The sequence below is a fragment of the Manis javanica genome, chromosome 2 (genome assembly GCF_040802235.1).
Source record: "Manis javanica isolate MJ-LG chromosome 2, MJ_LKY, whole genome shotgun sequence".
Classification (NCBI taxonomy): Eukaryota; Metazoa; Chordata; class Mammalia; order Pholidota; family Manidae; genus Manis; species Manis javanica.
In genome coordinates, this window is record NC_133157.1 from 18,272,519 (window position 1) to 18,416,697 (window position 144,179).

Sequence of the window (144,179 nt, forward strand, 5' to 3'; positions counted from 1 at the left end):
AAAATTGGGTGTAGCCATAAATCAGCTAATCCTCCCTCCAGCCCAGGCTAGATGATCTCATCTAGAACATATCTGCCTGAATCTCAGGACTCATTCTGCTGGATTGTAACGGTCTTGTTCCTCATCTTTTTCATACTTGACTATAAGCTCCTCAAGAACAAGGACTGGATGTCTAGGTCCTTGCTGCCTAGTATGCTCAAATGAGTGTTTGTGGGATAAATGAATCAACAAATTAATTACAGTATGGCAGATTCACATGGAACAAAGAGGGCCCACTGATCCTTCTTCCCAAAGACTTCTATTTTCATCCTACAAATTGGTTGACCATGTCCAGCCCCCAGGGGAGTATTGCTCACCACCTTGTCCCTAGCCCATCACTGTCACCAGGAAGGAGGTCTATATGTAGAAAGAATGAGTCAATTGAATGGTAAGATGAGGGGCATGGCCAGATCTGTTACCTACCAAAGTTTCCCCCATATCCCTGATCAGTTCTTCCAAATCCAAGGACAAGTTCGGAGATTCCCACTGTGGCAGAGACTGTCTGGTTATTCGTAAAGGTCACTTCCTCACCTTCCTAAGACACTTAAACTTTATTTCTCAGTGTTCTTTGAAGTTAAGCGTGGCCATGCGAGTGGGTTGTAGCCAATGGGATGTCACTATGAGGTCTGTTCCACGCTCCCAGCCGTGCAGTTCTCCTTGTTCTTTCCTCTTCGGCTGGCTCACTGCTGGAAAGCACAGACCCCCTGGAAGCCAAAAAGGTAGAGCCGTAAGATGGAAAGGTTCTGTCCCCCAGTATACATACCCTCTATCTGCACATCCGTCTCCCTTGTGTCCATGACACTATTCATCAGGTAACTATAAGAGCAAGGGTTTTGAGAGGCTCGGTCACAATGAGGGCAGGCAACAGCAGAAGCTTGAGATGGAAAGTGACAGCAGCATGACCAGGTGAGAGCCGCGAAGTACTAGGTCCTAACGTCACCCCTTTTATCTGTTTGCTAAAAAGCAATGTGAGTCCTAGATCCTTCCAACACCCCTCCGTGGCTGGGAGGTCTTGGATGAGCCATGTTTCTGCACTAGTGAGAGGCATCTAGCTTCATGATTAAGACCCGGACCTCTGAGAAAATGAGACATGGGTTGAAATTCTGGCTTTGTCACTTAGTAGCCATTGCCTTCTAGTTTATCTATTTTATCAGCTCTCACGTGGAGATGCTAATCTACACGTTATCTGTTTTAGAATTACATGAAATAATACCTGTTAGACGCATCCCATAGTACTTAGAATATTATATTGTGACTGCTCAGTAATTGGTGCCCATTCTTACTCTTTCCTCTGAAATACAAACTCATCAAAGATTGTATCCATTCCTGCCCTCAAAAGAGGGCCCTCATTGTGACCCAGCCTCTCAAAACCCTTGCCCTTATAGTTATCTGATGAATAGTGTCATGGGCACAAGGGTGACAGATGTGCAGGTAGAGGGTACATATACTGGGGGACAGAATCTTTCCATCTTATGGCTCTACCGTTTTGGCTTCCACGCTATCCTTTTGGCTTTTTTCTCTCTCTCGGTTTTCTTCCTCTTGATAGAAGTGCAAATGATCCCCTCTCCTTGCCTGTCTTGGGATGAGCTTGGGTTCTGGAAGGCGAAAGGCAGCCTAGAGAGCACCACGCACTGTGGGCCTCTCGGAGCCGGAGCTGCTGCCTGCCTGTGTAATCGGATCTGGCCACAGAGAATGTGACTAAGTGAAACCCCAGCTGCGGTGAGGTTTCCCTGTGTTCCCAGGAGGAGCCCGAGCAGGATATGAGGCGGCGGCGGCGGCGAGGTGAGGGGTCTGCACGGAAATGGTGAGATCCCCATGTGTGATGTGCTTCACCACAGGCCTGTGTGGGTCTCCCCAGCATGACCTCATCCTGGAGCTCACCCGAGCTCCCATGCACACACGCCACTCCCCCCAAGCAGGCAAGGGACCTGGGTGTGCATGTGTGCGAGCATGTATGTGTGCATGTGTGTATGTGATGGAGGCTTTCTCCATCTCCACAGTGTTAATGTATCTGTGCTGGATAAATCTTTGTTGGGGACGGGGCTGTGGCCTCATCCCGGTAGTTTCTAGTAGCACTTCCCCCACCAAATCATGACAGCCAAGTGTCTCCAGTCATTTCCAAAAGCTCCTGGGGAGGCAAAGTCACCCCCCGGGTGAGAATGACCAGCATAAACTAAAAAGTGAAACAAGTCACACTTTAATGAAAACCAATCCTTTTATTAAAGGCAGGGGAAAGAATGCAGGGGAGCAATAAAATACAGTTAAGTCTCCAGCTCCTTGTCTACTTTTAGAAATGACGTAAAGCTGAGGAGCTGGCTTTGTTTGATAGTTCAAATGATATTTGCTCATTGTATTTCCTCATAAAGAGGAAAATCTAGAAATAATAATAATTACCAACTATTTAGCACTTACTGTGTCCCAAGCATGGTACTAAGTGCTTAATCTCACTGACTCCTGACTGAGCCCTGACTGAAGGTGTTTTCATCCCCATTTCATAGATGAAGACACCAAGTCTCTGGGTGGTAAGCAGTCTTGCCTAGGAATGTGCAGCACGTGTAATGAGACCTTCTACATCCAGCATCAGCCTAGACAGAAGGTGGGTGGATTGGAGGAGAAGAATCAGATTTTCCGTGCCCTTACTTAAATGAGACTAACTAACCCACATTTGTAAATCAACGTGAAATAGTACATAATTAACCCCTAGATTGTTAGCACATGTTAAAGGCATATAAAGTAAATAATATGCTGAAAATAAAGGGTATGTTTTAATGCCTGCATTTCTAATACTCTGTCACTGAATGGGGTGGCAGTATACCCTGAGGCGGCTCAGAGACAACTTGGAGTTGGAAGTTTGTAGTTGGCATTGCACCGTTCTGGGTTCTCATTCGAGCTCTGACACTTACCGTCTGTGTGGCTTTGGGCTAAACACAACTGGAGCCTCTCCAACTCCTCAGCAAGATGGAAATTAAAATACTCACTTCTCAGGCTGGTTAGATAAGCACATTCCAGCGCTCATTCGCCTTGGAAACTCTTCAACACGCAAGGGGCAGCACTACATAGTGGTCATAAGTAGGGACACTGGGGACCAGATAGGCTGGACTTGACTCCTGGCTCTGCCACTTACCAGTTGTACCACCTTAGACAAGTTATTTAATGTGAGTTCCTGAGCTGTTTCCTTAACTGTAAAGTGGAAATAATAGTAATAAAAATACCGCTCTCATCAGTTATGAGGATTGAGTGAGTTACCACCTATAAAGCTCTCAAAACAGTCCCTAGCCCAAAATAAACATTCTGTCAATATGTTTTAAATAAATGAAATAAAAATTCACATCCCCATTGTGCAAATTTCAGAGAAAGCCAATATCTTTAATAAAGAAAAGTGGCTTATGGGTTTTATTTTTCTATGAATAGCAAGGTATTTTTAAATGGCTGCATATTTTCTGCAAAAATAGGTTTTGTCTACAAAGAGCCATTAAAGTACAGATTATTTTTTTAAATACTACTAATTTGAAAAATAAAATACTCACCTGTCAGGACTGAACGAGATAGTGGGAACTAATGTAGAGTGTCTCAGAACTGCTGGACTTTTCTTTCATCACACTCATTATCATTTGTGATTATGTGCTTCTTTGTGTGTTTATGTTTTTAGTGGGTATCTCACCCATGAATCTGAACCTTCTGTAACAGTGGGGACCACACTTTTATTCACTGCCTCTCTAGCACCTCTCATAGTATTTGGCACATAGCACATGCTCATTTAAAAGATGCTGAGTGAGTGAAAAGCCAGGAAGAGAAAGACAAGTACCAAATGATTTCACTCATATGTGGAATATAAGAACAAAGAAAAAACTGAAAGAACAAAACAGCAGCAGACTCACAGAACCCAAGAATGGACTAACAGTTACCAAAGGGAAAGGGACTGGGGAGGGTGGGTGGGAAGGGAGGGAAAAGAGGATTAAGGGACATTATGATTAGCACACATAATATGGTCGGGGGGGCACAGAGAAGACAAGTAGTGACTCTACAGCATCTTACTATGCTCCTGGACAGTGACTATAATGGGGTATGTGGTGGGGGCTTGATCATAGGGGGAATATAGTAACCACAATGTTGCTCATGTGAAACCTGTGCATAAGATTGTAGATCAATGATACCTTAATGAAAAAAAAAGATGCTGAGCAAATAGGCAATGTTAGCGCACTCTTTCTCCCTGCATTTTCTTCTAAGATAATGAGTTTCCTGACACTGGAAGTATTCAAGCAGTGGAAGAAATAGATTCTTTATCCATCTGTGTCCTATCATAGCCTCTCACAGTGACTTTCACTACAGCACATGTCACATAGTTTGGCCATTATCTGTTTCTGCAACTGTCTTCCCCCATGGGGGCTATAAACTCTTTCAGAACTAGATGGATCACCTTTTAATCCCTGTGACATGACCCTATCACTTGCATCCAAGGTGTGATACATGTCCAAACCAGTAAATGAAATTCATAAAACAAAGATGTTAATGCCTTAGAGGGCATCTGTCAACCAAATTAGAACAGACAAAAATCACCTTGCTGATATCTCCCAACTCATCAATTCTAGGTTTCAGCAACTCTAACTGCTGCCAGCTCTGCTCACACAACATCCAGCCGTCAGGAACAAAAGAAGGGGGTTGTTCTTTTTATTGTTATAGATAAACAAAGACCATCAATAATTCTGTATTGAATTAGATTAGCCCATTCTACAAGAACGAATTATGAGCCAGATTCTTCATATACAGACTTGTGCTTCAAAGATTATTAGATTCCACCAGTCACACAACAAGCATCTATAGAGTACTCAGTATGTGCCAGCCACTGTCTAGGTGCTGGTTAAATCCTGCTGGGTCATCCTAGACCTAGAGAATGATCTTGACGTTGGGCATTCTTCTCAGTTAGCCAAAGGAAACCAGATGTTCCTACTGTATTGTTTGTGTTAAATAGCAAAAAAGAGCTCAGAAGTCTTGGAGACAGACTCTGCCTCCTCCAGGCTCAGCATCTTTGGAGAAGGGGACATCTGATACACAAAGGATATAGCTAATGAAGCCACAGCTACTTCCTAGCCAGCGGGTAGCCTCCAAAGCAGACTGTTTAGGCAGTGGGAAGTTTGGTGCACCTGTAGGTGTCATCTCTCCAACTCTCTTGCAACTTCTCTGAGAACAGGAAAAGCTATTACTACTTCACTTGTGACTGTTCTCCATAGGCAGGAAGAATGAAGTCAGCATTTTCCGTGGCCAGTAACAAGCTCGGAGCTTGATGTTTATAGTTCTGCAGTACGTACAATACTCTATAGTATTGGAGGGTAAGGAACATTTCATTTCTTTATTTCTCTTTGTTTCTCTCAATAATGCCATTCTGTTCTAAGTCCTCACCTAGATAACTGGTAACTGGTAATATTTTTTAAAATAAAAGTAACCAAGCAAGTTGTAAAATTCAATCTCAGCTGTGTTGGGGAGTTGTTTCTCCTGCCCACTGGGTTATTCAAGAGTCCAGGGGTCTTACATGGCCCATAACATCCGGGAACCAGTTACATGCCTCATTCTCCTCTGGCCACGCCAGATATCCTCATTGTTCAAGCCTGCACAGCCAGAAGTGAGTGGTTCTTGCTCTTTCCACACTCAACTATGGTGCTGGGATCTTAACAAGGCCTAAGTTCATTAGTTGAGCTAATATGTAAGTGCCATTTTTGTAGTTCACACATAGTTGAATACCAGCAATTTCATATAAATCACCTGTTAGAGTAACTGTGCCAACAAGATTGCAATTTGCTAAAGAGCCAAAGTACTTCTACTTCCTTTAAAAGTAACCATTTACTGCTGATTTCCACCCCATTAAACCAGGCTACCAGAAGATCTTTTGTTGGCAATACTCTACTAGCTTAGACAAGCTACTGGTAGAATACACTTCAAAGCAAGCACCACTCAGCTGGTCTTCCACAGTGCAGCTGTCTCACTGATTCATCCTGGCCCCCACCCCCTCCTGTCCATAGGGATCATCAAGGCTTCACCATAATTTCCTTATAAAGTATTTTCATGAGGGAAATCTTCCATCATCTGCCTCAAACGATGAGTCATGCATCTACCGTAACTAAGAGCACTCCCCATGTATCATTCATCTGCAAGTCGAGTCCGGTCCTGGCCTGGGCAGGTGTTCCAGGGAATTTGGAAAGACTTTGCACATCCCCTGTGGAGACCTTCCTCTCAGACAGTGTCTGAAGACTTGCTTAGTGTCTCACTCTGGGGCTCCTTTGCTCCCTGGATCTCACAGCCCCATCTGATGAGGACACACGGGAAATGGAAACCTGAGAGATGCTGAAGAGAGAGATAGAGAGAACTTGCAGATAACCCACAAAAGCAGGCAAGGATCATGGTGCCTGACGTGGGTCCACTTGTTCCCCTTACTCACTTTCTGATGTCTTTTCTAAGTAGAAGCAGCCCAGTCTGTGTGAAGGATTTTTTTGAGCAATAAAACTTTTCTGATATTTGTGGGTCTTACAGAAATCTAGACAAGTTGATCCCTCCACGTGAACCATCATTCCAAGAACAAGTGGATCTGAATTTTAGCCCCAGCTGACCACAGGTCACTGCGTAGGCAATCAGGCAACTGCGCTGGCCTCCTTTTATCTCCCACTTGAACACGACGAGCTTTTAGCTCCTTTCAACTTGACAAAGTGTGCTGGGGATGAGTCCTCCGAGTCACAGATGAGCAGCTACCCAGATAAGCCTGACACTTACGAGAGTCAGACCGACTCTGGAATGATAAGGATGTAATGTTTAAGTCCCGTTTTACTCCTCTCTCTGGGCTAAATCACTCAACACTTTAAAGCTCCCACATCAAAAAGCCACTTCAAAACTGTCAGGCTAGTGGTGGAGTTTGCAGCTCCCTCCAACTTCCTTTTCGTTCCCTGTCTTCCAGCTCATATCTAAAAAAGTCATATTACAGAAGCTGCAACCAGAAGATACTTGAAAATCTGGAGAGGCGGAATTACCATTTTTGAGGCTCTGTTGTGCCCAGGCAGAGGCAGCGTCCCATTTAGTCCTTGTGTCACTTTCCTGTGGCTGCTGGGACAAATTAGCACAAACTTAGTGGCTTAAAACAGCAGAAGTTTATTCTCTTACTGCTGGAGGGCAGAGTCCAAAATGAATATTATGGGGCTAAAATCAAGCTGTCCACAGGGCTGACTCCTTCTGGAGGCTCCAGGGCAGACTCTGTTCCTTGCCTCTTCAACCTTGGGTAGCTGCCAGCCCTTGGCTTGTGGCCACCTCACTTCAGTCTCTGCTCCCTGATCGCGTTGCCTTCTCTCCCAGAGTCAAATCTCCCCCTGGCTCCCTCTTACAAGGCCACTTGGAATTACATCCAGAATAATCTCCCTATGCCGCAGTCCTTAACTTGATCACATCTGCAAAATGCCTTTTGCCATGTAAAGCAACAGTCACAGGTTTTGGGGATAAGGAGGTGGTGATCTTGGAGGACTTTACTCAGCCTACCATAGCCCCCCTGTCGACTGGATCAAGGGAGTAGTCTCACTCCCATTTTACAGGCAAAGGCACAGATGGGGGACATGGGAGTGAAGGAATTTGAAACATTTCATGTGCTAATAAATGACAGAGCTGGGATTAAACCCAAGTCTGTCTAGTTTCGGGTCACTGGCTTCCTCTGTTTTACCACTGTATATCCTCATAAGTATGATAAAATTAAACACTCTTTGTAGATGGTTTCCACCGTGGAAACCAAAGAGCCCAGTGTTTGGCATATGGAGACCTTCTGTCATACCCCACACTGGCTGCATGACTTTAACAAGCTTCTTAACTTCTCCTTGCCTCAATTTCCCCAACTGTAATACTTGAGGAGCCTTTTGTGGGGACTGAAATCATGCTAATGCCTTGTAATGTTGTTAGCAAGTGTGAGTGGGTATATCTGCCACCACTCCTGCTTGGGGCAGGTGTGGGGTCAGGAAGGAATAGAGGCGAGGCTGCCCAGTCAGAACAAAGGCCAGCCCCAAGGAGAAAAGTGATTCCCACACCTCTGTGTCACCAGCCCCTCAACCTCTAGCCAAGCCAAGGGAAACTCCAGCTCAGGGGCAGGTCATACCATCCAGGTTACTCCAAACAGGGGAGAATTTTCCAGCATGACCTGAAAAAATAGAATGTGCAAAGATTTGGAAACAGTGGGAGGGCAGGGCCTTAAAGCCCACTATTAAATAGATAGCCAAATGTAGTTCACTTTACAAAGGACATTAGTAACTCTCCCAGATAAATAATCTCTCAGACCAACACTAAACATCCCTTCAGAAAAATCCTCATTTCAGTGAGCTCACGTATGTGTGTGATTTGCAGTGCATGGCAGGGTGGGGGAGAAATCTGTGAATGATCCCTGAGTAAATAGATGAACCAGGACACTCAGTTGGGTTAACCTGGGACTCTCAAGGCCTGTAACAAAAGGAGCTCTATATTTTTTATATGCTTATACAGTTTTTAAATTAACCCTTTTGATTTCAGTGAGTACATTTCTAGAACATAGCTCTGAGACTGTCTTTTCCATCATTTAAAGATGAGAAAATAAAGGGCCAGAGTAAGTGACTTGCCTATAGTAGCCAATGGCACCATTTTGAGATTACAGTGTGACAAGAAGGAACATTTCACCAAAGTGTATTTCCTTTAATCCTAAGACTACCTCTAAGAAGTATTGGCTATTATACCCATTTTATAAATGAGGGACCTATAACAAGGATGTAATTTTCCCAAGGTCCCATTCCTTTTCTAACTAGTTAGTAGTTTAATTAGGACGGGAGCCATCTCCATGCCAGGTACCTCCACTGTTCCAGCATTAGCACACACAGAGATAAGATAGCCTTTGCACTGCCCCTTGCTGCCGCATCCCCAGGGAAACAACCCAAACCCTGGTAGCCTCCGCAGACTTCATGCACAGACTCTGTAATTACTCACCGTGCTTCACGTGAGTCCAAGAATGCCACCTTTGCCTTTGTGCAATTGTTAAATTAAATACATATGGAAGCACCCCTCTCCCCAAATAATAGGAAGTTGGAGACAGAGTCTACAAGCTGGGTTTGAATTATCTTGCTGCCTTCTTAGTAATGTGACCTAGACAATTTACTTAACCTCTTTGTATCTCAAAATCCCCATTTTCAAAATGAGAATAGTGATAGTATCTACCTAATAGACTCATTGTAAAGAACTTTAATACACGCAAACATTTTTAAATTTGCCTAAATAAGCAGGGGCTACTCAATAAATGTGCATCACTGTTATCCATCATTGTCCACAAAAAAAATCTAAGTATAAACAAGGAGAGAAATAAGGAAAAGGGATAAATTAAACTCCCTCACAAGTCTCTAACTCACCTATGGCAAATCAAAGATACTCAATCTGTATTGACTTCAACATTGTGTATTCCCCTCTGTGAACTGCATAAGCCTGAGACGGTTTGACTCACCAACATTCATCACTGCAGCCTGGGCTCAGCCCAGTAAATATGGCCAAAGCCACTTCCCCAGCCCTCTGTAGGGAATGCACAGCTCCAGACCTTCCAGCTTAGCACTGGTCAATGCTGATCTTTTGAACTCTCCCTCTTCTCCTTTGGCCTCCAGCTAAGAAGTAGTCTTTAGAAAGTATTAGTAGACAAGACAGTGCCAGGTGGCTTCAACTCTCTTAGCCCTGCTAACTCCTGCAGAAATACTTTAGATAGAAGCTAGGGCTCATGCTCCTGTAAGCACAATATAACTGTGCCAAGTGTGAGCTTTTGACTGGGATTTGGGGGTAGGGGAATAATAAGTCATCATTTAAAAATTCTGCAGAGGTCCTCACTTTCTCTTCCACTCTCTTAATCTTCAAACTAACTCTGCGAGGTAGTAGACGGAGGGATTTTTATCTGTCTCACAAATGAGGAGTGTGAGCTTCAGGTTCATGATTTCCTCAAAGTAATTCACCTTGTAATTCATAATTTCCTCAAAGTAATTCGTCTTGTAAATGGTCAAGCTGACTAAACCCTAAAGGACTTGTGCCAATCTTACACCTTTTCCACCTTTTCCGTCTTTCAGCCAATCAGCTGTCAGTCAGTCATTTCATGGGTACACTGATTGACTTCCTGTTGCTCTGGGATGGAAACCAAGGGCCTTGTCCTCAAGTAGCTGTCACAGACCCACTGGGGAAATGGGTGAGTAAATCAGTGACAACAATGACAATAAAGTCTCTAAACATCTAATAAATCATTTCAAGAAGGTTTCTTGTTTACCCCCAAAATCTACTATAGATCTGTGTATTCCAAAAGCCATAATATGTAGGAATGGTATTCAAACTAATTAATATGTATGTAACAAGATGCTGGCTATAAACAGACCTGTTAATAAGCAGATGAAAAGGTACAGTGCCTACCCTCAAAGTGTTCACAGTCTACTGGGGTCACCCAGCAAGTATGCAATGTGCTAACAAAGTCCAGATGAGCATGGAGGAGGGGCCCTTCTCTCTAAATGTAAAATTATAGACACTTTCTTAGAAGTACTATAAAGTAGATCTCCAAAATAATACAGAAATGTGCCATGTGGGAGGAGGGTTATTCTAGGGATAGGAAATTGAATGTGCAAAGATTCAGAGTCCTCTAAATAATTTCTTTGAATAAGTTGCTAAGATCCTTAGGGGCTGCTCATTTGCCAACCAGGACACTGAGAGCCAGGAAAAGGAAGGGAATCATCCAAGGGCACCAGCCAGTTGGTGCAGCATCAGGACTTGAACGCACTCTGAACCACGCTCTTTCCACCCTGCTGCGCTGACCAGACAATCTACTTATTGGTTGGTTATGCAGCTGACTTGCCCTATTCCACCAGGCAGGGAAGCTCTCCTCTGTCTTGCCACTCATTAGTGATGCCTTTGAGCTTTTCTGTCCTTTGTCACCTAGAAAACTGAAAAGAGATGAAGAAGGAGAACACTGAATGAAGACTTGCAGACATCAAGCTGGAGAAGCTTGACCCTAAACAAACGCATCTAATTGAATCACTGGCCCAGTGTGTTGGATAAGAGCTCCTTCATTGCTTTGGGAGAGATTTCTGGCAATTACAGAGCCACATGGGACTTTTAGACTGGAGTTAGCACATTGGATGGATCCCAGGAAGAGGGGGTTGAGAATGGTGAAGGAGGAGGTAAGCAGGGGTGGGGAGCAAGGGGTCCCCTGGGGAGTGGGGGCCAACTTCTTAAAGAAATGGTGCTAGGCTTCCTCAGATAGGGCTAGTTCTGGTCACTACTCCACTCGTTGGCTGATCTATCTGGAAAATAAAAAGAACATCACATATAACAGACCTTCAAGGAAAGGAGAATGGTCTCACCTGCGGGAAAACCCCGTGCTCCCTTGGGCCCCCAAACCACAGCCTCCACTAGCAACCCAGGAGGAGGATTACAAACAAGCAGCAACAAGAGCCACAAAACCTTGTCTCTGGCTGAGAACTCCACGCAGAGGTGGCGTTTACAAGTATTCACTTTGCCCTTGTGTGCAAAAAGTGCTTACAGGAATGGGAAGGACACAGCCGTAAGAGATCAGATGCCAAGAGGTGCAGCTCCTGCCAAAGAGGAGAAGGAATGGTTACTAATTCCATAAACATCCTCTGCTGTGAGGTCTAGTGTGGGCTGGTTGTTACGTTCTGACTGGGATAACTCTCTGTGTGGAAAGCAGCCAGGGTGGCCTTGGGCAAGTCATTTCTTGGGCTGGGTTAGACACGATAATCTAGTCTCCTTCTCATGTTCTGCGGGTGAAAAAGCAACGATTTAATTATACAGCACAGCATGTCAACCATTCACTCATTCCTCCATTGCTGCATTCATTCACTAAACATTTAATGAATTTCTACAATACCCAAGGCTCTGTGCTAAGCACAGAAAAATCAGGTGTGATCCCTGCCTTCTGCAAGCCAAGACTGTAGGAGGAAAAATTAGAGATACATATGTATGATTATACCACAGAGAGATAAGAAATGTCCTAACAGAGATACCAGATGCTATGGTTTATGGAAGCATTTCTTGTGGGAGAAATCTGGGAAACTCCATCAAGAAGTTGGGTTATTCCTAGAAGAAACCATATTTATTACCCAGTTTTCCAAGCGTTGTTCTCTTACCTCAGTTAAATACACACATAATTGCCAATATATGTTCATTATATATTATATGTAAATGTCATCTTCATGCTATGTGACATGTATTATATACTATTCGAATATTTTATTCCACAAACCAGGAGAGAAGCTCGGTAGGCTTTGAAAAACCAAGAAGCATGGGAGTGTTCACTACTAGTTGAAAGACACAGCCTCATGCTACTGCAATATGCTTTGGCTAAAACACAGAATTAAAAACTTCCAAAACAATCAACATTTGGATCAGCCAAAATGGTTCAAAAGTTCAAATGAGCTGTTTTATGACATGACTATTTATGGACTTTCTTGCTGTCTGGGAGGGATCACATAAGCAGAGAATCCTAGAATGCCAGAGCCAGAGGGACCCGAGGAACGACCTAATCTTGTCCCACTTTTTCCAGGAGGAGAAACTGAGGCCCACAGCAATAATAATAAGTGTGGGGATGATACCATTCACTATTGAAAATAAGTGGGTAATTAACCCCCCCTTATTAGTAGTTAATTAAAAAGCTCTCCTAATTGCTTCTATGGAACAAAAACTTTATTTTCTGTGGCCAAATATGGCAGTGATTTTTATACAATTAGTGTTGTAATCAAAGAGGGCATAAACCATCACATAAATACCATCTTACAGTGTTCCTGGGCAGAGATGTGGAATAGAAAGAACTCTGGGGCCCAGTGTTGCACTCTGAACACTTCCCAGGTGTATTCTCTCAGTGGAATCATTTTATTTCTCTGGACCTCAGTTTCTTCCTCTGTAAAAGGGGACAACTCTTGGGCCTATCCCACATGATAGTTGCAAGGATGTAATGAAATAATGTCTGTCAAGTGTCTTACACAGCACCTAACATAGACTTAATTAAAAATGGAGGGTCCAGCCATAGCTGCAGATTACATGATGCCTCATTGCCCTCCACTATCACAAAACTGTCATGTGCTATGACACGTTTAAGCATGGGTGCCATGCCCTCGCCTCTTCCCACTCCTTCAAATGCCTGTGTGGTGTGCATGCCCTGCGGATACTCAATGCATGATGCTAACCACCAAAGGAATGGATGACTCAGAGCTTGGAGAGAATCCACAGCAGGCTGGAGAGCAAAAGCATAGCTTACATCTCCCAAAGATTAAGTTGTTTTAGCCCATTTTTCTTTCTTGTGGTGGATACCTTTCAGCATTGAAAAGAAACCCGAGACCTTTCCCGGGAGGGCAGTTTAGAAGAATGAACCACGCACAGGCACGAACAGTATCAAAAAGCTGCCCCCCTGTAGGGCACCAGGGCTGGGGCTGCTGGGACAGTGACGCCTCCAGGCAGCTGGGCACCGCTTGCTCCCGCAGAAAAGCAGCAGCAGGGCGCTCTGTGCTCCTAGCGCCATCCCCACCTGCTGGGAACTAATCCTGGGTTATCTCTCTGTTGGCCCAGAGAAACCCAACACGCCCCCAGCTTTTGAAGGTCTTTATCTCCTCTTTCCAGGAACCCGGTTCAGCCCCTTTACTTTCTGGGAAGCGCCACTGAGCAGCTGCTGCCCGGAGCCCTGGCGAGTCCTGGGTCGCATTTCCAGCCCGCCCCGAGTGGCAGATGCAGAGCTGCAGATCCTGCTCCCTCTCACTCCCTGCGCTTCTGTCTCAGTTAGAAATTACAGTTTGGGGATCAAATCAAAAATCACACTTCACTAACGGCTGCTCTGAGTCGGTGCAGGAGGCAAGGGAAGCAGGAATTCCTACTTTCGCCTAAATTGTATGCAAATGGGCTCCTTTCCTGGCAAAGAGCAGGGGAGTGAGTAGCCTTTCATGAGCTAACCCTGTTCCACTGGGAGGGCTGTGCCTTTAATTCACCAACTGAAAAAGTGGGAAAGGATGTCTGGAGGCGAGGCGTCCCATTACAGAGGAAAGAGCTCACTATATAAGCCAGGCAAAGCTGGCTGCTCTGGCCACAGGCTGCCTACTGTCCCACGCGCTCCCGCGCAGACCCGCACACACCAGCCCCTCCTGTGCACAAAGACGGTGAGGGCGCGGAGTGACGCTGGGGGGGCAGCGCATGTGGGGGCCCTGCCGCTCCTCACCTCCAGGTACCCAGTCCGTGGAGCTGCTGGTTCACTCAAGGATCTAGGTCTCTCCCAACTCCGGAAAGGTAAGTCCGTTTCACCCCCATCACCAAAGATGATTATGATACACTGTTTGCATTCCTAGTACCAAATGAATTGTTGTTTCGTAATATTAAAACTTTTGCTTCATCTTGGCTGCTGGCAAAGTGGGGTATTTGTTTTAATCAGATGCACCTTGACTGTTTCCTACTTCCCTCCCTCCAGTCTGGTAGAGTTTTGTCTGTTTGTTTCAGTTCTATGAGTAGTCACACATGGAAGGAACTTCTTGTAAAGTTTTTATCTCTGCTGTTCTTCAGAGGAAAGTAAGAATTTTCTCTTACTCCCTGCCTGGCTGATTCACCTGTGAATACTTTTGCTTTTGGCTTAGGGAAGGAGAGTCTGAAAGCAAAGTTTGTTCATGGTCTTATTTGGGGGAGATTGATAGAGGATTGTAGAGAGAACATTTTACATCTAAGCAGCCCTTACCTTACAGTCTACAAATGAGTTTTGTATCCATCCGCTCATTCCACAACAATCGCCCTGTATTCAGTCATCTAAAGGGGTGAGGACTGGGGGCCAGAAAAGAGCAGGTGACTCCTAGGGACAGATGACCAACTACAGACCCCAGGATGGGAATGCTGGACACCAGCTTCTGTTTGGAAGGGCATGGGGACTCCCTGATCCTCAGTCTGGATACGTGTCCATGGTTGGGGTGCTTAGAGCCAGCAGTTTCCCATATCTTTCTAGAATCATCTCTCCCTCTTCACCTGTCATTCCAGAAAGCCCTGAGAAACAATTTCCCCCAGGAATGGGAAATGCCACCTGGCAGAATAGACAAGGTGTAGGGTTCCTCTCTCTCATCAGGATGCTAAGGGAGTCAGAAGCTCAGGTGTTGAAACTTGGGGTCACTTTGGCATCCCTACCACCACCATCAAAGATGTGACCCTGATGAAAATACGTAACCTCTCTGAGCCTCAGTTTCCACCTCTCTAAAATGGGGACAATACCCACTGTTGTCAGTGTGAGCAGCAAACAGGGTATAAAGGGTCTAGATGAATGAGTGTTCCACCAACTGGAACCACCATCACCTTGGAAGTTCAAAGAGGCATTCAGCCAGTCTTGGATTGTTTCTCCCACTGTCCTCCCCCCCACCCACCCATCCCTACTCCCCTTCTTTTTATCTCACCGGGTCTGAGGTGTCTCACCAGGCTGGCAGGTCAGAGCCTTGGCTGTCTTTTACAACCATGAGGTCTCGTGCTGGCACCAGTGGGGAAAAAGGGAAGCAGCCTGAGGCTGGATGCAAATGTCGGGTTCTGATTCCAGAGTGCGCGAGGTTTTGAGTTTGGGCATTTGCAGATTCTAAAGCTGTCGGCTATAAAGCACGATGCTGCCGGAGTACTCTGGAAACGCTTTCTGACCAGAGGCAGAGCAAGACAGGGAGCCCCACTTGAAGAATGAATACCTCTTTTTCATGTATTTGTGGACCTTTTTTTCCATTTTTTATGGAGCTTTCCCTTATGTGCTTTAGAAATAAAACCTCCCACCCGCCACAGCCAGCTGCCCACCTTGTTCTGTGATATGGGAAGCCCAGCTCAGGACTTGGGGAAGGTTTGTTCAGTGTGAAAGAAACTTGGGGAAAGTTTGCTGGCATTGCGTGCATCTGTGCCTTTTGTGTGCCTTTGCAGAGTACACGAGTGTACTCTGACCCTGTGCATTTCAAGGAGGGGTGGCATTTGAGCGGAGAAAAGGGGGCTTGATATGAATATTCTCTGGTTTGCTCTGTAGGGATTGGATAAGAGTTGGAAAAGGTGTTACTAAGCTCTACAGTCTTTTAAGGTTTTTTACTCTGCTCTGTTTTAAAAACCTAGCTTCCTCATCTCATCTTCCACTAACTGCCCCCCTGCAAAGAAGTCACTGGTCTTGCAGCCCTCAGCTTTGTCATCTACGTAAAGAGGATGACAGTCTCTATCTCCAGAGCTCTTGTGACATTCAAATGAGATAATACCCGGCAAACTCTTGACATACAGTAAGGGCTTTTCTTGGTCTTCCTGCTTATCAGTTCACAAGGACTTATCCAAAGCCAGTGTTCTAAGACGGTGGCTTTCAAACTTATTTCTGGTAGTAGAAATAGTCACTAAATCAAATTGAGAGCAGAATCCCAATACATGACACAGTAAATGGGGGCTGCTCTGGTTGAAGTGGCAGGGGAGGGTCCGAAACTCACCCTGTTGCTCTCAGCCTCTGGGGCTTTTCTGCAGAAACTTGAATGACACAAAACACAGTTAAAATGGAAATCAGGAAGCCAGGCAGTGAGAGATCAGGCTTCCGTTTTGCACCTCAACAGCCCATTGCCCCTCCAAGTCCCGACCTTCAGTGAGTGTCAGAGTAATACCCTGAGTGGTACAGTAGGCAGGTGTATATGTAGGAAGTTTAAAAGACCTAAAGAAGGATGCTTATTTTAATTAATCTTAATGGTAACAATAGCCAAAATATACAGAAACCCTTCTCTAATCTATAAGTTCTTTGTGCGCATCATCTCACTAAACGTCCACAATGGCTCTGAGAAGGGAACCGTGCCTATTGGACAAACACATAGCTTGAAGAACAAAGAGGAGGAGACAGTTCTCCGGAGTCCCAGAACTCAGAGTGATGGAGCCAGTTTTCAGACACAGGTCTCCGTGATCCCCAGATCAGAAGCACAGTCTACCATGTTCCTTTTGTACGTTGCTGCTTCTTGCACTTCCTTTAGAAGGAAAAAGCTTCCTTTCTCCCTAAATCTGCCCCTCCAGCCAGACTGCGGCCACCCATAAATACAGTGGTAGCCTGATCATATAACCAGAATGGAATTTGGAAAGGGAATTCAAGCTGACGGAATGAAAAACATACCCCCCTTAATCCTACCCTTTCTAATGCTCATAATGAACTAAGGGCATCTATTCTCTTCTCCCCCTGGATTTCCATAGACATACAGCCATGTTTTCTTATGGGAAAGAACATCTAGCTGGTGTAAAGCACAAGTACTTCCATACTGAAGTCACTTCAGTCAGAAAAGTAGAAAGTAGGTGAACATATAGTTGACTCTAAATACACAATTCCTTTGTGATGAGAAAACATACACGCACACAGTAGTTACTGTTGAGGACTAACTGTGTGTCACCTATGTGATAGAAGGGTTTGCCTATGGTTTCTCATCTATTTCTCACTCTAACACTGCAACTTATAAATTACCAGCTCTGTTTTATGGACAAAGAAACCAAAGCCCAAGGAAGTTAAGTGACTCACCTGAGGGCTTTCCGTAAGTGAGGAGCAGAGTTGGCTTTGAACCCAAACTTTGACTAAAGCCCCACTCTTCTTGTCACTGTGCTGCATTGCCTCCAAAGTCAGCCTGGGCTGGCCTTCTACAGAACCTTGAATGATGTCTTTCAGTGATTGGCCAGGATGGAAGGAAAGCCTCCATCTGGCATTGGTGTCTATTGATTTTATGGAATAGCCGGTATATTCCATTTTTCAGTGTTCAGAAAAGGTCAGCTCATGGTGGTGCAGTTCTCTGCCTGGAAACAGAGAAGTTCAAGTTTCAGCCCTGGGAGAGAATGACACCAGAGGTAGAAGTCAGGTCATTACTGCTGATCTTCATTCCAGAAAAGCAGGCACACGCTTCACAGGGCTGTACAGATGGGAGCTCTGAATGGAAAAGCAGGGCTCTCCCTGTACCTGCACGCTCTCTGAGAGCCAGATGAGCTAAGCACCAGGCTTTAAAAGGGCTGTTTGGGAGACAAAGTAAAAAGTGGTATGCCTAGCCTTGGGGCAGTGAATCCCAGGACGGCCAGAAAAAGACTGTAGGCTCTGACCACAGATACTCCCACAGCCTCAGAGATGAAGGTTATGGTTCAATCACCTCTCACTTTGAGGAGATCTCAGGGAATCCCCTTGAATCTAATCCCGGGCCAGTCTGAACACTATCAACATATGGGAAACATTAGATGAAAGCTCCCTTCCAAGGAGGAAAAACCCCTCAACTCCCGTGACCTCCAGGCACTAATTCCATCCAACACAAAGACAGCAGTGACCTTACATACCTTGTGACTTCTTGGTAGAGGACAAGAGTCTGCGTGCCTCCCTGATTCTAACACTGGTGACCAGGCTGTACTTTCACTTATGCCCTTAAGCCTAGGAACCCTTTTTCTATTTCCTTCTCCCTTGTCTCATAGTTCTGGCCTCTATTTAAGTTCAGCAACAACCTACTTCAATACTATCATTGCTCCCTTTGAACCTGCCCCCCAGCATGGAATAAGAGCAAAATGCCCACACTGAAAGCAGATTGTGAATGGAAAATCCCTTCCGTGTGTATTTTTAGTCTATGTGAGTGGAAATGAAAAAAGAAAAAATCATTTCGTGCCAAGCTGTCTCAGATTTTTGAAACTCCTGAAATGTACAGGTCTTTAATTCTGCAGCCATGGTAGCTCAAATAGCTTCACTGGGTCCTTTAATCCTCCCCAAATACCCTATGTCAAGAGCCAGAGGTATTTTGTAAACTCTGAAAGATAAAGCTTTACTTCAGAATTAACCCCTGACTGACTCTTACCCTGGAAGAGGTGAGTTGGCTATTACTAACTTCTACATGAACATGCCCAAAAAGGTCTTCTAGGAGGGGCCGAAGGGATGATGGTAATAACTAACATTTATTGAAAACTCTACGATTGTTATGCCATTTAATCATCAACCATTGCCCCCCTCATTCAAACACAGGGAACCTGAGGCTGAAAAAGTTTAAGTAGTTTCCCCAACACCATGCCAGTTAGTGATTGCTGGAGCCAGAACTCAAACCCAGGTTCAAGCCCTCAGCAAGTGGTTATAGCCATTAGGGTAAAAGCAAGATATGCTTAGAACCATAATTCTCTTCATCTTCTCATCATAGAGGGCTAGACAAAGCAAAGCTAGTTCTCCAAAGCTCGTCTCTAAGACCCTGATGTGCTCTCAGCAGAGTGGCCACCGTTGCCATCTCCAGCTTGCTCCTCCGTGTTGCCCTTCTGGAGGGAAACTGCAATGAAGTGATTAATGTATAATTCCTAGTGTGATATGCCTCCTCTACGGGGCTCTAAGCTGCAGGAGGGCCAAGCTTGATCCACAGCCCACCACTCCCACCAGCCTGAGACTGAAGCGGGGACACCCATAAGCGTAGGCAGCAAGTGCGGCCTGGGCGAAGTGGTGCCTACTCTGCAGGCTGGTTTAAATAATCCTCTTTCCGGTTCCCATTGAGCCTTCCACCTCTCGCACTGACCACCATGTATCATAATCACTCTGACAAGTGCCTCCTCTGCCCCGCAGGACTGCACACCATCAAGGACAAGAGCATCAAGGAGGCAGGCACTATGTCTGCTGGAGCTCATTTTCCCCAAAGCCTAGCCACCTGCCAGCCGGGATCAGGCCCTCCATAAGTTACTGTGGAAGAAACTCTCTGTTGTTCCAAAGGAAATGGAACACCAGCGCACCGCTTTGCTTCTAAACTGCGTTCTAGGGTTTACGAAGCTCTTCCATGGGCAAGATAAATTTTTAATAAGTAGGATGCTCATAAATTTAGAAATGAATAAAATAACCTTTCTGTATGTCATTCTCAGAGCATCCCAGCAGCTCTGTCTTATTTTACAGATGAGAAAATTGAGGCTTAGAAGTGTTGTCACTTACACAAAATAGGAAGTGGTGGCATTGGGAGTCTTCCCCAGGCCCAACTCCCAGAGCTATGCTTCTTTCACTGTTCCACTCAGCACTCAGTTACTATTCCCATTTTTTCAGATAAGGAAAGAGGTTAGAGACAGCAGGTTCCTTGCTAGAGGAATATTTACACTTGTAAAGGGTAGTTCAGGAAAAAAGGCAATGCTTAACACAAATAAGAGAATTGCCAATGGTGGACTGCAGACGAGGGGCTATTCTGGAGGAACAGGAAAGCTCGAATTTCATCTCCTAGGAATGTGTTCAGGGTAAAACCATACTTGGGAGGTGGGGAAAAAAGATGGCAGAGACTACATATTAGATGCAAGTTAGTGTATTTTTGTTCAAAACCGTAAGCCAACAAATGCAGCATAAGGAAATCCTGGCTAATAGCAGTGCACAGGGAAACTTTGCTAGGCATGCAGTACAACATGAACGTATGCAACCTCACTGCAGAAGGGGCACGCCGCAGCCAGGACAGGAGAGCCTAGAGCAACACTGCTCTTTCTGCCAGCCAGAGAGCCTGGGAAGGCTGCACCCATTGTAGGCCCCAAGTTACAAAATAACAGCGATGACAAAATAATAATAAAGCATGTTAGTACATCACAAGAAAGCCGTGACTTTCCTCCTATGGAAGGGACTGTCTGAGAGAGGCAAATGCCTAAGGAGAGTGGATGCAACAGAGGGCACCCACCTCTTGGGGGGCTCAGGAGGTCAGAATCAGCTCATGTTGGGCAGATGCATCTTCAGTGCTGCCCCCAAAGGAAGTGGTCTGCTCTCTGAGGCACTTATGCCCTGGGTCTTGGGATGGTCACACAGCAGTAGTTTGATGGAGAGGTGTCACAGTAGAGTGTTGTAACTTAGAGGTAGATTTAAAAAAAATAAAACAACTCCCTACAACCCAAAGAATGTTGAAACTAAAAGGACTCACTGCAGCCTCTAAACCAGAGGCTTAGAGACTAGATCGAAAGGTCTCTGAGGTTATTTGGGGGCTGCCATGGAGAGATGGGGAGACCAGCAGGGGCTCCACTCAACCTTATTTCAATAAAGCCCTTCACTTTTTTCTGTTTTGTGCACTGAGCTTCCTCATGAAATGTCATTTGATGAAAGAGTTCTTTGGAAAAAAAAAAGGTTTTGTAAATTGCTGGCCTAGTTTAACTCTCCTCATTTTAAAGATGGTGAAACTGAGACTTAGAGAAGGCAGATGTCTTTCTAAGATCTCATGCCAGTTGGCAACAGGGTCAGAACGGAATCTGAGGCCTTCTGACTCTGGCTCTTGGAAGTCAGGGACAATATAAAAAATGTCAGAGTTGATACTCTTTAAAAAGGAAAAATTAGCAGTAGCTTTCACATACAGTTGAGCCAAGGAGCCCTCTGTATTAGTTATCTATTATTATGTAACAAATTACCACAAAATTTGGAGGCTTAAAACAACACATTTATCTTAAAGTTTCTACAGGTCAGGAAATCAGAACATAATTTAGCTGGATGTTCTACTTCCTGGTCTCTCATGAGGCTATAGTTTTGGCCATGTTGGGGTCTCATCTGAAGGGTCAACTGGGGAATGATTAACCTCCAAGCTTGCTTATGTGACTGTGAACTGGATTCAGTTCCTGAGGACTGTTGTCCTAAGCCACCCGCAGTTCCTTGCCACATGGGCCCTTCTAACATGGCCATTTGCTTCACTGAAGCCAGCAAGAGAGAAAGAGCCTGCAAGCAAGACAGACATTGCAACCCTGTGCAGCCTGACTGTGGAAGTGGCACCCTTAGCCATAGTCTGTTGGTTAGAAGCAAGTAACCAGGCCACTTCACTCTCAAGGGTGGGAATGTGAATCGTAGGGGGCAGTATCACTGGGACACATCTTAGAGTTTGCCTGCTGCTGCTTCCAACAACCAAATGTCACCAGTTTCTGACAACTTCTTATCAATGACCAGTTCTCCCAACCCACCTGCACTTCTGTTGATGAGGCATCAATACCTATGGTAGCTACTACGGCAGACTGTCTTATTTAACCTTCCCATTCACTTATAGGGGGAGCCAGGTGTTCGCATTAGTTCATAGAGGAGCCATGGCTTCTCTTGAACATCCCAGAGCAGGATCTTCCAAGACAGTGATTTCAAATGTACTGCATTCAAAGACAAGACATTCAAAGTGACAAAACTGAAAGCCATCCATTCCCTCCCCTCCCTAACCTATTCCTCTCTGAGCAGATACACTGGAGACTAAAATCTAGGGTTAAGTCCTTCTCCCTTTCTGCCTTTTCCTTACTATCCCATCATATACCAGCTCTTGGACTTTGCTGCATTGACAAGTACAATGCCTCCTAAATCAGTTCACTACCTCCCCCAACTCCCTAGATCAGGTCATAGCGTCTCAAAGATGGAGCACTGCAACAAGGGACCCCCAGGCCGTATCTCACCAGCCTTCCCTTTCAGTCTATCCCTCAACCTTGGGTTACAGAAGTCAGCATTCCTAGGCTGAAATATTTTCAAATAGTTCTCTTCTGACCATAGTAAAAATTTAAATTCCCAGCCTGGCAGTCCACTTTTTTCATAATCTGGCTCCTGGTCTCCAAACAGACCTTGTACTTCAGCTGTAATTCATGATCTCTACTCTAAACATTTCATGCTTTTAAATGCCTTGGCAAGTGCCATTCCCTCTTTCCTAGAATGTCTGTCCCTGTGTTATTCCCCTACTCATATTCTTCTTCCAAAATTCAGCTCAGGAGCCACCTCCTGTATATAGATGAAATTTCTCTTATCTTTTCATTCCCTCCCACCCCATATTTTTCTCTGTCATCACCCTTATCATCCTGAAATTGCCTGTCTGCTCATATATCAACTCCTCCTCCCAGTGAGGTTCTTGAAAGGAGAATTTGTATTGGGTTCATCTGAAATTGAGCACAATTGAAATGAAATTAATCTTCAACAACAGACAAGAATCCTTGCTGTGTCCCCAATTAGGACTTCCCCTTCCTCATCAGAATTCATTCAGAAAGCCCAGAACTTGAAGTTGTTCCCATGCTTTGCCCTCTAAGCTCTTAACTGTGCAGAGTGATGGCATAATATGTGACAGGAAGAAGCCAACCCAGTCCCGGGACAGGAAACTGCCTCAGGACACAGACTACCTTGCTTTCAGAGGTGGCTCCCAGGACCAAAGCAGGCATTGCCTGGGATTTTGAAAAACCAGTACCAAGGACAGAGGAGGCCTGTCTTGGGATTTGAGACTGAGTTACAAGTGATTGGAAAGTCTGGAGGTTTTAATAAGGATGAGTCTACAACTAGCAGCAGAAAGGAAAGGGCTCAAGGGAGGGATGGAATAAAGGACTCTCCATTTTAGGACATGGAGAAATTCACAGCCCTGGGAAAGAACTGGAACTTGGTTAAGAGTATGGCTCTAACACCAGAAAATTCTGGATTCAAGAGCTTGCTGTTTGCAATGTGATCTTAGCCAAGTTACTTAACTTCTGTAAGTCTTGTTTTCCTGGTCCATATTAAAGGAAAAATAGTAGCATCTACTTTGTAAAGTTATATGATGAAATGACACAATGCAGGTGCATTGCTTAACACAGAAACTGGCACTCAGGATAAATGTTTCATTGTCCCGTGGTTGCTTCCTGTTGGTGAAATGGTTCTTTGGTAATAAGACTCCATTAGATGAGCAGTTCCCCAAAGTGTGTCCTGTGGAACAGCATTCTCATGAGATGCACCTAAAAAAAGTGTCCTGTGGCCCAAAGAGGGGAATGCTTGGCACCGTGCCCTGTTCCTGGAAATGCATAGCTTATATGTCCACTCAGTACATAGTTCTAAGAGCTGGAGAAACAGTAGGAAACAAGACACGTAAGATCCTTTTATTCACGGAGCTTACATTATGGTAGAAGGTACGTGACAAAAAGGAACCAAACTTATAATAAAAATTCAGGTAGATATTTGCTGAGAACACGGTAAGGAAACAGGCAATCACTGGTGCTGGGGAAGGGTGCTTATTTAAGTAGGGTGGGACATAGAGATGACGACTGAGCAGAGATCTGAATGAAATGAGGAAATGACCCTCTGTAGGCTATAATTAGGAGTTTGGATTTTATTCTGAGTGTGATTAGAAGCCATGAGGGATTTGGGGTAGAAGAGTGCATGATCTGAGAAGTCCTGTAGCAGTTCATCTACTCACCTTCGTTTAACCTAGTATCCCCAAAGTTATTTGACCACAAATACCATTTTCTCAGGACATCTACCTAAAAACATCTTGAAATATAGTCTGGTAAATTCTGCACGAGAGTACAAGGCTTCAGTGATTTTAAAGGAGCAGTAAACTTGTTCTCCCTCACCTGGACCTACAGTAAAAAGCTAAAGAAGCCTGTTGGGCTGAAACAGGCATGCGGAGAACAGGAAAACCTAACTCTAGAGGTAGAGACCTGCAGGGTGTCACCCTAATTAGCAACTCTTTTGGCTAAGATAATTAATGAGCACAGCTCGGTTTCAGCGGACTCTGGAATCCCATCTCAGGCCAAAGGAAACTTGCCAACATCTGCTGCAAAGCTACTGAGTGTTTGCAAACAGTACACCTTGGCTTAAGCATTCTCCAGAAGGGAAGTGTCTAAAACTTGAGGTCCAGCCAAAGGCTCCAGGAGAAAGACAGGTCACATATTTCTGTACTTACACAGGGGTAGCCACCTGATTGCTGCTGAAGGCCTAGGAAATGGAAGGTGAAGGTGTCTGCTTGGGCTCTGACCTGTCTTGCTGAACAGTGCTCATTTAAGTTTTCGCCTTATTTGAACTACTGGGAGTTGCTTGATGAGTCAGTCCAGTGTAGTAGGAAGAGCACACATTTGAGAGTCACAGACTGGGGTCCAAGAGCTAGCTTGTCCTTGTAAGCCAGTTGCTGAACCTCCCTGAGCCTTGATTTAACGTCCAGATAAGATGATATTACTTATCCCACCAGCTTGTCATGACAAACAAGATAAGTGATAGCACACAGGAAAAGCATCTAGTGTAAGACTTGGCACAAGTAACTATATAGTAGACTCTCCACAAAATATTCGTTTCCTTCCTATCCAGTTTGATCTGTATTTGGTTTTTAATAGTTGCTGTCATTTGTTAACTACTATATTCCTGGAAGGATCAGCAAATTACTGGGCGGCAGACTATTTTTGTAAGTGTTAGTGGAACACAGCCATGCTCATTCATTTATGTCATATCTATGACTACTTTCTCTAATAGTAGAGTTGAGTATTTGTGACATAGACCATCTAGCTGCAAAACCCAAAATATTTACTATTGGGTCACTTCAGAAAAGTGTATTGACTCTTGCCATTCAGTGTGCTAAATTTATACACAACCTAGCAAGATAGATATTATTATGCTTACACATATAGAGAGATGGGAGCAGAAATAACAGCTCACCTCCTAAGTCCCCTCCCAAAACCATAATGCCGAACTCTATAACTGAAGGAAGCTTCAAAGAATGAGAGAAGAGTTACTCGTTTGTATGATTCATCCTCAGTTTACCCCCGACTACCTCCGACTTTTATCACTCAGGCTAACTTTCTTGACTTTCCTGCTATATGCTGAATTAAATCTTTCTAGAAAGGATTTCCCTTCCCCTTTTCTTTCTTTGTTTATATAGGCCCTTTCTTTAACACATGAAAGTTGTAATTTCTAGGCCCTCTGAAAGGCTCTAAGGCCTAATTTCTTGGAGGCCATCCTTTTGTTTTTAGATAGTGCATAGCAACAGGTCCAATTTTCCAGAAAAAAAAAAAATAGACTTTTTAAGCTCCTCTGTCTGTCTGATGCTTCTCACTTTATCTTTGTCTCAGTCACTCACTTTCTTTCTAGACCAGACTCAAATAGAGTAGGCTGTTTCCAGGGACTTTAAAGATTTGCCTGAGACTGATATTGTAGCTCAACTGGCTTTGTGCCTCCCCTCACGTTCTGTTCAAAACTGTAAATAAAATGCATACAGGTACCCCAACTCCCCATCACCACCGTCCCAAGGGCTATGTTTCAGGAACCCAACAACTCACTTGCGTCAACTATGTTGGATTTTCCTCTGATATTGATTGCATAAATATTCATTCTTTAAACTGAAAAACGAATCTCGCTTCAAAAGATAGCTTGGTGTAGCAGAAAGAGCAGATGGTTTGGAATTACATGACTGGGTTCTTAATTCTGAGTCAACTACTGACTGGCAAGGTATTTAACCTTCTCAAGCCTTCAGTTCTCTTAACAGTAAAATATGAACAATTCTTCCTGACTCATAAAGTTGGCAGCACAAATAAGTGGCATCCACAGAATGCCAGGGACAGAATAAATGTTTAACTATTTGCCTCAGTCTTGGTTTATATCGCCAGAGCCTCCGTCCTGGAACTTCTCACTTTTCAGAGACTTGGTCATAACTAGATGGATCATTATCCCCATCTACTATGTAAGGAAATGAAAGGGGAAAGGGTCGAGTTTTTTTTTCCAAATCTGCACGCAACCCACCCCGCTTTTGTGTGCCATCAAACCTAATCCCGTAATGTACTTCAAATGCAAAATAATCCAGTAAATTTGGGAAAGAGTCTACAGATTTTCCCCTTCTTGGCACTTTCCAGGGAACACAACACATTAAAGACCCTGGAAAATCCTGCAGTAAAGAAAGCTCTGTGATTTGTTTGGTTTAAAATAACATTTGGTTTGAAATAGCATTTTACAAACATGTTTAATTAAGAAATCTTTTTCCCCTTGCATTAATGCCTGTTAACATGTTGTCAATTGTACTTTAGAAAATGCTACTTCTTAAAGTCACACAGCTATTGAACCCAAGTCAAGGGTTAGAAATATCTCTATCTGTCAGGCTCACGTGCAGCTTCTCCTACTGTCTGTGTAAGTCATAAAGGTCTTTCATTGCCAGTAGTTGTTCTGGACCCTGACCACTGGCCCTTTTAAGTAGTCCTTTTAACTTAGTCTTGGAAACTACCCAGTGACATCCTTAAAGGATGGCAGCAAAGCTGACGGTTAGGAATGGGATTTCTGACTCATGAGTCAGTCCACCTGAATTACATTACTGCTCTCCCTTCTAGCTGTGACTTTGTGCTGTGTGGGCCTCAGTTTCTTCATGCACAAACTGAAAAAATAAAATAAAATAAAGGTAGCTACCTCAGAGGCCTTGGTGAGGATTCAATGAGAGGACCACACAAGATAGGTAAAGTGGTTCCTGGCACAGAGGTGTTCAATTATTTACTAGTTATAGTAGCATTTGAATGGCCCCATTTTGAGAAAGGGAAAGTAGACAATGAGCAAATGTTTGCCTTGCATAGGATTGTACCAACGAGTCACTGGAGTAGAGTTAGTTTTCCCTGACAGTCCAGTTTCCGGCTTCCAGTCTTAGAGACTAGTTTTCATTTCAAGAATCAACCTCTATCAAAATATATCAAACTTTACTGAATTTGATTCATTCAGGCTTTTAGAATTGTCAGAGACCCCATTTGTCTCCTTCTGACACAGGCCTCAGTCAGGCAGCATTCCATTCACTTGAGTATCAGCACATTGGGTTTGAAAAGATTGCCAAAGCTATCAGGTCTTGCTATACCAAGTCTTGGTACACTCGCCAACACTCCTTCACTTCTGTAACCCTGGCAGACTTTGCTAATAATCCGTTTCCCCTTCATTCCAAAATGTGGCCATGGAATCTTTCTCAACGCAGCTCCAGGTAGCTTTATCAGCTAAAGCTGACACATAAACAGAAATTTAATTGCCATCCCAAACCTCATAATCAACTTTACACCAACTGTCCAATAGTATTGCCGGTTTTTAATACGACCAATGTAATGGCATTTCCTAACAGAGAACAGACACTAACATTTGGTTAGCACTTAATATTAATATGCCAAACATTTATAACTCCATTATTCCATTCACTGTCTTCAAGAACCCTGGGAAGATTCCTATTTTACAGTTGAAGAAGCCACAGTTTAGATAAGTTATAGGACTTTTTCCAAGGCTCCCTAGCAGGTAAGAAGAATTTGTTCTCAGTTCTTTCTGAGTCTAAAGGCTATGTGCTTCTCTCTCACATCACAGCGCCCCCTTAGGAGTTTTAACAATCTTTCAAGGCAACCCATCTGGCATTAGGTGGCTGATAACATGTCAAAGGGCCCTTTTCAGAAGGTCTCCTATTTAGGGTTGAGTTATGAGTCAGTCTATAACCTGTCCTTCCTAGATAAATCTCTTTAATTTCTGTACCTTGGCTCAAGAGCTCAAAAACCACCTCCTAAAATTTGTGAAAGAGACAATTTGATTTCTTGAAATTCTGGATGAGGGCAAAACAGAGGAGCTCACTGAGATACGAATTTAAATCTATGTTTGAAACAATTTTCCAGAATTCTACAGGACACTATATTGCTGCTCCTTGGTCAGACCCACTTTTTCTTTTCTGTCTAGGCAAGAAATTGAAGAGAGAAAGCAAGTGCTCTGCAGAATTTTTATTTCAAAAATTGAAACCAGACCACCCTAGGGCAGTTTGTGGTCTGAATATATCAATGGATCTAGTCATATTTCATCTGAGCTTTTCTTAGGTATACAAAACCACAAATATGAATCTCATTATTGTGTCTGGATGGAAATATTTTATGGATTAAGATTTGTGGGCTCAATTCGGTTGGTAAGGAAACTTCTGTTTGGGGGATGGGCGGGAGGAAGCCACAGAGCTCCACCAGGACTCAAGCCAGACAAGCAAAGAAAGAAACGGTCAGTGTTCGGGGGGGTTTGTATTTAATATTGGCCACCTGACTTGGATCTAAAATGAAATCCGAAGTGAAGGTTAGCAGAAATCTTGCCAAATTAGCAATGGCCCACAGGTCACTAGAATCAAAGAGACTCTAGGATTGGAGCCGCACACTCTTGCTCATTTTACAGGAGAATGGATGTGACTTTGCCCAAGGTCACACAGCTAGTGGCTCATCGGGGTTCATCTCCTAGCTCTTCAATCTACTGTACTTTCTACTGCATGGCCCCATGAGCGCCTCAAATCTCCAAAAGCTTGAAAATAAGTCATCAACAGTCAAAATTCAAAAGGAGAGAGAGTGACCTAAGTGTAACCAACAATAAACACTGCAATGAAACTGGAGGGATCCCTGGCTAGTAACCCATGACACTTCCTTCACACTGAAACCAGTTTCACAGTGAATGTCCCACAGGCCTGGCCAAATCCACCTCCTACCAAAGGTCCAATTGAGTTTAATTTGGTCATACAGAAAGCTGGTCAAAGCAGACAGTCCTGGGCTTTCCAGAACCCTTGATGTGTGAACTAGAATCTACTGGCAAGGAGCTTGATACATCTTGACTTAGAAGAGATCACAGGAGAACTAATTACATTAGAGCCATCAGGAAAATTTGTTCATCCATTAATTCCACTAATATGAGCCCCTGTTATGTGTAAGTTCAAATCAAGAAATATTTTCTGCTTTATTTTATTAAAATATAAATATATTGTGCATTCACTCTGTTTAGACTCAGAACCTGGCATAGAGTAGCAAAAGATGAGTGACTCAGGTACAGTCCCTGCCCTCATAGAGCTTACAGTCTATATCCACTCTAGCTGTATGAAGTCTGACTGCTTATAGTCTAATGTACAAGATAGAATTTGCTTATTGCTCTGAAAGAGGAAGATATATACATACATATATATACAAAGTAAAGTCAGCCAGAATAGTTTTTAGAATGACATATGATGGAAATAATATCAAATAAAATTGTACTCAGAGATTCCAAGAGGGAAAAAGTTACCTAAGAAAACTTCTAATAATAGATTTTTTTTAAACTTTATCTTGAAGGATAGATTGGCCCACTTGGAGATTGCAGAAGGGCTTGTTTGTAGCCTTCAAGGCATCTGGAATCCTCTCCCAATAATAACTGAGCATCATCTCCTTATCTGTGTTACTATGCTTCAACTCCATAGCATTCACAGGCTGTCTAGCATTATAAGGCCCTAATTCCAGGGCATTGATAATATTACCTTTTAAGTCAGGTGTTTGAAAGTTATACAGACAGAGCTTGGGTCTGGTCTTGAAACATAACTCCTTTCCTTCTCCCTCCAGCACAGAAAGCTGTGTAAGATGGTGGTTCAGAGCTGTTACTTTGGACTCAGATGGACCTGGGTTCAAATCCCGACTCCACTACTTAATAGATATCTAAACTTGCACAAGCCACTTAATTATTCTATGCTGCATCTGCATAGGTATTATAGAGGCTCTTAACGGAGAAGCTCTCCGAGATCCCATTGCTGATAATTATTCCTCATCTGCAAAATTGAAGTAAAGATACCACCTTGTATCACTCTGAGAATTTAAAATTGGAGATTTACAATGCTTAGCACAAACTCTGAAAAAGTAAGCAATCAATGAGTGACAGTTGAGGATATTTTTATATCTTTTGTTGTTATTATTATGATTTCAACCTCTTCCCAATCTTCCAAGGCCTCTTCAGTCACTATTTGATGATTCTAAGCCCTTCCTTCTCCGGGAAGCCCTCTGTGAACTTCCAAGCCCTCTGTGACACTTTTTTTCTCAGCTCCTTCACCCGGACCGGTACTGCTTCTGAACTTTGCTTGTGTATGCTTCCAGTTTCTGAGATTTCTGGAAGTAGAGAATAGGTCCTTACTCTGCTTTGTCTCCTCAGCACCCCACACATTGTGCAGCCCATTGTCAGTAAACACCAAGCATTTTTTGAAAGAATCTTAACATTTGTATCCTTGCTGTCAGCTTAGCAGTGCACACCATGTCCCCAAACTGCAGTGACACCTAAGGATGTCACAAGCACTAAATCCACAATACATGGATTTAAAGTCAACTGCATTTTGTGACCTTTCAGGAGGAAATTGTTCTATGATTAGAACATGCCTATCTTCTTCATTGTTCTACCCCTTGTGCTTAGGGCTTGGCACATGGTAGGTCTTTAATGAGTATGTACTGAAAAGGTGAATAGCTGGATGGATGGATGGATGGATGGATGGATGGATGGATGGATGGATGGATGAAAAATTGAGAAACCCTTCAGGACCAAGAAACCTGGGGCTCTCTAAGATCCCATTGCTGATATTTCTCTCTGGGGACCTTTACTATGACCTCAGACTAAGATTACTAGAAGCCTTTCATATGCACTTATTTTTGAAGACCTCTCAGTGGCCTGGAGGAAGAGATAGACTTCGATCAAATCCACCGACCAAGAGGCAGAATCTCTGGGTCTTACGTATCAGCTTCTCCACTGATTAGCTGGTGACCCTCTCTTGGTGTTATTCTCTTTGATGTCATGTACTATCTCTTAGTCGGATGTGGCTGCCTGGAGTGATATATTGATTAACAGTTCTGAAGGGGGGCTCCACAGAAATGTACAGGTATTGATTAGCACTAGCAGTATGTGGGGGTGGGGGGCACACATTCACCACCTCTGCACTCAGTGATCTTCCGCAGTTGCTTCTAAGCCCCGCCCAGGTTTGATTTTGAGTCTATGGCCTGATATCTGTCAGTGTCTATGGAAAGTGCCAAGAAGCTAAGCCAAATGTTTCCCGTTAGGAGCAGCATCTTGAAAGGCTAAACCACAGGCAGCCTGTTCTGGAGAAAGCCCTGGCAGAGCAGCACGGACACCATCCCAGTAGCAGCACTGCCTCTTGGCCAGGGTACTGACCTCCCAGAAAAGAGCCCCACCCCAGCCTCACGGACTTGCTTTCCTTGCTGCTGAAAGAGAATATAGGCTAGGAAGCAAACCAGGACTACAGCGCAGCCTCCTCCCACCCCTAAAGATTTCAGAGTACCCTTGTCACTTGGCCAAGCAAGACACTGAGAATTATAGACTTCCACGAAAAAGCAAGAGTGAGCAAGAGGGGCAAATTCCCAAAATTTCCTTAGAAATCCCTCATTTTCAGAGATTAGCCTTCCATTGACTGCCTTCTGCAAACAAGACATAAAATCATCACACAATAACAACACACACCAGTTACTAAAATATTCCTCCTGTTAGGTACCATCCTAAATATTTCCACATATTACCTCATTTCATCTCATTTTCTCCCACTTGCAGTTGGAAGAACTTTGTTGTGGGGTTGATACTATTGTTACCATTTTACAAATAAAGTTGAGGCTCAGAGAGGCAATGTTACATATCCAGGGTCACAGCTGCTGGGTGGAACCATATGAAGTTGCCCCTATCCAACCATTTTTGACCTACGAAAATGGCAATTCCATACAGTTCAAACTAATAGCAAATGACAGACCCAGAATCTAATAGTATCTGACTGATTCTAGAGCAAATATTCTCAAACACTGCACTGCCCATCCTTGGAGATCTATCAGTTGTAGCATTTATCATTCTTCCCCGTAAGTATCTGTTTCCATGTCTGTCCTTTACTGGACTTGAATTCATTAAGAGCAAGATCTGTATCCATTATGGGTCTCTGAAACACCTCCACCTGGTCTTAGCCTTCATTAAACTCATGTCTGTTGAATACAAGAATGAATGGCTTTAAAGATGAATTAATTCTCAGGGCTCTGGGATGGCTGCTGGCACTATGAGCTTCCTAACCGGGCATCAGTTAAGCCACCATGCTACCTAAATGGATAAATATTTTTTTAATGCTGAAGTTCAAACACCTAGGGCATGGAGGGGCTTTGGCTTAGCAGCCAGAATTTTTTCAGTTCGTTTAAGACAGGTTGTGCTGGACTCACTCAAATGTAAGGATCGGATGTCCTTGGAAAAAAACCACACTTAAGGCTCTTTCCTGGCTCCTCTTTCTTCCTGACACATTCCAAGAAGGAATTTATGGATGTTGGGAAGAACAAGGAGTGAGGAATTTCTAGAACCTTTAAGAATGCCCATGTAAGCAACTCCATGCTTAACTGACTGTGCACAATAAAATTCTCTTGCCTGTAAGCAAGAAGAAAAATATGGTATGAATTGCCTCATGTATTGCCAAAATGATGTGGAAAGAAATTCAATTTCATTTCTAAATAGTAGGAATCCTCCTTCTTCCCCCAAACCTAGGATATCTCAGTACATGCCTAAGTCAACAAGATAAATATATTCCATAAGTTACTAAAAATGAAATCATAAGTAACTAACTCTGAAATATGATTCTAGCCAATTGGAAATCTTATCTTTATCTAAAAATGAAATTGTTTATTCTCCAGCTGTGACCAAGGAAAAATTAAAAGACTGTTGATTCCTTCATCTAGCAATGGTCTTTGTCTCACGGTGAGGTGCCTAAAAATAACTAAGTTTATTCCATGCTGCTTCCAAAAGGTCAGCTACCAAACAGCTCTACTCAAGAAGGAAAAAAAAGGAAGTTTTGGTAATAAGCCAAGAGGCATCTTAAAGAATAAAATTATTAACCAAAAAGCCCTTGGGACATGGCTGCCATGGTACTGACCATTTCCTCACCTGTTAAATGAAGTGTCAGAGTCATGTTCTGAATAAAAATCTGTAATGCCAAAATCTGGAGAACCACCCTACACAGGTAACATCTCATACTAAAGAAATTAAAACAAGAATTTTTTATCTTTCATCAGTAATGAAGCCCTAACATTTTAACACCCTCCACAACTATAAAAAAAAATTTTTTTTAAGGCTTCAAGACTATTGTTATCTGTTAAAAAAATTTTTTTGTAGGGGGCAGTCATCATATATGTGCAAGGTATTTAGAAAGCAAGGGACTAAATACAGAAGCCTGTGTGTTGTTTAGTCCTCTCCACAGGCAGTTAGGCACCTAGCCTTAGATACCACATTGCTTACTGGGCTCAGTATCCGTTAAAAGCCTCACTGACCTTTAATGCTGTCCTCACTGTGGTTCTGCCAACTCTGTGCACCCCTTCCTCTCCACTCCCCTCATGTCTTTCACACCCCAGCAGAGCTAGACCTTTAGCATTCTAGACATGCTACCCCACCTGTGCCCATGTCAGGCAGCCACAGAGGGGAGCTGCTATTGTCACTGTCATCTTTATTTTCCTTGTCACCCATGCATACCAACTCCCTTGCCTTTTCTCATGCTGTTCCCTCCATAGGCTTCAAATTCTACCTTCCCACTACAGTTGTATCCATCCACTTTTCAGAATGCCGCCCCTTCTTCAGGTCCATGTCAGATGGCATTTTTCTCAAGGTCTTTTTTAAGCCCTGTAAAAGGAAATGTAACCTACCTTAATAGACTTAGGTGAGCCAATCTCTTTTATTACCTATCTGATTATTTTAGTGATGCTGTATCTTACTGATTCTCCCGTCCCTTCTAGATGCAAAGTTTTCTCTCTGACGTATTCTCTATTTGATGAGTGTTTTTATTGTTCCTATTACCATTAGCTACCATGTATAAAGCAACTAGTATATGCTAGGAGTTCAACATACATCTTAACGTACATGTTCTCGTTTCGTTCCACCTTCCCAAAACACTGTAAAATAGATCTATGTAGAGCCATGTAGGAGATGAGGCAAGTGAGACTCAAAGAGGAAAGTAAATGAACACAGGTAGCAGCTACTAAGTGGGAGAGCTGTATTCTGACACAGGTCTGTTTCTCTCCGAAGACCAGGCTCTTTTGCACACACCCAAGTGCTTCATCAGCAGAATTTTTTATATTGCTGAAGTAAATGCACTGAGTCACCTCAAAAACTCTGCAGCAAAGGAATGCAGGGTCAACAGAGGAAGCAGAGTCATCAATTATCTTTGACAAGTTGTACCATCTCCCAAGAGAAGGGTGAGACAGAGCAGGACAAGATATTAGGCAGGGCTAGAATGGTTCCTGGGGTTACTTTGGTTTGATTTGAGGAGAAGCAGCTCATGGAGAATGTGGGGCTCTAAGATATGCAGGAAAAGGAAGAAGAGACAATTTCCTATCCCATAGGAAGAATGTGGGGAAAGGCTAACCTGCAGTGAGTGACCCTTCAGCTTTGAGGAGGACAGTAGACATAAGGACCATCTCTCACTTGTACCCCGGTATGTCTGAATATGTAGTGTTTAAAAATGCAATGGAAATGACAGTGCACATACATGTTCATTTATGTTTAGATGAGTTACTGAAAAGACACCATCTTCTCTCCCTAGTCTCCTGGCACCTGTATCAGAGATATTTACCATTTGCATTAGACATAAGAGAGTCTCAGCAATAGCATAACTTTCCTATAGACTCTCTCACCCCTCTGAGCTTCAGTTTCCTTATTTGCTAACACCATATCACTAAGCAACCCTCTATACTAGTACTGCTCAACAGAACTTCCTGCAATGACCGAAATATTCTTCATCTGCACTGTCTGATGTTATAGCCACTAGCTACATGTCACTAAAAAACAATTGAAATGTGGGTGTTACAACTGAGGACCCAATTTTTAATTATACTTAATTTGAATTCATTGTAATTTTGATGCCAATTGGAAATTACTCTTTGAATTTCACCACTTGTGGCTCGTGGCTACCATATCAGACAGCACAGCTGTAGACTGGTGAATTTAAAGTTTTCTACCTCTTTGAAACCTCTATCTCCTGGGGGAATCTTTATGGTAGATTTTTTTTCTCCAGATTAATTATGTTTTGAGAAGTTAATGGACTGGAGTGGAGACACCTAAAAAGTTTCACAAAAACAATGAACGGTCATTCATTTGGCTCTAAAAATTGCTTTTGCTAAAGATAGAAAACAAAGTCTAACCTACATGTGCGTTTTTCTTCTCTCAGCGTATATGCTGAGACAGGGCACAGAGCAGGGCAACATATATAGCTTGGAAATAGCCTCCTTGCCCTAGACGTGTGACCCCAACAGCCTATGTACTGAGCCAATACAAAGACTGTGACCCTTCTAGCTGCCCTCCTTTGCAAACATTGACTTACCAGATCTGTTAATCTCACGATAGATAGGTAGATAGATAGATGATAGATAGATAGATAGATAGATAGATAGATAGATAGATAGATAGATGATAGATGATAAATAGATTATATAGATAGATAGATAAATAGATAGATAGATAGATGATAGATAGATGATAAATAGATGATATAGATAGATAGATGATAGATGATAAATAGATGAGATAGATAGATAGATAGATAGATAGATAGATAGATAGATAGATAGATATAGATAGATGATAGATAGACAGATGATAGAGATATTATCTGTATTATCTATATCTAATCCATATCTGTAATCTCCCAGAACATACTTGCCTGGGAACACTGAGAGAGAAAAGTCGCTACTTCACCACAGAGCTCTTACCCTTGCTTAAAAAACAGACCTGCAAATGCCAAATATTTCAAGAGTCAGGAGAAAGAAATCCTGGGCAAAATGGTAATTGAGTCCATATCTTTCACTGCAGAAGCTGCCCTTTATTGCGCTCTTCCTGCTGCCAGACTGTGCCATCCCTAGGACAGCTTGTTTTAGGCACTTTTCACAATAATCCTACAAAGACGCTCATCCCATTTTAATGCAGACATGACTCCGGCCCACCGTAGCATAATACCTTGCCCAAGAAAGAGGAAGTGACTGAACAGTGCCTCAAACCCAAGACGATTTGTCTACAAAAACACTGTTCTATTTACATTTCAGCACCTTGGAGCTTGCTATGGTCTCAGAGAAGTCCTTTCTACTGGATAATTCCAACTAGGAAAGTATTTCTCCTGTTGTGCTGAAATGTGCCTTTTTGTAACCAATCCTCCTCCCCACTCCCAACATACACGTGTAACACAGCACTTGTTCTGTCCTTTGGGGCCGCAAGGGACAAGCCCTGTCTCCCCAGGGTCTATGCATGGTAGTCCTGCTCCTCTTAAACCTGGCTTTTTTTGACTACAGGATAAATACCCACAGGCTAGCACTCGTTCCTCCTACAAGATATTTTCCAGACGTTTTCTTGCCTGCTCCCTACCTATAAAGCTAAAAATCTGCTTGTGCTTTAAAGAATCCAATAGAATAAGTTGTTCATTCCAAAATTTTTAAAGCCTGTCAGAACATGACCCTTCATGTCTAACCTAGATACCAGAAACTGGAATCTAAAGTAATGATCCCTAGGTCTATCCTCAGAGGACACATTAACCAGCCAGTTGTCTGCATGAGAATGTTTTACATTCTTAAAGGTTATTATTTGCTCCCTATCTTTTTCCTCTCTGGTGTAAATATTTCCAGTTCTAGTAAATTTATCTTCATAAGGTTTAATTCCTCACCCATCAGTGATTTCTTCAGTGCCTCTTTGATCTGGATTCAAATTACTCTCTGAGTTTAAGACTGGATTCAGTGGGGAGGTCAAGCTCAAACTTAAGCAAATGGAAGCTATTATTGTGGACTCACACTAGGTTTTGTTCCTAAGTGTGTAACAAAATAGAGGCTATGTTTTAACATGTGCCTTCTGTGGGCCTGATACCGTGCTGGTTGTTTTCTGTACAGATCTCAAATCCCTAATTCCCTCTGGAAGGATTTTGACTCCCATTTTACAAATGAAGTCATAGATTGGAGGGAATAAATAGGGAGTGAGTGTGTTAAACCCAGGTGTGTCTAATTCCAAAGTGCAGGCATTTTTCCACCACTCTAAAGAAATAATGGGTCTTTTCCAAAGTACAAAACATCGGCCTGCCTTCAGTTTACCCCACCAATGAGAAATACAAACTTCCGTGAATCACGTTTCCTCCCTCCAAACAGCACATTTGACTGTGACAGTACACAGTGAAAGACTCACTAAACCCATATTGTGGTCATTGTTACCTGAGACTCACTGCCTCTGCCTCGGGAGTCTCAACCAGCAACTCCAGTGGCCTTTCAGATGGAAATTTAAGTCATTTAGCAACACACACAGAAGTGTTGGATAAAAGTCCAAAAGTATTTCAAGCTTGGCCCATGGCCCTTCCTCATAAAAAGAACAAAAACAAAAAAAAACTAAGAATTGATGGGAAGAGGGCGGGAAGGAGGGACTTTGTGGAAGGCAAAGAGAGTTAAAGAAATTGCAGTGGGTGTGCAATCAATAAATATTTGTCCAGTAAACAAATAAGATGGGCTATGCTGGTTTGAAAGAGAACTTGGCAGGTTCTCGTCTTCATGATAATTTTCATTCACTAGGCTTGTCTATGTCACAGATCCACAAATCCCTATTTAGGAAACCAATCTGAATGAGAAAGCATACTCAAAAGAATTTTTTTATTTTAGCTTTAGTTTTGTTTTGTGTCCTGCCTAACCATGGAGTAGATGTCCTAAGTAGACGTTATATGTATGTAGTTGCTAAAATATCAACTATGGCTATAATTAGATGTGGTGGGAGTATGGATAGAAAGTTCTTGATTAAATGCATAGTGGGTGCTTTCTAGGTCCCCAGACCCATGCTCAGTCCTATAGACATGCTTGTCAGGTCAGTTTTCCCTGCCACAGTCCCTCCAGATTTCGCACTCTCTGTCTTCATGAAGGAGGCAATCATTTGGGATCATGTTAATGAATTCTATCATTGGGATAAGAGCTTCCTGGAAAAAGAAGTTAGGAAACCTCTTACGAGATAAGCAATCCAAATACTGCATCTAATTGAATAAATAGTCAACTTAGAATGCGCAAGTGTAAGAATAGCATTGGCATGGGAAAACGTGTGTTTGTGAAAGGACTGATCTCAACTGTTTTCACAAATTACATTCACATGTATTTCCTAATTACAGAGGACTGTGAATCATTTCATACCCTGTATAGATCATTCTCACATGCATACCAGGCATGTTTTAGTCAATATTATAACAACCTAAAGTTTAACCATGTCTTCCTATATTTACTCAGTAATTTCTCAACTGCCTTTGACAGTTCCCCTTTCCTCTGCTTACCTGATTGCCCAAACAGGTAAACAGCCACAAGACAGAGGCATAAGACAACTTGGCAAAGGAGGAACTGCCTCACAATGGCATGTTCTCCTCCATACTCTGAACCTAGTCCTTTTCACTCGCAAGGGCCATCCTTTGCAACAAGCCATGCAGTACCAATATTTTGAAAATTCTTTTGTTTTTCTCAAACTCCAAAAGCAGTTATAATCCACAAATATAAATACCACAAAATAAATAATTTGCATTCTCCCACTTTGCTCCTTAAGGATTGGCTGGACGATCCCATTTTCTTCTTAATTCTACTGTTAAGTCCTCTGAAGGTAGGCACTTGGTCTTACATTTATTTCCTTTCATCCACAGAACTCTGATCTTGGTGGAAAACTTGGTGTATTAATTTGCTTGGACCGCCATAATGAAATGCCACAGACTAGGTGGCTTCAACAGCAATAATTTATTTTCTCATATGTTGTTGAGGCTTAGACATCCCAGATCAAGGTGCTGGGAAAGTCAGTTCTATTGAGTCCTCTCTTCCTGGATTACAGATGGCTGCCTTCTCACCATGTCCTCACATGATCTTTCCTCTGTATGAGAGAGAGAGAGAGAGATCTGGTGTCTCTTCCTCTTCTCTTAAGGCCATCAATACTAACAGATTAGGGCCCCACCCTTATGACCTCATTCAAACCTAATCACTACCCTAAAGGCCATATCTCCAAATTTCAGGTTAGGGCTTCACCACATGAATTTGGCAGGGGAGAGAGGACATGATTCAGTCCACAGCATTCAGGAAGAACAATGTTAAGTACTTGTTGATTGGAGAAGACATTCTTTCTGAGTCATCCTTTGCCCTGGATCATAGTTTGGACAAGTGGTTCAGGAACATTCGGGCAGACTCTTCTAAAAACTTGACTTTTCAAGGTTTTAGAAATAAATCAAGGAGAAGAGAAACTGAGGTTCAAAGAGGTAGGATACTATTCCAACACACACAATAGTACGAAGCTCAGCTGGAATTAAAACTCAGTTTGCTCTCTGGAATCCTTCATTTTAATCTCTGCTTCCCCTAGCAGAGGAGAACCAGCAGATGGTGTTAACCTTGGATTGGAGGACGAATAATAAGAGGGAGGAGTTACTGAAGTTCTGCAGGAGCCATGGCCTTTGTATCACTGTGACCAATAATCTCATGATTATATGGGTGATGTCTACTTAATGCTTTTACATACACCATTATGTGAATGTAATTAGCCACTGCAATCTTCATTGTACAAAAAATGAAATCACAAAGGAAAGTGATATGACTTCCTCAAAGGCCCAGAGCTGGAGCTGAGAGCCAAACCCCCATCTGGTCTGTCTGATTCCAGAGTTTTACCCTTTCCTCTAGACCCTGCTGTCTCCCCATATTTTCAGAAGTTGACTAGTGAGTGAAATCATCCCTTTAAGATGGCAAAATTATTTTATTAGAGACCATTTTATGTTTAACACTACAGTGCATACTAAAGGAACATCAGAAAAGCTTCAAACACAGGAGATATAAAATCAAAATTCCCTTGGAATTGCAGAGATTTAGTAGTTTCAATTAGCAGTAGAGACTAACAAGCTTGTTCTTTTCCATTGTTTACTCATAGAAGAGAAGTCTTTCAAGATCAGGGACAACTATTTGGAGTCTATCCTGTGCTTCCAGATCCCCAATTCTGCTTGAGAGTGAGACATCCTAGGACCACAGAACCCCAGAAACATTCAGCCAAACCTGCCTCCACCATGGGGGCCGTGACTCCGCTGTTGGCGGGCATCTTCCTAGCTTTGCTCGCTCTCCCTACAGAAGGGGGGGTCCTCAAGAAAGTCATCCGGCACAAGCGACAGAGTCAGGTGAATGTCACCCTGCCAGAGGAAAACCAGCCAGTGGTGTTCAACCACGTCTACAACATCAAGCTGCCTGTAGGGTCCCAGTGCTCGGTGGACCTGGAATCAGCCAGTGGGGAGAAGGACTTGGCTCCAGCGTCAGAGCCCAGCGAGAGCTTCCAGGAGCACACCGTAGATGGGGAAAACCAGATCGTCTTCACGCACCGCATCAACATCCCCCGCCGGGCCTGTGGCTGTGCCCCGGCTCCGGACGTCAAGGAGCTTCTGCACAGGCTGGAGGAGCTGGAGAACCTGGTGTCGTCCCTGCGGGAACAATGCATGGCAGGAGCAGGCTGCTGTCTCCAACCTGCTGAAGGTACAAGCTGGTGGCGGGCCCAGCCCCTCCCTGTGCAAATGGGAGAAATGATGAGCCTGGCAGGGTCCATCAGCTGTTTCCAAAGTGGGTTCCCTGCAGAACTAGCCTCACTTTTTTTAAAAAGTTGTGCATTAAAAGGAGGTTCTATGGTCAAATAAACGAGAAGAACGTAACCATCTCTGCTCTTGGAGAGTCTTAGTGACAAATATTTTTCAGAGGAATTTTCAGAGGCCTCTGAGAAGTCTGGCTCTGAAAAACCCTGTTGCACTTTAATTACAATTTTCTAAAATTTACTTGACCATTCTCAACCCCAAAGCCTGTGAACATATAATGAAATTCCAAAGATCACTCTCTGAAAGATCCTGATATGTGATATACCCCCATCACCTCACTGTACAAATAGGGGCACTCAAGTCCAAAGGAGGATAAGATTCTTCAAGGTCCTGCCCTAAGTGGCTGATAGAGGACTTAAACCACAGTATTCCACACTCTAGTGTTCTTACGAAGGTCTGGCACTGCCTGTGGTGGTACAAAGGCTGTGGGAATTGGGAAAAATATTCCAGTTTAATGCCAATGATGCTGATGATCAGATTGAGCCCCCTTTACATAGCAGGCACTGTAATTCATTATCTCATTTGATCCTCCCATCAACCCTTCGAAATAAGGTTGAACACTCCCATTGCACAGATCTGAGAACTCAGACCCAAAGAAGTTAACCAGTTGGCACAAAAATGACACAAAGGGCGACAAGAGATGGGTGCTTTGAATGTGCCTGTGTGTCTCCAGAACTCACACTCTCCCAGTGATCCCCTGTCTCCAGGAGTATTCTTTTCTTAGGAATTTTGCAACTTTGGAATTATGTCCTCATTTCCATTTCCTAAAGCTGATAGAGCCACAGGAGTTTTCAGTAGCTTCAAAACAAAGATGAAAATCACTATTTCTGGCACTCAGAAAAAAATTACCAGAAATTACTTCAACAAATTATTTCAAGAATAGACCTAATCAGCATAAGGGGAGAGTACTTTAGGACATGCTCTGGGTTTCTGAGGCAAAAAAAAAAAGTCTTTTTATGTACAAATCAGTTAATCTTTCACTCTGTCAGCTCTCTGGCAGAATGCAGATAGGAGTTACACTAGCATTAATGCTAAAGAAGGGGTGGAGATAATTGTTTAGTGTAATGCTGTCCAATAGAGAAAGTGTACCATACTTGTAGTCTTATCGAATAGTCACATTAAAAAAATGAAAGAGAAAGTGGTAAAAATAATTTAAATCACCTACTTTATTTAACCCAATATAACCAAATTATCCATTTTTCAGCCTGGAATCAACACAAAAATTACTAATAGATATTTTAGATTCTTTTCTTTTAGACGAAGTCTTTGAGATCCAGGGTGTATTTTGCACTTACAGCACATCTCACTTCAAACTAGGGACAATTCAATTGTGTCCAGTGGTATCATATTCAACAGCATAGATTTACATTCTAACTTTTCAAACCAACTTTTTTTTAATATTGTCTTCCCTCTTGCTGTCAGGAAGGAGATAAACTATGTTAATACAACTGTATTCAGATACAGAGAGAATGGAGTGAGCTTTGTCCCTCTCCAGGGAGACCACACCAGTTACTCCTGCAAGTTGAGCCAAGATATTACATAGACTTCAAAGAGCTGGAGTCGTGTCAGCACTGACCATGTTTCTCAGTGTCACCCACCCCTACAGCCTTCAAGATAGGAAAAAAGAAAAAAGATAGAGGCACAGGAATTGTATGAGAATGAAGTTAAATTGAAGTTTGTCCTGACAGAGTTAGAAAGCCACTCCTTAGTCGCCTCATTTCAATTAAGAAAAAGTAGAAAGTTTTGGTCACATAAACTGACATACCAACTTGAGTCAACCCAAAACACTTTTCAAGAAAACAACAGTAGATTCTTCATGTCCTCATTTAACTCTGATATACCCAGGGAAGTAGGCTATTGGATCAAATGAAACTGAGCTCCAGAAAGTGGTTGAATTCCCAAATGTAGCACAGCTGTTAAACCAAAGAGTCAGAACTGAGTTCAGTTCAACAGCTACTCCTTGTGAAATAGTTACTCCCTTATGTGCCTGACCTTGACTAGGTAACAGGAGAAAGAACATCATAATGCATTTCATAAGTGGTCATTCGTAATCATCAGGGTCATGGGAATACTTGAAAATTTGGTGAAAACTGTGGATCCTTTCCCTGGGGGTGGAAACACAAACATGCACACACACACAACTACACACATGAACACACAATCTTGGCATATGAGTCTACAATTTCGGAGAGCACAGGTTAAGAATTCCTACTTGCACGAATTCATTTTGCGTCCCATATGATTCCACACACTAGGCAAATGGTCTCCAAGCTAGATAAGGCCTGAGAGTACATCCTTGCTCTGACTGACTGGATCTAGTTTTTGCAAATAGAACCAAGAAGCTGGTCTGCTTGTGCGCAACTGAGAGCCTTTGTTCTTTCCATTGCAGGTCGCCTGGACACCAGGCCCTTCTGCAGTGGCCGTGGCAACTTTAGCACAGAAGGATGTGGCTGTGTTTGTGAACCTGGCTGGAAAGGCCCCAACTGCTCTGAGCCTGAATGTCCAGGCAACTGTCACCTGCGAGGCCAGTGCCTCGCTGGACAGTGCATCTGTGATGAGGGCTTCTCTGGGGATGACTGCAGCCAGCTGGCCTGCCCCAGTGACTGTAGTGACCAGGGCAAGTGCCTGGAAGGGGTCTGCGTGTGTTTCGAAGGTTACGCAGGGGCTGACTGCAGCCAGGAGGTCTGCCCGGTGCCCTGCAGCGAGGAGCACGGCCGGTGTGTGGATGGCCGGTGCGTGTGCCACGATGGCTTCGCAGGTGACGACTGCCGTGAGCCCCTGTGCCTCAACAACTGCCACAACCGTGGGCGGTGCGTGGAGAATGAGTGTGTGTGCGACGAGGGCTTCACTGGCGAAGACTGCAGCGAGCTCATCTGCCTCAACGACTGTTTTGACCGTGGCCGCTGCGTCAACGGCTCCTGCTTCTGCGAGGAAGGCTTCACAGGCGAGGACTGCAGCCAGCTCACCTGCCCGAATGCCTGCAGTGGCCAGGGCCGGTGCCAGGTGGGCCAGTGCGTGTGCAACGAGGGCTTCGCCGGCGCGGACTGCAGTGAGAAGAGGTGTCCTGCTGATTGTCACCACCGCGGTCACTGCACTGACGGGCAGTGTGAGTGTGATGATGGCTTCACGGGAGCCGACTGCAGTGAGCTCCAGTGTCCCAATGGCTGCAGTGGCCACGGCCACTGCATGAATGGGCAGTGTGTGTGTGACGAGGGCCACACCGGGGAGGACTGCAGCCAGCTGCGGTGCCCCAACGACTGTAACAGCCGGGGCCGCTGTGTGCAGGGCAGGTGTGTGTGTGAGCAAGGTTTCCAGGGCTATGACTGCAGCGACATGAGCTGCCCCAGTGACTGCCACCAGCATGGCCGCTGCGTGAATGGCATGTGCGTCTGTGACGACGGCTACACGGGTGAAGACTGCCGGGACCGGCGATGCCCTAGGGATTGCAGCAGCCGGGGCCGCTGTGTGGATGGGCAGTGCATGTGTGAGGATGGCTTCACCGGCCCCGACTGTTCAGAGCTCTCCTGTCCCAGTGACTGCCACGGCCAGGGCCGCTGCATGGATGGCCAGTGCGTGTGCCATGATGGCTTCATGGGCAAAGACTGCAAGGAAAGAAGGTGCCCCAGCGACTGTCACGGCCAGGGCCGCTGTGAGGACGGCCAGTGTATCTGTCACGAGGGCTTCACTGGCCCAGACTGCGGGCAGCGCTCCTGCCCCAATGACTGCAGTAACTGGGGGCAGTGCGTCACTGGCCGCTGCATTTGCAGTGAGGGCCACACCGGGGAAGACTGCTCTGAGGGTAGGTACCAGTGCCCCAGGGGGCTGATCACAGCCATGATATCATGCACACAGTTCTCCAATACTTTGTGTCATATTAAAAACACATGCATGCACACTGATTCTTTGAAGAGGCCCTGGTCATATACCTGTTACAGGGTTACCTACTTGAAGGCTCAGTGGCTCAGAGAGGTTATGAGATTGTCCCAAGGTCACACAGCTAATACATCACAGAGCTGGTGTTTGAGTCTGCCTAACTGGTCTACACTGAGTTTAACACCCAGTGCCTAAGTTGAAGTAGATGAAATGATGGCCTTCCTTTTGCTAAACATCTACCTTCCTTCCTACTCCCCTGAGACCTGGTAATAAACTAAATCCCTCTATTTGGATGGAAGTAAAAATTCACCTAAATTGAGTGGACAGTAAGGTTACATAAAACAAACTTTCAAATGCACACTCCACGAAAACTGAATGATAATCACCTGTGACACAGACCCCCACAGACCCCTCTCTTGAATCATCTTCATTACTGTCTTTGATCCCCAGGAGTGCAAGCTCTTTAGAGGAGCAGCATCCTAACAGCACAAGCCACGGTATACAGTAAGCGCTCAGTAAACATGGAGTGAAAACACAGCAAAGAACAATAATGTTCATGTTTAATGAGGATCTTCTTCGTAATTCTCCCATCCACCCATTTTAGACTTGTCATAATGGAGAATGTCTGCCCCCTGGCTAAAGGTATTGGGAGAGAAAGAATAGATGGATGGTTCTGTGTTTAACACAGCCAAAGCAGGGAAGCCTGGTTGGAAAGAACACCAGGCTGGCAGGGAGGAGATGTGAGTCCCAGATTTGATGAAATAAGCAATGTTAGGCAAGTCCCTGTGCCTCGCTCACATCTGGAAAGTGGGAGTTGGGCCACATAAGCCTAAACCCTTCCAGCGCTAAGGGTGTATGACTTGAAGTTCAGAGCAGGGAGCCAGGCTCAGGCTGCACTTTCCCATACAAATGGCCTGAATCTGAACTAAGGCCCAGGGAGTGGAGAAGTCAGAGCAACCAGGTCACAGAGAACTGTGAAGGCCTCACGGCAGCCCTGGAACTTTAGCCTCAAGGCCACCAAAGTCTTTAAAGATGGGTCATAACAGGGAGTCCTTGATGAGTTCTGCATTTTAGAAAATGAAGCTGGATTTCAGGCCTCTGAGACTGGCAGTAGAAGAGACAGGTCAAGGGGAACAAGTGAATGTTTGTTCAACAAACATTCTAATTTAGAGTATAGAGTGCCTTACCGACACTATCTGACCCACGCTGTCCTTTCTTATTCCTGCCAGTGTCCCCTCCCAAAGAACTCATCGTGACCGAAGTGACAGAAGAGACCGTAAACCTGGCCTGGGACAATGAGATGCGGGTCACCGAGTACCTCGTCATATACACACCCACCCACGAGGATGGCCTGGAGATGCAGTTCCGTGTCCCTGGGGACCAGACGTCCACCACCATCCGGGAGCTGGAGCCCGGCGTGGAGTACTTCATCCGCGTGTTCGCCATCCTGGAGAACAAGAAGAGCATCCCCGTCAGCGCCAGGGTGGCCACTTGTGAGTGCGCGGCCTCAGCTGCCCTCCACTTGCCCAGGGCAGGGCCCACCACCATGAGTTACCGCTGCATCTGTGCCCCATATCTCTTAGCTGTCCTTGCAGAGCCCCACCAGTTAAGACACTAGAATCTAATCCCTAGAAGCCCACTGAGTATATTTTTAAAGAAACTTTTCATATATTAACTCATGTAACTCACAATAACTGTTGAGGTAGGAGCTATTGTTAACCCATTTCACAGATGAGGAAACTCAGGCTGAGTTTGAGCATCTCACCCCAAATTACACAGTAAGTGATGGAGACAGGATTTAAGCCCCGGCAGTCTTGCAGATTTATGCTCTTAATGACTGTTCTATCACTACCTTTCTATGGAGCTCTCTCTCTTTCTACACTGGTTTTTTTAAAAAAGTGGAAATATTAAGGCGTAAATTACTCCTCTAGGAGTCCAATAACATTAAAACCACCTTTCTACCTAAAAAGCAAGTTGTTGCTCAAAACTGGTCCTTTTTGCTTAGTAATAATAACATTGGCTGCCATGTATTAAACTTGTGCTACATGCCAGGAGCCATACCCAACATTCTGTGGAATATATCATTCAGTCCTCAAAACATTCCCGAAGGCAGGCTTACTTACCTCCTTCTCCTGAATACAGATTCTGAGGTGTGGGACATTTTGTGCAGTCTGCCCAAGCACACAAAACTACAAAACTGTAACAGTGGAGCTTACATTCTAGCCCAAGTCTGTTTGATTCCAAACCTTGAGTACATAATAGGTTTAACCACAGGTGAAATTGCCAACATTAAAGCATATGGTTGGTCCTAAAATTAATTTTCATACAACCTCACAGTAGAGAGCATCCTGGAAGAACGCTTAAATAGACTCCAGCTGGGATGGGGTCACGTACCCACCGTTGGGGTTTAGTGGAGTCGTGGCTATGTCGGCCCAGCACACACGCAGCCATCCTTCCCTCCTCTCTTGTTCTTCCTGATAGACTTGCCAGCACCTGAAGGCCTAAAATTCAAGTCCATCAAGGAGACATCTGTGGAAGTGGAGTGGGATCCTCTGGACATTGCTTTTGAAACGTGGGAGATTATCTTCCGGAATATGGTAAGGAGCAGGCTTATTTCCGTGCAGGGATCTGAAAGATGGTCACAGGGCTCTATAGACTTTTGTATTTACTTTCTTATCTTTGCTTTTGGTGGGGGACAAAGCCTGATTAGCCCCTGTGTGTTTGCATATGTATTTTAAGTGATTGTTATAAATCAATAAGCATAGCACTTAGGGCTAAGATCTTAGACAAATACATGTTAAGTCATCTCTGAGTCCTGAATGTTCCCTGTAATCTTGCAAATCTCTTCTCAGAAGCAAAGTAGAGAATGAATGGTCTCAGTCTCAGAATACTTCTAGGCATGTCTGAGATTGAGTATCCCCTCTCTCTGGGACTAAAAGAAGATGTGAGGCAGGGAAGTGGGTTCCTGAATTTAAGCCCAGCCTCTACCCATGAACTAGTTGTGGGGACAACCACCTGATGTCTGTGATGCTGGCTTCTTAGTCCATCAAAGGAGGGATTGAGTTAGTGGCTCCAGAATCGCTTCAGCTCTCCATTCTATCACTTGAGTTGAGTGTCAAAGGAGTGAAGAGAAAGGCTTATAAGAGAGAGAAACGAACTTGAGAAATATCCTTAGCATCTCTGTATCCTTAGCGCCCACCATACTGATCTGATGCCCGGTGAGTGCTCAGTGACTTCCTAAAAATATGAAAGAGGAGGGAATGAATGTAGAATGAATGAATCACATAAATGAAGAGGCTGGAACCTCCTTTAGGTCTCACCAAGGTGCTCCTATCCTGCAGAATAAAGAAGATGAGGGAGAGATCACCAAAAGCCTGCGGAGGCCAGAGACCACCTACCGGCAAACTGGCCTTGCCCCGGGGCAGGAGTACGAGATATCTCTGCACATCGTGAAAAACAATACCCGGGGCCCAGGTCTGAAAAGGGTAACAACCACCCGTGAGTATCACCTTTCCTACCACTGACACAATGCTAAAGCCGATCGTATTCTGGTTGATAATATTACCTCTTATATACCATCTGTATCCATGAGCTTTTGCTATATAAAAAGCAAGTCCAAACTTACTGGTTTAAGACAATAATTGTGCACACTGGTGACCTGGGGTTGGCCTCAGCTGGGCAATTCTTCTGTCCTTGACTGGGCTCACTGACGCCTCTGTGTGGGCTGAGGGCCAGCTAACCGAGGGGGGCCTCAGCCAGGATGGTGTCTCTCTGCTGCACATGGTCTCTCAACCTCTAGGATGTTCACCTGGGACTCTCACATGGCAGCTGAGCTGACTCAGGACTGGCACCATATTGCTCCTGTCAAAGCAAAGCACAAGGCCAGTCCAGATTTAAGGGGAGAGGAAACGGGTCCATCTCTTGAGAGGAGCTTCAAAGTGACATTTCAAAGGGACACAGATATAGGCAGATAAATGCATGAGACCATTGCAAATAATCTACCACATCATCTAATTTAATACTATACTTGTCCTGTGAAAGAAGTAGGGCAAATATTAATGTTATTATTTTTCAAGAGTAGAAACTGAGGCTTAGAGAATCTAAATCAATTTGGTGAACACCATGTGGTGAATACAACCAGAGTCACAGTTTTAAGCCAGCATCTGGTTTTGTAACTTGAGCCCCCGTACTGGTAGCACTGACTAGGCCCTGGTTTCTGTGGAAAGGTGATTCCATGTCTTCCACAGAAACCGAAGTAAAATATCACTAGTACTAAAGATGTGAGAACTTCTTAGGGGTAGAATAGGATTTGGCACTGCTAGATCATTTGGTGGGAGAAAAAGTCTGAATTTGGAGTTGTTCTATCAGGAAGCAAATTTTTTTAAAGCAAGTAAACAAATAAAAATATTTTGCTTGCCATTTATGAAAGCCTCTCTATCTTCTTCAGGTTAGCATATGAGCCAACTCTTTAAGGAATTAACTCTTCTTGGCAGGGGTTATTGGACAGTTAAATCTGTTGACATGAAAGGCAGAACATCTTGTATTTAAATATTTGCACATTTTGCCTAGCTCAGAGCCAATTCATAGGATTGTCTCTTTTATAAGTGTTTTCCATCATCCAGACAACATCCCTCTGTGGTAGGTAGAAGACAGGTACCAACAGGAAAAAAATCCTTAGATCATCAGAAAGGCAAAGAACAGATAAAGCAAATGCTTAGTTGCTATAGAGAAGGCTCACTGAAACTGCAATAGACATTATTTTATCTGCCCTTCCTTTTTAATCCAAATTTTGGGATTGGCTGCTTTATTTTCTTCTTATTGCAGGACAAACATCCCAACATTTACAAAAGCACATAAATATCAACATCGAGAGGTAGATACTTACCTGTTCATTTGGCTGATACCTGAGCTTTTTCCAGGTTTAAAGGACCTTAAAGTTTTGGTGCCAGAACCTTTTTGGCTCTCCATTTACAGGTTGTATTACAGTCATTTCTGGCATATGAATGGTTTTGAGAAGCATCCTCATTTACAGGAGAAAGAGCCTGGGCTTTGGACCCAAACAGTCCTGAGTCTGAATTCCAGCTTCACCACTCACCATCACCTGGAGCAAGTCCACTTCCTTAAGCCTCTGATCCACCATCCGGAAAATGGTTTATAGTATCCTCCCTATGGGGTTGTCATGACAGTTAAGACATAAATGACAAAAGGGCTGTGCTTGGCACATGGGAAGCCAAAGGCACCGTTCCTCTTCTCTAATCACGGAATCCCAGGTTCTTTAATGGAAGGGCTGATGAGGAAGGCAGTAGATACGGTAGGGGTGCTTGCTCACACCTGTAAGAACACAGGACAGGTGGCCTCACTGTTCAACAGCGCCATTTCCATTGCACATTTTATGGGTCCATTGTCCGCAAGCTGAGACTGATGTACCAACACCTAAAATTCAAAACATAGACTTTGTAGGAGGCTCATAATTAGCCACGAATTCATCTTCCTCCTCATTCGTTGTATAAAGTTAAGTTCCTTTCATCTCATCCGGTTCCCTCAATCAATGCTGAAAACAGAAACTTACTATTTTTAAAAACAAAGAAAGAAAGAAACATTGGCTAGATGCCTTCACAGCTTAACTTGAGGCACTTACTAAGTGCCCGGTATGTTTAATGCTTGCGTTGAAATTATTTACATAATTAGAAAAAAGAAAAGAGTTGAGATATAAATAACAAAACCTTATGCTATGCCAAGGACTTCAAGAGTTCAAAGATTCACTCTCTAAATGAATGAATGACCCTATCTAAATTGAAAATTAGTTTGAATAAACTGTAGGAAAAATGTGTGCTACAGAACAATGTGAAAAGTAAAATAGTAGGATGTTCTAATTTTTAACTGTGGTAAAAGCACTCAACATGAAATCTCCCCTCTTAGGTTTTCAAGTGTACAATACAGTATTGTTAACTGTAGGCACGGTGTTGTACGGCAGATCTCCAGAACTTAAACATCTTGCATAACAGAAACTTCACACCCATATAGAAGGGAATGTGTGTTTACCTGATTGCAACAGGGTCAAAGAAGACTTCAGTTGGGAAGTGACATATAAGTGAGATTTTGAGGGATGAGTAGGAAAATTTTAGAAGGCAGGGGGTGGGGAGCAATCTCAGCAAGAAGAAACAAAGGAACAGCCAGTGGAGAAGCTAGGAGGTAAGAAACAGTAGGATGTGCTCTCAGAGCCCTGAGCAGCCTGCTGGCAAAGCACGTAACACAAGGGTGGATGGGGCAGGAGGGGAATGACGGGGCAGGAGGAAGCCTGAGAGGAGGACACAAAGACAAGCAAGCCTTGAGATAGCCATGACTTTCCTGCCTGAATTCTTTTCATCAAACTCACTTCCATATGCTACTGTCATTGTTCACATTCAGCAGCAGAATTCTAATGGAGAAGTTATTGACCATCCAGGGAGTATTGCCTAAGTAAAAAACCAGAGGGACTACATCGATGTCTTTTAAATGAAGTAGCCCCTAAGCATGTTTCTTCAATTTATGAGAACAGCAATGATAATAATAACAGAGCAATGTCCATTTGTCATGTAACTCTGTGTTCTTGCTCTGTGCTTGATGCTTTGCAAGCATTACCTCCTTCACTATTTGAAAAGACAACAAACCCTGTAAGGGAGGTGTCATCATCCTTACTTATGGCTTGTTGAACAGGAAAATGAAGCTCAGAAGGCTAAAATACAGTCAAGTGGTCAGTATATGCCTACAGGTACACAAATGGATCTGGAGGCTGCAAACCCTCTCTCTGCTCAGCCCCTGGCACTGGCCACAAACTCTCACACCACTCTGTCCTCTGCCCATCCCAGGCCTGGATGCCCCCAGCCAGATAGAGGTGAAAGATGTCACGGACACCACTGCTCTGGTCACCTGGTCCAAGCCATTGGCTGAGATCGACGGCATCGAGCTCTCCTATGGGATCAAAGATGTGCCAGGCGACCGGACCACCATTGATCTCACACACGATGAGAGCCAATACTCCATCGGGAGCCTGAAGCCAGACACTGAGTACGAGGTGTCCCTCATCTCCCGCAGGGCTGACATGTCCAGCAATCCGGCCAAAGAGACCTTCACAACAGGTAATGGGCCTTCCCCTATTAACAGCACCAGGAAAGAAAAGAATGCAAGACTTTTACCCCACTCCATGTTGGGGTGTCTTCCAGCTCCTTTTACAGTAGGAAAATGAAAGGGAGTTTTCATTCCTTAAAATTTTATTTTAAAATATTGTAGCAGTTGATTAATTTTTCAAAGAAAAAATACACACTAAATAACCTTCCAAAGCAAAACATATGTAAATGTATTTGCATACATAGAAAGTGCTAGTCTCTCAGACAAAAGTTTTGATTAAAATAAAACTCAAAAATTTTAATAATAATATACAGGACATGGAAAACATGAATTACAAAGTTGTATCCTTCCTCTTCGCCTGTGGTGTTCTTTTAGAAGCACCAAACAGTTAGTCATTCACTCAATAAATATTTTTTCAGAGCTCAGTAAGCACCCTATGAGTTACGAGAAATACCGTGATGAACAACAGACCAGTTCTTCAACTCACAAAGATTATATAGTTGTTTCTTTTTACTATCTATAGTATGGTTTTCTAAGCACAACATCTGAGGCAAACATGACTAAAGTATCACACACATGAACATTTGAGAAAGGTGCCAGATACATAGTCTTTGTTTAGATTTGTTCACCAGCTTCTGACCTTGTCATGAAACAAGGGCGTCAGGGCAGTTCTGTCATGCTTCTCCTATGGCAGTCGCCTTTCCCGTCTCAGCTGGAATTGTCAAAGATTCCTGCTCCCCTGGTGCCTGTTGTTGCCTACACAAATGTCCCTCCATCTCCCACGCAGGCCTGGACGCCCCAAGGAACCTCCGCCGCGTCTCCCAGACAGACACCAGCATCACCCTGGAATGGAAGAACGGCAAGGCCGCCGGTGACACTTACAGAATCAAGTACGCACCCATCTCCGGAGGGGACCACGCTGAGGTTGAGGTGCCAAGGAGCCCCCACGCCACAACCAAAACCACGCTCACTGGTGAGTTCCACATCCCAGACCCATGCAGCCCCAGAGGACATGTCCCCATTGAGCAGCCCTCCAGAGAGAGAAGAAAAATGCAGCTCCGAGCCACCCCTCTGACTTGCACTTCAGTGAGTCAGTCTGTAGAATGTTCCAGACACAGAGAAATTATGGTCTCAGGGCCACTTTCATGATCCTCAGACAGTCTTTCTGGTTTAGAGCTAAAGTTCAACCTGCATATTCTCTCATAGGTCTGAGGCCAGGAACTGAATATGGGATTGGAGTGTCTGCTGTAAAGGGAGACAAGGAGAGTGACCCAGCCACCATCAACGTGGCCACAGGTGAGGTGCTCCTGAACTGCCACCACCCCAGGGCTGGCACCAGGAGACACGGCGGGGCCCAGAGGCAGAAGACCTACTTAAAAAGAAAGAGTACACAGCCAGAGAGGAAAGGCACCCCTAGGATCCTCTAGTGCAGGTGTTGAATTCAGAAGCCACGGAGCACGCCACGTCCAAACGCTGATGCTGCTCTCTTCATCCAGGGAGGGAAATGGGAGTTTTTTTAGGAACAATTGGAACCAGACTTTATTAAGAAATCTACAAACTTTCAAAGCTGGTAACCCATCCCACTTTTTAAATGAACCATTGACTAATCAAAGACACATCTGGGGGGGTTTCTCCTAGAAAATACCTAATTTTTATTGTACACCCTCAGAGTACAGATTGTCAGTGGCAGGAGCATAGTTCAAGGCAGACGTTGCTCTTAATTGTGTCCTACAGCTCTAGCTTCTGGGTGAGATTGGTGAGGGGCCACATGACTGAAGTCACTGATTTTTTCCTCACATTTTTTCTCTGGAAAATACATAAAAAGGAAAACTCTTCCCCCTGCATCTCCTCGAACTTCCTCACCTCCCCCAGGTGCTGTGGAGAAAAGGGGGCTGGTGTACAAAAAGGACATAAATTGTGTGTCTTCCATCTTCCTCATATGTAGGATCCCATGTTGAGAACTTACGTACATATTCTTTCTCATCATTTCATTTTAAGGTAATTGTCAACTCACATGCTGTTGTGGACATGGTATAGTACGATTCCCTGAGCCCAGTTTCTGCCAATGGTAACAGCTGTGTAACTGCACAATATCACATGGAGGAAACTGACATAGATACATGCTATCAAATTTATTCAGATGTCCCCAGTTTTACATGCACTCATTTGTATATGTGTGTATTTACCTCTGAACAGTTTTATCATGTAGAGTTTTGAATCCACTACTACAGTCAAGACTCAGGAAGTTTCCACCACTACAATCCTCCTTCCTATCCTTTGGTAGAGCCACAAGCACCTCCCTCCCTCCCCCTTTCCCTAATCCTTGGAAATCTTGAGTCTGTTCTTCACTGCCATAATTCTGTCATTTCAAAAATGTTATATCAAGAAATCATACAGGATGCAACTTTTAGAGATTGACTTTTTCAGTGAGCATAATTCTCTTGAGATCCATCCAAGATTGTTGTATCAGTAGTCAGTTCTTTTTAAATGATTTTAATTGAGTACATTTCATGGTATAGATATATCACTATACTCTTTTTAATCTTCCAAAAATCCAGTGAGGTAATTATAACAGCATCTCACAAAAATGAAAACCAAGATTTAGGTGAGTCACCTAAATCCACCCAGCCCCTCTGCAGCCCAGAATCAAGGGACTCTCAGTCCCAGGAGCAGCCCTGCCTTACAGCCTCAGGAGTAGCCATCTCTCTGTTCTCCTCCCAGACATAGATGCACCCAAGGGCCTTCGGGTTTCTGAAACTACGGACACGAACCTGACCCTGCTCTGGAGGGCACCATTGGCCAAGTTTGACCGTTACCGCCTCAACTACAGCTTTCCTTCAGGCCAGCCAGTGGAGGTGCCGCTTCCCAGGGACACCACCTCCTATGTGCTGAGAGACCTGCAGCCGGGGCAGGAATACACCATCCTCCTCACAGCAGAGAAGGGCAGGCACAAGAGCAAGCCCGCGCGTGTGAAGGCAACCACAGGTGAGGTCGGCCTCTGTGCTCCCTCCACACCCTCTGTGGATTCTGAGGTTTGCAGACCCATTGACCAGGTTATCTTCATGTGAGCAAACCAGATGGGGATGCATGCAACTTTCTTACACATGAGTCCTCTGAATACCACTTTGAAAGAGCTACTTGCTTATCTTTTCCACTCACCATCTGGCTCAGCAAAGTACCCTGGCTGGGCAATACATGGTGTTTTTTTAAATATTTCTTCCTAGGAGAACTTAAAGCATCATGGTCTATATTTGTCTGTGGGTTTCCTTTTTTTTTAGTTTTGTGCATTTCATAGAATCTTTTAAATTGTCTTGCTTTTACCCCCTCTTGCGCCGAAAAATTAACTTTTCATTTTATTTCTTTTCAAGACCACCAAGATGTTGGTAATAATTCTTTGGTTATTTCCCCTTAAATGTTTTTCTTCCAGGTTTTTTGTTTTCCTCTAAGGTAACCTAAGAAGTTGCAGATGGTCCTTTGAGCCTTCCACAGCACGCTTCTGATTTTCTCTGGTCTCTTAGTCATTAAGAGAGCTTTGCTTTTCCGTGACAGATTAAACCTGACCTCCAGTGTCCCTTCTAGCCCAGTTCGCCCATTCTTGTACTGCTGTCATGTTTCCTCAGTAAATAGACAGTTAAAAAAAAAAAATCAGTTCTTCCTGTATGAAAAATATTCACATATAACTTTGGCCCCAAAATATTCAAGAGGTATAGGTAAAAATGTTAATTCTTCAGGATCTGACAAGTAATAATCTTTAGTTTCAATTTAATTAGTAAGTATTTATTGAGAACCTACTGAATACATTGTCATGTGCTGATATTCGAGGAAAAAGTAGGTCAAGTACTTAGCATTTTTTTTTTGACTCAGATGCTCCTGCTCATGCTGCTTGGGGAAGACTAGATACTTGGAATATTAGACAGAACTCAATCAAAGACAGTGAGTGATTGGGGGCTTCAGGAGCAACCAGAGAAAGCATCATGGCAGAGACACTACTCTAGCTGAATCATGATAAGCAGGAAAACAGGGGTTGTAATGATGAACAAATCCAAAAATGCCTTGGAAAGAGTTTGTTATTTATGAACATCTCCACCTGCACACAGCTGAAATCTCAACAGTGACCTTGGTTCCCTCTCTCATAAAATAAATTTAAGGTTAGGCAGTTCAGGGATGGCTCTGCAGTTCCAAATTATCAGGCACTCAGGTTCCTTCTGTCTTTCTGTTTCACCATTCTTAGTCCTTGGCTTCCATTCTCAGAGACACCTCCATGTCACAATATAGCTGCTGCCGTACAGCCTTCACATCTGTGTTCAGCAGCATGAAGTAGGAAGAATGAAACCAAAAAGCAGTACCTTCCAGATGAGTCTCTCTGGGAACCTCACCAATGACCTACTCATATTTCACTGACCACCCCTAGTCAAAAGTAAGTCTAGGAAAGATAAAGGTAGTCTTCTGGTTGAGCATGCTGCCGCTCACAGGAAATTGTAGCTGTACGTAAGGAAGGGAGAGAGAATGGCTATTTGGTAAACAAAGAGCAGCCTCTTAAGAGAGTTTAAGTGAACTCAGGTGGTCAGTTCTGTTGACTCTGTGCATGGACTGCTTTTCACTGAGCTATAAAATGATCATCAAGGATGCTTAGGAGGGGCAGCTTAATCATAGATAAGGGAGGGGCAGGAAGAAACAAATCTATGGCAGAGATCTGAATGTTCCAGCTTTATAAACATGAGCTGTTATAAGGTGTCAAGGGACAACAAGTGAATCAGAAAAACAAAAGACAGGAATTTCTTCTTTCTCTTTCTCTCTTTACTTTCCCCTGATTTGACAAATGCTGTATCAAAGAGAGGTTTCTATCTCCACCCAATCATTTTCCCCTCTGGCTGTAGCCACATTTACTCATATCTCCAGTGGGGAAGCCCCAGGCCTCAGGAGCTCAGGGAGATTAAAACTTTCAAAAGAATCACATGCTGGAATTACCTTGCTCTCAATACAGGTCGCATTTTGGCATCCCAAGGGCTCAGTTCACTCATTTTCCCAGCCATGCATCCTTAGCACTGTTCAAAAGAAATCTCATTGTATATTTAAAGACATTCTTCATTACAGGAGAAATGTGCAAAATCCTTTTTTGGCTCTTTCCCCATTGTCCCCAGAATATTTCTCTCTCTGGCTTTCTCCATAGAATTATTTTATTTTACTAAAAGTGAGGTGGACTTTTCTTTCTTTCTCTTGAGTTCTATCTTCCCAAGACTCCTACATTTACTTAATCAACAATATACTACACCCAAGCTCTGTGCTAAGTTTTGGGGATACTAGATCAATTAAGAAAGAACTGTGCTTCCAAGGAATTCCATGTCCAGTGAACAGACTGCCAGATACCAGCACAATATCCCATATGCTATAATTGGGGGGTATAAAGGGTGCAGCAGGAGCCCAGGATGCCTTCTGGACATCAGGAAAGTCTTAAAATGGGAGGAAGCTTTTGGACAGATACGTAAGAGGCAAACAGAACTGTGTTGTGGAGCATGTAAAGTGGAGGCACAGAGACCTGGCCTTGACAAACATGAGAAGAGAAAAGAAACAGGGAAAATGGTTCAAATCTGTGAAGAAAGGGACTCCCGGTTCTGCCTTATTAGATTCGTAGCAGAAGTCTGAAGAGGGCCACTCATTGTCTGTGGGTTTCATGGAGATGTGGAATTGGCTGCCCCAGAGCATTTTTCCCAGGGAATTCTAGGGCTCTAGCCATGGAATTGAGCCTGACTGCAAGCCTTTTTCTTGATGTAGCACCAAATTAAAATTGTGCATAACCTAGCTGTCCGTCACAGCGAACACAGAATCCAAAGGCCCTCCCACAGGCTCGTGGCCCTACAGAACCCCGCCCTCTGCTCTCTCTGACCTCACTCTTACCATTTGTCCCCTTGGTGGGACAGCCTTGCTTTCTCCTGTTCCTTAAGTTCCAAGCCCTCTCCTCCCTCAGGGCCTCTGCACCTGCTATTCCTGCTGCCTAGATACCACTCTTGTCCCAGTTCTTCACATGACATCTCTCATTTCATTCAGTTCAAGTGGTGTCACACCTCTGGCCACCAATCTAAAATGGCCCCCTCATCCTGATTTACTCATTCCTGTTCCTCCTGAGCTCCTCATGACACTTGTCTAACTTGATATCATTCAGTAGTTGGTTTATGTATCATGTCTGCCTCCTATTAATGACCAAACTGTAAAGACTCTCCCCTTTATCCAAATCTGCATCCCCAGTGACTTGAACACAGCTGAGCATACGGCAAGGGCTTCATGAGCATTTGGTGACCCCAGCTACTCCAGAGGCAGTACTTCCATGGTAATCCTGTAGTCCTTTCCTTTCACCACTACATTGAGAACCCAAATTCTTTCCCTTAAGGACTAATAGAAGGGAGGTCATTCTTTGGCAGTCTTCAGTTAAGCTTACTCTGAAAAAAAAGAAAGGAAAAAAAAAAAAAAGGCAGGGGAGGCTGGGAGGTTGCAAGGGAGGGAGGGAGAAAAGGAAGGAAGGGAGATGGGGGTGGGGAGAGGGACAGAGGGGCTATCCCTGTTAGCACTGAAGAAAGTAAGTGCGGGCCAGACCTGTCCTTCTGCGCCTTTCTGTGTCTCTCTCTCTCTTGTCTGCATTTCTGTTCTGATAAACTCAACAAAACCTTGCTTAAAATGCAGGCCATGAATTTGCTGTGAGCAGTAAGGAACATAAAGAAGGGAGGATATGTGGACACACAAGGCCAGTAAAGCATCTTTCATACCAGCATAAGACGCAACAGGGATGTCCTAGTGATTGTTGTCAGTTTGGAAATCACAAAGGTGGAATTTTGGTTTTAGCTGCAGTTGCAAGTAATAGAGAACATTGTGCTCTCGTTTCATTTTTATTTTCTCATGGAGCAAACTGAAATTTACTCAAATATTTATCCACCCAACAAATACTCATTTCTTACCTGCTGGCATATAGAACAGAAAGACGCAAGCCCTCCTCTCAAGACATGAGGTACTTGGCAATGAGAAGAGGAGAACCAGCACCAAAACTGTAAGAATGTAACTTAGTCTGTTTCAGAGGGAAGCATGGGAAGCCACAGGAGCACAGAGATCCCTACGCATTCCAGACCTGAGCAAGAGGGATGAAGGGTACCGGAGAAGGCTTTTTGAAAGAGGCGATACTTGGCTGAGTCCTGACAAAGGAAAGGGAGTGGGGCAAGTGGCGAAGGGACTGATGACATTTCCAGCATGAGGAACAGCAAGTGAAAAGCTCAAAGGCATGAGAAACTTTATATTAGTGAAGCACAAACTATACAGCCCTGCTGTGTATGGAGCCAGAGAACAGGAGGGCATAGGTTAGGGACCATCTCCGGGAACAGCGAATGTCATGCTAAGGGGCTTGGGCTTCGTTCTTGATAGTGATGTCACTGAAAAGTTTTAAGGCAGGCAAGGCTTTTCATTGTAATTATCTTAATTTAATCTACCCTTTGGGGTTGGCAGGCTTGAATTTGGCCATCCACCTGCTGTGGAAGTATCACTCTCTGAACACTAGAAGTTCTCATTTAGAACACTAGAAGATTTCTCATTAGGTAACATATGGTAATGACCATCTACTAGGTGGTGGATGGTGGAAATCTAAAGATTTAAAGTTGACACTGTTGGAAATTCCTCGAGGCCAGCTGGTCAACCCACCATAAGCACAAAATTGGGATTTCAAAATTCTGATTTCCCAGGCCCACTGACATTGTTCAGAGGGTAGATGTCACTGCACAGCTGGAAGAAAAAGACAACAGCCTTTTCATAAAGAAATGCCAAGAAATTCAATGTGAAACTATGCAATGGAAACACTGGACTTTCTGGGGCTCTGAGCCCACAGGCATGTCACTTGCTGTTGAAATATAGAGTCTGCATTTATGTAACACCTCTTGGTCCCCCCTCAACTATTGTCTGCTGTATTTTTACTCACATTATTCCCCCTCTTTTCATAACTCTTACCCCCTTCCCTTTAGTTTATCTACTCATTTTATTCATTGAAGTTACACCTTTTACTTACTTAACATTTGTTTAGTAGGGGGAATTCTGTGGGGTACCAGTGACACCCATCACAGAAACCATCTTAGCACTGCTCTCACTAAATGTACAAACTGATGCTCTTTCCTGATTTGTCTATCAAAAAAAAAGGTGGAAGAAGAGCCAAAAATTTTGGTGGAAGTATTATCACCATGATTTTTACTATTTTCTGAGCAACGTGACATCACGTGAAAATTATTCGATTGACTGTACAACAGAGGAAGAAGGATGTGAGGGGCCTTGTTTAATAGTATCCATGGCATAAAAAGGCTGATTCAAAGAGAAAAAAGATGGTTCTCAACAGGAAGAGACCTTTTCCACTGAGTCTCCTCCTCTCCTCTCTCCATCCTTTTTTTTTTTAGAAGAGCCAGGGACAGGCTTCTATTTAGAGATACAGTGAGAAGACAGAGCTCCTGGCTCACACCAGGAGGGGACAAGAGAGCCCCTCCATCCATTTTTACTGCAACAGCTTAATAGAAAATCTGTGATCACCTCCTTCCTGCCCCGGTTAGGTAACTTTCCCTGCATCTCTTGCAATGTAGTATCTGAAATTTCTTCCACGGAGAAAAAAAAAATTTTATGTCAGAATTAGAGAGACAGCCTGAAAGGCAAATACCTGGGGAGGACAGACAGGAACTTGATTCATATAATGGGGCAAATGGTCAATGTCAGCTAAGTTTCCTGACAAGCAGTTTTGACAGCTGGAGGAGAAAAAAAGAATGTGGGATAAGAAGGGGAGGTTACAGGCCGTAGGATCCATTTCCTTGCCCTTACAACTTGCTCGGATCGGTTTTTGTCCTGCTTCTCTCTACACGTGATGGCCGCTGGACATCTGAAAAATATTTGAAAAGGTTAAGGGAACAATTGTTCTGTGTGGAGCACTGTTCCTGGCCTCACAAGGGCCAGTGGTTTAAGAATGGCTGCCTCTCTCTTTCTTTCCCCAGAATTGGATGCGTCACTGAGTTTTGGGTCCTCTCTTATCAAGACCATATTTGTGTGGTTAAGAACTGCTATGGGGCTTTGGGTGTGAGCGTCAGGACATGAACTGGGTCAGATGAGGAGTACATAGAATGTAGTCCAAGATCAGGTATCACAAACGTTCTCTGGAAAGGGCCAGATAGCAAATATTTTAGACTTGTCAGGACACATGGTTTCTGCCAGGACTACTCCACTCAGCCTTTGCAGCATGAAAGCAGCCAACATCCCCATAACTGAACAAGCGGGGCTGCGTCCAAATAAAACTTTATTCATGGCACCACCATCTGAATTTCATCTGTATTTTCATATGGCATGAAGTATTCTTCCGTGGATTCCTCCCCAACCACTTAAAAATGTACAAACTGTTGTCAGCAAGCTCATTACCAAAAGAGGCAGCCGGCCAGATTTGACCCCCTCAGATTGTAGTTTACAGATGCCTGTTGTAGATCAAACGAGATTTGAAGGAGTATAAGCTTTCTCAATATGAAACATTTATGAAGAACTTGGAAAAGTCTGCATTAAATAGATTCTTGAAAAGACGCATTTTTCCCTCTGAAAGGATTTCTTCAGTCCAATTGCAAGCTGATTTTCAAATCAGAAACCTGCTTTAATGGACGCATAGGGCTCATTTGAAACTAGCAGTCAATGTGAGGCATAAATAGAGAAACAGTTTGTTCTTTTAAACGAGTTCAAGGCAGTGCTTACGCTGTTATTTACAGGATCCATTTACAGAGAAAATCCTTTCTTCCAAGGTCATGCAAAGTCCATTTAAGCTCAGCCCTGGGCAAATTATCACCTTGAAACCATATTCAGACAAGTGAGGTTTTACTGTACTTGTGTATTGAGGAGATGGATGCAGATGACACATTCAATTTGAATAGAGCTTAATGAACTGTTTCCTCCCCGGGCCTCGGTCTTTCCCTCTATCCAGTAAAGGACAGCTTTGCAAAACTCCATTGGCTTCCTCAGCTCAGCCTTACTTGTACTGTGTTAATTGATTTCTGATCTTTCTGAATTGGCTTCTGTAAACTGATTTGAGCCCTGGAAACTGACACAAATCCCTACATAAAGAGACTATACAACAGGCATTCCAGAGGAGATGGAGGGAGCATGAGAAGGCAGGGAATCTAAGGGGAGCCAATTTTCTCAAAAATACCAAAGGCTGGATAGCTCAGACCAAGAACCCTGAGAACAGCCCAGGACTGTCTCCTTTGATCTCCAGTTTACGATAGGAATGGGACAAGCTTCCCAGAGTGGAACTGAGGCCCAAAGCCTCACTAGCATAGATGTGCAGTTTTCCAAATCTGTATGACACTGGTCAACCATTTCCAAAAGACAAACCCAAATAGGCTACAAGACAAAATAAGTACTATATGGACTTTTCTGTTGGTGTTGTGACAGCAACAGCACCGCTCAGGGATGCCATGAGAGAATGGGCCTCAGGCCCCACGGCCTTTCAGCCTGGGCCACCAGTTACCCTTCCTGGGCTCCCAAGAGGAAAGTGACTTGAGGAATGGTTGAACTGACCCCATCTCTGTCATTATTCAGACCCCATCCCTGAGCTGGAAAACCTCTCTGTGACCGAGGCTGGCTGGGATGGCCTCAGACTCGACTGGACCGCAGCTGACCAAGCCTATGAGCACTTTGTCATTCAGGTGCAGGAGGCCAACAGAGTGGATGCAGCCCAGAACCTCACGGTGCCCGGCAGCCTGCGGACCGTGCACGTCCCTGGCCTCAAGGCCGCCACCCCGTATAGAGTTACCATCTATGGGGTGATCCGGGGCCATAGAACACCAGTGCTGTCTGCTGACGCCTCCACAGGTACCTCTTACCTTTCTGCCTATAGATTCTCTTTCTCCCAACAGGAAACTGCCTGAGGATAATCAGACAGCTCACTTTTGAATGGACTTATTCTGTCCCAAGTTACAGCACTATGGTGTCCAATAATGGGAAGCCATCAGGCTGCACAATGCCAAGCGAAGCTTTCACCCTGCAGGCCACGGCAGCAACACCCTTCAGGATTGTGCAGAGCCCTAGAGGCAGGCACCTGTACCTTGCCAAACAGGCTCCCTCCTGGTAAAGGATATTTAAGGCATTATATTTAAAAGGAAAAGCTAAATGACAAATTAATTTTTGTCATTTTCTCCTGGTCTACTGAAGGTTAGGACAAATCCTTAATAAAGTCAGGCAACAAGTATTTTCCTACAACTCACCCTTTTCGCTCTAGTTCTCAAACTTAGGAAGCTGCGTGTGCATGTTTATCTTAAGAAAGTCAATATTTTCAAAGTAATATAAAGCCTGTTCTTGTGTTAAGGATTCCCTGGATCTTGATGTGTGATTTGATCATTAAACTACTTCTTTATCCTCCTCCAGGGGAAACTCCCAATTTGGGAGAGGTCACGGTGTCCAAGGTGGGCTGGGATGCCCTCAGGCTCGACTGGACTGCTCCACCAGGAGCCTATGAACAGTTTTTCATTCAGGTGCAGGAGGCTGACACAGTAGAGGCAGTCCAGAACCTCACAGTCCCAGGAGGGCAGAGGTCTGTGGACTTACCTGGACTCAAAACAGCTACTCGTTATAACATCACCATCCACGGGGTCACCCAGGACTTCAGCACAACCCCTCTCTCTGTTGAGGTCTTAACAGGTATTTCTGACTAGTTCATTAATCAGCTTCCTCTCATTGTCTATGCCCAGGAAGGACCAGAACTCTTCCCTGCTCTGAACTGGCTTCAGCCCCTACCACAAGTTTTTAGTGACTTGGCAGCAGAATATTGGTGGTCCATCCCCACTTCCACCCAAATGTCATGTCCCTCATTGGGCCAGTCCTAGTTGTAGCACAGTAGCCAATTCCATGGAAAATTCCACCAATTCTTCCTTTACAAAAGGGAGTGAGAGGTGACTTTTCTTCCAAAACAAGTTTCAGTCAGAATATCTAAGAAGTTGGAAAGCACAATTTGCAAGTGGAAAAAAATAGTTGGTCTGAGCTCATTCTAAGAACACACCAAAGGACTCCCCAAAGCTGCCTTGCTACATCAAGAATGGAATATGTGAACAATTCCTAGACTATCTTTCATTCCCAAAGGCCAAATAGAAAAACTGTGGCTTTAGTGCCAACAGAGCATGCTCAATACCTACTGTAAATCATGCATCTCACTAGACAACTCATCCCAGCCTTAGCCAAAATGCCATCTTACCTGAATCCCAGCATGCAGTTGCTTTTTTTTAGTAACTTGGCCATTTTGTATCCTTATGCAGAGGAGGTTCCAGATCTGGGAAACCTCACAGTGAACAAGGTTAGCTGGGATGCCCTCATCCTGGACTGGACAGCCCCTGATGGCATCCATGATCAGTTTGTTGTTGAGGTCCAGGAGGGTGACCGGGCCGGAGAAGCTCGGAGTCTCACAGTTCCTGGCAACCTGCGCTCTGTGGAAATCCCAGGCCTCAGGGCTGGAACCCCTTACACAATCAGCCTGCACGGCGAGGTCAGGGGCCGTCGCACTCGACCCCTTGCTGTGGAGGTCATCACAGGTATCTGACCCTTCTCCCAGACCAGGAATGTCATAGAGCCAGCCTGTCTTTGGAATAGAAAACATTCGCCATATGTCAGGGTCCTACCTCAGGGTGGCTGACAGGCAGCAGCGACACAGGCTCTAAGTCAGGGAGGGCAGGGGTGGAATTCCACCTTTCTGGCTGAATATCCTTGGGTGTGTCAGTTACATCTCTGAGCCTTCTTTTCTCATCTTCAAATCAGAGTTAATACCCCTGCCTCAGAACACTGTCGTGAGCAAGAAATGAGAGCATGAATGAAAGCACTCAGCAAAGTGAGTGCTTTCCTGTCCAATTTCAAATCCATGGGTACCTCAGCCTTCAAAATATAATAACTTTTGAACAGCAAATAGCAGAATTTATCAGAAAGCAACATATCATAATAAAAAAATAGCATAAACAGTAGGCCTGTGGCACAAGAATAAGGTCAGAACTTTCTAGAGAAATCATTAGTAGCCTCAGAGTCACTAAGTGCCAACCAACTTGTAGTCAGATTGCTACAGAATAACCTTTGATATGAGCTAGTTGTTATCCACTGACATTATCCAAGTCTCTTCTCTTCTTAACAGACACTCAAAGCGGAGACATTTCCAAGAAAGGACAGCTGCATTTGACTTCAATGTTTCCCATTCAGTTTAGAGAAGAAGAACCATTCATCTCAATTTGTCCCCTGAAAATATATTGCTCCATCTGTTGTAGAAAACTCTGTGCTCTTCACCAGGTTTATAGAAACAGCTTTAAAAGGGGCTCAAGGCAAATGGGCCAGATATTTGATAATAGTGTTTTTATGCTGGGCCCCAAGCCCCATGGCCTTCTTTACATATCCTGTGTTTTGATAATGCCACCCAAATAACCTAATTCAACTAAGTTGTTTTTCTTGTTCATACATACCGAACAAATTCAGTTCCTGCTAGAAACTACACACAATTCCAAAACTAAGAAATGCGATGTTGCAATCCACTGAAGCTGGCCAGGTTATCATTGTCCTGTGTTTCCTGGAGTATCTTCAAACCAAACAAGAGCAAATGGGGCCTTTGAGACCTGTGTGATCTGGGTGCAGGACACTAACAGTCTTTATCTGTAGTTCGCAAATTTGTTTTAGCAGCAGAACCTCTTTTGCACCTGAAACCTTACAAGGAATCCCACTAGCTGATAGATGAAAAAACAGCTGTTCTTGGAGAGCTGGGAAGGAGGAGGGGGCTGCCTGCATCCATGTCCCCAATGCAGTTCTTCCACAAAAGCACTGATTCTATATGGAATGTGATCTAAATACAGCCCCTCTAAAAGGGTCGAGTTTGCGCAGACTCTCACGGTACACTGAATCCTGAGACCCCTGAGGATAAATACCTTACACCTTTTTTTGTCTGAAATCCCTGCAGGTATTTTCCTGTCCAATTTCAAATCCATGGGCACCTCAGCCTTAAAAAGAGAGTCTGAGAGATTGCATTTAACCCCGAGAAGCATCCCACCAAGCAGTGGGTTTTTCCATATCTGGAATCTAGACTTGCTAAATCAGCAATAACAACTACATTGGATTTCCTTCCTACATTGTAGAAAAATAAATAGTGGGCCGTGCTCTGCACCATTTACTGAGCAAAGCATAATCACTTTTAATTAAAACTGGGTGCTCATTTCACACAAATGGCCTTGCTCTTCATGACACAGCCATTCCTCATTCAGGCACAAAGTACTAACATAACAAGGTGGGAGGGCAAGAACCAAGCCAAGAATTCAGTGCAGAACCTTTGATCCCATAAAGTTAAGAGACATCCAGAGAGAAAATATCAGACATGTCCAGACCCAAGGCAGCATGCCCTTTATAAACCCAGTCAGATAGCACGTGACCGGCAATGAGATGATCTCTCCAATGTCCAGCAATGAAATGAAGCAGGTAATTCTCTCCAAAATGACAGAATTTCCAAGGGGAAATGTCTAAACAATGACATGTTTGTTAGGCTGTCACATGTTGGCCACTCACTAAGTGCTGATCCTCAAAGGCTTATAAATAGTATCATTCAATTATCACACATTTAATCCAATGGAATGGTACTGTTACCTCCTTTTAAAGATGAGGAGAGTGAGGCTCAGAGATGTGCTAGGCAACACGCCCAAGATTTTGCAGCCAGCAAATAGCATTGGAATTCTAACCAAGGCCCTGCTGCCTCCAAAGCCTGTAATTCTAACCATTCCTTCTCCTACCCTGACCCACAGTCCCACCTTTTCCAATTGCCCTTTAGGCACTGGCGGTGCCCGCTCAGAGACCTCCTGGGGGGTTGTGCGATGGCCCAGATGGCATTACCATCGCAAGGATAAACAATGCACATGTTTCCACGCTGACCATTGTCAGCTCTTGACGAAAGCTGTGGCCCAATTCCCGCAGTTCAGACTGGAAATGCCCAGAGACCAAGCATGACCACACATGCACACAGAATTCTCTTCCCACCCTCTCTCTCTCATCTAGAGCCGGGCTGTGGGGCCTTTGGTTTCCTCATTCCTGGTTTGCAGAACTGACAAACATTTCTCTGTCCTTCCTCAGAGGAGCTCCCTCAGCTGGGAGACTTAGCCGTGACCGAGGCTGGCTGGGATGGCCTCAGACTCGACTGGACCGCAGCTGACCAAGCCTATGAGCACTTTGTCATTCAGGTGCAGGAGGCCAACAGAGTAGACACAGCCCAGAACCTCACAGTGCCTGGCAGCCTGCGGACCGTGCACGTCCCTGGCCTCAAGGCCTCCACCACTTATAGAGTTACCATCTATGGGGTGATCCGGGGCTATAGAACACCAGTGCTGTCTGCTGACGCCTCCACAGGTACCTTCCTCTCCACTGTCAGTGCCCTCTCGCCAAGGTCCCCCGCTTCCTCTCCAAGAGACTGTGCGCGGCGTCAGCTTCCCTCGCTAAGTTCTTCCCATGTGCCCCTTAGCTGCTGGTGAGCGTGCTGAGACCTCCCTACGGGCTCAGGTGCCTTTACCATGTTGAGAACGAATGTACACATGTTGCCTTTTCTGACCTCCAGCCTCTCTGACGCTTTACTGCCCAATCCTACAACTGCATCTCTTTTGAATGATGGCATCTGTTTAGAACACAGCCTGCTGGTTTTAATTCTCTTCTCCAGTGCTTGGCTATAACTAAAAGCCAACCCTTCCCCCCGTGTGGGTTCTGGTGAAGCACAGATTATTTACTTTAGAGAGTCCTTTTGCCAGTTGGAAATGACGCTTTACCATCCCAAATCCCTCAAGGGTATGAGCGCTGTGGCTCTTGCATTTAAAAGAAATGTCTTAATTTACATGTTTCTTTAAAATGCATCGAGTATAATAAGAGAACTGAATTACCCTCCTCTGGGCAATTGTCTCAGATACTGAGTCTTTATTAGAACATCAAATTAGCAAACAGCTAAACCAAAAAGAAAAAAGTCACACAGTTATGACTGGAGACAGGACCAAAGAAAAAGCCATCCATTAGCAGTAGTGCACACAGCAGCATTTGAAGCAAGGAATGTTCTAGGCTGTGAATGTCAGAGCTCTGAATGCTCCTTTTGTTCTTGTAGTCAAGAGTTTCTTCCTGGAGTTGTGGCCTTTGCGTGGCTCGCTCCCAGCCCAGACTCAGGAGGGCGCATTATGTTTTACTGATCACTCCGCGAGAGTGACGAGGCAGTCAGTATTTCCTCAGGAGGCTGCTAAAGTGAGCAGCTTTCCCCAGCACTGCTGCCCACTGCTCGTCTTCCTATGTGCCTCCATGGGTGTGAAGCTCAGTAGAGGCATTGTTATTTGGTTTTGCATATGCCTTCCCATTTTCAGATAATTATTGCAACCAAATTTCATTCAAACCTATATATCCTAGTTGATTCCAGCAAAAGCATAGCTGTACACTTTAACCTTAATCATTTCAGTAACTCTCACTGAGATACACGTGTAACACAGACGAGCTGCTGCATGAACCGTGAGCCTAGGTGCCTAGAAATTGCAGGTGAGGCTGCCCTGGAAGAACTCGGGGCTCTTTAGCCAATATCCACAAACCATCCCTTCCCAGAAGGTACAGAAATTGTCCTCCACTTCTGATCTTCCCTGCAGATCTTGTGATCTGGGTGTCCTTAGTATTTCTGTGTGTTCTTTTTAATGATAACAGCTCGTAAGATTCTTGCTTCTGATGAGTTGGGAGGAAGGGAGGAAGGGCCACGGTCCCATCTGATCTGTCTCACCAAGCCTGGTGGGATGGGAAAGCCTACTTCTTCCTTGCTTCTCACACCCTGCTTCTGCCAGCAAACTGCATGTTTCATTCCTGTTGCTCAGAAAAGCCCTGGTAGATCCACCTCTAAGACGAACTGTTATTTCTTGACCAGCCAGGGTTGCCTGACTGCCTCGCCTTGGCTCAGCTCTCTTGGTTGGCAATGCAGTACTAGCCTTCCTGGCCCACGTAGAAGCAGTAAAGAGAGGACAAACTATTTAACAGAATATAAGAACGGCTGGCCCTTGTCAGAAGTAGGAAGAAAATACCAAGAATTACTCAAGGCACCGCCTTGAAAGGGTAATGGTGAGTCTTCATCTGAATGAATGGCAGCTCCCTAAAGCAAAGGATGCCTGCAAGAAGAAGCCAAGTAACCCTGGTCTCCTGAATGCAATTCAAGAGACTGATGGCTGCCAGCATCCTATCTTTGACTGCAGTGGGGATCCTGGAAGTATCCAGGATTAGGCTGTCCCTGCTGTGATCATTCAGTTTATGTTCTCACACACAGGATCTCAGCCAACCTGATCACAGGGCAGCTCCAGAACTGAGAAATCTAATTGCCAAGGCTTCTTTTTCATATTTTTCCCTCCTACTGGCACTGACTGGTAATACTGCTTCGTTTCACCATAACCCTGACCTATCAGATCTTTTGACCCAGCTATGGTCCTATTAACCTCAACCCAATAGCACAAGCCAGGTGATTAACTCATATTTATTTGTTTCTTCTCTCCTACCTCTCCTTTTGCAGCTGGAGAACCTGAAATTGGAAACTTAAATGTTTCCAGCGTAACTCCTGAAAGCTTCAATCTCTCCTGGACAGCTACCAATGGAGCCTTCGAGACTTTTACCATTGAAATTGTTGATTTCAATAGGTTCCTAGAGACGATGGTATATAATATCTCTGGTGCTGAACGAACTGCCCACATCTCAGGGCTACGCCCCAATAATGATTTTATTATCTACCTCTCTGGCGTCGCTCCCAGCATCCGGACCAAAACCATCAGTGCCACAGCCACCACAGGTACCTCCACGTTCTCCCCTTTCTAACACCCTCTCTCCAGAATTTTCTTTGCAGGTTCTCACGCACGGAAGCATGAGCCACAGTTCACTCACTCCTCCGGGGGGCTCAGCTGGAGCGTTATTTAACATAACTGTCTTCCAGCAACAGCTCAAATAGTGGATTTCCATTCAGCCCCTTGACTGGCTTACCGCTGACCAGGACATTTGCAGTGGAAACACAGTTTCGGTCTAGATTGCCATGTGGAATCTGGAGAAAAAAATTCTCCCCTTCAGTTGCTAAAAGCCACCGTGATAGCTGTCCTTGACTTGGAAAGATGTCTACCTCAGTCACAGAAGTCTTAAACATTATATTTTGTGTTCCTTAGTGTCTTGGTCTTCCTGGTTCCTTTCACCTCTGAATACCCATATATCCAATGATTTAATGAAGTCGTGTTGACACTGTTACTGATTTATTTTTTTTAACTAGGAGAGTGATGAAAATGAGCAGATTACTCATCAGATGAGTGCAGGAGGGAGAAAGGCCATCCAGACCACCCCCATCCCAATGCCACTTCCAGGAAAAAAGACCAGAGCATGTCTCGCCCCCAGAACAGTGAATGGATGAAAGCAGAGTAGTCATGTTTAAACAAGAGCTTGGTCAACCAAAGAGCGAACAGCTCTTGCTTTAAATTTGTGGTATCTTGACATACGTGCCAGGGGAGATGCTCTCTGGTGTGCAGCAAAAGAGAATTCTGCATCAATTTAGAAAGGAGAGCCTTGTCCACGTAAAAGAGCATTCTTAGCACATTTTGGACATACCTCTTCTTGACAGATAAAATGAGACATCACAAACTGAAAAACGAGATTATTTGTGCGGGAGAGTTTCTTCTTATCATTCAGAAAAAAAACCAGAGTCCACATTCTGGAGAATTCAAGAAAAGCATTGATATTATAGCATAAACATTATCTATCATGTAAGTCACCCACAGCTGAGGGAGGTCTGTCCTCATTCCACATGAGATCAGCGTGGTCTAGTTCTCAGCTCCTCCAGGTTTAAGTACCTAAAGCCGAGGGGAGAAAATCCATCAGCCAGGGATATTTGTTTCTCATGGTTCAAATTGGTTTTCAACAAAGGACAAGTTCTTTCACCAGAGGGTAAAGTCTAAAACTATGGATTTAGTCTTACATGTTTTGATTTTGACCCCATAATAGTGTTTCAAATTGATACACTTTCATATTTTCTTCCTTCTTTTTTTAGTAGCTGAACGTCTTCTTAGACACCTCACTATCTCAAATGTGACCCAGCGCAGTGTGTCCATCTCTGGAAAGCACAGGAGTCTACCTTTGGTAGCTGTCCTATGGAAGTTAGGGATTCTGGGCTGACCGGAGGGCAGTGCACTCAGACCCCCATGTCCGCACAACCATGGGTATTTCCCACGACGGGTTCTTCATTCTCCATTGGCCTTCCTCTGAGGGCATTCCAGAACTCACTTGCCACCCATCTTTCATCCCCCCGCTTCTATCCCATCCTTGTCAGATTCGATAGGGCCACCTACCTAAGTCAGAACATTAAGGCTTTTTAAGAAATACTCTCACCCCAAATTAAGGAATTTCAAAGTCAACTTCTTTTTCCTAAACATCCACTCACATCTGGAGTTGTTCTGTTTGTTTGTATAGTTAACCTGACTTGCTTTGGTTGATTTCTAATTCATCCTTTCATCTGATCTTAAATAATCACTTCCAGTTCCACCTATTATCATCCGCCTGTGGTCTTTCTAATCAAAGTTTGCCTATGTCATATTCAAAGAGATGTGCGCATGCCATTCTGGTCCCTTGGTCCAGAATGATGTACATTCTCTTTCTCTCCACCATGATTTTAAATGGTGGTGCTGTTAGCATGCAGAGAAGAGACCCCTAAAGCATGCTCCAAGACCCACATGAGGGGCCCCAGTGGTCTCATCTTGTTCTTGAGAATTTTATTGGCCTGCATTCCCTACAAGCAGATTGCTCTTTTTTGACAGTTACTCTATCAAGCATGTTTGTCATCCACTGAAATCTCAGACGAAGTGTCAGAGTCTTCCTTTCATCTGTCATCTTGTCCAAATCTTGATGCATGTGGTGAACATTCAGAGCATTAAATTTTTTAAAACATCTGTCTTTCCTGCAAGCAGACAGCATGTCAAACAACTGTTTCAAAGGGTTAGAAGTGGTGGGTGAAAAATGTCCCTCGCTTGCATGGAACGCTGACTGTAGCCTAACTACCATTCTCTTTCTGAGCATTTCCTTGCCTCTCGCTTTTCAGCTGGGGTGCACCCTTTGGGAAACAGCTGGAGGTCAAGCTGACCTTGAGAGTCTAGGTCTCATTCTGCATGGTGAATGTGTTAGCACGGCCCATCTTTGTATGGTAGCATGAGAACAGTCCTAAAATGCATCCTTAATTTGAGAGACTGCTTGCAGAACAAAATATGGAGAAAGAGCAAACCAACTCCTCTTTGGAGGATTTTACCTTGTGTGTAGTTGAAGTAATTTGCCAATGTTGTGGCTAAAAATCATGGTATCATTAACTTCTCAAACTGAGTGCTAAGTAAGAAATCCCTTGCTATGTTTTAAGGCTACATCCGGCTTCTGGGCCAGATCCTTTTTTGTGCTTGGAGACTTTATGGCATCGACTGTGCCATGCAGTTATCCCATTCAGGGTGGTCCAATGTTAGACTTAAAAAGAATGCAAATTCCTCCAAATCCTGGAGCTGCAGCAGAGCAACTGTCAAGTCCTTGGAAGAAATTGTCTGCTTCTTCCCAGCCCCAACACGTGATCCTAGTATCTCAAGCCTCCAGGACTGTTGCCTCTTTCTAAAATATACAGTCTGAGTTGAACTTATTTAAATGTTAGTATTATTTGGTAAAAATGCATTTAAGAGCCCAGACCCTATACAGCATCCCAGTTGAAACAACAGCACAGGCCCTACATTAAAAATGAGTTGTTCTCAACTCTGATTGTTTAGATTTTAAGGGGCAGGAGAAACTTAACCTCAGTGGAACCATCGTCTTTCCAAATCATCCAATAAGTGAAAATTACCCATTTCCTAATCTGAAAAGTAAAGTTTTCCTCTAACTTCCCATACACCATTTTTACCTTTACAGTATTTTGGATGAGATACAGATTTTCCTACGGTGTATACCTGTGGCTTTCTAAACAATATGGAGAATTTCTCTTGTATGGGTATTAGCCTTTAAGTTACACAATCAAAAGAAGACTAAAGGAAACCCCAAAGTAGCATTTTCTAAGGCATGCTCAGTGGAACACCAGCTCCTTGAGATGTCTGAAGAATATTCCACAGAAAGGGCATTCATTGATCAGTAAGTTAATGAAATGCTGAGCTAAACAAAATTAAGTAGGTTTCTTTAAAGACCAGCATTTCAGGGCCTTTCAATTGCTAGCATGTTGTGTGAGTCTTTAGGGTGACATGGAATACTCAGTGTTTACCATGCATAACTCATTATGAAGCTATGAAGTCTCTTGGAGCATCTTATCAGAGCTAGTGTGCCATTACAGACCTTAGAAAATGCACCCTTAATACTCTTTATGTTAATCCTATCTACTGCTCTAATAGCTTGTTCACTTTTCTTTATTCATGACTAGCAAATGGTCATGTCTAGACTTAAAAAGAATGCAAATCCATGCCTGCTGAGAAAGCAATATATTCTCTAGCATTACAGTCAATGCAGATGTAGACACTGCCTAATATACTAGCTTTCTGAAAATATTTGGAGGGATTGATACTTTCACAGGGTCTATGGCTACATTCTGGAGAAATCTACTGCTTCCTCTAACAATGTCTCTCTCTCTCTGCCCATATTCCTTCCCTTCAGAGCCAGAGGCACAACTGGGCACGCTAATTCTTAGCAATATTACTCCTGACAGCTTCAACGTATCGTGGACCACTCGTGCTGGGCCTTTTGCAAAGATTGTTATCAATGTTAGTGATTCTCACTCGCTCCATGAGTCCCAGCAATTCACAGTCTCAGGAGACACCCAGCACACACACGTCACAGGCTTGGTGGAGAACACTGGCTATGACGTTAGTGTGGCAGGGACCACCTGGGCTGGGGACCCCACCAGAGTCCTCACTGCCTTTGTCGTGACAGGTACTCATTCAAGGGTTCTTGCTTGTCTGTTTAGAATTCTGAGGTTGGGGGGAGGAGGGGAAGGTGATAGGTATTCAGTGGAAAGGGAAATTCAACCCCCAAGACAGTCTTTACTCCATATGTAAACTTCTAAGTGAAGAAAGCAGGTGCTGTTGCAAAGAGGGGTATTTCACAGACACTTTGAGGAAATGGAGACCATATACTCAACAAATGAATAAAGCTTCCAAGGATTTCTGTGCCCAATTCTACAGACTATCTGAGCCACAGTTTGGAAATTCTGGCTAAAGAGTAAGTTCTAAGTTAGTAACATCCTCAACAGGAATTTTGTCCATAGATGATGCTAGATAAGGCACTCCATAAACTCCCTGCTACAGAAATATAATAATTTATCTTTTCCTTCTAAAAAATACTTACTAAAATTGACTACAACAGATTAATGAAGGTTCAGCTTAGGATGGCAGATAAATCCCAAGCTTAATTAAACCATAACCATTTATTGAACTTGACTTCTAAATTCTCTTTGAATTACATAAAAAGATGGCTTTCTGTTTCTGTCCTGAGATTATCCTAAATCAATGGCAAAGTCTGTGAATTTTGTCGATTTATCAAATCTGTAGCCTGAAAAACCTCTGAAAATATTTGGAAGTCTCTTGCCTTCTACTAATGATAGTTTTCAGGACAGCAACCTTGACATCTGATTCTCACATTAAACCAGGCCTCTCCCAGGGTGTAAACTGTTGTAAATAAGATATGTTAATAAATTCAATTAAATACTTAATTCCAGGCAGTGTGGCATCCTAGAAGAATGAGGATTTTGAGATCAGGCCTGAGTAGTTTCTAATCCTCTTCTACATCTTTTCAGTTGTATAGCCTTGGCCGGTTCTTTACTGTTCCGAACCCCAATGTCCTTATGTGTGAAGAGAGAATGCCCACAGTTGCCTCTAGCAACCTTGTCTCAAGGATAAAATGGACATGATGAAATTTAACTACCTGGCATCCAACTGGCATTTTGCTTTCTGCTATCTCCCAACAGTATGAAAAAAGTAGTGTTTTTAAAAGTAAGCCACAAGCTTAGTTAGAAACAATAGACCTGTGCAGTCATGCCTTTCCTATTATTTTAAAGAGAACACTGGGCGAGTACTAACGTGAGATCAAAATGCGGCTATATTTTCTGTCCAGTTACCTAGTGTGAGTTCAGTCAGTCATTCAGACAAGTCTTCGAATGCATAACATGGTCATTTCTTAGTGGTAATGTGGAGGGGGGGCTCCCATTCTCATGCATTTACTGCCCAGGAGGGGAGGAATAGCCCCGCAGATGGTCAGGCCCTCACTTGTAGCAGGACCTCCCACAGAACAGAGCAAAGAAAGGGAGGCTGGGAGAGGCTGGTCTTGGGAATCCTAGATCCAGTTAGGCATTGTTTTAGCTAATCCTTGAAGTGAAAAGATCCTGCATTTTAAAAGAAGCATACTTTGAAAAAGAAAGAAAAAAACTGAACGTGAAGAGCTATAAACAACAAGCCCTTGATAGACTAATTAGCCTGCACACCCTCCTTTTCATCAGAACTGGCTGCTTTGATGTTGTGGAGGTGCAAAGAGGCCAGCTATCAAAGAGAGGCACCACTTATCCAAACAAAACTCAGCAACAGAATTTGAGCCCCTTGTCTTGCAGACTAAGAAGCCCACAGTACATGTGATTTCATCTTTGCCTTTGATAGTTATGATTTGGGGGAGATCCTTATGTGTTTTGTGTTTTTTTTCTAAAAGCCTCAAAACAAACATCAAGTGTATCCAAATAATTAGGGGAAGTGCAATCCACAACACAACTTAAATTTCTGCTTAGGGGAAAAGGACATTCATCCACTTGCTCATTCAGTCAACCAAACACTTCTTTTTAAAATGTTTTTCTTATATCCTGTGGATTGGACGCTGGGCATTAGTTAAGGTCATTTATCTCTTTGAAAGTTTCAGTTTAGCTGCCAGTGGAAAAGAAGGCCCTAAAGTAGACGAGCTGAAGTAGCCTTGGCCATGGAATTCCCCCATGCCCCCTCCACCAGAAAATACATACATCCACTATTACTATGTTTTGTTTTACTAGAAAGGAGGTACTGGACCTTCTCCACCAATCCTGCTTATGTCTTAAGACTTGTCAGCATTGATGAGCTTGACTGATTGGACGGACGTTGACTGGGGGTCAGAGCACTGAACTTGAGTCAGATGGCCTGTGCTGGATCCCATCTCAGCCACCTAGTAGATAGGTGGTCTTAGATAAGTCGTTGACCTCTCTGTTCCCTTAGATGTCCTGAGGATGATGGGACAAGTAGCTATATCTATTTTACAATGACATTGTGAGGATTAAATAGGCTAATAGATGTGAAGTATTGTTAGTTGGGAAGTATTGACAAAAACTTGGCTGATATAAGCTCACTTCTTTTAAGATTCCCGATGTGTGGAAAGGCCCCCAGGAACCTAAGAAGAGTGCCTAGGCCACAGATCTTTGGTGCATGAATGAACAAATGATGATGACAGAACTTACTGCAGAACCAGATGTGTCCTTATCTCCTACCTTTATCCAGGAAAATAAATAAGAGAACAAGCAAATCTTAGTAATCCTTACTGGGCCATAACCATAATTTGTTTATTTTGATACATGAAAAATCTTACCTCCTCCCTTTAATTGCACCTTGTGAGAATGTATTCCACTAATTGGCCTCATCAGCTTGATTCAAATGTGAACTAGAAGTGGAATAGAAACATATGAACTGTACTGAAAAGAAGTATATTTGAAAAAAACAAAAAAACTGACATTTTTCAAGACCAGAAGACAGTGGGAAGTAGAGAAGGGGTTCAAACCCAACATAAGATATCCAGTTATATTGGAAAAAAGTCATGGCTTTTGGAGTGAGACCCAGCTAAAAACCTTGCTCTATCGCATACTAGCGCTGTGACTTTGGCCAAGTCAATCAACCTCTTTGGAGCTCAGTTTTCATATCTGCATAGTGGGAATAATTCTATCTTCTCAGCTTGTCAAAGAGATTTACACAAGATAACATCATCTGGCTTCCACTATGCTCTTACTATTCATTTTCTGAGCATATAACAATTTAATGATTGACTGGGTATCTATCACTGTTCATGGAGACTTGTGCTATCCCAGTAGAATCAGTGCTGCTAACCTGAGTTATTTTCACTCCTGCCTTCTTTCAGAGGCCCTGCCCCTTCTGGAAAACCTAACCATTTCCGACATTAATCCCTACGGGTTCACAGTTTCCTGGATGGCATCGGAGAATGCCTTTGACAGCTTCCTAGTAACGGTGATGGATTCTGGGAAGCTTCTGGACCCCCAAGAATTCACACTTTCAGGAACCCAGAGGAAGCTGGAGCTTAGAGGCCTCATAACTGGCATTGGCTATGAGGTTATGGTCTCTGGCTTCATCCAAGGGCATCAGACCAAGCCCTTGAGGGCTGAGATTGTTACAGGTATTTTTCTTCAAGTGAGCCATTTTCTCTTTTTCTTGGTTTCTTTCCATGTAATCCATCTACCAGATCACCATGGCTTTAACATCCTTGTCCATGTTTTCTACTTAATCCACAGATGTGGCCTGTTCTTTTATGTTTCCCCAACTCTATCCCTGGTCTTTCCCCCACCCATCCCAGAAATGAGAAGGCCGAAATGTTTCTACTTGATGTCCTAAATCCTTGAGACTGTGTCTTGTTCCCAGCTCTTGTGTGCTTACTCCACATCACCTTCCCCTGTGTCCATCCTGCCTGGTCCCCAGCTACATTTCAGCCTTCTCAAATATACCAATGAGTATATTTTGGAAACTTACAGCATTTGCCATCTCAAAATCTCAACTGTGATCTTGATACACTTCCAGGTGGGCTTGTCATTGAAAAACCATAAACTTATTATATTGGTAAATACTAATGTCATAGAGATTCTTCAACAGACTAAATCCATAATTTTCTCAAGACTAAAAATTCTTAGTGAAATATAGCATTAAAAACTTTAACAATCAAAAATCTGTGTTTCTTAATGTCGTCCTAGAGATTACTAGCTCTGCAGAATATTCAAAGGCCCTCCTTGGTAAAGAAGTTTCATGTTCAAGTAAGTTTCAGAAACACAGAGTTAAACACAGTTCAACAGGGTCTTTGACCACAAGGCTTTACAGAATATCCTAATGCACATATTTCTCACCAAGAAGGGCTACCCAGGCAGTATTTCCCAAGCTTATTTGACAATAGATACCCTTTAAGGAAGAGGATCAAACAGGAGTAGCTTGCTCTGAGTACACTTCAGGAAACTCAGTTCTAAATTTGCCTTGACTTTGAGTTTCATCTAGTTAAGGCAATCTGAGATGATACCTGAGTCCAGAGAATACAGCACAAGAGGTTCCAAGCCTCCATTCTACCATCTGAACACTTATCTGATGGTTAAAAAAAGCCAGCAAGCAAGAAAGTCAAGGGAAGGAGCTTGCTTTAGTAAAACAGCTCCAAGAAAAAAGCAAGAAGACCATAACACTTATAACATTTTAAAAGCCATTTTGCTTAGGATCAAGGGAAGTGTAATCAGCAGTGTCATGATGGGCAGCTCTGCAGATTGTTAATGCTGGTTTATTTGTCTTTTCAAAAAGAAAAGAAAAAGTCTCACAGAGGATGGGCACTCAGCCATTGGAACACAGAGAGTAAATGTAAATAAGTTACTGGCTTTGAACTTGTTTAATAATGCATGCAAGGGGCCAATGCTGAGTCCAGATGTGGATTTATAGAATTGCTTTTAGACACCACTCACATATGCAAGCATCCACTTGGCTTGTATTGAATGTGTCAACCCCATCTTTCCCTCTCTTTAGACCTACTCGACTTGTTCGTGTTGCATCATTTCATTTTTGGTATCTCAGAACACTTCTAGCTCTGAGAGCCAGGGCATCACTGCATATTGATAAACCTACTGGAGAGAAGGCTGCACGGTCTGATAATGATGCTGTCTCTCTCCTCCTTCCACCATTTATCCCCGTCTAGAAGCCGAGCCAGAAGTTGACAACCTTCTGGTTTCCGATGCCACTCCAGACGGTTTCCGTCTGTCCTGGACAGCTGATGAAGGGGTCTTCGACAGTTTTGTTCTCAAAATCAGAGACACCAAAAAGCAGTCTGAGCCACTGGAAATAACCCTTCTTGCCCCCGAACGTACCAGGGACATAACAGGTCTCAGAGAGGCCACTGAATACGAAATTGAACTCTATGGAACAAGTAGTGGAAGGCGATCCCAGCCAATCAGTGCCATAGCAACAACAGGTATGAGCATGAAAAGACAAAACGGGGGAAAGTCATGACTCAGGATGGCTCCTCAAAGGGCCCAGAAATTAAGAGAGCTCCGGACATTGACAGGCTTGCATTCAGATCCAGGCTCTTTCTCTTACAGAGACTGTGTGACCGTGGACAACTTAGCTAAGTCTTTATGCAAAAGGAGTGTGATGCCATTCACTTAACAGGGCTGTAAGGACTGAATGAGATAATACTTGGAAAGCCCATAGCAGAGGGCCTGGCACATAGCAAAGGCTCAGCAAATGAGAGCTGTTAACATTTTCATAATTGTCATGAATACATCATCATCATTACAATTGCCGAATTTTTCACAATTCCAAAGACCCTTCCTTCCACCTAGTATCTCATCATTTTTTATCCAGAGGTACACTTTCTTATTCTTGGCAAAGTGTTTGAACTACACTATGCAGGAGATCATGGGGGAGGTACCCCATAAAGGTTAAAATTCATAAAATGCTTGTGTGAATCATCAGTACCATGTCTGGGAGGAGAAAAGGGGGAAGCCGGCAAGGATAACAGGCTGCTCTTCATGAAGCTCGCTTGTTGTATTTGATTCTCAGAGCAACTCATATGAGCTCTTTTCAAGGAGGTAAAGATGGCTAATAATAGAAATCTTCATATTAATAATACTGACAGGACTTTAGAGAGAAAAGGGAAGACCTAAAGCAGGTAGGGTGGAAACCAGAGAGATCAGAAACAGAATTCACAACAGACAGCAGCGTCAAAGAGGAACCAGAGGGCGAAGCAAAGAGAACCTCTTGAGAAATGAGGGACCCCGGGGCCTGCTGTTTGTGCAGGAAGAATGTGAGGCCCAGAAAGGTGAAGGGATTTACACAACCAGACTAGGGATAGAACCCAAACACTAACTTAGTTTAATACTATTAAATATAAGCGGGCTGGATGGCAGATAACCAGTGACTATACATACTTGCCATCTCTGGCAGGCACAGAGCGGAACATTAGCCAAAACCCCCTCTGTGTCCAGAGATGGGTGTTTTATCATGTCAACCTTCGAGACCTAATGAGCTCCAAGAATCCATATTTAGAAATCATAATGAGTATTTGTAGACGTGGAGGAAATGCTGAAATCCAGGCAGCAATTCAGTCAGAGGAAAAACCCTGCTTCTCATTAACTCGGACACCCTCTCCCCGGGATGCGGGGGTCCTTGTCTCCTCCGCTGTGGCTGCCCATAAAACAACTCCAGATCAGACGCAGAGCCTGGTTTTGACCTTGGTTTATAAACACTGCTTTTCAAAGTTTACTTCTGATCACTGATTTTGTTTTGCTGATCTTTTTTCTAGAGACCCTGCAGTTCTAAAGCAAAACAGAATGAATAATCATGAGGGTTTTTTTTTTTTTTTTAAGAACAAAAGGAGAGACAAATCCTGTTTTTTGGAAAGCCCTGTCTTTGAGTTCCCCTTCTGGGGCCTTGCCTTTCATGGACAAGGAGGCGCGTGTGTATGTGTGTCTGCACGCCTGCGCCCCAGCCCTTGGAGAGGACAGGACACAGCAGACATTGACTTTTCACCTGCGCCTCATCAGCTTTATGCGGTTTCTCTTTTGCTTTCTCTTCTCTTCTTTCCTCCCTTGCAGAGTTGTAAACCCTTCCCTGAGATGTTCGGTTCCTCTTTTTCCTTATAAAGCTCCTCAGGTTCTCCTCTCCCTCCCTGAGCACAGGCTGCCAGCCCTGAGGGCCCAGAGGCAGAGAGGGTGTTTAGAGGCAGCCCAGCCTCGGGGGTAACCCTGTGTCCTCTGCGAAGATTTCTCGGAGTCAAATCCTTGCTCTACCTCTTACCAGCTGTGTGACCTTGGGCAGGTCTCCTTTCCTCTCTGAGCCTCCATCCCCTGGTTTAAATGAGATCATGATTGTCAAGTGTTCAGCTTCCTTCCTTGCCCATTGTAACAATATTAGCTATTATTATGTTTGGGTGATTTAACATAAATTTTTTTAATGAGCCACTTGGTTTACAATTCAAAAATTTTTTAAAAGATACACAGTGAAATCTCCATTCTACTGTGTCCCTGCCACTCAGCTGCTCTATCTAGAGGCAACCCCTCTTGCCACTTTGTTCTGTATTATTCCAGAAATACTCTATACAGATAGACAAAATTAGACCTTAACCTATGTTCTTTCTTTTTCTTTTTTTTCTGGCACAATGGTTAACATACCTTGGTGCATGTGTTGGGGTTGGGAGGCTATATGTGTGCATGTGTTTCTTGCTTATTAATAGATCTCAGAGATAATTTCATAAACCTTATTTATTTAAGCATTCCCCTACTGGTTGAAGCCCTCCTCAGCCTTCCTGAGAGTGTTTAGCAATTTGAGATATTTCTCAAATGGAGTTTTTATTGAAGACCAAGAGTCCACTTGGAAAGAGAGCTTGAGGTACTGCTTGCCTGGGTCTTCCCAGTTTTTCACTAGGCATGAATTAGTTGTTCTGTGAGGCTCTACCTTCAGGTTCCCATCGACCATCTCCCCTACTGTAGGGCTGAAGACTTAGGGCCTCTATGTTTGGTGGAAAGAGACAAAATCTTCCGCCCCTAGGAGGGTCTGTTGTCTGAAAATATCAGACCCTTCGACCCTGGAATTCCACTGCTACAGTACCATTCCTTCAGGGCACACATGGCCATCTTCCTACTGCTGCTTTAGCAAGCACAGCCCTCAGGAGTGCATAATGGACCAAGCTATTGACTCTTAGGGTTTCTGAGACAGAGCAGATCATGGCCCATTTTGCAGATCAGAAAACTGGGATCTATAGAAAGAATGTATGGACACACCTTCCAAAATGTGCCAGGACCTGTGGTAGTGAGGTTTACAGTCACAGTGGAGCAGGCTAGCAGCAGGAGAGCTGAAGTGCCTAAACTCACCCACCCCACTGGGGTTTTCGCTCACCTGGCCTCCTCCAGCTCTGTCCTGAGGGCTACCTCAAAATCCAGGGTGGTTCTTGGAGGGAAAAGTCACATGGGAAAGGAAATAAAGAGAGGCTGATCATGTTTACTGAAGTCTTACCGTGGGCCAGATGCTGTGTTAAGGTTTTATACCCATTGTCTTTGCTAATCCTCAGAACATTCCTGTAGGTGGGCACCGCCTCTCCCGCCGGACAGGGGGAGCAGCTGAGGCTCACAGAGGTGGGGGGACCTGCCGCCCAGGTCGCCCAGCCTCTCTGTGGTGTTTGGACAGCCACAGTCTCCCAGGCTCTCGCCACACCCTTGTGCTTTCCAAAGCTTTCCAGGGAGAGAACAAAACCCCCAGGCGGCCAGAGTCTGGGGAGAGGGTGCTCCAGGCCACGGGAGAAAGCGTAGGAGGAAAGAAAGCAAACAGGAACGGAGAGGGGAGAAACCTCCCCCAGAGCGGGCTGCGGCCTTCAGAACTTAATGGTCAGCTGGGAGGGAGAGGGGAGACGGACGATGAGGAAGCAAGCTCCCAGGGGACCTGAAAATCGTTTCCTGAACTCTCTGGTTCAGCATGGTCAGCTGAAGAGGGCAAACAGCTAAGCCAAAAAACACACAGAGAAAAGCCAAAGGAAACTAGGTTTTGGGGGAAGGTATTTGTACAGCAGAACCTGTCTCCTGGGCATGGCTTTCCCCACAGGTAGTCCCCATGTCCATGGGTGTTTGCTTTGGTGAGGGGCCTGAGGTTGATCCCCTGGCTCTGGACCCCCATCCAGTTCTGGGAACGGGTCTTTTGAGGTCAGTTTCTATGTGTACATTATTTCCAAGATCCCTGGGCTGTACTTGGCTCTGCTGCCCAGTCCTGGGACCCAGAAAAGTCACACCACAGGAATGTTTATTGGAGAACCAAGCCTCAGTTTATTCCTCTGTGAAATGGCAATGACCACCCCTTCTTCTTCAGGTTTTCTAAATGAGGGTTAATCCTTATAAATTGCAAAAACCTGTACAAGTCAAGTATTGGTGTTTAATAAAAGGAACTAGAAAGTGAAGCTATGAGATGATGCTAAAAATAAAAACTTAAAGGAGGGCGTGATCCAAGCTGTGAAACCACTCACCTTCACTTCCTTAGAAGTCAGCTGCTCTGTTAATATAATATTCTCCTTGGATGAAACCAAATGGCTGCTCTCTCTGATGGGCTCTAGACCTGAAGGAAAGAACAATTGTTTCCCTCAAGTCACAACTTGACCACAGATCACCGCAATCTCCACCCTAAAAGCTTGGCTTGGACACAGACTCTAGGGACTAGGATTCCTTACCCAGGAAGAATCATTATTGACCAAGATAGTTAACTGTTTCTGGGTTTCTTCTGTGCTCTCTCCTTGACAGCCATGGGCTCCCCGAAGGAAATCATTTTCTCAGACATCACTGAGAACTCGGCCACTGTCAGCTGGCTCGCACCCACTACCCAGGTGGAGAGCTTCCGGATTACCTACGTGCCCATGGCAGGAGGTACGGGGCTCAAAGAGGGGAAGGGGAGAGGAATATGGAGGGGGATGGGGTGAAATAGTGAGGAGATCATGATCATTCCCATCCTCCTAAACATTATGACCAAAGAAAATGACTTCCTTATATCTGAGACCATCTGCACAGACTTCATTTGCAAAGAGCTATGAGAGCCTTAGGGAAAACTACCTTGTAAAGGGTCATTTTACGAAGACCCTTTCCAGCCTTGAAAGTCTAACCTTCTAGGAGAAATAGATGCCCAATACTGTTTTCACACAACAGGAGACTAAATGCATTGGCCTTTTCCTCTTTGAGCACACGTCTCTGAAAAGCTGATCTTGCCCTGGATATATGTGAGGTTTTGCCCTTTGTTCCCCAAATCTGTCCTCACCTGTGTGAGGTGGGGAGTTATGACTTAGTAGAGTTCAGAGCTCTAGTTCAGAGCACATGGGCTACGCTAGAGACCAGTGTGGCAAAGCAGAGTCAAATCTGTCTAAAGACATTCTGGCAGACAGTGAGCCCCCCATTAGTGGAAGTGTGTACAGAGAAGGTGGTTGATAACCTCTCTAGAGGAATGCTATAGCATCTCTAGGGGGTGTTTGACCAGCTGATGTACAAGCTCCTCACCAGCCCTCAAGTTCTAAGAAATAGAAATTTTGGACTTTTCAAATAAATATGGAGTATAAACTTGTTTATGACCATCTTCTTTTCTTAAATAGTAGAATCTCTGCTAATAAAAGAGTCTGTATCCCAAGCTAAGACAGTGGATTAAATAGATCAGATATACATAGTGAGCTTCCCATATTCTTTGTGGGAAAAATAAATAAATAAAATGTGCACCACATGCCAGCTCCGTACTGAACGGAAACTTGCCATTTTTAGCACATTGTGACTTCATGTGTTTTCCTCTCCTGGCTCGCTTTTTGGCATCTGCACAGATGGAAAAAGCATTATACAAAAAGTAAGACCTCTTCTTTTATGCCAGCGGATAGGAGCAAATGAGAAGAAGTCAAGAAAGTGGTATTGGATGAAGATACGGCTTCATTTCCAAAATGGATACACCCATTCTTAGGGCAACAGTGAGTTTCAGTGAGGTTCATGGTTCCCACCTTCACTGCCTCTGTTCCAGGTACACCCTCAGTGGTAACGGTGGGTGGAACCGAGCCCCAGACCAGGCTGGTGAGGCTTCTGCCTGGCACCGAGTACCTCGTCAGCATCATCGCCATGAAGGGCTTCGAGGAAAGCGAACCCGTCTCAGGATCGTTCACCACAGGTGCTTTTCTCACCTTCAGCATTATTGTCCATGGTGCGGCAGCTGGAAACAAAGTGTGTTATTTAGGAAATCCTAGGGGGAAGGGGACTGACCGGATTCAGAGCATGAGGAGCCTCATTTCTGGCCCCTCCATACCCTAGGGTCATGTGAAAGAGCTCAGATGTGGGGGTCATACTGACCTGGGCTGAAACACCAAGTCTATCACTTCTAATACATGAGCTGCCAGTGAATTTCTCTAGGGTCTAGTTTGCATCTCTGTAAAATGGGTACAGTTCTGCGGCTTGTGCAGAGTGTGTAAGAATCACCCGAGACGATGCGTGTAAAGCATCTGTAAATGTAAATGACTGTACACATTGATCCACCTCCTTCCCTTCCCTACCTGGTGCCTGGAACCATGGCAAGGGTCCTTCCAAGCAGTTGTTCTCGTGGACGTGTAACAGTGACAGCTATAAAGTAACTACTCCTGCTTGGGCAGCTGCTGTATTCCAGGCACTGTTACTAAACCCTTTGCATTTAAAACTTTTAAATGGCTATTATCATTCCCATTTTACAGAAGAAACAACAGAGACCCAGGGAAATCAATACCTTGGCCAAAGCTACATAGCGAGTGAGTGCTGGAAGCAAAGTTGAACTTCGGTCAGTCTCGCTACAAACTCTATGTTCTTCTAAAATAAAGGATTATTTTCCAATTATAAACTGATTTCTACAGCACACTGTAAGGAGGGGGAAATAATGAATTGCATGGAAGGATAATGAAGTGGAAATTTTCTGTTTAGGCAGCTGTGTCTCTAAACAATTTATCCTTTGATATATGAGCAATTATCCAGGCTAATCCATTATGGGATCCAAAGAATGGGCCTCACAGGAAATTTTTTAAATATCCTAATCTAAAAGAGTTGATAATGTGCAATTAAAACATCCCATCTGAACCCAGAGTTCTGTCTGCCCTGCCACACAGACCCTTATTTCCGCCATAGAAATCTTTCATTCATGGATTTTCTGCAACAACAGATTGCAAAAGCTGGATGTGTCTCCTCCCAAGGCCCCATTGTCCTCGATAAAGGAGATTCTATACAGGCATGATGAGACAGGAAGGAACTTGAAGTAGCTGATGGGAGCTCCCCAAATCACTCCACCACCCCCTGACTCTCCGGCCAGGCATTTCATCTCTCACCTTCATCATTAAAATGAGCTGATGAGAGCTGCCCTCCATCCTCTCAGGACTGTTGTCCCGGAGTAATTGAGTGGTAGCAGTGGTCAGTTAAATGGGCCGGGGTCCCATGGATACCATCTTTCTTAGTATGAGTCATTTGGAAATCATATTTTAGACTCCAAATAGCTTCACTAGTCATGTTAATAACAGCTGCATTTACTGAGCTGCCCCTTGCACACTCACATTCATTGTCTAATTCATCCTTACAACAGCCGCCCTCTGACAACTGAAAAAAATAAGGTTTTGAGAAGAGAAATGACCCAAGGGCACTAGACAGGGAAGCCAAGGTGGAACCGGGGCCACCAGCCCCTGGAACCAGGCTCCATAGTGTCCAGAAGTCACTTAGTCAGAGCTATCACTCGTCACCCAGAAAAGCCTTGGGCAGCCTTTACTCTCTAAGTCTCTGTTTTTGTAAGTTCCTTCCCTGGAGAAAGGAATGTGAACTATGATGATAACCTTTGTCATGTGTTCAGCCTTCTGCAGTTTATACAGCACCTTTCACCTATAATATCATGTGAAAACCAAAGGATGAAGCCAGACAGAATTGCTGTCCCCATTCTACAGGTGGGGAAATAGAGACCCAAGGTGACCCAGCCAGCAAGGGAAGGAGTCATGACCCAAACCCAGGTCATCCTGGCTCCAAACCCGGGACTTGGAACTGTCCATGCAATGGGCACTGTGTTACCAGGAGTCCAAGAGCAGCATAGACAGGACAGCAGCTGTGGTCTGATGTCCTGTCCCATGACTGTCTATCTCTTCAACATATCACCATCTTTCTTTGCAGCTCTGGATGGCCCATCTGGCCTGATGACAGCCAACATCACCAGCTCGGGAGCCTTGGCCACATGGCAGCCAGCCATTGCCCCTGTGGACAGTTACGTCATCTCCTACACAGGGGAGAAAGGTAAGGTTGTGCCCAAGACCCTCCCAGCTCCTGTCCTGCTGTTCTCCCCACCCATCACCCTCTGCTTGTTGTCAACCGAAAGAGCATCAACATTGTGGTTACATCAGGGGAGGCCAGTAGGCTGCTTGAAGAAGAATGAAAGCATCTCCAGCCTGCCCACGTTCCCCCAGCTATCCCTGTCCTCCTGCAGGTCTCTCTGCCTGTCAGCATAGCCACCCTCTCTAGGCAGCAGCTCTCATCTCTTGGAAAGGAGTCCAGAATCTAAAATCTTAAACAGGCTACTTCCAGTGGTGCCAGAGAGCCCTGGCTTCTCAGGACCCATGGAGGTGGCCAGATGCAGCAAATTTGATGGAGAAATCAGGAATTACTTTTCTTATCTCTACAACCCTCTGTGCTCATTTAGTTAGCAGATTAAACACGTATTTGGGGTACCAGCAAACCACAGCCACCAGAAGGTAAAATCAAATACAAATAAAGGAGAGGACAAAGAGAGATTCCTTTTTAAAGAGCAAAGCCATACCTTTGTAATGAGTTACTTTAGAAAATATTATACTATTTAAATCCCAAATCATATGTAAATTTCATATTCTATGATTCAGTATTGCTTTACTCTCAGTGACAATATGAGAGGACACCTTAATCTGCGCCCGGGACCTCTGGAAATCTTAATTCAACCATGGCGTCTACCTACGAGTTAGTTCTCTGTGAGGTTAGAGTGAGTTTCTGGGGGAAGGGAGAGAAGGGATTTGGGGAGTTATTCTTTTTACTCTTCAATTCTTAAATATTTCCTATGAGCAACCTCTTCTGAGTCAGGAAAGATGACATTATTTCACCAAAAATAGATCAGGGTATATAGTTCATGGGATTTATGGAAATTGTGGATGGAGGCTATAAAAGGGCCTGGTCCAAGAAGAGGGGGTGTTTCATGGATGGATAATGAGTAGGGTGACTAACTGGCCCCAATTTGCCTGGGACTTTCCTAGTTCTAGCACTCAACGTCCCACACCCTGGGCAACCTCCCAGCCCCTGGCAAGCCAGGTTGGTTGGTCACCTGTGATCAGGAAACAAACACATACCGCTAGGACATCACCGCCAGGCCTGACCCAGTGGGCCTAAAAGGCAAACTAGACTCTGGTCTGTCTGCTATGGCCCAATGTTCCTGATCCCCCAGCCTAATGATTTGACAATATTTGGCAAAGTATAAAAAGATGTGTGGGTAAATGAAAAAAAAAAAAAGTGATGGCAGTGAGCAAGCAATGGGACAAATTAAACTGGGGTAGCCCAAGCCTCGGAGGTGTTACCTCTTGCTGGTTCCTGTGCCCCAGCTGCAGAGCTGTTCCTGCCAGCACCCTGTGGAAAAACCTCCTGACCTCCAGTTCCCCTGCTGGTTTGGTGCCTAGAAAAATCCACTCTCTGTATGATAAATCCTTTTGTATATGAGGTGAGTTCTCAAGAGAGAGAAAGGAGAGTGAGTCATTTCAGAAATCAAACCTGCTTTTCTGCAGGGTCACTGAAAGTTTCTGCATTAGAAGTAGGTGTGCGTGCTTTGTGCCAAGTCCGCGGAAGGCTCGGACAGGGAGAGGTGACCGTCTCAGTGTGTGTATTTCATGTTTAGTGCCAGAAATCACACGCACGGTGTCCGGGAACATGGTGGAGTATGCCCTGACAGACCTCGAGCCTGCCACGGAATACACGCTGAGGATCTTTGCAGAGAAGGGGCCCCAGAAGAGCTCAATCATCTCTACCAAGTTCACAACAGGTACAGAGACACCAAGAGCTGGAAGGCGCCCACCCACAGCCTCCACCTTAAATGGCCATCTGCCCCAGCTGTTCCTTAAGGCAGATCCCTGCAACGTGATGATGTCAGCATTGGCTAAATTTGCCAATGCCCCCTCAGTCAGGATCTTAAGAAACACACCATTTCCTTTTGAACCAAAATGACCCTGTCCTCCCATGGACTAGGAAACAGTTTTAAAAGGAAAGCTTTTTAAGTGGAAAACCAGTCCCCACTGGCCTGAAACCCAATATTTAATGATCCATGTTCTAGACAAGGAAATATTTTTAAGAGAAAGATTTTTTAGGCAAGTTTTCCTAGATGTCCATTGAGTTTTGTATACATTGAGATCTTTTTACAAACTGCAGCAAGCGGGGAAATGGAGGAAATGCCTTCTCAGTAGGGGTGAGCTCCCATATCAGCTATTCATCTGTCCTCTTATTTAGGAGCAAGGGATGTTGGGAATTATATTCACAACGCTGTCTTTCTCTCCAAATCCAAACAAGGCCAATCAAGACCTCCTCTTTTACAGATGGGGAAGTTTCTGCCCTGGGTCATGTAGCACAGTGGTAGGGTAAGGACTCGAACTCAGGCCTCCTGATACCCAGCTAGGGAATTTTTGTCCTACAATTGCTGACTTATTTGATATTAAATGACTTATCTTCTCCAGATCTTGATCCTCCAAGAGACTGGACTGCTGCTGAAGTTCAGTCAGAAACTGCCCTCCTCACCTGGCGACCCCCCAGGGCATCTGTCACCGGTTACCTATTGGTGTATGAATCCGTGGACGGTACAGTCAAGGTATCTTAGCATATAAACACCCCTCCCCCTCAACTGCTGGTTAACATGTTCACATGATCCTCAGCGTAGGGAAGAATTAACACTGGTGCTGTTTCTCTACCCCCGTGCAACTGAGGAGTTGAAAAAAAAACAAATTAAGGATTGGACACTATGCCAGACCTTTTGAATATGAATTATAAGCTCCCGCCTCCCTGTCTCATTTTAACCAGACTCTAGTTCTACTAGCCAGCCAAGGTCGAGAATCACTGTTCACAAGACTTGAGGACATTTCTGGAACTGAACTTTTGGTCCTTTAATGTTCACTGGGCAAAGGCCAACCACGTCTTCTGCATTTTTGCTGTATATATGACATCACAGGTGACATGATTCCATCATACTTTGCAATATATATCACCATGTCCTTATGACATTAACTTAGTCCCATTGATAGCAACTGTTATTGATATCCTCTGCCTGTGAACTTTTTTCTTTTACTTTTCAATTTGAAATAACTTTAGCCCTTCAGGCAAGTGAAAAGGAATTTTCACAACTTCACCTTCTCAATTTGTTACTAAATTTTTAATTTCGGCCATCACACTTCATAGTTCCAAGATCTTCTATGTGCTCCCTGCACAGTCATCTTTTTCTAGTGTATGTTTGTGTTTTGCATTATCATCTTCTCTTTATCTCTAAGAATATATGTTTTTGGTATTTTTATTCTAATGACCTGCAAAGGGTTTCTCCCAAGTTCTTTTTTCTATTTCGCTGCTCTTGTTTGGTTTGCTTTGGTTAGAGTCTTTATCTTTCATGTTGGAGACTTCTGCCCAACTTCTGATGGTCCTTCGGTACTGGAGCCAAGAAGGCAGCAGCTGGTTGGGAGTCCCAGCTGCACACGCAGGGCTCGTCCACTGTGGGGCTCACCAGAGAGTGATAAGGCCAGTACCCAGCCATTCTGCCAAGAGTTTTGCTGCAATATCAGCACTGCAAGACTTTTCGCTTGAGCTAATCCATCTCATCCAGGCCCTCCAAACCAGGCTGCCAGGAGCCCAGCTGGAGACGGAGCCCGGGCCCCCGCTGTGTACAGACCTTCACTCCTGTTTCCAGCGCAGCCCCTCGGCCTCTCCTGCCGCTGGGCCGCCTGGATCTGAATGTGGTCTCCTTTCTGGCTCCGCCTCTCCATAGCGTAAACCTCAGCCTGCCACCTGGGCTGGAAAGACAGTCCTCCAGACTGCTGGGGGATGGGGAGAGCTGCGGATCCGTTTCTTATACACAGCTCTGAGACAAACTTTTGTTCAGCCGTGCCCCACCCTGGCCTCCGAAGGCATCTTGGCTTCTGTACACATTCCTTTCCTGAACTTGCTGGGCTCAGTGGCATTCATCAGCCAGCCTCTGGCCCTGCCCACGTAGCTGGTTAGCCCCCAGCTTTCTCCATTCTGCCCCTCAGTGTCACCCCACCACATTCTCCCTGTCATGCCCACTACTGTCTCCTCCGCCATTTCCCTCATCCTTGTGGGTTTTACATTATATCCCTTTATTCTCGTTTCTGTGACTGTCAGAAGCAAGTAGAGATAAACTGGCATGAACAGTCTGCCACATTTAACCAGAAGTAGACACATATTTCTAGTTACTCTCATAGTCCTTGGAGTTGGTATAACAACGAACTAACTTACTGTGTGAATGGAGGCAAGTCCCTTATCCTCTCTAGGTGTCAGTGTTCACACTTGGAAAGTGAGTGCATCAGACTCTCCCAGATTCTAAGGCCCCTTCCTGGTCAGGCATTCTAGGATTCAGTGTTTGCCTGAAGTCACAAGTCTCATTTCGATCTACCCTAATTGCTGGGAAGACAGCTTTGCACAGCAGCCTTGGGAGCTAATAAGTAACTGTATCCCCAGGCAATTAATGAACCCGGCTGTGTATCTGATCCTTCTCCAAGGACTGGATCTCAGGGCCACACAAACGGCAGTGGGTCACTGATACCGAATGGATGCTCGTCTCAGTTTACTTCCCTGCTTGTTCAATCCCCAGGTCTTTATGTTTCATTCAAGAAAACCAACCTGGTGTAGGAGGAAAAGGTCCAGGGCAGAGAGGATGTAAGACCATCCTTTGCCATCAACAAATTATGGAGCAAGAGTAAGTCTCTTAGCTTCTCTGAAACTCAATCCTCCATTGGGAGAGTGGATAACATCACCTGCCCACTTGTAAAGATGCAAGAGAACCTTCTAGAGGCCTCCACAGTGACTCATTACTGCCTAAACCCAGTTGGCTGTGTTTGCAGGTTGTACAGAACACTGTTGTGCTTGGGTTGCTGGGAATGTAGGTTGAACTCCAATTCCAGGCACAAAGGTCATCTATTACACAAAGGTCATCATCTGCTAAAACATGATTTCACAGGCATTGGAAGCTCAAAAAAGGGTTTGAAAAGAAAGGGGTTTCCTACAAACTGAAACCAATCGCCTTCTCTGGACAGCAGCAATCACAAACTGCAGGTGTAGTTAGAACTGGCCTCACAGCAGCTGTGCACATCTGCCCCTCCTGGATATCTCTGTTGTTAAAAGGAGACATGCTGGGTCAGCTCAAGCCTTTATCATGCTATGCCTACTCATCATGCCTAATCATCTCCTGACTTAAAAGATCTCCAAACCCATACATCAGAATCATCTGGGGGAGCATCTTAAATGTGTTCCTTGCTGGGACCCACTTCTGGCTTTTATGATCCAATCAGTCTGTGATAGAGCCCAGGAATTGTATTATTTTAAAGCTTCCCAGAGGGCCATGAAAAAGAGCCATATTAGGAGCCACTGATACAACTGATCTCAAAGTCTAAACCTTTTGCCCTTTGTGTGATTCATCCTGCCACCAGATTAAGCTAGGTTCATGTCATTCACTTGTCGAAAACCTTTCAGGAATCTCCATTCCTTATAATGGTAAACTTCAAATGCCATAGCTTGGCATTCTGTAATCTGATCTTTGCCCACTACTTCTATCACTCCCCATACCAAAAACAAGTATATTATAGCCTCTTCAGCTTAATTGTAAATTGCTCTGCCCCTTCTGGCCCTAGGACCTTTGTGTATACTGCCCTTTCCCTATCTCTGACCCCACCAGAAGTAAGTGTGGAGTCTGGTGCAGAAGGGGAGTCTGTGGATTCTGACTGAATGAAGAAATGAAAAGATAGGTGAATGAATGAATGTATCTATACCCTGAGGATTTATAAGGCTAAAAACTATTATGTTCTTCCTTCTGCCCTTAGGAAGTCATTGTGGGTCCAGACACCACCTCGTACAGCCTGGCAGAGTTGAGCCCATCCACGCACTACACGGCCAAGATCCAGGCATTGAACGGGCCTCTGAGGAGCAGGCTGGTTCAGACCTTCTTCACCACAAGTAAGGACTCAGGAAGCAGCTAGGCCTTAAGATCAAACTTTGTGAGATCACACCAACCCTCCACTTCCCATCGGACTGTTACTTAAAACTTTTCCACCAAATCTCTGAAAAGAATCATTTCCCTGCTACTACCTGGAAGCCTGAGGAATGTGGGTACAGGAGATTTGGGGAGGTGAAAGGGAAGGAGAGCCAGTGGTGAGAACATTGGATTCAATCCCCATCTCCACTTGCTCTGTGGGACTTAGGAAGGTTACTACCATTCTACAAGCCTCAGTTCCTTCACCTGTACAGTGGGATCACTAACCATCCCTTCTTGACAAGGACCCAGAGTGTGGCCCTTTGTCTGGGCTCATTATAAACTCTGTGTCCCTTTCCTTCTCCTTCAGCATGTCAGCATTTACAAAGGCTGTCAGTATCCAAAGATCACAAATAGTCCTCCCACCAAGCTCATGCAGTGGGCCAAGGCTGTCATGCCCAGTTTTCAGGTGGGGAAACAGAGGCTCCCAGAGCCTAAGTGACCTGCTCAAGGCTGTGCCGTGAGTCAGGTCCAGGACCAGGGAGCACCCCACGCCCACCCCCGGCTGCCTTGTTCAGATGGCAAATGTACAAGTCATTCCATTGGTGAATAAGAGGGGGGGCATCCATTGTCCCAGAAGGGAGGAGTCAGCCTTCGGAGAGCCCAGAACCTGGGCTACACAGTGCCCCCCAGGCTGCCTCCTGCCCATCATCACGTGTCGCTCAGGTCACTCTGCACCCCTGCTGAGGGCGGTGTAGAGGCAAAGGTGCCTCTCTGCCAGGTGCTGGGAGCACAAAAATAGGAGGGGGCCCTACAGATGCTTTCAGACTAGGCCCATGAAACAACCAACAGGACACCCATGACATAGCCTCGGGTGAGGTCGTATATGGTGAGGAGGTCCGCTGAAAGGAGAGAACTGCTAGGACTGCCCGTTCTCCATCCCACCTGCTAAACACAGCCCCACAGTCATCCATTTCTATCAAGGTTTTTATTTCTCACATCACATTATTGCCCTTGGACATCCCCCAGGCCTCCTTGTATTTTATCCTTCTGAGAGTCCCAGGCTCGGGGCAGCTAAATGACATTCCCAGCATTCCAAGGCAAGGAAGTAGCAAGTTCAGGACTAAAACCCTGGTCTTTGGCTTCAGAATCTTCCAGAGACACTTGAGATGCATCCAGCTTAATAGGTTGCCCTGCTCCACAGTGAGCCTTCCATTGGGTGCTACAGACCCAGGCCCCTGTCAGTACCTGGGTGTTCATCAGGGGCTGTCTGGCTGCTCTGGGTAGATCAGGGTCAGCCTGGCACATGCTCCTCACATTGCTGAGCTCTCCCCCTAATGATATCATTGGCATCTTCCATCAATTAGAAGACCGGGGTGGGTGCCTTATATCCATAGCCTCTAAGCCTCATTGCAGCCCAGAATGAGAGGCTTTATCCCCATCTAGCATGGGAGGGAGCAGAGCCTCACAGAGCTTGAGTTGCTTGCCTATGGGCCTCTAGCCAACAAACAGCAGACCTGCCATTTGAAAGCTCCTGCCCCGGTCCTCCTGCTCTGAGCCTCTCTTCCTTCTGATCCCACAGTTGGACTCCTATACCCGTTCCCCAGAGACTGCTCCCAAGCAATGCTGAATGGAGACACCACCTCTGGCCTCTACACCATCTATCTGAATGGCGACAAGGCCCAGCCTCTGGAGGTCTTCTGTGACATGACCTCAGATGGGGGTGGATGGATCGTGAGTATCATCACCTAAACGGACTCCAGAAGCTCTCAGGCCTGGGGGCTGTGGGCAGAGGGCTCAGCAGGGGCCGCGAGGGGTGGAGGCCCTCCCTGTGGACTCAGACACCATCATGCGTGAGGTTCTGCAAGACAGTGCCTGTCACATGTAGACACTCAGGAATTATCTCTTAAGGGAATGGGAAAGAAGCTGGGGATAAAAAAGAGGTGAAAATAATTCTCTTGTAATTTATCTCATCGAGGGTCCTCAACTATGTGATGCATAAACTGACAGCGGTCATGGAGCCCATTGTGTATGCTAATTAGCATCTGCTATCTACCAGGCTGGTGCTAAGAGTTTATGTGAGTTATTTCAAAAAAAAACCCATTACCATGTCAGCTGGTAGTATTTTTTTTTAATATTTTACCCCAGAGGGGTGCATTTGTTACAAGTGACGAGCCTACTTGGGCACATCATTATCCCCAAAGCTGGGTGGTATATTTAATCCCTGCCTTTCAGGTGAGATCACCAAGGCGCAGAGGTGGGAGGTGACCGGCCCAGGGTTTAATGGCAAAGTAGTGGCAGACAGAGCTGGGACTGGTGCTTTTCTCTCATCTGATGTTCTTCCTCTCAGAAAGATGCCTTCCATCTCGTTCCTGCAATAGCTAGAGGGCATCCAGATTCATTGGTTATGTTTATAGGTGTTCCTGAGACGCAAAAATGGACATGAGGATTTCTACCGAAACTGGAAAGCCTATGCTGCTGGGTTTGGGGACCGCAGAGAAGAATTCTGGCTTGGTAATGCTACCCGCATGTTTGGGTCCCGAACGCCCGTTTCTGCTCTCCTTGTCATTTGTCCTAACACACAGTAACCTATGGATAAAAAATGGATTAGGAGGAAATAATAACTCTGATAGTAGACACAGAATATCAAATTTTCAATGGAAACGATTTAAAATTCTCTAGGTCATTAAATATAAAAATCTGGTCAAGAGAGAGCCAACAGCCAGACTGAAGACACTCACTGAATCATTTATAGAAATCACCCTCCCAGGCATTATTAACTGTTTCTGTCCCGGCCTCCAGATGCCAGGAGTTCCAGATGGGCTCCCTGTAGTAATAACCTCGAAGCCTCGTGGCACCCCTGCAAGGTACACAAAATTCCCATCTTGTGTACAGGAAAATAGAGCCTCAGAAGGTTAAGTTGTGTGCGCATAGGACAGTAAGCATTTGAGCTGCAATTTGAAACATGCCGAGGGGGCGCTGCACTGCCGTCATCCATCCATCCATGTCACTCTACCCAACCTACCTGCAGAGGGCGCTGTTCTAGGCCCCAGTGTTTGGGCTGGGAATGTCCACCTGCTGTCCAACTGCTTTCCACTTGTAGGGAGCTTTGGAGTTTAAAAGGTGCTTTCTCCACCTTATGTCCTTTGATCTTCACAATACACTAGGAAGTTGGCAGGGCAAAGATGTCAATGTGATTTTACCGGAGGCTCAGAAACATATTTTGCCTGGGCTGCGCCAGCAAGTAGCAGATCAAGCTGCCAGCCCAGGTCTGTGGGACACAAACCTCTTTAGAGGACACCCAGCCGCTGTTCAGACAGGGTGGGGTAGGAATGGCCTCAGGCTCTTGTGCGTCTTTGGCAATGTTTACCTGTCGTCCACAGGGCTGGACAACCTGAACAAAATCACAGCCCAGGGTCAGTATGAGCTGCGGGTGGACCTGCGGGACCACGGGAAGACAGCCTACGCCGTCTACGACAAGTTCAGTGTGGGAGACGCCAAGACGCGCTACAAGCTGAAGGTGGAGGGCTACAGTGGTACAGCAGGTACTGGGCAGCCACACTCAGGGCCGGTGAACCACAGAAACCTTCCAGTTAATTCCTCCATTCATCTTTGCTTCCTGCATTAGTCCAGCCAGTTCCTGGATCAACAAATGGCTGAATCCCCACTAGGTGCTAATCCAGAAGAACAAGTTAGGTAGATACTTGGGTCACCAAAACATAAAGTAGGCTGGGAATCCAAAAAAACATGTCTTTTTCTTATCCATTTTTAGATCTCTTTTATAGGCTGATAGAAAAACTGTCTCTTAGAGGCCTTAATGTTCACCTGAGCCAGTGCTTCTCAGCTTACATTTGACCCTCCCCGCCCCCAGGCATCCTGTTAATGTGCGGGTGCCGATTGCCGGGGTGCTGTTTCTTACTAAGTCCCCAGAGATGCCGCTGGCACTGGCCTGTGGGGAGCACTTTGAGTAGCCGACAGTCCGCTCCATCACCGGCTGCCTGAATCTCTCCCAAGACCTCCTGCCACAGGGTCATCAGCCTCAGCCTGCATACCGCCATGTCTGGACACTCACCACCTGTCAGGCGGCCCTTTGATTCCTTGTCTGCTACCTAACCTAGTCCAGGTCTTGAAAACTGATGCGTGGATTTCTGAATTTATTCATGAAGAAAGAAATAAGGAAACAATATGCCTGCAGGCCTACTGGGGAGCATCCTCGTTTGCAGGTGTTTTCCACGTATCACCCCCATTTAATTCTCACAAAAACCTTTCCAGGAAGACATTGCATTTATTCAGATGAGGAAACAGGCTAAGAAACATTCAGTGATTTCCACCCCCGGTGAAAGCCTGCAAGGAGGTGGCCCCGGTGTGAGCCTGGCCATGTGCTTGGTGACAAGGAGGCTCAGGCCTGAGAGTGGGACCACCTCTTGCCGCCCCTGCCCACTTCGGAGCAGCTTCCAGTTATGTTTAGGTAAACAGAGAACACATATGCTACATCACATTTCCATCTTCTCTGAGCTCTGAAAGAAAACATCTGTAACAAGAAAAATCTACAAATAAAGACTTGCCAAAAGCCGGCTCAGTCTAAGGAGAGACTAAGCTCGTAAGAGATCAGTCTAGTGGTAATGAAGAGAGAGACCCAGGGGCAAAAATTGTTTTCATTCTTGTGTCCCTCAGAGAATCCTGACATTTTATTACCTGGCCATAAATACCTCTTTGGACAAGATGGCTTTGGGCGAGAAGGATATTGTTACAGGGCAAACAAAGCCTGTGCAGCAGGAATGTGGCCTCCACCCAATTCTCTCTGAATTTCCAGAGTCCTTTCACTAAGATAACCCTTGTAAGGCTGCGAGCCAGCCCTCCACAGAAGGCAACTTATTTCCTCAATGTGTGCGTGCCGTCTTCAAGCTCTCTGTAGCTTCATCAGTTAAGAAGACATCTGAGTCCCTTTGACAACCTTTTTTAAAATATCAGGGTAGAATGTTCAGCATCTTGAAATGTTTGTGCACTGGGTTGGGAGGGAGGGAACACAGGAAGAAAGGGCACTTAAATGCTCTTAAAATTCAATGTATAAAATTACAAACTAGACACCAAATAGTACTAGATATAAATAGGCTTCTTGTATTTGAATCGAACAACACTGGTCCCGTAAAACAGTGAAAAATAATTGTATCTTGCACAAGCTATTTGGTGGCAATCAGTTTCTAAAGGGTTTGTTGGTAAGTACGGCCATAAATACTTGTATTTGGGAAAACAACACACAATATTAGATAGAGATTTCATACCTTACTCTGAGTGCCTTTACATAAAGGAATACAAAAATGTATAAAAATAACACCAATCGTAACGATTTGCACGCACTCTACCTGCTTAGCATCCACCTTCATACTCACTGTCCCAGCAGCACTCTGAGGTGGAGAGGATCGATGTGCTTGCCCCATTTTACAGATGAGAAAACAGGTTCAGCAAGAGGCTTGACTTGTACAAGGTCACTCCAGGGAGTGAAGAGATGGGTCTTGAAGCCAGAGCCCCCAAAGCCGCCCAGAGCCCTCTTTCCACCACATTGCGCTGCTTCTAGCAGAAGTGAATCCTCAGCCTGACACTTAAGTCCCGTCCAGTCCCGTGTTTGATCCTGATGCTGGATTCACTGTAAAGGCCAGCCCACCCCGGGACTTCCCGCTGCCACCCCCGGTTCTGCCCTTCACAGCCCACGAGGCAGTGCAGCTGGGATTTCTCACGTCCACACCTCTCTCCCCCAGGTGACTCTATGGCCTACCACAACGGCAGATCCTTCTCCACCTTCGACAAGGACACAGACTCAGCCATCACCAACTGCGCCCTGTCCTACAAGGGGGCTTTCTGGTACAAGAACTGTCACCGTGTCAACCTCATGGGGAGATATGGGGACAATAACCATAGTCAGGTGAGTGGACTGTGAGGGCCCTGGGCAGGGCTTGGGAAGTTGGTTGCGGGTAACAGGGGCAGTTCAGCCCCTCTGTCCTGGCTGAGGCTAAAAGGCAGGAACCTCAAGTATGTGACAACCTGTCTTTCCCCAGCACAGCCAAGAGAAAGCTCAGTGCCACCGCAGGTCAGGCACAATCCTAGAAAAAGCCCAGTTAACCGACCCATGAAGTTCCTGGGGAGATGAACCACAGAGGGAAAGCAGATAATAGTGGAGGCTGCCTGGGGGAAGCCGGGGTGGAAGCAGGCGTTCTTTCCATCTTATATGTTGTGTAAGCTATGCTTTCCTCTCTGGCGCTGTCATGTCACCTTTATTGCCTTGTGCAATATGGAGTCCTTCAGAAAAAAAAAAAAGCAGCTACATGCCAAAAAGGAAGCTTTTCTTTCCATTCTTCCATCCAATTTTGGAAAGAGGAGATGATGTAAAAGGCCACAAAGGAGGCAGGGATTCTGGTCCCACATCTGGCTCTGCTCCTGCTACTGTGTGGCCTCTGTGAAGTCACCTTCTGCCCCTGGCTTCGGTCTCCTCCACAGTGTAAGGAGGGCTTGCTTCCAGCTCTGAATCTCTATCAGAGGGAGATCGGGGCTGAGGAAGGCAGCACAAGGACCAGGCCGGGGGGATGCAGTGCCTCGCTGTCACTGAACAATTACGCACACATTTGCCTGTGACGTGAGCCAGCCATTCTCAAATCCCACCTCCTTGTCAGACTCAGAGACTGCCTAATATCAGTGAATGCCAAAAAATTCGAATCAAATAAAGCATTTCTATTTTTTTCCATCCTTTCACCAGCCATTAACTTCTCCATGGATACGTCCTCTCACCTCCTAAAGAGAAGAGGGGTCAGCACATAGGGTAGTGGCCTCATAAGGGCATTCCCTGAAGTTGACCCCCTCCCTCAGTGGGATAAGGGGCCTTGTGGGGTTCAATAGGCAGACTCTAACCTCTGTAGACACTGCTAAGGAGTTAAGTATGAAACTAGGAGGCCCAGACCCAAATCTAGTCTCTTCTTAAGGAAAATCTTTGGCCCAAATTCCAAGGATATTTCTCCTTACTTGAGATTAGGGAAGTAATATTTACTGAGGACCTATATGGCCCAGCACTGTGATAGCTCCTTTGTAAACTCATTCAATCTTCATAGCATCCATTCAAGGTTGGCATTATCAGACCTTAAGGGAGAAAAAAAAGGGCAGTGAAATTGAGGCCCAGAAAGGTTTGATAACTTGTTCAAGACCACTTATTGCTCAAGGAAGGGCACTCAGGTTTAACCCTATCAGGTCAACTTGGAAAATATGTGTTCTACCTCCATTCTTTCTGCATTCCATATAAACCCCTATTAAAATACTCCATAGGAATCCTGTGAATTGTAGGCTCCCCTACATATAGCTACTCAATTCTGTGGCCTACGATCATGACCTGAACTCCTTCAGCACCTATTTCTAACAATGGCAAATTTCATCAGCCACTGTTTTGTTTCAAGATGGCAGGTCAGACTCAGTGCCAACTCAGGTGACTTCTGACTCAAGTAAAAAAAAAAAAAGGGAGTCAGATTCAGCCAGCCGCTGGGAAGTTTTCACCATACAGATTAATAGACTGACAGGCCAGACACAGCTGTCAACTTCCAAAAGGTCAAGTTCAAACAGAACTCATTTTGTTCTGTCAACTAAACAGCAGTGGTCCCTGAACACCTTGCCTACTGGAATCCAACTTGGAGGTCTTCTCTTTCTTACAGGGTGTTAACTGGTTCCACTGGAAGGGCCACGAATATTCAATCCAGTTTGCTGAGATGAAGTTGAGACCCAGCAGCTTCCGCAATTTCGAAGGCAGGCGCAAACGGGCATAAATTCCAGGGACAGCTGGGTAAGAGAGGAGTAGGGTCCAGAGAAAGAAGAGAATTTTACCAAAGTATTAACACAACCAGCCCAACCATCAAGCCCCAGCTGGACATTTGGCAGCAGTGGAAGTTGACCATGGGTCATCGGGGCCAATGGCAGAAGCACGGGTCTCACCCTCTGTGATTGCTTCCTTCGCACCAAAGACCACAGTCTCCAACTGTTTTGTTGTTTGAATCAGCAAGTCTTCCAGTGGCAACATCACAGTGGTTTTCCTTCTCTTGGGCGGCTCTGGGAAGGGGAGAGGGGCAGGCTGTACAGTGGTAGTTTGTTTTAGTACCAGCTGTATTTTACACAAAGCTGTATAATTAATTGTCATTATTTTTGTTAGCAGTGATTCAATGTGTGTCATTGGAAGGCGTCCCTTTTTCTACATTTCGTACCACAGAAACCAGAAAAGCAATACTGTTTCCTTTTTTAAGGATATGATTAATATTATTAATATAATAATAATGAGGATGAAAACTAAGGATTTGTAAAGAGATCTTCCTTCCCAAAACACATCCGGACAGTACCTGATTGTATTTTTTTTTTAAATAAAAGCACAAGTACTTTTGAATTTGGCTTTGCTCTGCCTTCACTGTTGATCCTGAACTACCCCGAAGCTCACGTATTTGAACAGAGGAAGGAACGTGGGGAGGGAAGGCAAGGAGGGAGGGTGGTCAAGTGGCAGGGCGCTGAAAGGCTAAAGAGAGGAAACACTCTTTTTGAACAAAGTTGACCAAGGTGGGGAAGAGCTTACAGCTTGAGATTCAGCTTCTTGTTCAACATTTCCAAGTCTAAAAGTTTATGGCTCAGAAGATGCTTTTATGCCCATTTTATAATGTAACCTCCTAAAAATTCTGTGCTATGGGTAAAAGGTTAAAAATCCCCAGAGACCAACTGCTTGAGTTCAAATCATGACTACCCCATTCTCCAGTTCCCCGATGGCTCCATGCATCAGTTCAGTAGAGCAGGAATACTCACACGGCTTAATTTCATAGTGTTTCTGTGAAAAATAAGTGATATCCATTTGGAGGCCCTTTGCGCAGTACCTGGAATGCATTAAGTGCTAATAGGCGTGAGCTGTCACTCGTATACCTTATACAGGATGGGCTGGAGTTCATAGAAGCGCGATGACTTGCCTGTGGCTGCTCACCCGGTTAATGACAGAGCCAGGATTTCAACTCAGACCTTCCGACCCCAGGGGTCTCGCTCTGCCCCCAGCCTGATGAGAAAGCTCTCCTTCTGCGAGGGAATGTGTGCCGTGGTAACCGAGTACCCGTGGCCAGGGAGGGGGAAGGGCAAGTTCAACTGGAGCCTTCTCAGGCCCCCACAATCCTCAAGATTCAGAACTGGAAAGAACGTCTGTTGGGAATATCTTTCTCTCTTCTGCAAAGCCCCCTAAAAGGCCCGGCATTCCCCCGTCCCAGCCTGGATACCTCTCGTGACGGAGGGAAGCACCACTCAGCACCACAGATCTGTTGGCACTCGGCAACTGTGAGTCAGAACCACACAGCGCACATTTCTCCCTGAAAACGAGGGTGAGTGGGAAGAGGGAGCAATTCCCCGTTCATTCTCTTAGGGATTTTCAGCAAATTGACTTATTTAATGACAATGTTTGGGCTGATAGGCCTCATTCAGATGGAATGTGGCGGCTTAGAAGTGAGGATCAGAGGAATTTATGGCTCCAGCCAGATCCTTTGCTGCTGAGTTTATCTTGCTTTTAATAAATGCTGTCCTGTTATATACACAATTTGCTGTTCCAGATCATAAGACATGTTGCCTGCCGTTCAGCCATAGCAACACTCGCCTTGCTGTGTAAACCCGAACAAACTGGCTCTCTGGAAACAGCCAAGCCTCAACTGGGAGGCTTAACCCTCTGCTGGCGGCTGACCTGGGAGAGTCTGAACCCAGTCCTATGCTCTCACAAGAAAGGGGAATATAACTAAGCTGGTATGGTATTCCCCAGAAACCACACAAAAATCGAATTCTGATTTCTAAGAAGCCCAGGAAACAGGAGTCCTTAATCTTGGCCTCAGGAAGGTTGCGCATGCCTTCAAATGGGAACGTGAAGGCAGAAGGGCCATGCCCATGACACCCAAGGCTTCATGGTTGGTTTCAAACCGCCTACACCCTGTGAGCCCTGGTGGAAAAATGTGAGCTCACTATTTCTCAAACGTGTCCCTTAGTTGCCTACCTGTGGCTTTGTTTAAGTGACCTTCTCCACTGTGAACGTGTCCTGAAATTCCGTCCACGCGCCAGTCCAAGCCCACGTCAGCTGCGCCCCCCACCCCCATGCCCTCACGCCGTCAGGAGCTCCTCCCCGAGGATTCGCTTGCAGGTGCTCAGCCTCCCCCTGGTCCGTCCCCAACTGCTGCCCCCCTTCTCCTGCTCTGAATCTCTCAAGGTCACCCCAGAGGAACTCTATCAATGGACTCCCATGCCCTCGGGTTTCTAGTTGGGTATCAAAATGGGCAACATTCGGACACTGAAGGAAGGAGACTGGGGGTGTCGGGGATGGGGTGAGTCACACTACTCACTCCCCAGCCTCACGGTAGGCTGACCGTTTCCCTCAGAACAGAGTCACAGCGCCTGTCCATTGACCCCGCCCCACAACTCTCTCCTCAGGTTTCAGGAAACTGCTCACCCCACTTGCCCCCTAAGGCCTAAGTCAGTGGCTGCTGCACCTGGAGAACAGCCGGCACTTGGGGTTCCCCTCCACCCTGCCCAAGCCTTTAGAAACAGTCCCTCTGCTTAAGCTTTCCTCAGGACCCTGCTGGGCCTGCCCACTCCTGGGACACCTGGGCACTCAGCACCACTGTGAGAGCTGCCTGCTCACCTTGCCTGTCTTCCTGTGGTAGCCATGGCACGTAACTTGAGCTTTACCCATTGGATTATCCACAAGGGGACTTCTAGCCTTGAGCAAGGAATGCAAACCAAAGACCCTGTCAGTCTGGTTCCCCCCTACACCCACCATCACAATATCAGCGTACACAGCCCCATCTTTGGGGACTAAGATCAAATTCTACCTTCTCCCCTTCTTGCCCCCTGCCAAGCCATTCTCCTTCCCATAATGCCTTGCCAGCTGCAAGTATGGTGAGGGGGTGTGTGCACATGCGGGGGTGTGCTCCTTGTGGGCTGTGTTGGTGGTCTCTGGTCCTAAATCTTGGTTTCCCTTTTCATTTAAAAGTCAGTACCGGTATCTTCCACTTTTCAAAGGTTTGCACTATGCCACTTGGCTTTTCCCAAAGCCCTATGTTCATTCCTGTGTTTGCTAACCTAAAATAAATCCAGAGAGGATTTTCATTTTAACGAAAAAAGGCAAAAAGTAAAAACAGCATTCAGTGGGGTATTACAGGGAGCTGTCAGAGAGGTAGTGTGCACCCCGCACAGTGAGAGTGGCACCACCAACTCCCCCAGGAGCCACACCCGCGTCTCAGCATCAAGCCGCTGTTGCCCTGGACTGCATCTGGGAGCATCCTAAGAATAAGGATCTTAATCTTTTTTCTAAATGCAATGAGAAGCTGCTAAGGAATTTTAAGCAGGGGAGTATGATGATCATACCTGGTTTTTTAAACCATTTTTTTAAATGAGATCATCCTATAACTTACATTTTTTATTGAAATATAGTTGATGTGCAATATTATATTAGTTTCAAGTATACAACATAGTGGTGCAACAGTTACCCTACATTATTAGATGCTCACCCCAACTAATGTACTTACTGTCAATGTAGAAATATGTTACAGAACTACTGACTATCTCTATGCTGTACTTTCTTCCCTGTGACTGATTTATATTATGAGTGAGATTTTGTGCCTCTGTATCTCTTTCACCTATTTCACCCACACAACCCAACACCCACCCCACCCACCCAAACACCTACCCCACCCCACCCATTAAACCATCTCTTGGATACAGGTGGAATCTTTTTGATTCAGGCCAGGAGGGGCAAGAAGGGAGAGGCCTGGGAGTCAGGTTGAAAGGTGATAGGTGTGCCTACGTGTGGTGTCATGGTCAAGGAAGCATATGGTTCTGAGAGATGGTAGAAGGTAAAACCTATAGGATGTGGGGTCCCAGAGAGCTTCTCCATGTCCAGACCCCAATTCCTGAGCTGTTTTCAATTCCTACAGGGGATCTTTCCTAGACATGGGTGTCAATTTCAATAAGCCAGCCTAATTAGGGATGTGGGAACTGGACTCAAAGCCCTGTTAACTCCAGGACCCAGTTGGGCTGCAGGGTCCTGGAGCACTAGGGCATTGCTCCTTGGAATTTGGGCCTCTTGGAGGGAATCAGGGGACACCCCCTAATTACTGAAAGTTACTGTGGTTTGCATGAGGATCGTAGAGGTGCTACGGGGAGGCTATGGCTGAATGCAAAAGTGAAGGGGGTGGTAGGGCTTGGCCTCAAAGGCCTGGGTCCTCTGAGAGCAGCTGAGATTTGTTACATGTATTTAGGGCAGAAGTGACATAACCAGGCATAATTAGTAAGCGTTTGCCCCTTCTCCTGGGTCCTCTGGCCTCAGGAGGGTGCTGGGAATCCTCACCTGTGCGCCCAGCAAGGATTGGGGCCGGTGCGATATACTGGTGGCCAGCAGAGGGCTCACTCCCTTCATCTTTCTCCCTCCCCAGCAAGCCTCACAAGTGAATTAATTCAGAGCTCAGAAAGCAAGCAGGAAAAAGCTCTCCTCTTGAGAATCACTCCAATTCCACCAAGACTAGAAAATAGATTTCAGTATGTTGCAGAAAGGAAACACACATACACAGAGTCAGAATAAATAGTTCCCATGTTAGAAGCCCAGTACATTTGCAGTTACAGTACAGAAACTGTTTCAGAGCAGTGAAATGGCTTAACCCAGGTTCCCTTGACCTTGAAGTGCCAGCACCCACAGGGACTAAAACAGGGCTTCTGGCCCCCTAAGCCACACTACCTTGGGGAGCATCTATCTGCATACTGATTCCTTTATCCATTCTTCCATCTGGTATACTCGAAACACCTGCCATTTGCTGGTTCTCTCATATAACATTTCACAGTTTGCAAAGCTTATATGATCATACCAACTTCCTTAAAATAACCATCTGTATAGCCATAGCTGAGCTTGAATCCCAAGCTTTCCAATACTGAATGATCTTGATCTAGTCACTTAATTTTTCTGAGTAGCCCTAAAAATGAGAATGAAGACCTTCCCTGTTGAGTGTTTGTGACGATAAAAGAGAAAAAAGAGAGCTCCTGGCCTGGCGAAAATGCCAGCACAGGTTTCCTTCTCAGTCAAAAAGACATTGTTCAGAACTGAACAACTGGGTAAAAATACTTAAGTTGACCAGCAGGTGGCAGTCTTCCCCAGCATTAGGAGGGTGCTGCGTGTGGCGCTCCTTGCACACGTGTGGATGTGAACAGGAGCACAGACACCTTTGGAAAAACACCTTCTTTGCTTTCCTTCTAATCCCTCTTGCCCTGTGCGGTTCAAACCCTGCCCAGGAGCAGCAGGACACGGCAGACAGCCTATCTGGTTCTTTGTGTCCCACTCATGTGAAAAATCTGTCAACAACCACAAGCCCTCTAGCTTATTATCCCTTGCGAGTGTACATCTTGGAGAGGGGTAGGGCTGTGGGGGGGCAGGGAGGGAGGATTTTGAGCCCACGTGTCCAGTCGCCGCTCAGATCCTCCAGGGACCACCTAGCAAGGATCACCATCTTCTCTATCACATCTAACAGCTCCACTGCATTCATGTCCAAACACTAATTTACTTTCGATCCTAAGTCCTTACTGTTGGTAGAGAAGGGCAAGCTCACACGTTTCCTACTGTCCTATGCTTGTTCCTTTGGCTCATCCCCGGTCCCTCAGCAACCTGACTTCTATTCTCCTTCCCCACTGCTGAACTTTCCAGCACAGTATGAGTGAGGCTCACCTAGACAGCAGGACCCGCTCTGTTGTCATAGCTATTTTACATTCTCTTCCCCGTAAGAGCCTGGTTTAGCTGGCAATTCCTCTAATTATCTTGAGCAGCTTGAGGAATACTGACAAAAGGCTGAGGGCCCTGTGTCCCCACCACTTACTTCCTGGAGCCAGTCTATACCCCAAAGATTCCTGGATTGATCATGTTGCAATGCTGAGTCATGTTGTCTCATTCTGCTGCTCAAAACCCTCTAAAGCATGCCCTCTGCCTTAGCACAAAGCCCAAGATGTTACAGTGGCCTTGGAAGCCGTGAGGGACCTGCCCCTTGATGCTTCTCGGCTGCTAAGCCCTCTCTGCGCTGCTCATGCTCTCGGCACACTGGCCTCCCTGCCGTGCCTCAAGCCCAGCAGGCTCCCTCCCACTTCCAGCCTCATCTCCCGATAGAAGGCTCCTCCCCACCCCACACCTGGCTGGCTCCCTTTCTCACTTCCCTCAGGCTTCCCCCAAAATCACCTTCTCAATGAGACATACCCTCACCATCCCACATGCATGCATGCACACACGTGCAATCCTGCATGCACACTTGTACACACACACACACAAGCCCTCCCATCCCCAGGACTCTCTTTTTCTCCAGAGCACATATTTCCACCTGACATCCTACTGGTTAACCTATTTATGTGTATGAGTTCTAGAAGTCAAGCTCTGTGACAACGGGTACTTTATATATGTCCCGCCCCAACCGCTGAATCTCCAGCATCTAGAATCGAGCCTGTTCTGTTGTTTCTCAATCACTACATCTTAACTGCATACTTGACCAGACCTAGGAGGACATGTAGTCGGTCCTTATTAGCCTCACCTTATTTTCTGTTTAATTTGTGGCATGCCGACTCTGTTTCTAGGTCACCATTTTAAGTGGAAACAAACTCAGAGAAGTAATTTTCCCAAAGTTGCCATGCAGCCAGTGTGGATTCAAATTCATTCCCTGCTCACTCACATCATTACCACAACAGGTCAGAATCTAACAGTGTCATTTAAAGGAATTGCTCCGTGGAGAGCTCCAGGCAGCAGCCTCTCCTAGGGAGGGATGGACTGTGGGCTGAGATCTGTCGTACAGCCAAGGAGGAAGAAATCCAGTGGGACGTTTAGAGAGAAAAAGACCATAAATGTCAGTCATTTTCAAGATGTAGCATGGTATGTCCAACCGAAATCACTTCTCTGGGGACTTTCCACATACGTGGTCTCTTGGACAGCATTCTCCCAATTTTGGACAGAGGCCCTACCACCCCAGCACACTGAGAACTATCATTTCTCAAGGGTTGATGGGAAGAGAGCAAAATTAGTGACCTCTCAAGTCTTTTATTTACATGCATGAATTTTAAGGTTACTAAAGTGATAGGGAGATGGCAGAGACAGAGAAAGAAGGAGATGGGGGATCTGGGGGTGCAGTGGCAGAGAGAGACAGAGACAGTAAGCCATAGAGAGACAGAAAGGAGATAGAGACAGAGACAGAAGCAAAAAGAGAGACAGAGACACAATTTCCCAGGTATGGCAGAGCATCCCCGACCTGGATTCACCTGTTTGTGGCTTCAAGAGCTTCTCCAAATCCACCTCCACTTCCCAACATAAAATGAGGCCTGGATTATCCTAGAGCATTGAGCTTCTCTGTGTACGCATTTCCCTGTCACCAAGGCCTTCTAAGCAGTTAGCAGAGGAGAGAGGAGCAGGCCCCAGAATGTGAAAAGGCTTCCATCTACACAGTAGACCCAGCTCAGCAGAGGCTGAGGGCCACCTGGACACCTTTCAGGTGAGAAGACAGGAGAAAGAACAAAAGCCGAGTGTTTACCAGGGAACTGTTCCTCTGCCCAGAGCCCTTCCTCTGGGGAGAAGCCAGACTTGCAAGTTATAAAAAAAAAAAAAAAAAATACCTAAGTCTCTTAAAAATTCTCTATGGTTAATTACTTTCTCCGAAGCAAGCTCTTTACAGAGAAAGAAATCTGCAGCCCCAATCGTGACCTACTGCCAGAGAATCTCACTGCCTCCTGGGCAAGGACATTCTGGCAGAGAATGCCTAGGGCCGACTTTCTAAACCTACCTGGGAAGCTACAGGAGGCTTGCGGGAAGACACAGCCTCAGGAAAGACCTGAACTGAGAAGAGATGTCATGTGATCACGCAATCGCCACTTAATCCTTTTTTTCCACTTAACCAAGAGCATTCACATGGAATTTAAATGACTTCATGTACATCACATAATGCATGTTTTTAATACTACGGTTTGAAATTGATTACCCCACTAGACATGGAGTCAGGAGATGCCTCCCTGAGAGTGTGTTGGGAGCAGCAGTCCTTTCTTGGCAAACTCTCCTCCGGGCAGCACCTGGCAAGGGAGGTGGCAAGATGCTCAATCACTAAACCAATGGTTGGGTGCTTGGGTGGTTTCGAGCTCAGGCTCTGCTACGGAACTAGTGCTGTGACCTTGGGGAAGTCACAGAACTTCTCTGGGCTTCCCGTTTTTGACATCTATAAATCATAGTAATAACTTGGATGATTGTAACAAATGCAAAATGTGTATAAAGTGCCCCAGAGAGTGCCTGGCATACAGTAGGTACTCAGTGAGTGGTATACCCCTTCTAATCCCTAGAACCATACTTTACATAAAGTAAATGGTCAATAAATATTTGCCTGGTTGATCAGTAGTTGGAACTAATACGAATGCTTTCAGTTAATTCAGGAGGAAGCACAGACAGGTAAGGTCACGTGCCCTGGGTCCGATAGCTGCCACCTGGAAGAGCTGGGGACAGAAGCAGGGAAGGAAATCTAAAATGTAAGTGTATCTGTGCTAACTGTGAGAGGCCACCAACATGCACATTCGTCTGTCACTTACACTCTGATTTCTACTTGGCATTTCAGCTCTTCTGAAAGTCCCCAGATCTTCTAGAGGATTCACAGAAGATCCACACTTTTCATTAGTAAAGGTAGACTTATAGACACAGTAAACTGTGCTCCAAGTCATTTATACTTAAAGGAACTGCATAACACATCCCTACTGCTCCTAGGCTCCCCCCCCCCATCCCCAAAGAATTTATTTCTGCAAATGAGTGTGTATTTGATGCTGTGTTCAGCAGGTGAAATACATGCCGTGCATTATGTTCCCTTAATGCTTTCACTGCAAGGAAAGTAAGAATAAGGTCATTGTCCACTCATTCCAATCATTGTGGCTCAAGTCTATGGCATAATCTATTCTTTCTAGTTCCTTCCACTGGCCTCTGTTCTCTTTTTCATCCCAATGGTTCAATTTTACTTTCTGTTTAATCCATAAACCATTGCTAATAGGTAAGAGAGAATATTAACAACCTGAAATTGCACAGAGATTCCCAATTTGGACCCCCCTGCTGTGAAAACAAGAACTGATATCTCTTCCTTGGATTCACTGTCTTTAAATGATTGATGATGACAAAAAATAATAACATCAAACACTTAAAATAGCCCTGATGTGCCAGGCACTGTTATAAGTACTTCCCATGTAGGAAACTCATTTTCATCTTCATGCCCTTTGAGGTCAGTAATATCACTATGCCTAGTATACAGAGGAGGAAACTGCAGCCCAGAAAGGTTAGGTAACTTCCAAACTACACTATTGAGGAGGAGCTTCATTGAATGCCATTAGAATTAAAATGGAATGCTTTAATTTAGAACCTCATCATTGGGACCCATGAAGACAGCTGTGATTATAATGAATACATTGCAAATGCTGTCCGTGGAGCCAGCCCACACGGTGCAGACGCTGAGACGCTGATTGTAATGATTAGGAGGAAATTCAATTTGCCTTCCACCATTTAAGTTCCAGGAAGACCTGCAGAGCCTGACTATAGCAACACAAAAGCCAAGAGGTTAGTTATTGGTGTAATTGGGTTGGAAAGAGAAAAGCCCTCAGGTAAAGTGGCACAAACCATAACATGTGCGAGGCAGACACATCACTCTGCAAGCTCTTCCTGACCTAATGCCTTTCCTGCGGTGTGGAGAACTGAGACAGGGATTGTGAAGTCACTGCGGAGGGAAATCCTGCAGCCCCAGGTCCTGCCCGCAGTCTGAAGGATGACTCATGCTGTGTTCAGGTGAGCTGGTCCCGCTGAGTGGGTCTGGTGGAGAGGGGCTGCTCTCCCCTGTGGCTCAAAAAACTATGGTCAGTGGAAGGTACCGTCCTGCTGTTCTGCATTCCAGAGTCTCCAGAATTCTGGGGCCACCCTGGGCTGTATTGCATTTTGGCCAAAACTCAAAACGACCCTCTTTACAAGTTCTAGAATCGCATCACCATCAGGTTTTGGAATGAACAACAGCTGGTGGAAATGGCGCCTTCGCTGAGGTGTGCACAGATGTCATCGCTTCTCCTACCCTTTAATGACATCATCAGTGTGACCACACAGAGGGAAGTGGAACCCAGATACAGGGAAGTGCCCTTAAAATGGCAAAGTAGGTCCAGGAGGTGTATCTTGTCCATTCCTGAAAGAGCCTCCTGCCAGACCGACACTGTCTGCAGAAACAACTCTGGACCTTCTGGCCTGCTCCTAAGCACCCATTTCCTGCTACCTGGTACTTTCTGCTAATTGCTTACTTGGCTGCTATGCCTGACCTGACATCTGCTACGCCAGCCCCTGATCATCAGCCAGAGCTTTAGCACTCCTTTGCTGCCTGCTTCCTGGGCTGACGCGGGCCTCCGACCCTCTTCTCTAATGACTCCAGCCCCAGTCTGGTGCCGGTCTTGTTGACCCAATCCCAACACCCAGACACAGGCATGGGCTGGTAGGTTTTAAGCTATGCTGGCTAGGCGGCCAGAGAAAGGTCACAGAAAGAACAGTATCAGGGGATGGAGTGACCCAGGGAGGCGCCTTCAGAGAGAATGAACTGAACAGCGAGCACCGGCGGCTCTTCCCTTCCCCCCGCTCCTGCTCACGCCTTCCCTCCAGCGTCCTGGGATCACCTCCTAAACTCAGTCAGGCTTCAGGCCTTCTAAGCAGTGGTGGAAGCTCACGGTGGTTATAGTGAGAATCCAAAGTTCTATATACAAACAAGGCAGTGAGGTCCGCATAAGCCAGATGGTGAATGGGCTGTGGAAACGGGCTTTAGATTTCAGACTCCACTGCCTGGGTAGTCCTGGCAGAGCAGCCCAGCCTGGGAATCCCTCCAGGTGACAGTGGGGCTGGGGACCTGGCCTCACTGGGGTGAGGTGGAGTCTCAGGGCCTCCGCTAAGCCAGCTAAGGTTTGGGGAAGGAATTGGGACAGGCAGGGAAGCGATGCTGAGGCAGAAGGCTGCTCACCAAAATGAGGCCAGCAGAGAAGCCACAGGGTGACGTTCTGACTCAGCCCTTATGCAAGGGCCCAGAACTTTTCTCTAGTGCATTGGATATGGCATGAAAATAACCGCGGCTTTCCTGGGTGCTGCCTATTTCCAATCTGCTAAGCAGTTTTCATAATGATCTCACTTAGTTTTCAAAACAGCCATGTAAGTCATTCTCCCCATTTTATAGATGAGAAGAGTGAGCCGGCTAATCACTAGGACTAGGACTCTAACCCAGAGTGACTGGATTCCAGATTCCATGCTCTGGCCAACCTCCTCCCCGCCAGGGTCAGCGGTACTAAAGCCCAGGCTCCAGGTCAACAAGTGGCCCTGCAGATGTCAGTTTGATGGCTGCAGGTGGGAGGGGCTGGGAGAGGTAGGAAACGGATTCTTGGTGTCAAAACGCACACAGGCATGTGTTCACCGGCATCATTGGGGGAGAGATACTCCCTGCGCGCTGGACTCAGAGCAGCAGCAGCCATGTCCTCTGTGGTTACATCGCAGCCATCCTTCCATTCAGCAGAAACGTTCGACATCATCTACTTTCAGGGCCTAAAGGGAAAAGACCCCTGGTTGGGGTGGGCAGGAGCTTAGTTCCTTTCTGTTGAGAAGAGAAATCATGGTCATGCTGTTATCTGCAGACCTCACATCCATTTATAAAGTATATTCTAGTGCTTGAAATCACAATGCCGAAGATGTGCAGAACAAGCCATGTGACACCCATTTCCGAGAACAGTAGAGAGGTTCAGGGGTCTTGGGAGGCAGGGCAGGGTGGTAGAAATACCAGCCACTGGCCGTGGAGCCAGGAATGCCTGTGTACCCAAACCCTGCCCCAGACTGGCTCCCTGCTCACCTTGGACATGGACCATGCAGCCCATGCACTGGAGAGGCAGGAGCCCCAAGAAGGAGCAGGCTGACTCCCTGAACAACTCCAGGGAGCAGAGATCAAGCCCCTCGGTCGTGCCCTTCTGTGATGTGGGCAAGCAATACAACTGTATAGCGTTGGGCCGTGGAGTGCGTGGCGTTGACGGTTGCAGAGTCAGCCAACCCTGGCTAATGCAGTCCCTCTGCAAGGAACACAGCTTTTCCTCCAACCTCAGTCCTGCGGATTCAGCATCATTTGGAGCTTCCATCTGATGCTTTCCCAGTGGACTTCACTAACTGCATTTTCTTTGGTTTCTGTGATGTCTGCTCCTGCCCCAGTCCTTGCCCAGGGCCCTTCTCCCTCACCCCAGAAATCAGTGAGACGCCAGAGCCATATACTGCTCAGCTCTCCTACCTGTCGGAGAAGAACCAGCCCCATACCATAACCCAAAAGCCAGAACAAGGGGCTCCAGCGCTGGTCACAGGACACGCGGCACTGACCTTAGTGTGGTTTCTCATTCACCGTGTCACCCGAGTACATTTCCTCAGCTCCCTGCCCCAGCTTTCCCATCTCAGGAATTCTAGGGTTGGCCTCCCTGATACCAAAGCACCCTGCTAACACTGTAGGATTTTAATATGCAGACTCAAGGCCCAAGAGAGAAGGATGTGGGTTCATTAGTCAAAGCTGTGGGATAATTAATGAGGGTGATTTCCCAAGACTCAAAGGGAAAAAAGATTTCGTTGAAGGGGAGAGAACTGTCAAAGCTGACGTCACATTTATGAAGGCAAGAGATCAGACCACTTTCATTTTGGCAAATCCCACTGTCTGAGGGGTAGCAGAGGAGAACAGAGAGGCCATACATTGTGGATTTGGATAGACCCGGGTTCAAATCTCCCCTTTCCTCTGAACTGCCTGTGTGGGCAGGAACTGTAAGTTTTGGTAGGGAATTCCCTTTACTCTCCTCTTCCTGGGGTGAGGGAGGGGGTTGGTTTGGGAAAGCAGGGGAGGGATGGAGGCTTTCATTCATTTAAGTATCTCTTCATTTATCCCAACAGTATGTGTCAGGCAGTGTCAATACAGAAATGGAAAAAACAGAGACCCTGACCTCAAGGAACTCAGAGTCTAGGTGGAAAGACAGGCACATGCTCAAGTTATTGATCACCTGGTATGGTAACTGCCTCATACAAGAAAGCCAGTACCTCTAGTTCTAGAAGCATGCCATGGAGAAAGATCCATGGGTGCCCATGGGAAAATGGCCAGAAATGTCCACTGACATTCTGTCTAGAAATTTAAAACTTAGGTAAAAAAAGTCTATCCATAGGAGAGCAAAGAAAATGTAAATAACTAGTTATTTAACTAGCAGATAAATAACTAGAATCACTAACATGTAATCTCATGAAGATTGAGCAAAAAAATGCAGTTATCAAATTATATATACAGTTGGGTGCCATTTGATTAGACTTCCAAACACACCCAAAATATTTTGTATTTTTCATGGATGTGTGCATTTGTATGTATAAAAGTTAGTATTATTTTTTTTAATGGACCAGGAGAGTCCACCTCACATCAAGGAACCAGGCTGCTTCTGGGGAAGGTAAGAAGAAGATGGGTCCAGGGGATAGTGGTCAAAGGGGACAGTTAATTCCCTATGTAATGTTTTACTCATGTTCAAAAAGACTAGAAACAAATATAACAAAACCTTAGCATTTGTTAATTTGGGTAGTGTTAATATGTGTGATACTATTCTTTATACTTCTCTGTGTATTTTTAATTTCTCTAAGTAAAACTAACAAAAGTATAGCAATGCCCTGGACAAAGCATGATGAAACTGTCCTTCCCTAAATAAGGCTAACTCGCCCTTGGAGTGACCATGAGAAGGTCATGACCAGAGGGCAGGAGTAAGGCTGGGAGGAGTTAGCCAGCGGTGGGGGGCATCGTGCAGAGTGGGGTTAATCATGCTGACACTGGGGATCAGCTTGAAACTTTGGTTTGAAGAAATGCAGACCTATTTTTCACTCTTGGATTCACCCCTTACTAACATAACAAGGTCACAAAAGTACTCATGCATCAACTCTGAAATGTATGGCGTTTTCTAATGAATCTAGTTCTTCGTGCTAGTTACAGATAATTTTATCTGGACGCTTTAAATTCTATATAATGTATGCTTAATTTAAGTCAATAATTTCAACAGACCCTTTAGCAGCATCTCAGTCTCCCTAGGAGAAAAAGGTCCCATCTCTAAAATGATGGTTTTCTGCCTGCCATCCCCAGTTTCTCTCCAGGACGGTTCCTGGGTGTGGCTTAGGTAACCTTGTGACGGGAGGGAAACACATGGGGCCCGAGGCAGAAAGCCAGCTGGGTGTTGGGGTCGGAAGTAACATTGTCAATCTGCTATATTGCAGACTGAGCCACTGGTGCTTGCAACTCAAGGGAAGACTTGAGGTCTGCACTGTTTTTCTCTCTCTTCCTGGAGCAAAGTCGGAGTGCCCCCTGACTAACTCAGCACTCCCACTTCTAGACCTTTCTGAGGTCTGGCAATGGATGCACTCATGCTCAGCCCACATGGTTCATTATCTCTGCAGCCTTCTCTACAAAACTGCCTTGGTCCTGCTGCCATGAACTTTCTAGCCGGCACGGCACCCTGTTACCCAGCTGTCTGCAGCCCACAGGGGCCAGGGGCAGTGGACAGGGCCAAACCCCCAGGCCTCCCTTGGCCTCACAGATGCCACAATGCCCCATTTATTTTGAGATAGCTGCCCTGACATTGGTTCGGCCTCTTGTGAAGTGGCCTTACCTCGCAGCTCCCCAAGCAGAGAGTAGAAGCAAGAACCTCCCTCTGCCCTGAATATTTCTTTCAATTATCTAGAATACGTCCCTTTTCTTGGTCAGCTACCCACACAGAATGGTTCGATGCCCCTCTCTTTCTTTCCCCCCAAGGCTTCTTTCTGTAAAATCCTAGGCTAGTGTGATGGTTAATTTTGTGTGTCAATATAGCTAGATTTTTGATCAAACATGTCTGGATGTTGCTGTGAAGGTATTTTTCAGAAGTATTTATATCAGTGCCCGGTGAGTGGAGCAGATTGCCCTCCATAATACAGGTGGGCTTCCGGCAATCAATTAAAGGACTTAAGGCAAAGACCGACCTCCCTGGAGGAACGGGGAATGCTGCCAGCAGACTGCCTTCCCACTCGAGCCGCAGCACCAGGTCTCCCTCGGGTCTCCTGCCTGCCGGTCATCCTTTTCTTCTCTATAAGGCCCAATTTGCAAGGCTATGGTCTTGCTAAGGAGGTCAAATACCTATGCTCTGGATAATGTACCCAAAGGAAGTAGGAGGCTGCAAGGCTACCACAGCTAAAGAGGAAAAATTTGAATTTGTTATTACAAATTTTTATCACCATTATTCCATGTGATCTTGGACGAGTCTTTTCACATGGCTGAGCTTCTATTTGTCTCACAAAGTTGCTAAACTAATCAACATATTACTCTTATCATTATTAGTCATGCTTGTGTTTGGAGCATCTACCATGCCCCAGTCACAGAGCAAAGTTTAATAGGAATTGTGAGTGCAGGGTCTGGAGGTTCCACGGGCTGAGGGGACAGGTGACAAAGTTCACACTCAGGGGCCACGGTTGGCATTGTTCAGGGTGGATGTGCCCCAGAAAAGTTTTAGATGGCAGAACCGTGGCTGGGTTATATGATCAGGTGGAAGGCAGAGTTGGGACTAGTGTGTGGTTGGCTATGACAGCACCAGTGGGAGCACAGTTGACAGACAGGGAGAAATGCTACTACTTCTTCCTACGTTTCTTGCCCCAAATGAGGTGATTTTGGTGTATCTTTGATCCGAGAAAACACCTGTTCTGGAGCCAGCCTTATCTTCTGCCCTGCCAGGTATGGTGCGAATGTTCTAGCAACTTCACCCATGGAGTCCGAGGAGGATGGGAAATTCCCCTGGAAGCCCAGAACGAACTGAGGCCAAACCCTGGGCTTTTTCTGAGCAAACATTTTGAGAGAAACCGAAGTGGTGATGATGTGGAAGAGCGAGGGGGCTGTCCCCTTGCACAGAGGCAAGGCTGCTGAAGACACAGGGAATAGTACCGATGAATCATTGCCAGTCCTTTCCCTGAGAGCATCCGTTCGTGCCGACCCAATAAATACCGGATCTCCGAAAGCGCTGACAAGTCACCCACTGGGCCTGGGAGTTAGAGATGGCTTCCGAAATTGGTGGGAGGAGAAAGCGGGTAGTGGAGACACGGAGGCGTATCCCCCTTCCAGAATTCATGTTCCTCCTTTTGGTAAGATCATTTCCTACTCTTTCAGAGTGTGGGTGATTCTAGAATCTAGATGAATGGTGCCTGGAATCCCAGCCTTTGCGACCCTCTGGTGTGGGTGGGAATTCATGTCCCTCTGTGACTTCTGCCCTTTGGCAGCAGAGCAGAGTATGCTGGAGGCCGGAGGGGCAGGTGCCTTGCTTTTGGTTATTATCAGCGAGGAGACACTAGGTCTTTGGAATGTTGCTTCAGACAGAATCTAGGGTAAACAGAGCTTTAAAAGGGGCGATGGTCCATTCATGTGTTGACCATGGTGGTGGAGCCACAAACCTACACGTGATCAAATGAAGAGCAGTAAAGCCCCAGGGAGAAATAATATCAGTGGATTGTATCAATCTCAGCATCCCGGTCTCAGTACTCCCTCCTGCTATAGTTTTGTAAGACATTACCACTGGGAGAAACTGGATAAAGGGTACACAAAATCTCTCTGTATTACTGCTTTTTTAAAAACCAGATTTATTGAGATATGATTCACATGCCACACAATCCATTCACATAAAGTGTACAGTTTAGCAGCTTGCAGCATAAGGCATGGAGGTGTGTATCCATCAGCACAATTTTAGAATATTTTAATTATCCCCCAAAAGAAACCCTGCATCCTTTACCTATTACTCCCTAACCCCCAGCCCCATACCCCAAACCCTAGGCAACTATTAACCTACAGTCTGTCTCCATAAATTTGCCTGTTTGGGATATTTCATACAATAGTTGGTCCTTTGTGACTGGTTTCTTTCACTTAACATTTATGGTAGCATGTATCAATATTTCATTTCTTTCTATTGATGAACAATATTCCACTGTATGGATATACCACATTTTATTTATCTATTCATCAGTTGGTGGACATGTGTGTTGTTTCTACATTTTGGCTATAATGGATAATACTCCTATAAATATTCCTATACAAGTTTTTGTGTGGACATATGTTTCTGTTCTTTTGAGAATATACCTAAACAACGGAATTACTGAATCACATGGTAACCGTGTGTTTAATCTTTTGAACAACTACAGGACTGTTTCCAAAACAGCTACACCATTTTACATTCCCACCAGCAGTATGAGGGTTTCAATTTCTCCATTTCCTCATGGACACTTACTATTTTCTGTCTTTTTAAATTATAACTGTCCTAGTGGGTGTGAAGTGGCATCTCACTGTGGTTTTGATCTGTACTTCCCTGGTGGTTAATGCGGGTGTGCATCTTTTCACATGCTTATTGCCCATTTGTATGTTTTCTTTGGAAAAATGTCTGCTCAAATCCTTTGCCCACTTTTTTAGTTGTTTATCTTTTTATTATTGATCTTTGTTGTATTTCTTACAATTGCATGTGAATCTACAATTATCTCAATAAAAGTTTTAATTTTTTTTTAAAAAAAGGATATTAGGGGAAAAATGCAAGGGAATTTGGTGGTGGGGGGGAAGGCAACTAAATTTCACTGAAGAGGATACCTAGATGGCAAGCAAGCACATGCAAGATGTTCAGTATCATTCGCCATTAGGGAAAGGTAAGTCAAAATCACAATGAGATGTAACTACATACCTATCCAATTGGCCACAAAGTGCTAAAACCAAATGTTAGGAGGATGCAGATAAACTGTGTCACTCATACATTGCTGGTGAGTGATGTAAAATAGTACAGCCACTCTGGAAAAAACAGTCTGACAATTTCTTATAAAAAATAAACATGCAACTGCCACACAATGCCTCAGTCCTGCGCATTTACCCAGAGAAATGAAGACTTACATTCATACAAAAGCTGTGCAAGGTTGTTCATAGAAGTTTTATATGTGATAGCCAGAAACCAGAAACACCCCAGGTATCCTGCCATCAATGAATGGTGAAACAAATATCTTGTCCCTCTCTGCCACCGAGCACTACTCTGTCAGAGAAAAGAACAAACTACTGACAAGCTGCAAAAATGGCATGAGTCTCCAGAGAATTAAGCTGAAGGAAAAACACAATCTCAAAAGGTTAGATTGTATCATTCCATTTACATATCATTTTTGAAAAGTGATAGAAATTATAGAAATGGAGCACAAATTAGTGGTTGCCAAGAGTTAGGGATGGCTAGGGTACAAGTAGCTGTGACTATGAAAGGGTAATACCCAGACAGCGATCTATGGAATGTTCTAGACCTTGATTATATCAAAACGCCAGCATCCTGGTTGTGATACACTACTTTAGTTCTGCAAGATGTTACCAATGGGCAAAGTGGCAGATCCAGTAATTCACCAGATCTCTTACATTTCTCCATGTCATTCCTTATAATAGTGAATCTACAATTATCTCCAAATAAAAGTTTAACTGAAAAAGAGAAAAGGCAATACCTTCATGATTGTACTTAGAGTTCCACCAATTATTCATTGTGCGATTTGGGCAAATAAACATTGTCAGTTTCCCCACCTATAATAGGGGGATAATATCTACTCACATGACTGTGGGAAGGGTCAAATGAAAATAAAAGGGAAAAGAACTTGTAACTAACAAAGCAAGCATTAGTCCTACTACTGTTACTGGAGAATTCTCTGTCCTCAGAGATGCCTCCGTGTCAGAAATGCCCCTGCTCATCACCATTTGACCTCTCCACTGGTAATGTAGCCCTGAGAAAGGTCCCAGACTGCGCTGATTCATACTCAGGCAGGGGCATACACGTGCTTTCTAGGACTCAATGTGGGAAGAAGCAGGCCCAGATCCGGGCACCCATCAAGGCCTCTCAGAGGAGGGGCAGGAGAGAGGCTCCACTGGAATCAGGTCATAAGGCTGATGGACTTCTGGCACCTACAAGCAGGAACTTCTGATCCACCTGCTCGAGTGTAAACTTACTTTTAATCTTGTGATCTTGAGAAGGCTGCTTCTCCTCCCTGCCTGCAAACCGGGAATAAGCACACCTCCTTGGCAAAGCTGGCATGGATCTCAGGAGATCACTCAGTGTTTCCCAGATTCCAGACCTTGCCGCCTCCCATCCTCATCTCTAACAAATTCGCTTAACACCACAATTGTCCTGTATTTACTGTTGTTTCATTAAATCAACCCCCTTCTCTACTTAAATTATCTCATTTGTTAAAGGAAACAGAAGCAGACATACATTTGTTCACCTTTTAACATTTTGAAAGAGTATGTTTCTTCCACTCAATGGTGTATGATGGTTATTTAGTAGAATTATTTTTCTTTCTTAATGGACTATATAAAAATGATGTATTTATAATCAGCAATATTTCAGATTCTATTAACTATGGAATGTCACTTCCTTAACTGGAAAACCGGAGGTTGTTTATTCAAAACAGAAGGAACCCTTTAAATAAATACATTTTATTAAATTACATTTTAATTAAATTTCAACATAATTAAATTTCAATGTGCTGACTTGGGCTGCCTGCAAATATTTATAGCCTGAGGCCTACTACTGATCTATTTAAAAAAGGAAATTCAGCAAGCAAACAGGACTCGCAACGACTTACCAGCACCAAACTGATAAGATCTTCCCGATGCAATACAGTATCTAATTCCATGTTACTCACAGTCACGCTCTGCAGCATCTAAAACTATCTCCATTAGCAGCAAGTGTCTGCCTTTAAAAGCACTGGGGCAAAAGCAGTGAGTACCTAGCCGACAAGCCCTGCATCGCTGCTTCTGGGACTTGGGGAGTGAGGGGGCCAAGGGCAGGCAGCCCTGAGATGTGCCATTTGGCAGGCAGATTATGTCAAGCTGGAAACAATCAAGGCCCAAAAGACTCAGGAGGAAACTTTGACCCCACCCCCACCCCCACTACAAAATAGAATTTAGATGGAAGACGGCTCCAGGAAGAGAGCGTCACCAGAGATAACTACATTATTATATAACCTAGAGGTACAGACACGGAGGAAGGTGGCAGACCCTGCAGGATTCTCCCCTCTGCCCCATTGTTTCTGTGTGGCCCGGCAAACATTTGCTTGCCAAGCATTTACTCTTTCATATTCCTGGTTGCTTTCTTTTCCTTTGCAGTCCCAGCCTCCTACCCTCTTCTCTTCAGTTCAGGGTGACATGATCCCTCAGGTGACATGATCCCTCAATGTCCCAACTGTCTTTGCAATCTCATGTCTATGGATCCCCCAGAAGGAGGTAATTAAACTTTGGTATTTTTCTCCTGTGTCATGTCAGTTTGACTCTTAGACCAGAGAGAAGAATCTTGAAAGGTAGAAGAAAATTCTTCCTTGTCAACAAAAGGGTACACCTGCCATCCCTAGGAGACTAGGAGAGTACAGTATGGGAGTGGACAGAGCCTCAAAATTAAATATTGAGTGAAGGAAGAAGAAACAGAATGAGATATATTTCACAGCATCCTATGTGTAAATTAAAAGCTTATACATTCACCATAAACACGACACATTTTCAAAAATACCTATACCCTCATGGGGCAGGGGGTGGGGAGGTGGGAAAGAGGACCAAGGGTACAGGGAAGAAAAATAACACTAATAAAATAGAAATAAAACAAGAGAGGCTATTTGGACCAATGAGGATACTGTGCCCTGAGATGAATTATTTGAGTAACTCAACTATCCATATAAAAACATGTAAATATAAATGTAAAGCTCTCATTAGTATCACACAGGTATATACTGGGTACTCAGTGAATAGCAATTGCCTGCCTTTAGGGTGACCGACAAAGGCTGTCAGGAATATCTCCAAGAATTCCAAGTAGTGTTAAGTTCCCAGTGACTCTCCCTATGTAGGTGTCAGATGCATCCCCTTAGCAGACCCTGGCGTTAGTCATGGTTCCCCAGCTCCTGCTGCCACATACACACATCCCAGAATCCTCTAATCAGGATGACCCCCCCACCAGTAATCACCCCTCCCCACCGCCATGGAGCATCTGAAGCCAAACTGACTCCCTGAAACAGACTCACAGACTCTCATGAGTTGATCCAGGTGGACACTATTTATGGATTGAGTCCTTCCATCCCATTGTACAGATGGGAAACTGAGGCCAGAGGGGGCAGAGACTTGACAGAATCACACAGTGACTGGAACAGGGTTGTTTTCCTTCCATGTGCACTTACATCCTCCCCCTCTCCATGCACAATCTGTCATACCCTTTGTCTGACCTACCAATTTAAACTAGTGACAAGGCCATTGAGACTGAATTTCCATCCTTGGTGGGGCAGATATTCATGTCTAGGGTGCTGCTCACCAGCCACCGAGAGCCAGACATCAGGAGGCCAGGAAATTACTGCAAGGGCAAAGAGTGCCCGGGCAGAGGGGGCATAAGTGATAGCAGCCAGTGGTGTCATTTCGTACTGCCATTATCACTCCAGATGATCTATTACCTGGAAGATGAACGATCTGGAAGAAGAAAGCCGGGTCTGTGGGCTGCCTAGCACCTTTGCCTCAGAGAGAGAGTGGGTGGCAGATGCAGCCAGAGAGGTCGTAAGAGTGCAGTGTGGAGGGTCATAAGCCATTTTGTGAGAATTGTCTCATATTCCCCAAGCACATACTATTCTCTCCTGTTTTAGATACTAAGAGACTCAGGGATGCTAAGTAACTTGCCGAAATGCACGAAGCCAGTAAGGCACTGCAAAGGAATTTCAGCAGGGTGTCTGTCCAGAGCCTCAGTCCCTCCCCTGCACTGCCTCCTTCGACCCAAGGAGAAAATGAGACGTGCCATGGAGGTTTAGAGAAAAGAGAGCTAAGGTCTGAAGCAGGGAGTTGGAGAATCCAGGAGAATTTCATGTGCCTCCATCACCTGATACAGGTCTTAAAAGAAGGGAATGATTTCAATAAATGGATGGGCAGAGGGCATTTCAGGTGGAGGGAGACACAGCAGGGCATCGGGCTAGGAAGGCACAGGGTGCACTGGGGGCACCACACGGTGGGTGGGTTAGAGTCTCAGGTGGGTGACACTGAACGGGGATAGGTCAGTGTGAAGGACGGCTCCGTGCAGATGGAGGGAAGCGCTGGCTCTCAGGCCGAGGGGTCTGTGGGCGCTGCAGCGAGCACTGCAGAGTTCATGGAAGGATTTTAGGGTGGAGCGTGGGTGCAGCAGTTCCCTATCCTCCCCAGAACACAGGCTGAGGGTCAAACTGACTTTTGAGCCCTAACCCTGCCATGAAATAGCTGTAAGCTTGGGCAAGAGGCTTATCCTCTTAGGTAACACTTAGAACAGGCCTGGCACATAGTAAATGCTCAATGTGAGTTGGCAGTGGTGACGATGATGATGATGATGGAGGAGAAGAGGAAGAAGGTAGTAATGATGAAACAAAGAAGGAGCAGGGTGAAGAACCTGCTGGAACGTAAAGGGGAGGGTGGCTCCACGAGTCAGGACTTACTGAAGAATCAGGAGTCTGTGCAGCCAGTAGGATTCTGAGGACAGATCTGCAGACAGTCAGGAATCTCTCCCTGGCCAAGACTTTTGTCTTCTGCTTTATCTGATCTGTAATAGCACCTTGCTGGACCTATAAAAAACAACATAATCACATATTGAGAACCCCCAACATGCTAATCACCAGGCTAGGTGCGAGAGACCCTAATAAATTAGATCCCATCCCTGCCCTCATAGGGTTTGCAGTCCAGGTGGGTGCAGGGACCTGCCCACAGAAAACCCGACCAGCCTGACTGCCAGGCTGAGCTTTAGGTCAGGAGCTGGAGGCTGGGCGACGGGGTGTGCAGAGATGGGGAGGAGGTGGGGGGTGGCGACAAGAGGACACTTCTGAAGGGGTCATCCAGGAAGACAGAGGCTTTGGCTCACTGAATCTGGGGAAAAAAATAGAAAACCAAGGTGGAAAGAACAGAAATTGGGCAGTTCCAGGGTTCTCAGTAAGGAAAAAACCAATCATTTTAACCATGCCTTAGAATGAATGTACTCCCAGTTTCCATCTTTGTCTCTTTTTCTCAGGATTCAAAGTCCTGAAGGTCCAGGCTTCGGTTTCAAGAAGGCAGGACATCAGGGATTTCCATCATGGTAACAGGTTTATTTCCAGAAAGCAAATCCAACCAGAACTGTTTGGAGTGTGGAAAAGATACAGATTATCAAAAAAGAAATAAATAGTGACTATAGCTCAAGCCGACACAGCCAGTTTACTGCCGAGTCTACTCTGACTTGGTTCAAAGAGGCCAAGTGCCCGGCTGAGAACCCTCCTGCCTCTCCCCAGACGTCCTTGCAACTGGAAGTAGTTGTAAGATCCACTTCTGGCCAATTAGATGTAGGCAGAATCCAATGGGCGGAGCTCCTGGGTAACGTCTTGGGAAAGAAATATCCCCATCTGGCAGTTGGTCCTTCCTTTCTTTGCACTTAAAAACAGTTCTGAAGCCCAGAGGAGCAGCCACTCTGTCGCCTGAAACTGAAAGCAATATTCTCAAGCTGCAAATGGGAAGGTAGAAGAAGGAGTCCTTGATGACTTTGTAAAGTGTATAGTGGAGACAGATTGAAACTCAAGCAGTCTGACTCCAGAACCCGAATTAATTCATCTGATGAGTGTTTGTAGAAGAGGGTTGGGGCCTTGCTGTCAAATGAAGCAATCCAAGAAGCCTGGCCCAACCCCAGAATAAATCACGATTTCCCCATTTTATAGGTTTGTGGTTCACAACAGTCACCACATTATTTGTGCCACTGTGTAGTGCTGGTGCCCACCACCAGATTCCAAGCTTTGCAGGGGTCCAGTTGATATCTATGTGTCTATACCCATGCCCATCTATCATCTGTCCTCTGTCTAAGGTCATTGTGTCCCTGGTCAGACAGTGTCCTGTCTAACACAGGTCTTCAAATCTTTGCTAACTTAAGTAAATGAATACATGAATGAATGAACTGAATGATAGCCGTGAGTCGAACCCTCATGTGCAGGCTCCTCCATCACCTTTATTTCTACTAAGAGCACCACATGAATAAACAAACTGGGGATTCCTCAGTTCTTTATAAAAAGCACAGACACCTCTGAAGATTCAGGGGCTGCCTACTCAATGTGGTGCCTCTCCAGGGACTCCCTCTGAGCACCACCTGGCTTCTCCGGGCACACACAGATTCTAAGAGCATATCTGTTTTCCCCTTTAGGGGAGCTTCGGTGGAGAAGAGCTTGGTCCCCCCTGAAGTCTAGGGATCACATGGGGTGTGATCACTGAGGTTATGCTTGTGCCACTTCCCTGATGGACCTTCTGACTGTCCCCCACCCCCAGCTGTTGGGGCCCAGGGGTCAGTGGCAGAAAGCAAGCCTTTTCGCAGCTCTGAATCGGGGCTGCTTAGGTATCACATACTGGCAAAGCCGCATCAAAGGCTGGAGGTGGGTTGCCGGGCCGACACTGAAAGTCCTCAGGAGCCACAGCTAGGGAGGCACGGGGCTCCTGAGGCAGCCACCGCCTTCCTGGGGGACCAGGTACTTTCCTGAAGAGAACACATCATTCAGCTCTTCCTGTGTTTTTACTGTAAACTCTTGGTTTATTACGCACCTAAGAGGAAGGACAGAGGTGAAGGAAAGACAGACAGAAACGGAGACACAGGGGAGGTTTGATCTGGAAACAGCCCAGCAAATAGCAACAGATCCTTACATGTTCAGAGCATGAGTGACAAGCCCTCATTTGAGAGGCAGAGGCTGAGGCCCAGAGTGGGACAGTAATGGCCTGAAGCCCAGGCAGCTGAGAGGGTGGGGATGAAAATCCAAGCCTCCTGATGCTTTGCTCCATGCTTTTTCCACACATCCAAATAACCACTCTTCCTGAGATCCTTCTAGAATCCGGGGCCCTCAGGCTAACCCTCCCGAAGGAAGGGAGGCAGCTCTGTGTACTAAGGACCAAGCAGCTCATGGCATAAAGGCACCCTGAGCTGCCATCTGTTCTACTGGGTGCCAGTCACTGCACCAGGCATCTTAGAAAACCCCGAGATGAAAGAGCCCGCAGCTGCACTCTCACAGAGCTCCCGTCCACTGGGGAGATGTGCAGCTCATGCTAGGTTGGCCCAGAGCAGGGTTAGGGGCACACAGGAAAAGGACCCCAGGGTCTGGATGGGAGAAGTGAGGTAGGCTGGGAATCAGTACAGGTTTTCTGGCCTTTGGGGTGAGCATGTGCTCACTGGAGGAAAAAAGGTCACCACCAGCAGAAGGACAAGCATAGCAAAGGCCTCGAGGTGGGGAAGTACGTGGTGTGATCCAGGTGAGTCACCCCTGGGGCTGAGGCTTAGCTTGTTTGTAAGGGACAGTTGCACAGAACTGACTAGGAAGGTAATTCCAACCAGCTGTGAAACCCCCAAAGGCCTCGCTCCTGTCTGGGTGCCCAGCATAAGGCCACTGAATGAATGGCAGGGGGGCTTGATTGTAACATCTTTGAGCCTTAATGAAGCTTTAAAAATGACTACCTGGCAGTTTGTCCAGAAGTCCCTCCCAAAGTCCCCCTAAAGCAATACCTGTCAAAACCCCACACTCTGAAGCAAAGAAATTCTGTTAAGACTTGAGAACAGGAGGCCGACATGACCCCATCATTCACCTACAGGCTTTATGAAGGGCTTGCCATTCATTCTTCTAGAGGATAAAGAGATCAAAGAATTGGGGTCTTTTCAGAGAAAGGATTTGTGGGGATGCTCTGCTTTTCTTCACCCCCAGCCCATCACAGGGGAGAGGGGGCTGTGCACTTTCCTCCACCTCAGATGAAGAAGCCACGCAGGGAGCCTGACCTTTGGCCCTGGAGTGCAAAGGTTTTGAACTCTAGTAGAGAAAGGAACTACTATCTCCTGAACCCTTCAAATCTCAACTCATTTTACTCTTTGTATGTCTAAAGTTGAACATAACTAGAGCCATTCAGAATGTATCTTTTTCACTCATCACAGTGATTCACAGCTGTGCATAGATCTAGTTGATTCCGTTTTAACTGCCATATGAGATGCCATCACATTTCACTCATGCGTTTTCTGCTTTATCTTTCTTTGTAAAACACAGAAGGAATGCATGATCAATACAGAATACTTGGACTATACACAAGTGGATTTTTTACAAGTCTATTACACAGAACAGTGATGCAGACAAAAGCATGGAGGCTGGATGGGTAAGGCAGAAATAGGAGACCAAATCCTGGTTTGAGATCACAACAACCTAGTCATGCAAGTGATGACTTGGAGTCAGGCTTCAGAGCCCAATGCCTCCCGCTGCAAACACCAAACTTTTGCTCACAATGTCATGCAATCTATTTTGGCAATAGAGTACCTGTCGAGACATCAAGCAGGGTATCTGTTGAAGGGATGGATTTAGAATTTATGCCAGCTTCTATTTAGAAATGGGACAAGAAATCACTTAGGTAAATGCTTTTAAGGCTCCCTGAATTATGTAAAGGGACGTGATACTGTGGGGCAAGCAGAGCCAGGAACAGATCTTGCATTAATGTTACTTCCGTAGACCAACTGCATACAAAGCCACTCAGAAAGAGAGCAGCCAGTTTATGTGAGTACAGGGCAGATCTGGGAGAAAAGCAGCAAGAGGATGCGGTCGCTGCTCACGGAGATTCAAAGTTAGAAAGAGCAGCTGGGGGTAGATGGTAAAGACAGGAAGACCCACACCTAATCAGAGGATCAAGGAAAGGCAACAGACACCAGAAATAGAGTTGCCTATAGGAAAAGGGGACACAGGCTTGCAAACATGTTTCAAGTTACCACAGGGAGATCTGGTCCGGGTACAGCATGCCGGCTGAGTGAAGTGAGGTGGGCAAAAATGCCTAGGCTTTGTGGATGCCATTGAAGACAACAATTACTCTGGAGATCAAGTAAGATTTGCAGCCTGGCAAGGACCTGGACCAGTAAACCCATGACTGCCGAGAGCTAAAACAGCCCCAGGGCTCCGCAGAGCTGATCCACAACAGCGCCACGGTGTGGCAGGGAGTAGCGGTGCTCAGAACCCCACTTCCCAGGCTTGAAATTTTAAAGGGAACTAATTCCCTTCGAACTAAGTAAGCTGCTAAGCTTCCTGGAAAATTTGGAGAAGCAGTAGAAGTCTGAAAAAAAAAAAACCGAAATACTATTTGTCCTTTTAGTGAGCCTGTGGGTTCGCAAGCAATAATGAGTATGACCTTATTCCTATCCTGAGCAGGTTATAGGGAATTTCACATACTTGCCCCAGTGTGTATTTCAAAAGTCAAACAGAAGGGAATGTCATTGCCTGAAATTATCCCCACCCACACCCAAAAAGAGCTTTAAAAAATAAAAAAATACAAGGTTATTTAGTAATTTTTGTGCAATTTCATGCATGTGTCATTCAGTCAATACTATTTGTCACATTCTTGGATTATTTGATTCTTGAAATCAAAAAGTGGAAAGCAGCAGAGGAAAAAAAAATTGGAAGCATTTTAGCCTTTAGGATTTCCCAATATTAATGTAACTCACTTCTAAGATGTTTAACCATTTTGCACAGTTAGTAGGCATAAATTCTGCTCAGGTGGAAGAAATAAGACCACTAAACCCTATTAAAGTTCTCATTTCTTCTTATTTCTTTTGCCTTCTGCCCTCCAGTCACCAGCAGTTGATATAAATAATTTAGAGTGGAAATCTAATACCCTTGACCCTTGAACAGCACAGGTTTGAATTCTGCAAACCCACTTATATGAGGATGTTTTTCCCAATAAATATATTGGGAAATTGGGGGGGTGGGATTTGTGACAATTTCAAAAAACACTTTCTCTTCTCTAGCTTACTTTGTTGTAAGAATACAGAATATAATACATACATGAAATATGTGTTAGTTGGCCATATATGTTATCAGTAAGGCTTCTAGGCAACAGTAGGCTCTTAGTAGTTAAGTTTTGGAAGGTTCAAAAGTTACACATGGATTTTCTACTATGTGGAGGGAAGGGGGTGGTCAATGTCCCTAATTCCTGCATTATTCAAGGGTCTGCTGTATTTATGTTGTTGGAGCCCATTGTGGCTAATCTACAAATCCCAAATATCTTACTTTACTCAGATAGAGTACAGTAGAATGGGATTTGTGCAACGGAGTGTGATTTTTTTGCTCAGCAGTTGTGATGAGCTCTGTGACCCAGGGCAAGTAACTTTAACTCTTACAGTTTGTAGTGGGTACAATCACATAGACTTCATATAAGAGCCAGCATGGGGAATTACATGAGATAACATTTACTAGAACACGGTGGGCACAAAATAAATAAATAATGGATGCAGGAGACGTGCTCTGTATCTGCTCCTGCATCTTCTCATTCCTCTGACTCCACTGTGGAAAAATCCAACATGGATGAGGGATGGTGGGCAGCTGTGGCAAGCATTCCTAAGCCTTCCCCCTAGGTATGCTGTCCACAGGCAAACCCAGCACCCACAGAGCCCTGGGGAACTGGGATCCGAGTTGGGGACCTCCAGCCACATCCCCAGTGCTGTGTTAGGCCCGGGTGCTCCAAGATAAGTGGAAATCCCCCCACTGTCTATACCTCTGCCTCCAGCAATCCCATAAAGCTAAGTAGCCCCAGGATTTATATTGGGTAGTGGGCTATTTTAATCTATGTTAATTTCAATAGAGACATTTGAAAATTTGAGAGGTATTCTCAGATTCCATGCATCTGAACTGTTTTCTAAGCATGTACATATCCATTATCCCTTTTGCTCTTTCCAGATTCGGTAGACAGGTACAGGTATCCCACCTTTGCAGGTGAAAAAACCAGTCAAAAGGTGAATCATTTTGCTCATGGTCACAAAATTAGTAAGTCATAGAGTTCAAGGCAAACCCAGAGGGTTGTTCTTTGCAGAGACCCATTGGATCAAGGGCATACTTAGCTCATACATCCATCCATCCACGGACCTCGGCATCAGCTGTGCTACTTAGTGCCCGGCCATTGTGTCCTGTCATATGCCCCACAGATCACCCATCCCATCTCACTGCTGAGAGCACTTACTTGTAGCTGTAAGATTATTAAAGAAATGTGAGGGGTGGGGTCAGGGGGAAATAGAAGTAATTACAAGCCTTTTCATTCAGACTTCACATTAATACCTAGCACAAATGACACCCTCCCAACTCTGTACTGGTTTTTGCCCGTGCTTTTCTGAGCCACGAAGAGAAAGGAAAGTCCCAAGGACTGTCTTTGCTTTCTTGGTCCTTCCTTGAAGCCGATATCCTCAATCTCCTGGTACATGCCAAGAGAAAGCACTGTGAACATGTTATTTCACCTAAAATTATAACAATAACTATTTTGATGAACAAGAAAGCATCTAAAACATCTTCATGAAGAAAAGAATTTCAAACATGGAAAACCATTCAAATGAAATAAGCCATAAATACTGCCTGTGTATGCGTGTGTGTCTCTATGCTTTTCTTCTCTCTATGCTGACGAATCTTGCAGCTCCAACTGTATTCCACTTGCACGCACACTCCTGGGTCAGACGACGGTAAATCCTCCCGTTGTCTGCATTCTATTTACTCAGTGCAGCGCGGGGATGTCAGGACTAAGGAGTCTGATGTTGCAGAAAAACTGCTGCCTCAAAATTTCCTCCTGGTCTTTTTGTATGCATTAGCAGGTCCATGCTTTATGATGGTCCCCTCCTCTGTAAAAGCAGACGGGCCCTGGAGGACTGCCAGTTCCCCCAAGTGACCTCCATTTATTAGGCAGAGTGGGTTTTTACCTGTCACATAAGGGAGAACACCATCTCGAGAGAGTCTGAGAAAGGAGACGTTGAAGGTGACATTTACAGGGCCTGAGGATCTGTATTTGAGTGTTTTAGGCAGACCTTTGTCCTGAAGGTTTAGGATTGAAGGACACAGAAAGGCTAGAGTCCTGAGGGGACTGTTCATGAGTAAACAGTTGTCTGATAAGCAAGAGGGTTTGCAGCTGAGCAACCCCTTGTCCTGAGAAGGGTGAAGTTTGCCCAAATGAGCGCCCAGTTGTCCTAAGTGGCATAAATGGGTTTCATGACATGCTTGGGGTTAGCAATGAAGGTATTTACTGGTTTATAGTTTTATCTTCCATGGCAAGAATTTTCTGGAACAAATGGTAAAGTCATATTGGGCCTCAGCTCCGGATCCTGATCACTGAGCTCTAGGAGCGCAGGTATTTCCAGTCACACTGGAAAGCAGAGCGTGAACCAAGAGAGGGAAGACAGTACCATATCCTCACAGAGCCCTGCTCCCCTGCAGGAAAACGGTCCGTGCTGAGAATATTCCATGGAGAGAAATGCCAACTGTGCACAGAGACTGAGCTGTCTTAGAGAACTAATATTTGTGTTAGTATGAGCGTAGGAGGATGCGTTTGGATGGGGGGAGAGAGCGGTGTGGATGGGTGGAATCAGAAGAATCATTTTCCAACTCTCGCTGGCAACAATAATTTAATAATCACCAAACCTGGATAATCACCAAGCTGGAGGAGGGTGTGTGTGGTTAAACCCCCACGGGGACACTTGGCAATGTCTGGGGACATTTTTGGTTGTGTCAACTGGGAGAGAGGGCCACAGGGACCTTAGTGAGAAGCTGGAAGTGCCGCTCAGCACCTTACAAAGCACAGGACAGCCCTGTCCCTGCCTGTAACAAAGGATCATCTGGCCCAGAGCATCCTGAGTGTGGAGGGAAGAAACCCTGAACTATAGTAGAATGAAGATTCACTCTGAGGACATACCAAGGATAAGGGGAGAAGCAGCAACCAGAAGACAGGACAGCAGGGACAGGGACCATGCGTGGACTCTCTGGGGAAAGAGTCCACTTAAAAAGAGGGTTTGGAAACATATTTTACATATGTCTTTGGTGGTTCCACATTGTAGTGACGCATTCCCCTACATCATTAAATATTCTTTGAAAACATGGCTTTTAACAATATAATACCCTCACATATGCCTGTACTATAACTTTTTGACTATTTCCTTACATTGTTACAGCCAGAGTATTTCTAATTTTCTGGTGATGTCAGTAATAGAACAATGAGCACTTAATACACAGATCTTTGGAAACATCAGATTGTTTCCTTAACATCTAACGTCTTAAACATAAATTGTTACATGAAAGAATGTACACATTTTGTGTCTTTTGATACATGTTGCCAAACTGGCTTCAGAAAGATTGCTCGATAAACACTTCCACCAGCAATGATAGGGAACTGCTGGAGGTTTATTTCAACCTTTATGCTAAAGGCTCAGTCACTATCATAGGAGTTATTTCTACCTGACATTTCCTACTCCTTCTTCCAAAGAACATATGTATTTACAAACATTGTGTTACTGAATATGGATAACTCAACCTTCCCAGATCTCCATTCTCTTTTACGAAATTATTGGAAGTAGTTACAAGTCAAGAAAGCAATTATCTTCCTAATCACATCATAGAAATGTGAGCATTTTGGTGTTAATCAATGTCAAGTGATTCCATTTGAAAGAAAAGGGATGGCTTAATAATCATCTAAGATACCTCCCCCACTTTCAGCTTTCAAACTGGAAAAAGTAAGATCTAGAGAAAGGACAAGATTGTCCATCTCACAGAGTCAGGGAAAATTGGAGCTACGATCCGAATTCTTTATTATTGGTCCCTTACTGTTGCTGCTGAGTCCAGCTCCAAAAGATAAAAAAACAATTTTTTAAAGATAGCTCAACATGTGACATTCTTACAGGTAAAGAACTTGAGCTCAGAGAAATTAAGTATCTTACTTTCAGGGACACACGTGAGAAGTAACAGGGCTGGATCCCAGACAGTGTTACATGACTGGACTAGTTGGTATGGGCATCTGGTTAGATCTCTGATGGTCCAGACAGTGAACAGCCTATGGTCACTTACCCACAGGAAGGCCTGTGGGGAAAGAATGATATTCTTATCATACTCATGCAGACAATAATAGGAGTTAAAGCTGCATTAGTTAATTAGTGAAGTCCCTTTGCAACAAAGTAATTTATGTGGGCACCCAATGGTGCTACGGTTCTAGTAGACACAATGTATAACCATGTTGTGTCACAGGGTGCCCACCATGGTTACTGAGTACTGGAAATGCCACTAGTTCAAACTGAGATGCGCTCGTAAGTGTACATTCCCACTAAATTTTGGAGACTTGCTCTGAAAACAGGAGTGTGAAATATACCGTTAGTGACTTTTTACATTGATTACATGATTGGGTTAAATAAAATATTAAAATGAATCTCTCCCTTTTCTTTCACTTCATTTACTGTGGCTACCAGAAATCTAAGAATTTCCACATGGCTCCCATTATGTTTCTATGGGATAGACTAGATCTATACTACTTGTGAATTCTGGAATCAAGGCATCTTGACTATCCTGCAGTGAACAAGGTCCTATAGATGGAGAATGATTTGAAATCTCATCATCCAACCTGTACATAACACCCAGAATCCTAGATTGCAAGGTTTGGAAAGAATCCTTGGCAGAAACTTCTGATTGTTCTGCAATATCTATTCTCTTAGAGTGAAGGAACCTCAGTTTTTAGCGGGCATTATAACAACTGGGAATAAAAATTGTATTCCCTGGTCTATCTACTTTGCAGCTAGGTGAGGCCATATGACAGAGTTCTAGCCAAGGGGGTGTGAGCTGAAATGCTACGTGCAGCTTTCAGGTTGTGTATTTAATCCTTAGAGGTGGTATGTTCTCGGCTCTTTATACTTGCCTGCTTTCTAGAAAAACAAATGGATTCTGGGTTCTCAAGGATTTCACAGAGTAGAGACATGTATAGCCTATTGTGAGACCTCTACACAAGGAAGGATATTCTATCCTATTTAAATTACTGTTTAATACAACTAATTTAGTCTTAGCACAGATGCTGAAGACCATTTCTGCTTAACAATCCTTTATCAAAGGATGATTATATACCAGAGAGAGCTAGGAAGTATCCAAATTCACACAGCAATTTAGCATGAGAGTGGGTCTTGAACCCAGGGCTTCTAACTGTTTACCTTCCCATACCATGCACTGCACTCAGTGAGCTCATCCAATTACAGCCTATAAAAAATACATTCTAGACAATAGGGTACATAAATGAACTATTCTCCATTGGATCTTGGAGATAACAATCTCCATTACTCATATAATTGGTGTTTAAACTGCTCCCTTAAAACCTCAATGATTTGTGTAAATTACCAGTGATGCAATAGCAGCATACTTGAGCAAGAGACAGACAGCCATAAAATAAACTTAAAAAAATTAAATAAAATAAACCAATGACATCTTACTGGAGGCACCAAAACAATGAAATGTAATCCTGATGTCACTTGCTTCCTGCCTGCCCTTTAAAATCCAGATAAAGTTGGCTCAACTCATTAACCTCATGCTCCATGGAAAAAGCAAAACCTGTAAGATTTCTGCAGATTTCAGGAGCAGGGTGGGGAGGAGACTGTCCCTGATGTGACCAGATCTGGGCTCCTGATTCTCGAAGTGCTGTTTATACTACATCACTACACACACACACACACACACACACACACACACAAGCATGGTGACTTGCCCAAAGAACTGATACATTTACGTGAAGATTTACGTAGGAGATAAGCAGGGGCTACATTCCAACAGCTTCAAATTGAACATTAGACATCTCCCTTGTGAAACCTTCCTTTGTCCACCCTGCCACAGGGGAATTCCCATGAGGTGCATTTCCCAGGGTCACCACCAAGCCCTAGAGGCACCCCCTGCATGTGCTCATTGACCAAGAAAGGATGGGTTAGAGCGCAGAACACCGGTTTCATCACAGCCCAGGTCTGCCCCACAGCCAGCCGGCCTGAGCGACAGCAACCTGCAGAACCACTGCCTATGGTGGTTCTGGCTTTACGCCAGGGGGTTCTCGGCCGCACACCATCACCAGCCCCTCCTTCCCCACTCCCTTGTATGCCCCTGATCTTTCCTCTTCTCCATTGATATATAGATAGAGATATGTCTTTTCTCCCCTACTGATTTGCTTATCATGCCTCTCACCTTTGTATATATTGCTCTTTCTGTCTGGAATTCTCTATCACCTTTCTAAGACTGGAAAAATGCTGTCAGTCTCCCCACTTTCCCCAGGCAGTGTCGTTCCTTTGCTCATTGTTTGCCTGGAGATCCCCTGCGTATCTTTATTCTATAGCACATACTAGACCATGCTGGAATGCTCCATTAAACCTTCCATCTTCCCCTGTTATATACGAGAAACTTCATCACCTGTCTGAGCTTTTAGCACCGGCCTAGAGCATACCACATGACATGTGCTAGAGTTGAATTATTACACAACTGTATCCCCTCCTCTCCACGACAGCCCTTCAAATGCATGAAGACAATGACCTTACCCACCTCTAGTCACCTCTCCTCCCAGCTAGACTCCTAGAATCTTCCATTAATCCTTTAGCATGGACCCGATCCCCTCTCCATCCTTGTCCCTCTTTCTTGGATATGCTCCCACTTCCCAAGGTCATTCTGGCAACTGAGAGTCAATGTCATACTCCAAGGAGAGGTCTGCAGGGTCCCAGGAACCTGTACATAGATGAAGTGATTGCACGTATGTAACCGTTCAGGACCTCACTCCTCTGCCAGAGCAGAGGCGAGGCCCCTGGGGTCAAGTGAGCAAGGCCCCTAGACCTACCTCAGCAGAAGATGGGAACTTTGGGTATACCTTCCGCACAACTGACCTCCTCTGGAGTCCTCACAGCTCTGAGCCCTGGCCTGTGCTCCTTCCTTGCACAACTGCTAACTTTTAGATTCTTTTTGGCCTAAGTAGAAAGATATATTTTTTTCTCATAAAATGTTATCATCTCATGCATGCCATTTTATAAAAACTGATTTTTCATGCAAAGATTATGCTGTTTCCAAGCTTAACTATCAGCAGAACCATCAGGATGTGTACAAACATCTTTTCAGGTTGTTAGAAAACATTAGGATTCTTAAAGTGTCTGGTGGACTGGCTTCAGGAAAACTGACGAGCTTTCTGAAATTGCAAGTTGGAATTTGTGCGTATGTCTATCTATGGCTTTTTCTGGGGCAAGATGTATGGTTCTTGGAGTCTTGTAAGAGACCACAGCCCAAAAGCTAAATGCAACCCATCCTTATTTTTATTGGATATACAATATTCCATTAAATAATTGTGCTATGTTTTATTTCTCCAATCTCCTGTTGTTGGGCATTTAGGTTGCTTTCACAGCATTAATATTACATCCTGTTATGACCAGTCTAATGGATATATGTGTGTGTGCATAACTGCTAAACTCTCCTTCAGATTAACATCAAGAAGAGGAATTGCTTGCCTAAAGGACAGGAACCTTTTTAAGGCACCTCTCTACTTTTTAGTTAGAGGTTCTTGCCCTCAGTTTTCCAAGTCTAGCTCAGGACCCTCTCATGCTCTGCTCTGAAGCTCCTCTTACTCTCAAGTCTGCCTTTATCCTATCACCCTTCACTCTAGGTATGTGACTTCAAAGCAGGCTCCTCTGGCTTCTTTCAGCCATAAGCAGCCTCCTTGAAGGGTCTGAGAGCACTGGAGTTTGTCCCAAAAGACTTGGGTTCAAGCTATACTCGTCACATACTATCTACATGACCTTTGTCAATTCACTCCACTCTCCTGGGTGACTGAGGAAGATAATGCTTGCCCTGCCTAAGCATAAGTGTCCCATTTTGCAAGGGAAGAATTTGACTCTGACTTGCTATGACTCAAGCAAAAAATGGTATCTCCACCCAAAGCCCCATGGGGACGGGTGAGGACTTAAAACAGAGGCACCCCTGTCATGAACTATCATCTTGCCATTTCCATACTTTCCACCAGAGGGATGATGAAAAGCTCCAAGTTTCCAAAGAGACATTAAATGATGTGAAATGATTTGAGTGAGTCACACACCCACAAAGTTGTTCAATTCTGGATTTATGGGTTGAGAGATCACTTCAAACTTTCTTTAAAAAGTAAAAAAAAAAAAAAAGACCAATCATTTTTAAACTGAAACCTTCAGGGAAAAACCTCCACATGTTTGCTCTTTTTCATCCTCTTCTCCATGATGAGTCGTATCTGCCAAGCCACCAGGCAAAATCTGCGGACTGAGCCCTGAGCCACAGGAGTGCATCTGCGGAGTCACGTAAATGCGGAGGAGACGGAGAAGGTACTGACTGGCTGGGCAGAGCTTCACTCACAAAGGCAAGGCTCTGGCCTCAGCCTGGTCTCCTCCAAGCAATCCTCGGCGTCCTGAGACGACAACGACGTCACCTGACTTAGGACTGCCCTAAAAGGACTCTAGTTCTGGCTGATGTAACACAGATCTAAACTAACAACAGTTCAAACAAGAGAATGTGTTAGTTCTCTTTCCAGGGCTGGGATGGTGCCTCCATAATCATCAGGGACCCAGATTCTACCTTGTTGCTCTTTTGTCCTTAGGACATAGTTTCCATCTTGTGATTAAAGATGGCTGCTCCAAGTCCCACTATCACTTCTGCATTCCAGTTTAGCAGGGAGTGCAAATAGAGAGGGCATGCCTTCTCCTATAAAGGGCTCAGTTTGGAGGTTAACATAGCTCTTTTGCTCAATGTCATTAGCCAGTCCTCAGATATATGACTACATCTACCTGCAAGAAGGCTGAGTAATGTGGTTTTATTCTGGGCAACCATATGCCTAGCTAGCATTCCTACCTACATTTATTTGTATCTAATATATGAAATTAAGCTTTGCAAGTATTTAATGTATGAGCGTTCTCACTGAGCCCTTATGCCAGAGAGTCATGTTACTTATATCAATACATTGTAAGTTTTGACGTACATATGGATCAGCTGGGGTTCTTGCTAAAATGCAGATATTCATTCAGTAGTATTGGGATAGGGCCTGAGATTCTACATTCGATAAAAATTTCTAGGAAATGCCACTGTTGCTGGTGTTCATATACCATTTTGAATAGCAAGAGGTCTTAGAAAAATGTGAGGGGTCTAGAGGGAGGTGGGGACTCCACAGAGCAGAGGGAATGCAGCCATATCCTCCCACCTCCAGTCACTTTCAGTCTAGTAACAGAAGGAAACTGTCAGAATCGATGTTTTCCCCAACTCCAAGTGCAAGTTCTTTGTTAGCTACAAGATAAAAGTTTGTGACCTAATCAGGCTGGAAAAGAAGTTAAGACAAAACACTGAAATTATCAAGATGATTTGCAATAAGGCTTCCTCAATCTTTACCAAGGAAACTAAGAGAAAGTACATTTTGTTCCTTAAATTTAGTATTGAAAATATTTCAAGTAAATTATTCATATAAAATGATCCTTTATAATGGGATACATATAAAAAGTGTTCTTTTTTATGTTTCTAAGATTCTTCTCTTTTACATTCAGCAGTTTTAATGTGATATTTATAGTTAGACGTATGTTTAACATTTATAGTTTTCTTATATTTAGTTTGCTGGAATTCATAGCACTTCTTGAATCTGTTCATTTATCTCACCAGTTTTGGAAAATTCTCAGCCATTATCTCTAATTGTTGATTCTGACTCATTCTCTCTTTTCCCCTTTGAAGACGCTGACTGTGTATATATATATATATATATATATATATATCTTCTCACTATGTCTATATACCTCTTAATGCTCCTTTTGATATTTTTCATCCTTGTTGACCTTCATATTTGAGACTGAATATTTTCTACAAAACTTTCATCTAGTTCACTGATTTTCTCTTCCGCTATGTCCAATCTTCTGTCACATTTTTTAGTTCTAAAATTTTTTATTTCTCTCTTTTATATGAAGTCTAATTCTCAGGTGAGAACCCTCATCTTGCAATTATTGTCTTAAAGCTCTTAATCACAATTATTTCAGTCTGTGACCAACGAATCAAACAGCTGGGTCATTTGTTATTCCTATTGTTTTCCTTTAGATTAGGTTTCTTGATATGTTTGATAATTTTTTTTTAAAGTCACTGGGAAAAAAACTGTAGTCCCTGGATGATGTAATTTTCTTCCAGAGAGGGTTTTCTTGGTCATAAGCAGCTAAATGGGTTCACATCCCATCAGTCTGTGATTGAGGGGACTGAGCTAACAAAGTTGCTGTTGAAGGTCAGGTTTCCCACAAAGAAGATTTTGAGACAGAAATTAGCATGAAGGAAGCTCATTAGAAAGCGGTCTTGGGTGAACATCTATGGAAGGCAGGGACTCAGGACTGAACAGAGAATGACCCTTCAGGGGCATCTGGCATTGCAGCAAATGCCTGGCGTTTCGGCTCCCACCGTGACCAGCCCTAGAGTGCAGCCTGCCCCTGGGAAGGAAATACGGTTTGGGGTGAGGCAGCTTTCCTCCTACTGAGGCCCATCTCTGGAGAGGGCTGACAGGTGAGTTCCGTCTTCCAGCAGGATTCCTAGCTTCTGAGGAAATAACTCTTCCTGTCCTAAAAGGACATCTGGGCAGCCTGTCACAGCACCCACTGAGGATGCAGAGACTGTTTCTGCTGCTTGGGTGCACTTCTTCAAAGGAGTTCTGAGAAATTCCTTCAGGAATCTAAAGGTTTGTGGAACAACTACAGCCCTGATCACACTGCAGTTTATTTTAGGGCTCAAGTGAGACTCATTTCCTGCTCCACTCTGCATTCTAGATTCCCCTCACTCTCAGCTAGAAGCCCTGCTAGTCTTGGTGGCTTACCTGATGGCATGACCCATTTATTCCGGAAGGGTCCGAGGCCATGGGCACCATGTCCTTCTTAGATTGCGGCTGCTGCATTTGTCCATTTGCTATCAAGACAGAGTGAAAAAGCACCAAGGGAACGCCAAAGTGGATTGCTTTGAGACCAAACATTCCCTCTTACCCCCACTGAGCAACTCTTCCTCCGCGTGCTGAGGATAATTACCCCTATCAGATGGTGACTCCCCTTCTTGCCTGATGTTCCCTTGTCACAAGGAGCCCAAAGCACCCTGGGAACAGCTGTAACTTACACATCAATGGCCTCTCCCTGTGTTCCCGTGGAAGTATTCTCCTTTGGAAACCAAAACCTCTAAACTCAGAATTCTGATTTGCCATAAGGGATGCACAAATTCTCCAGGGGAGGATACTCCTGCAGGTACCCACTTGGTTACCAAACCATTTATTCCACCTTTGGTGAACACAGTAACATAGAAGGGTCATTGATTTAGAGTATGTAGATGGTATGATTTTGCTTTCCTTAATTAAATAGTTTTACTGAAATTTAATAAACCTAACACATATTGTTTTATATTTAACATTTATAGAGCTTTCATTCCTTTCTGTAGACCCAGATTTTCATCCATTAGTATTTTCCTTCCATCAAAAGAACTTATTTTTTAACATTTCTTATTATCCATTAGTTACAAACTATGTTTTTTTCCTGAAAAATTGTTTATTTTGACCTCAATTTTGAAGGATAGTTTTGTCACATAGAGAATTCTAGGCTTTTGATTCATTTTTTCTTTCAGCACTTTAAAGATGTTTTCCATTCTTCTGGCATGTGTAGGTTTTCATGAGAAATTGGATTTATGTATTTGCTCCCCTATATATATATACTTTTTCTGGTTAAGATTTTTCTCTTCATCACTTGTTTTCAGAAATTTAATTAATATGATCCTTTGTGTGGTTTTCTATGTTTTTCTATCTTATTTGTTGAGTATCTTGGATCTATGGATTATATCAAATTTATAAATTCCTAGCCATTATGTTTCAAATGTTTATTCACAGTAATTAAATATATGATAATTATGTTTTTTAAAATAAGTGGCAAAGAATATATTCTGTGAAATAAATGGTTTGGAACAATTGGCCATCCCTTCATTTTTTTTCTCTACTTCACTCACAAAAGATAAATTGCTTTTATATTAACAACTTCATTTAAAGAATAAAAATATAAGATTTTTCAGTGAAAATGAAAGAATTAGTTTAGAAACTTAGTGTAAAATATTCAAGTTATTGCCCTAGTAAACCTTGTACATATTTATACAAAAATCACTGTCACTCATAAAAATTAACTATGGGGCAGGCATCCCCTGTCTATCCCCCAAATCAGATCTGCCATATATGATTGTGAAGTTTATGGCAACCACGCTCACAGTATTTTTTATCAATTCTACTTTGAAAGAAAAATTATGAAGATCATTTGTTTTTTTTTTTAATGTTCTCTGGTATTTGGTTCAGCTACAACAAATAATAAGCCAAAATCAATCATTTTTAAAACAAAAATAAAAAACTATTTTTTTTCTCATGCTTATATTAACATAGCCCATTCAAGGATTATATAGTGGCTTGAAAATAATCAGATGAACAGACTCCATCCCTCTTACTGCTCAGCTATTCTCAACATGTAGCTCCAAGCTCCAAAAATCTTATCCATTTATTTATTTTATCTTAGACAGCCAGAAGGAGAAATAGGGAGGAGAAAATCATGTTCCTCCCTTGAAGAGTATTTCCTAAAAAAATGTCAAGACTAGTTTCATTTATGTCCCATTGGTTGGAATTAGTAACATGGCCACATCCAGCTACAAGGAATGAGGTTTGGTCCTGGGCTACTGTTTCCAGGTAACTTTTGTGTGTTGCATTATGGAGGAACACGAGATGGACAGATATTAGGACAAGTAGCCCTCCTGCTTTGCTCATTCTTCCCTTCAACAGAATAGTGTGGCCACCCATATATAAGGCACTAGTGGCAGAACCAAAGATGTAGGATGGACGAGCGCCCAGTCCCTCTTATGTGAATCGTACAGTCAAGTGGATATGTAAGAGTTAACTAAGAACACGTATCTTCTATATCCTTCCTGCAGCGTATTTTCAACCACTTCTGTGTGTCATGCTATTGGTTTGATTCCTACAAATCACCAATACGATTATTAAGCTCTGCCTGGAACTCAGCACCACATTAGGCGCTCTGAGGGATCCTTGAGTTAGAATTAAAGAAAACTTCAGAGAGCATTTAATCCTTTGTGGTTAAGGAAACGGAGGTCCAGAGAGAAAGGGACTTACCCACAGCCCCTCCTTCAGTTTCTTTGTTGGCAAGGACTCAGATCTCTATCTGCAATTGGTACAGCATCTATCCGAACTCTGAAACTGAAGAAGTATAAGCTGAGCTTCCCTCAGGATTTCCCTGCTGTGTATGAGTCACAGGGAAAATCCCCTAGGGACAGCCAGCAACCAATGCTGCCGCTGTGAGATCGTTGCTTGCAAGCACTTGAACTTCTCACTATTAAATGGAAACAGATCCCATCTAAGCTGTTCAAATATGTTTCAAACCAACCTCTGTGCCTGGAAAGGAACCAGTTAGTTGAACATGCTGAATTTAACTCCTACACCAACACTTACAAGCTGTGTGTCCTTGAGCACATTGCTTAACCCCACTGAATTGCACATTTTTTATCTGTGACTTGGGGGTGATTATCACTATACTATTAGTATGAAAAAGATCCAGCAAAATACCATAGATATTACATTTAGCACAATACCTGTGTGAGGGAAAATTCTGAAATGTCCTAAACTAAAGTGACAAAAGGGCCAGAGAATGGGGAGAGAGACAAGGGAAGGTCATCAGTCGACAGCCGTGAGCTGTACTGTAGCTAACTGGAAGTCCATGTGCCTGGATGAAATCATTTCAACAATCATCTAGAAGGTCCCCAGAACCACTGCATCCCTCGTGTGTGTGAGCAGCGCCTGACCATCGTCAACAACCAATCCACGAGTCTGCTCTGTGGACTAACCACAGCCTGGGACTTCCCCCACTTCGCATTAGCCCACCTTCCTTATCTGTAGCCAATACAAATTTAAAGAACTTTCTTTTGAGATTCCTTATAAATGTCCCCTGTTTCTTGAGTCTGAAAGACAAATTATTTCTGTTAACTGGCCTTGCTGCTGGTGAAGCAGAAACTTTCTGTCCCAGGACTCAGTCCTCTTTTTGGCTAGTGTCTGTAGTGCTCAATATACCCTTTTATTTCAGAGATCTTTTGGTCTGTAGAATTTTTGATTTGTCACCTGGAATTTGAAAAATGTCATTTTAATTCACTTACATGTATGCATCATTGCATCTAGGGAGAACTTCCTCTGCCAAAATTATTTTGGATGATTCTGCCACTTCGAAGCCTTCAGTGGCTCCCGCTCACTTACAGAAGAACCCCTTTGGCATGATTTTCAAGGTCTCCTTTTTTAAAAATGGGGACGTTTTGGCAAGTCAACATAAGTCAGCTGACTTCAGTTCTAATACTCCCTGAACAAATGACTGTACTATATCATTATTTACAAAGAGTTATTGAACAAATAACGATAGTAAAATGTAGACAATCCTACAAGAGAGATTAATACAGCACACTGGGGTGGAAAGGGGGCCATTTGTCATAATGATGTTGTATCTTCTCGGCCATCTCTTCCAGGGATTGGAATACATCCTAGAAGATTAACTGCAGTCATTTCTAGGTGGCAGAGTTGTAGGTGATTTTTAATAATTCTGTTATCAGTTTGAGTATTTTCCAATCCTCAACAACAAAACATTTTTCATCTGTGAAATAAAAGTAAATGATAATAATGATGATAGTAATAGGCTGTGCCTCTAACTGAAGATCGGGCAGGTGAAGTGATGAAGGAGGGTATTTATTAGAGAAGTCAGACAGTAGGAGACTTGATGATGAGGTGACCCCAGGGGTCCTCTGGGTCATAAACAAGTTCATGTCATCCAGAAGATCACTACCAGTTTATTCTGTCTCAAGCCTCAAAGTCACCTTTCTGTTTCTGAGACTCCATGGCTACACCTTGAGGCAGGACTTGCAATTGAAGGGCATTCTCAGCTCTAATAATAAGCACCTTACAAGAGATTAATATCTAAAATACATTAAAAATCATGCAAATCAATCAGAAACAGACAGCTGCCCCAACAGCCGTGTAGTAACAGAGTATGAGCAGGCAATGCACAGAAGAGGAAACCTCAACAACAAGCTTATGAAGAGATGTTTAAAATCATCAGTAATTAGAGAAATGCAACTGTCATTTTGGACTCAGGAAAAATGATAAACATTTCACACTAGCAAAAACAATACAACTGCATT

At 44.7% G+C, this 144,179-nt stretch overlaps 1 protein-coding gene and 1 long non-coding RNA gene across 5 annotated transcripts; one reads left to right on the forward strand and one right to left on the reverse strand.

The window, feature by feature from the left end:
• Positions 1-11,086: 11,086 nt before the first annotated feature.
• On the reverse strand, positions 11,087-13,609 carry LOC140846997 (uncharacterized). Its single transcript, XR_012126556.1, has 2 exons — positions 11,579-13,609; positions 11,087-11,339 (listed from the first exon to the last, which is right to left on the reverse strand). It is a non-coding gene; the product is annotated as an uncharacterized lncRNA (long non-coding RNA).
• Positions 13,610-14,124: 515 nt separating this feature from the next.
• On the forward strand, positions 14,125-101,483 carry TNC (tenascin C). Of its 4 annotated transcripts, XM_073225608.1 has the most exons (30): positions 14,125-14,325; positions 39,032-39,085; positions 40,385-40,974; positions 43,477-44,886; positions 46,190-46,453; positions 47,442-47,557; positions 48,302-48,458; positions 51,809-52,078; positions 52,855-53,040; positions 53,274-53,363; positions 54,789-55,052; positions 62,649-62,921; positions 63,474-63,746; positions 64,358-64,630; positions 67,185-67,457; positions 69,619-69,891; positions 73,740-74,015; positions 77,220-77,492; positions 79,035-79,307; positions 83,617-83,739; positions 84,863-85,006; positions 87,004-87,123; positions 88,739-88,882; positions 89,568-89,698; positions 92,928-93,060; positions 94,659-94,810; positions 95,494-95,590; positions 96,460-96,621; positions 98,833-98,996; positions 100,765-101,483. In XM_073225608.1, the coding sequence occupies exons 3-30, from the start codon at positions 40,518-40,520 to the stop codon at positions 100,873-100,875; spliced, it is 6,882 nt and encodes a 2,293-aa protein (XP_073081709.1). In that variant the 5' UTR covers positions 14,125-14,325; positions 39,032-39,085; positions 40,385-40,517; the 3' UTR covers positions 100,876-101,483. The 4 variants fall into 4 exon arrangements, with proteins under 4 accessions (XP_073081709.1, XP_073081705.1, XP_036846426.2 ...); XM_073225604.1 differs by lacking the exon at positions 39,032-39,085; XM_036990531.2 differs by lacking the exons at positions 39,032-39,085; positions 73,740-74,015 and having other exon boundaries at positions 14,127-14,325.
• Positions 101,484-144,179: the final 42,696 nt, after the last annotated feature.

Coding starts and splice junctions, on each gene's coding strand:
- TNC (XM_073225608.1), top strand. CDS start 40,518: ATGGGGGCCGTGACTCCGCTGTTGGCGGGCATCTTCCTAGCTTTGCTC. Junction 40,975..43,476: donor CTGTCTCCAACCTGCTGAAG/GTACAAGCTGGT, acceptor TTTCCATTGCAG/GTCGCCTGGACACCAGGCCC. Junction 44,887..46,189: donor CGGGGAAGACTGCTCTGAGG/GTAGGTACCAGT, acceptor TATTCCTGCCAG/TGTCCCCTCCCAAAGAACTC.